Genomic DNA, 144,179 nt, shown 5'->3' on the forward strand with positions numbered 1-144,179 from the left:
GACTAAGGTTATAGAGTTGGAGGGAGAACATAATAGAGATGAAGTGTACTAGTCCATTAATTTTTATATCCCAAATGATGTTGCTATTTTACAAAGCAAAGTATTTTGTATCACATGCAACACATGTCAAAACTGGGTTGTACTAAGCCTAGAACTCCTGGTAGATAGTTCTTTTGTTTACCAGAACAATTGAATTCATAGTCTAGAGATACAAGGATAGGCTAGAAGCCTAGTCTGGAGTGGGGGTCAAGGCTTAAATTACATGTGTGGGTGAAAACACCTGCTCCTGTTTTGGTCCTTCTAGTGACTAATCCCATCAGCTTCTGGAGAAAAGAAAATGAGAAAGTGACTGTTTGGTGGGCAAATACCCAAGTTTCTTACATTGATATCATGAGTGATGACACAGTATAATAAATGGCACATTGTAAATGTAATAAATATTTGTTGATGAATAAGTAAATAAACAAATGACAAGGCAACAGAAGCACATCTTCTGGTACAACTGAGAATATTGGGCTCTGGGGACAGTGGACCTGACCCAAGATGTTTGACAATTTTTCTTTTCAGATGTCATAATAACCTGCAAAATTAGCATTATAATAGATAGTTGAAGAGAAACTGCTGGTAAGATCTCATCAAAGTTTACATTAAGTATAAAAGCTAGAAATTAAGTTGAGCCACACATAATAAGCTTCTTCTTGCTATCCTTTTGAATCAAAGGAAGATCCTAGAAAAAAATACTTTTGTTCCCTTATTTTAATTAAGTCAATATATCTAACAATCTTAAGTCAAGGCATTTACATTTTTTAACAACATTAAAATGAATGTTTTCTATGTATTACAGACAATGCTGACAAGAACTTACGTTCTCTTACCAAACTTAATGTAGTATAGGTTATTGGTAGAATTTTATCTTTTGATTTTTAAAGGTTTCACCTGGAGGAATCTAAAAATGCACATATCACTGAAAAGGAAGTTTTTCTATTTTGGAAATAATTCCTCCTTAAAGAATGTCTCTGGCTTAAAGAAAATTTGGAAAAGGTTTTCTCTTTGAAAAAACTCATACGATTGAAGAGATTTCACCTTCAAAGAGTTTTACTCCAGAGAGAGCCCCCTTTGAGAATTTTAAGCATTGCATAGGAAATGTATTCTTTGAAGATTTTCATGTTAAAAACCAGTTGCATGACTTGGGTATCCTCTTTGAAGTTTTTTTTTAAACAATATTTAAAGGATTTCCCCCTTTGAATGTTTTCATGTTACTGAGTACTGCTTTTCTGAAAAATGTTATTCTCTATTCAGGGGGTTTGCTTTTCTTTTCATTTTTTCCCCATTACTATCATACCTTTAATTATTTTGTTCTAATAAGAGAGATTGAAGATACTAATATACCAGAGCTCCTCCTACCAGCTATAAAACTAGGATTGGATTTCTCAGCTTCACCCTGCATCAGATCAGATTCAGAAGTACTATAAAAATTACTACCCCATATAAGGAACCAACATAGAAATATGACCTAGCATAGGAGGTTTTATAAGAATTGGCAGTGTCTGGATGAATTACTTAAGAGCATCATTAAGTGGTTACAGGTAACAGAGAATACCTCAATGAATAATTTCATCATTGTGTCCCTAAATCAGATACAGCTAAAGAGACAAATCTTTTGGGGTAGATTAGATGAGGCATATCAAGATTAATATCAGGTTTCTTTCATTTGACTAACTTCCAGTGAGACTCCACTATATGTGCTAAATAGGACACAAAATAAACAAGGTATCATCCTTACTCTCAAGAAGTTTATAGTCTTACAAGAAGGCATAAAATGCACATAAATGGCTATAATGTCAGATCTTGTGTTAATAACTGCATCAGTAGTAAAAAACCCTAATCAGGGTACAGAGAAAGGAAAGGCTGTTTCTGATTAGGGGGATAAATGTCTATATACAGGAGGGGACATTTTAGATAAGCATTAAGGCAGAGTTTCCATTTGGAGACTAGTAACCCATAATTGGGTCAAGAAATCGATCTAGTGAGATGAGATTAGCATTTTCTTTTAATGAACTGGAATGGTAGAGAATAGAATAGAATACAGTCAAAAAGAAAGTTTCTTTGACTCAAAGTAAGGGAAAATGTACTTTCATGAAAATTTTATTCCATTTTATTTTTATGGACATATATGTGTGTGTTTTAGGTTGCAAGTACTTCTTACAGTGGGTCTCAGTAAAACAAAACAAACAAAACAAAAACCATCTGAAAACCACTATGTTAAAAATGGAAAAGATTTCAAGGAAGAAAATGAGCTAGGAGAATAGACACATTTTTGGCAGAGGTCAAAAACAGAAACATATTGAAGGACAAAATAATTCAGTATCTGGAAGATAGAGTTCACTAGAGGAGTGAGATAAAAACGGAGAAGTAAAATGAGGTGAGGAGATGAGTGAATTTTGGAGGAACTTGAAATCCAAGCCAAAGACTTCAAGTATTGTTTAAAGTAGAGGGGAGCAATTGAAGATGTTGGGACAGGAAGTAACAACATCAGAGTATGTACTAGGAAGATTAATCCATCAGGGATAGATTACAGGTAATAGAAATTATAAATGGGAGAGAGATTAGTGGTATATTGCAATACTGACTGAACAAGAGTGGAGTTTATTATTTTTTAAATATATATATACACTTCAAAAACACAAATTTTAAAATACTAAAATAAGGTAAAGCAGAACTATTATAGTCTCAAATAGAGATGTGTCATAAAGAAATAAAGTAAAAAAAAGAAAAACCTTTCCCTTTAATTGTGTTCTTTTAAATAAGAAGAATAAAAAAATTACACTACAGTAACACTGTGACAATGCTACATGTAAACACTGCAAAAATTGGGAATGAATTTGTAGGTCTTTTCTTCTTTTCTTTTTTTATTATTATTAGCATTAGGCTTTCTTTTTCCTAATCATTTAAAAATTAAGACTCCAAGACTTTTTTGAAGATATATCAGTTATATTTAGTAACTTTTATATAAAGATAGAATTCATATTGCTAATATGACTAAGCATCACCATAACTTAAGAAAACTACTCAAAGGCCAGAATCACACCTTATGCCTCATATATTTCAGCTCCTAGCACAATGTCTGATGAATAGTAGGTAATTTTTCTATATTTGGCATATAAAACTACAAGATTCCCAGTGAAATTTGAATTTCATGTAAACAATGAATTCTTTTGGTATAAATATGTCCCATTTCAGAAAACAAATACTTTTTTTAATATAAGTTAGGTCCCAAATATTCCAAGATACATATTTACACTAAAGAAAACTATTCAGTGTTTTTCTGAAGTTCAAATTTCACTGTGTACTGTATTTTATCTGGCAACCCTAATAGTAGGTGTTCACTAATGTTAAATAAAAAGTGAATGCTTATATATGGGTTATTTTTATTGTGGTAAAATATACATAATATAAAATTTATAATTTGAACCACTTTAAATGTACAATTCAGTAGCATTTAGTACATTCATATTGTGCTACCATCACCATGATCCACCTCCAGACTTTTTCACTATCCCAAACTGAAACTCTGTACCCATTAAATAATAACTCTCCATTCTCCCCTTCCCTCAAGTCCTGGCAAGCACGATTCTACCTTCTGTCTCTATAAATTTGTCTATTTAAGGTCCCTCATATAACTGGAATCATATAATATTTGTCCTTTTGTGCCTGGCTTATTTCACTTAGCATAATGTTTTCAAGGTTCATTTATGTTGTATTATGTATCAGAATTTCCTTCTTTTTAAGGCTGAATATATGTGTTTTTATTAGAGTATCCTATTAGAGTATTGACATAAAGACTACCCTGTAATGCTCATATAGCCTTTCAAGCTTTCCTCCAATTCCAGCACTTTGCAGGCTAGAGCTATGATTCTTGCTGTTGCCTATCTACAACCCAACATCTTTCCATTTTCTGCAAGAAGCATAAGGAGTAGGGGGGTGTCAGAGGACAACACAAACTCCAAAAGAAGCTTTCAAAAAACTCATTCCCTTCTTCTGTCCCTGAACGCTACTGCTTCCAGCAATCATACCTTCCGCATTTTCTGGACTCTGGAGCTTATCACCCCAGTCCTTCCAGAGCCGGCCACCTGTGTCTTCTAGCTTGGCTGAATTTCCTGAACCCCTGACACATTGTCTGACCATAGATCCCTACCAAAGCCTTCTTCCCAACTGCTACTGGGGCAATAGCCCACTACAATATGTTCTGTAAGAAATTATAGTAAATATTTGCTAACATAAGTTGAACTCTTTTTTTATTATTTTGAAAAATTTATAAGCACTGATACATCACTGGTCATTTGGAAATGATGTGTGGTGACTATAAATTTAACTTTAAAATCTTTTAAATATGTTTATATAATAATATTTTGATATAGCTGACATTTGTTTAATTTTCAGCTCTATTAAAGCAATTCTGTACTATTCTCCATATATATGAGATGGTTGCTAAGGAACTATTCAATGTAAATATCAGGTAATTCAGGTTTGGGCTTCAAAGGTCAAAGAGCTAAATTTGAGAGATCAGGGAAGATAATAGCAGTTTCTCTTTTTTCCCTCACTTGAAAATGCAGAGAGATATTCTAAAGTCTCCTTTTGTTTCTGTGCAAGATGAATCAACCATGGCACCTGTGCCTTGACTATCATGACACTCATCCCATCTTACAGTGATTGTTTAGCAGCTCCCCTCTAGGCTAAGTGTTATGCTGTGTGAAGACTGCCTTGTGTACCCTCCTCAGTTTCCTGGCCCTGATAAATTCTTATTCATTTTTGCTTTAAATAGTCAATTATATTTTGAAGAAAATTTTTAAATGAAAAAAAATTTAAATATAACACATATTTACCTTTTCCAGCACTTTTCATTCCCTTTTTAAGATCCAGTTTCCTATCTAGAATAATTTTCCTTTTATCTGAGGAACATTTTTCTCGTGGCACAGTTATGCTGATAATTTGCTCAGCTTTGTTTGTCCAGAAAAGAGTTTCATCTTCCTTAACTTTCGAAAGATATTTTCTCTGGACATAGAATTCTAGTTTGAAAGGAAAATTTTTCAACACTTTAAAGGTGTCATTGAAAATCATCTGGATTGCAGTTTTTTCTGGTAAGAAGTCTGTAATCATTCTGTATTTCCTCTGGCTGGTTTTAAGATTTTTTTCTTTATCATTGGTTTTCCACTACTTGATTATGATGTGGCTTCATGTGTGTTTTTGTGTGTGTGTTTATCATGCCTGGTGTTTGAGTTCTTGAATCTGTGGGCTAATAGTTTTGATCAAATTTGGGAATTTTTCAGTCATTAATTGTTTCAAATATTTTCAGTCTTCCCTTCCAAGTCAGAACTTAAATTACACATGTTTTAGACTATTTACTATCGTACCATGTGTCATTGAAGCTCTGTTCATTTTTTTTTCAGTCTTTTCTTCCTTCTTATATATCAGTTTGGATAGTTTCTATCAATTTTTATGTCTTCAAGTTCATTGATCTTTTCTTCTGCAGTGTCTAAAAACTCCATTAAGCCCATCCATGAAAAGTTTTATTTCAGCTATTATCTTTTTCAGCTCTAGAAGTTCCATGTGATTTTTTATTTCTTAGTCACATGTTATATAAAAATAATTTTATATAAAATAATCTTTTTATATTTTTTATTTCCATTTCATTGTATTTCTGTTTTTTCTTTAAATACTTGAGCATATTTATAATCACTGTCTAAGTATATATCTGCTAAAACCCATCATATCTATAATTTTGAGGTATATTCCTACTGATTGACATCTCTCTTGGCTATGAGCCTCATTTTTCTGCCTGTTTTCATGTGTTGTAATTTTGTATTGAGTTCTGGACATAGCAAATTTTATGTTGTTGCATGTCTGTGTTTTGTTGTCTTTTAAAGAGAGCTGAATTCTGTTTGGTAGACATTTAAGTTACTTTTGGATCAATTTGGCACTTTCATGATTTTTTTTGTAGCTTGGTCAGGGATGGTCAAGAGCAATCTTAACACTAAGGCTTGTCTAGCCCTACTACTAAAGGATGACACTTCTGGGGTCTCTATTGAACATCCAGGAAATTCAATGAGGACTCTCTACTATGGCTTATTGGAACTCAGATATCTCCCAGCCCTGTGAGAGCAATGATCATTACTCAGCTTACAGGTCTTCAGTTATTCCTTGACTAGCTTTATGGAGTTTTATTCTATGCATGTGCAGCTCAGTATTCACCAGCAGACTAGAGTAACACTTGCAGACTTCTGGAGCTCTTTCTCTGCTCTCCTGCCTCTCCAGTTTCCCATCAGTTCAAATTTCAAGTTATTTAACCTCTCCTAAACTTGATATCTGTCACATCAACTTAGTGAGACTGTCATATTGTGCTTTGCTTAACTCTCTCCTCATCATATTTCAGAAAGTGCCTTCAGACACAAGTTGGAGAGATCATAGGGCTCACCTCATTTTTTCCCTTTTCTCAGTCCTGCACTGTTTGTTGTCCAGTGTATGAAAAAAGTTGTTTATTTATATTTTTTCAAGTTTTCTAATTTTTTTTTAAATTTTAATGGCAAGAGAGCAAGTCAGTTCCTAGTTACTCTTTATGACGAAGGACACTAATGAGCCTAGCCCATATTCTTATCTGTGATTGACTTGTCTTGACTATTTACAAGTGAAGTTTCTGTTTTCCCCTGCTGTATTAGCCAAGAACCCTGATTTCACTATATAGAAGTATGTTCAGTTTGATTACTCCTGAGAGCTAGAGATAGAACATAGCAATCTTAGAAGAAAAAATATAAAGAGTGACCTACTCCCTGTGGACATTAATTCTGCTGTAGCTCAAGTACCTTGTCCATATTACAGCTGGGCCAGATGTCCAGACTGGTGAACTTTATTGCTACCAGGGACTCAGGATCTTGGCCATTATTTCTTAACTCAGGTGGTATTAATTTCATTAATGTTCTTTAAACTATTTATGAACATTTGTGTATGTTATGGATGAAATATTTCACAATAAAAAATCAGAGTTTCATATTGCAATACAGTAAAAGACTTGGTAGATCAAGGTGAAAAAAAATGTCGTTTCTATCCTCAAGGACCTATAAGGTATGTGTGGTGGTGTAGTTGGGACACCCAGGCTTACAGAGATATTTAGAAAATAATAGATACAGATGGGTGATGGAGAACCACGGGATATTATTACAGCAAAAAGGGAAAGACTTTTTTAGTGTAAGTGACATATTAAATGACTCCAACAAAGTAAACAGAAATTAATTAGGCAAAGGACATGTGTGAGGTAGTGTGGTGTAGTGTGGGAAAGTTAGGAAGGTCATAAACAGGTGTAAACAAGGGCACTGAGGCAAGAATGTCATGCTAGGTGCAAGAACTATTGGTGTCCTATTTGTCTGGAGCATAAAGAGGGAGACTGGGAGTGTCTGAAAATGAGGTTCAACACCATGAAGAGTTTGCATACCATGTGAATAAGCCTGGACTTTACCTACAGTGAAAGGGAGCCATTAAAGAATTTTAAGAAAGTTGGTTCCATATTCAGATCTGTTTTTACAAAGATCCTGTGGAGTGTAGAGTTAATATGAATAAGAACAGTGGTTAGAAGAGTCAGAAGGTTATTATAGTAATTGAGTTAAGAGAAGATGCCTTCCCCTGAACAAAATTTATTGACAGAGGAGGAGGGAGTCATTGAGAAATCAAGAACCTGGATACTATAGCAACAAGGAACTGCAAGAGGCACCCTTCATCCTCAAAACTAGAGGAAACGAGTAAGTATGAATGGTTTATCTAAATTATTTCATAGGTAAGAGACCTGCAAGTTAAGAGAGTTTGTATATTATGGCCTCAGTTTTCTCAGTAAAAGTGGTCTGAGAGTGAATGGAGAATTTGATAAGACTTGTGCCAATTTGGAGTAGTAATTGAGGGAGAGGAGGCTAAGTATAACTCAAGGGATTAATAGGAGAAGCTGAGGATCCGATTGTTTTGAAAATATGATTTTATGGTGGCAACCTTTATAAGACTGGGAGATTTTTTTCACTTGTGACACTCAACTGTTCAGGTGTAGGAAAGAAAAGATAATAGACTGAAGCCTTGACTGGGGTTTTGTTGGGCTGAGTTGGGAGGATAGGGCTTCAGAGTTTTTTGAGTAGCAATTAAAAGCTTTCTTTAAATAATCAAAATCTGCCTTTTTAAACTTCTCTCTCATACTCCTATAATGAAGAGGAGAAAAATGTATTCATCAGAATTCCTCTTGGGAAGAACAAAGTACAGTATTATTGGAAGAATTATTTCTTGGCATCTCAAATGAAACCCCCCAAAGGCATGTTGAAGCAATAAATGATGCTCACTAAAACTACATGCCTGAGAGAGGAAGGACACTTTATTTTGCTTCAACAGAGAGAAGAGAGAATATAAAATCAAGAAGAAAGAGAGAAGAAAAAGAAAGTTGTTGCAGAAGTCTAACCCCTGCACAATATAACTCTTAATTGTCACCTCCAAATATTCAGGATCAATCTCATGAACACTTGGTGGAAACTGATTTATTATATTAACTAAACAAGGGACTGAATTTCACATGTATGTTAGTGTAAGGTGTACAATAAGGAAATATAGACAGAAGAACTGGAGGAAGAGTAGATCATGAGAATCTAAGCTCTCAGGAGTGGACATTGGTGATTCACACCAACTTTACCTTTAGTGGTAGGAAAGACCCCAATAGCTTCTCAAGGGCAGAATTCAAACTGATCCCTCTTATCTCCTGACTGTCTTGGCATACACCTTACACATGAGGAGCATTCAATAGCTAAACTCTATTCTGAGTCATCCTTCTCAAGGATGCACGCTACCTTTTATAAGAGGAACAGGAGAGAAAAGAGTGACTGGATCTCTGACCTTTCACTGCCTTAAATAAACAACTCAAAGCACAGCTCAGCGCTGTCATTTTCATATAACAAGGGCATGACATTTTCAAACATCAGAGTACTAGGCTAGCACGGGTAAATTTTCTAAGAGAGACTGGATAACCAGAAACATACTTGCATTCAGTATCTAGTGTAAATTTTTGTGGCTGGGCTGCAGGTAAAGCCACCCTTATAACAACCCTGAACCAAAAGCCTTATGCATCTATTCCTAAATGTTAAGTGCTGGCTCTCTGTTCTCCTTTGGCTGGTCCAGGACATTATCTGCAAAAAGCTTGTCAGGTTGGTTACTATAGTGGCTAGTACTGGATTGACCAATAATCAGGCTAACTTCATGCCTCGGATAAAAGCAAGGTAGGAGCACCATGGTTTTTTTCAGTGAAAGGCTTCCAAATAGTCACTAGAGGAAAGTGCATTGGACAAGGTTTAGGTGTGTTTTTCTCCCTAAATTTTGGATTAAATTGGGAGCTGGAAAGATGTGGGGGGAAGGAAAAAGTTTTCCTCAGCCCTCTTAGGGTCTCTGGATGGGTCTGAAAATCAAACTGACAAAGACAGATCAACAGGAGAAAAGCATACAAATTTTACTGAATTTTTACATGTACAGGGAGCCTTCACAAGAGAACGAAGACCTGAAGAAGTGACTAGAGGGGGAAACTGTTACTCCTTTTAGACAAAGAAACAGTAAGTTTGTGAAGAATTGACCAAAACAGTTTGGGCTAGATGTAGTAAGTGGTGAAGAAATAACTCGGAAGGTAAGGGTGACTTTAACAAAGTTTGTACAGATTTCTCGACCCCAAATTCCCCATCTCTGATAACAAGAAGTTGTCCTTCTTTCTGGTACAAAGAAAGTACCTCTCAGGTGGGAGTTTCAGAGAAGGGTGAGGGGGTGGTGGGACTTCAGAGTGACCTACCTGCTTCTGCCCTTTTCTCGAAATCCTTCAGCTTTAGATATTCGATATGCCAAGGTCACATATTTTGAGTTAGTGTGCCTTGAACCCCATGAAATGGAAACCATAATTTTGTAAGTAATTATGTCTTCAAAAAATCACTCTGTGGCCTATTTAGTGGATATTTTCAGCAGACATAATGTTGTTGGGTCCTAAGCAAAAAGGTACTAAACAAGAAGGGATAGTCACTGAAGAAAGGGGAAATGTCCAAGTTCATTTGACAAAGATGAAAGGCAGAAAATATTTCACTATTTCCCCCTATTCATTCAGCTGTCAAGTCTTAAGCAACTCAAACTCTTCCAGCTAACGACACATTAGCTAATAAAAATCCTTAGGGGACTGATTGAATGATAGATAAGAATTATTCATAAATCAACCATAATTAGCATATCAATTGTATGTAAATTAACTACTTGTGAAGTACTTGAAGGCGTCGAAGAAATAGTTTAGAAAACTGTAAACTTAGAAATAGTTTACAGTTAATGTTACTTTAAACATTCTGCTTACACTTAGACAGTTAAGTTGTACTATTTGTAAGTAAGGAATTCTTTCAGGGAAGAGGAATGTTATTCAAGTCTGGCTCAACCTCAGAAGTTCTAAAATCCACAAAATCTGGATATTGTGGAGTTTTTAAAAAAATGTTTTATTGTAGCTTTTAAATCCTCTCTTTTTTCTTTTTTTAGTGATTTTGGGAAGGAGGTCCAGAAGATATGCCAGTACTTGGTGAGTATAAAAAAATGTCCAAAGATATATTTCATAAATTGTTAAAACCTTAGCTTAAAATATACCCTAATTGGTCGCTTTGCATTCCAAAGCACATATAACATCAGAGTGGCCAGGCTGGCATCTTCTATTTAACTATATCCATGTGTCCGATGGAATGTAGGGAAGGAATAATCTCTTCCTCTGCCTATTTTAGGTTTTCCACCTAGGGCCTGTAAATTAGACTGACAAAAGATAGATGAACAAGAGAAAAACAAACAGAAGTTTATTAACGTGTATATCCCACATATGCACAGGGAAACTCAGGGATTAGGAGCTCAAAGGGGTGGCTAGACCTTGGGTTTATACAGTATTTTAACAAAAGAATAATAAATTTTTAGGGAAGTAACAAGACAAAGGAAAAGGACCTCGAGTCTCTAGGTCTCAAATTGCTAGATGGTAAATATCTGGGTAACTAATGGTAAATAAAAGCTAGTCAGTAAACTGTGTTATGCTGATTCCTCACATGCTGCCTCCAGGCTGATAAGGGTCTAAATTTGTCTCCAGTGGGGACATCTTTGTAAACTGTTGTCTTGCTTTTAAACAAATAGGGAAAGAGCAAAGAACTTTTCTTGTATCTGCTTCTTCTCAGTTGCCTTCAGCTCAAAATCATCCTTATGCCAAAGTGGCATATTTGGGGTGGCAAAATCTTTTACTCTTCAGGGACAAGATTTTGTTTGCTGCTGAAACCTCTCCGTATTGGTAGAAAATATGAAAAAGGGATAGCTTTCGATAACATATAAATAAGCTATGCTTCTTGTTAATATCAAAAGAAAGTATTTGGCCATTGCATTAACCAAGGTAAAATCAAAATAATATCATATTATTAGCATTAATATTGTTACCAAACTCAGGTTAAGCTGCTCACCACTCAAAAGTCAGTAATTTGAGAGGCAAGTGTCAGTAGAAAGGAAAGGTGCTTTAATCAGAAAGGCCTGAAATCTGGGGAGATGGTGGACTGGCGTCCAGAGACCAACTCCGAAGGTTCTGCTCAGCCATGACAGTTTTTAAATGGGAAAAAGGGGGAAGAATCTCAGTTATGTTAAATAACTTAATTTTCATCAAGGCAGGAGGGTGGGTTCTGATCATTCTCCATTGAGTGCAGACTGGGTGACTCTCTCTTCAGATGTTATCTTGTCTGAGTTATCTGCCTGCAGGATTCCTTAGGGAGCTGTTGGGAGTAGAGAGCTAACCATTCTTTAACTACTTAATTCTTCATTCTTCTTTTTATCAACAGGTTAGACAAGGCATGGTGTGCATCAGGAGAGCATAAGTCAGGAGTTAGTTTCAATTGCTTAGTGATCTCATTCCTATAATTAGGTTCTTTTAAGGTCAGAGAGGAATAGAAATGGGCAAACAGGAAAGGGGCAAAGGAGCTGCTTTCAATATCAGTGGGGAAATATCCAATTGGCCGATTATAGAAGCTTCAAATCAAAGACAGTTTCCAGGCTATACCAAGTGTCATGAAAGACCTACTGACATAAATATCTTGAAGCTTTATGCATTTCAGTATTAAAGAGAAACGATGAATTCATTATATTGGCTTTTCCACCCTCTTCTGAGATATCAAGAGTCTCAAGCGGGCAACAGTTTTATGAAACAGTCTTGTAACTTCCAAAAAGTTAAAATTGTAAAAGTCTACCCTGAGTTTCTGCCCAAACATTTTGTAGGAACCTCATGTCCTCTGCTGCTTAAAACCTTCCAGCAGTTTCCTGTTGCATTGCCTTTGGGATAAAGGTTCAAACTCCTTAGCTTGGCATATACAGACATTTCAGTAACAGGTTCCCTATTTACTCTCCATTCCTTACAACAAAATTTTCAACACCATTGTTACCTCTCTGTGTACAGGTTCCAAGCACTTCATGTTCTCTCCTGAGGCCCTGTTTTGCACGTGCTGTTTCCTCTATCTGTAATGCCCTTCCCTGTCTCATCTATTGGCAACCTGAGGATCGAAGCTTCAACCACTCAGAGACCCTGATCACCAACCTCTCCAACTCACATTTCCCCAAAAAATGTGTAGGGGGCCTCCTTTATGTTTCTCGTTATACTAGAGCTGCACTGAATTTTATTTTATTTTTTTGCACTGAATTTTAATAATTGATTTTCCCATCTCTTCCCTCTACCAGAAGTCAAATTATTTGAGGTTGAGGATAGTTTGGTTGTGTTGTTTCTTTGCTTGCTTTCATTCTTATGGCTTCAATACCTCACACAGAGATTGAGACATGGTAAATTTTCGATAAGTTATATGTTAAATAACTTAATTTTCAAAAATTTTGAACAGCCACAATCAACATATTTCCATATATTTACATATGGGGTATTATACCTGCAGTTGCATACTGTTTTATCTTCTTTAAGTCTCTGCTTAAACCTTACTTTATCAGAATGGCCTTCCCTAACCTCCCTTTTGAAATATATCACTCAATTCTCATTTATTACCCTCTTTGTACCCTGCCTTGCTGTTTTTCTATATAGCAGTTATCATCTCCTGACATGTATATGTATGTATACATGTGTATGCATACATGTATATATGTGTATGTTTATATATATGTATATATATATATATATATATATATTTTTTTTTTTTTACTGTCACTTCCTCTGGAATGTAAGTTCCTTGAGAGTAGTCTCTGTTTTGTTCTCTACTCTATTCCCAGTCCCTAAAACAGTGTCTGAAACATAGAAAGTGTAAATTCATTCATTTAACAAATATTTATTGTTAATAAGATTAATATTTTATAGAGCCAGGTACTGTCCTAAATGCTTGGGATATATTGATGAGCAAAGTAAGAGCTTCCCCTTGTGAGTGTCCAGGGTGAGAGACTGTTGAGGGAGGAAGAAAGACAATAAAAAATAAACATAATACATAAGGAAATCGTTTACTATATTGGAAGATGTTATGAAAAATGAAAATAGGGTGAAGAGGATCAGGTGTGCTTAGGGGACAATTTACAATAGTAAATAGGATGGTCAAACAAATATTTATGAATAAATAAATATGTGTTGTGTGAATACATACTTGTTTAACGAATGAATGAATATCTCTTATTCCATGTGGTCAGCTATTTTATTTATATTTAAACTTGCATTAGTTAAATAACTTTGGCTCACCACCAGCAACATGAATGGTAACTTCTAGAATGGAAACTTATTTTTGTTTGAGCTGGATATTTCACCTCATGCAAACATGAACTGAAAACTCTATATTCTTAAATAAAGTAACCTGATTAGAATCTTTGAGTTGGATCATAGAATCTGTACACCTCTAGTTATGTCATTTTGCAACATTTCTTTTAGTGAAAAGAAGTTAAGTGATACCCAGTTTAGGCAACTGACACAAGAGCCAGCTCTCCTGAACTACAGATCCAGTATTCTTTCCATTATCTCAGCCTGGTTCAAATCCAAATGTTCATTCTGAATCGAACTACTAGCCTGTAAAAATGCAACACACTTTATATCGGTAGGTAAAGTCAAATTGTTTTTCTGTATTTCAGTCTTCTAAACTATGAAACAGGATAAGGAAGAAAAGATTTGCCTTCTGTTGTGCAGGCAGATCACTAGAAATAATAATGTTCCTAAGTAAACTTTCTTCTAACTTCCCACTTTAGCTCATTTGTCTTATATATCTAATCACTTATTCATATATTCAAACATTTTTATTGAGTGTCAATTCTGGTCCAGGCACTGTGTTAAGCACGTAAAATAGAGAGATGATTACAATTTGATTTAACAAAATCTATTCATTAATTCATTCCATAATGATTTATTGACTATTTGCTTTGTGCCAGGTATTGTTCTAAGTGTTGGGAGAGAAGCGAAGGACAAAAAAATGCAAATTTATTACCCTCATATAGTTTGCATTTTGAGAGATGAGACAAATAATAACCAATTAAACATTTAGATATACAATATAATGTTACACTGTTAATTCCTAAGAAGAAAAAAAAGAAGTAAGAAAGGGAATAGAGTGATGGGAGAGAGTTGCTATTTTGTCTTTCTGAGGGAGGGGGTCACTTCTGAGCAAGACTTGAAGGGAGAAAACCATGCAAAGGTGAAAGAGAAGAATGTTCAAAGCAGTGAGCCCAGCCTGAGGTTGATGTGCTTGGCAGTGTAGTCTAGATACAGCAAGGTGGCCTGTATCAGTGGTGTGTTGGAGACACTTGTACACACCCTCAACAGCCAACTCTGCTCACCTCTTCCCAAATCCATGTTTAGTTATGCTTGTAGCTTGGAATCAGCCATGGAGGAAGAATTTAAGTCATGCAAATCAACAAACATGACCAGTGGGAGCTTTTCTCCCAGTTGTGAAACATTTGCCAGTATTCTGCCTCTGTTCCCATGCACTGAGGCAGGGGAGAATAGTAGTGGTGAGATCATCTCAGGGGGCAGATCTGACATCTATGAGACTGGTTCACATGGTGGAGACCTGGCAAAAAAGTTATGCTTGTTTTCTTATGTAGCCCTACAATCTCCCCCAACCTCAGCCCCTGAGGTGGAGGGAGTATCCTTTGTAGTTACTGCTCCTTGTAATTGGCAGGCGGTGTCAATGAAAATGTCCTTTGTCCCACCCTTGCCCTTAGGTGCACTTATGTGCCACGACTGCTTTTTAAAAATGTTTAGTCTTTAACACCTATTTTATCATTTTCACAGTACCACCAACAACTAAATCTGAAAGAATAAAAAAGCTAAGTTGAGGACAGGAACAGAAAATGCTATTGATAATACCACCCAAAGTAAGTAGGACATAAGAATGGCTTAAAGGTTCCCAAATTGAAATACATAATACATTTGTAAAGTTCCAAAATACTCATTCTAGAACTGTTATCACATTTTTAAGAACTTTATGTCAAGCACTAATATGATGGTGATAAAGGTAAAGCAACTAATGCATTGCAAAAAATGCCATACAACTTTTTTTTTGACAGTGTATGTTGTTCTAATTAATGTGTAGAAAGAATATTATCTTTACCCTTTATATATAAATGGTAGATTTCCTTTACTACCCCAGAACCTATAAATGCAGATAAACAGTGGTTAAAAGAAAAATAAATGTTTATTGGGTGTAAGTAACAGAAAGAACTTGACTAGCTTATTAGCTTAAGGAGGGAGAGAGAGAGGGAAGGAGAGAGGCTCAAGGGTAGGAAAACCACTAGACCTTAGGAATGACTGGAATAGAAACTGGAAAGCCTGATAGCCAAGCAGTATAGACTCTCATTAAGTTTTGCTCTCTTTTTGCATCAGCTTCATTCTTTTACTCCCTCTACAGACCAGTTATCTCCACTCATTAGCTCATATGGTAGAATATGGTTGTCCATTACTTCTGGGTTCAGATGTTACCTTTCTAATCACATAAGAAGACCAGCTGAGAGTCTTTTCTCCTATCTCTAAATTTCTAGATGGAAGGATCCAATTGATACAGTTTGCTAAGCTGCCCATTCCTGGTCTAATCAGCTATGGCCAAAGGGACTGGGCTCTCACAATACAAATATGGCACATCAGAATACTTCAGACCTGATTCTAGAGTAGAAAAGAACTCAAAAAATCACTGAATTCAATCCACTGCCAAATGCAGTGATCTCTTCTGTCTGCTCTCTGACTGATGGCTATATTCAGCCTCTGCTTAAACACTCATAATAACAGAGAGCTGACTAAAGCATGAGGCAGCTCATTCATGGGTGAGGCAATTTTATTGTTAGAAGGTCCATTCTTACATTGAGCTGAAATCTCTGTAACTTCAATCCATTATACTTTGTGGAACAATAAATAATATGCCTAATTCCTCTTTTTACTTGAAAGCCCTTTATTTATTAGAAGATAACTCACATGTTCTTCACTGGTTTTCCCCAGTGTAAACATCTCCAACTCCTTCAAACGTTCTTTCTCTGGTAAGAATCCCCCATCCTTCACTATTTTAATAATTAGTTTGCTTTCAGTTGTCTAAAAAAGATAGTTTTACTCCAAAGCATAAAGCAGTAAAGGAACCACCTTTGCTCACATCACTGGCAAGTCCAAAGTCAGTCTTCAGCAAGTGGGTGGTCCAGCAGCTCAGTTACACATTCATCCCTCAACAAACGATTAGGGAGCACCCACTATGTGCCAGACATTTGTACTAGGCATTCGAGGTATGTCAGGACCCAAACAAACTGCCATTCTAGAGCTTATATTCCAATGGAGAGAGACAGATGTTAAACAATAAATGTTAAAAAAAAAATAAATTACATAGAAGGTTAGAACGTGTTAAGTGTTTTTAATAAAAAAAAAAGTAGAACAAGGAAAGGGGGCTGAGATTGGGGGTGGGGTAGCAGGTCGCTGTATCAGGGTAACTTTCACTGAGATTTCAATAAAGACTTAAAGATGAAGACTTTATTGGGGGTGTACATAGGAAGTGGGAAAGGGGATATTGGAGGGAAGAGCCGAGAAACAGCTAAAGAGAAGACCCTAAGGCGAGACAGTGCCTGGAATATTCTAGGAACATCAAAGGCCAGTATGTCGGCAAGAAATGAATATAAAAAAAGAGAGTTATCTCAGATGAGGACAGAGAGAGGGCAGGGGACCAGATCATGTAGGATTTATAAACCTTTGTAAGGACCTTGCCTTTTACTCAAAATGAAATCAAGCTCCATTTCAGGTTTCTGAGCAGAGGTGTGACATGGTTTTGCTTACATTTTAAAGGAATCTCCCTGGCTCCTATTAAAAATAGATTGTTGGGAGGCAACAATTTCTGTCTTTCTGTAGGCTTTATGTTTAGGTAGGCTCCTGTTGTGATTTTAGTGTGGTTGCCAGCAATGATCAGAACTACATGCTTCCATGTTTGCATCCATCAAGAGAGAGATGATGATTACTACCATCATCAAATGATGGTAAATTTCATGCTGACAGACCACCCTTGAACCAACCCCTGGTTTCAAGGGAGTGCCATGCTCTGATTGGCCTTCGGTCTGGATTACCTGAAATTATCACTATGGAAGTGGGGGGGGGATGATTACTTTGGTTGGTTTACCCCTGACCAAATTGCATGGCTACCCGATAAGAGAATAGAGCTGCTAACGATATTGCTCTCCACAATTATCCTGGTATAACTGCTGTTTTTTTTAGCATATTCTAACTAAATATAATCTGTGGGGAAAATTTGAGTAGGACACAATGGAACTATTATATGGTTAATTGAATACTTTTATTTCATTAACAAATCCTAATACTGTAACTGCTTTGGGTCAATGCTTCATGATTTCTTTATAAGGTGTATCATCAAACCCTGTATCCCCTAATATGTAGAGCATTTTGCAGCTGATCTTTAAAAACCTAAATAGGAGACTTTACATTTATATTCCTGCTGCATTCCTTTCAGTATCATTTTGAATGCTGATTCTATCTTCCTAATATAAGTTATCTGTCATTTGCAAATTTGGTAAAAATACTTCATCATAAATATTAAATAAGGACAAAATCATATTCATTTCCCCTTTCTTAAAAAGATACTTTATTTCTCTAGTAGAAAATGGGTATGGGGGTGAGGGAATTATAGACTGAAGTGACGATGCTCCAACAGAAATATCTATTTGCAAAATAATTAAGAAATTTAACCAAACCTGAATGATTTTCAGCTCTCATTTCTCAGTTTTTCATTCCCGGTGTTAAGGAGCAAATGTATTCAAATTACTTTGAATACTCTAGAAATATTAAAATATATTTTGAAAATGCTGATGGGTTCCATTTTTTATTTGGTTTCTTTCTGTGTGAAGTTATCAAAGAAGAACTTAGTTTGGAAGAGTTAGTTATTCCAGGAATGAGCTTAAAAGCTGTATTTTTATTTGCAGAACACTTGTCAGTTATCATTTGTGTGGTTATTTGCATAAAGTCAAATAAATTATAATGTGGATTCTATAATACATTTATAGCATTTCATAATTTATGATATTATAAAGCAAAATGATGTTGTTTCTTTTGTATTTAGCATATTTTTCATCTTTTACTTTTCTTTTTACTTTTCTCCATTCATTATCCTAGTTTAGTTCTTTATGCATGATCATTCTAAAAACTGCTGATCCACTCAAACTATTGTGTTCTCTTCCAAGAATAATCTTTATTAAATGCACAGTATAGGAAGGACAGCCAGCTATGCTGAACTTTTTTCAGTGAACAAGTAGATAAGCAGTTGCTTTTGCAGAATACAAAAGAGCAATATTTGTGCTAAAACAGTCCTTTGTTCGCTGCCATCTAATCCTTTCTTTTTTAATGTAAAATTTATTTTTACCAAAGTAACACATGCACAAAGCTTAAAAAATAAATAGTTCTGGAAGATTTATCATGAAATAAACAAACCCAAACTACACTCTTCTGTCTCACCCTTTTCTTTTCCCTAAGTATTATATTCCAGAAACAACAACTTCAAGCTCTTCTTCCTGATTTTCCTGGTATTTACCTCCATGCTTCTGATTAATATGTTCATCTGCCATTTTCCCACCTATCAATTCTAGATATTATCTATTGGCTTCCTACTTAGGAATAGGAGAATTTGTATTCCCATCACACAGACATATGCACACATTCCTGCTTTTTTTCCATCCTCCCATGAAATTGTTTCACATCTTAATTTTATTAATATTCAGTGCTTACATTTTTATGAAGATGTAACTATTTTTATAACTGATCCACAGAGTGTACATGATTATATCTCCTTAAAACTTTATTTATCTTGAAGTTAATTTTTTTAAAGTTTCCATGTATCTTTTATTATTTTTTTCCCCTAAGTTTGCCAACAGTACTATAAAACTCTGCTCAATATATTCAGACATTTTTGGTCTATAAGTTCCATGTTTTTCCTTGGAGACATGTTTCTTGGAGCCCTCTGGTCTCATATTGCATTGGAACCCAAAGACTGATATATGGCTGTATAGCTGTTGGCCTAGGCCTTAATTCATTGATATCTAATTTACTTCTCTTATATGTTTGATCTCCGGTTTCCTGGGTACCACATCTTCTTTACTGATGTATTCCTTCATTGGGACAAATATCTTCCAGAAGATTTCAAAGAAAAAGTACATAGGGAACAAACTTTTCTACATTTAGAGTATCTAGAAGTATCTTTATTCTATTTTTGCACATTGATAATTTGGAAAGGAATCCTTCTTCTCAGTACTCAGGAAGATTTGTGCAATGTTTGCCTAAGGTGGAGGGGGGAGGTGGGCATTGACAGGTGAAAAAGAGAATCTTAGTACAGTTTTACTTTGGATGTCTCTTATTATAAGTGAGGCTGAACATTTTTGTTTTTACTTTTCTATAATGTTCATATTTTATTCATATGTTTTACCCATTATTTAAAATTTGGTTGTTGGCCTTTGACTTTTTTATTTTTTGGAACTCCTTGTATATTAAAGAAATCAGTGCTTTTTTATGATAAGAATTGGTAATATTTTCCTGCAAGGACTCAAGGACCTGGAGGGTAATTTGATAGCATCTTTTAAAATAAAAAATGCATTCTACCCAGAAATTTAATTTATAGTATCTATCCAGCAGATATATTCACACATGTGAAAAATGACTTAGAAACAGGGATATTCATCAAAGATTTGTTTGTAAATAGCAAGATTGGAGGCAACCTAAGTGTCCATCAATAAGATCTAGTTAAATAAATCATGACTCTTATTTGGTGGAATATTTTACAGCTATATATAAAGAATAAGATATTTCTAAGGGCAGATAAGGGCAGATCTCTAAGATATATTTTTAAGTTAAAAAAATAAGTTACAGGACAGTGTGTACTGTGGTTACTACTTTGTACTAAAAACTATGTATGTATGTAACCAATTTATGCATTAGAATATATGTGGAAGAATATACAGTAAATTGGTCCTCAGTAGCTGGAGAGCAGGAGTTAAAAATATGTGCTGCTTCTTTTTGAAACAGCTTTATTGATATACAAGTTACATACTATGAAAATCATCAGTATTAAGTGTATAATTCAATGAATTTATCATATTTAGCATATTTACAACTATCACCACAATTTAGTTTTAGAACATTTCCATTAGCCTAAAAAGAAAATTATGTCTATTTAGTTATTCCCCATCCCCACTCCCAGCCCTAGGCAACCACTAATCTACTTTCTGTCTCTCTATGTTTGCCATTTCCAGGCATATTATATATGCTTTTATACTTTTTGAGTTTATATTTTCCATTGTGAATTTATACCTATTATTCAAAAATATATACCCCTCAGAATTATCTAATTGATCCTATGATTATTTCCTCTTCTCATAAGAAGAAAATGCAGCATAAAAAAGTTAAAGGAAGTCTTTAGTAATATAAACAGACAAGAAGTGAGGCTAGGAATAAAATCAGAACATTATGAAAACGATCCTATCTCCTATTTTTATTGCATCAGTATTAGAGCTCATTTTGGCTTAGCATACACTGAAATTTAGGTTTAATCATTGTTCACATAAGTGTAAATCTCTGTAAAAGGTCAAAACATTTACCACTCAGAAGGGAAAGAACAAATCATTATACTGAAAAAAGATATGGGTATGAAAATAATGCTGTACAGGCACTTCACTTTTTATTGCCTTATTTTGTTAGAAAGCCATAAACACTAATATAATCTTGTCATATATTACAAAGGTTGACCATCTGCTAATGTTGAGATTAATAATCTACCCCATGGTTAACTCATAAAATCATACAAATTTAGATTTGGATGAGGTTTTAGAAATTTATCTATGACATTTTCCCAGATTTATTCCACTAGATACCAGCCAATCTAATTATGTTAGTGGTGACATGTTTAACCTTTGTGAAAGTCTCTGTATAGATTTATTTATATGAATATTGTTGCAGTTAAAAAATCCAAGTGCCAAACTTGTGACCTGTTCCTTCTCAAGTGAATAATAATAATAATAATAATAACAAAAATAATAAGGATGGTGATAACAGCCTTTATTGAGTATTTACTGTAACCCATCACTGAGCTAGAGAAGTGCTTTATGTACATTATGGCTTTTAGGTTTCACAGTCACCTAGGATGAAGGCCCTATTTTTAATCCGATTTTCATTTTCAGGAAAGGAAATCCCATTATTTTCAGTAAATGAAATTTATTCCTGGAGGTTAATGAACATGTCTAGTGTCACACAGCTACTAAATGAAAAGAGCTCAAATTTGAACCCAGTCTTTAATCAGCATGCTTTTGTGATATACATTGTTGCATTAGCCTCACTCCTGACTCCATGTTGTATTTTGTCCTTTTGTTTTGTTTCTTATTTCACTTTTTATATTTCACTTTTTGTGTCTTGACTTGTAAAGAACCTTAAATCTTTTCTAGAAAGTGGTGGGGTTTAAATAAGCAAGCATATTGACTATTGTTTGTTTGTAGTCTTGTGCTTTATTAGGAGAAAAATAAAGAAAAATATGTTTTTGTGAGTATTATATTTTCTTTTGCCTCCTAAGGCCAGGTTTCCCCCCATGGAACAGTTTGTTTTTGCCAGGATAAAGCAAGAGCTAATCAATCAACAATGATTGAGTCCATGTGGGGAATACAAAGAATTATGCTAGAGTTCCTGCCCTTTGGGAGCTTACATATTTAATTGTTGAGTGAAAATACATGTACAAAACCACAAACATGTGAAAAGTGATTATTAATGGCACTGATAATGGGCCCTTTATGTATAATAAGTCAATGATTAAGGCAAAGAAGGCATTGTAGGGAATAGGTGTTTTTGGTTTTTTTAAGGAATCCCAATCCCTGAACCAAATCAAGAATTTTTAACATTTGAGTGCTTTGAATAGTTCTGTTTGGATAAGATGCTCCATAAGGTTTGCCCAAGTTAAAAATAATATAATTTTATGAATCATACAGAAAGTACCATTTAGTACAGTGAAATTCCAAATAGTAAAAGGATAAGAGGTTTGTATGCAGGAGATACAGGAAAGCCCATAATAGGCATTGAGAGTAACTGGAGAGACGAGGGATATTTGTGTGTGTGTGTGTGTGTGTGTGTGTGTGTGTGTGTGTGTGTGTGTGTGTGTGTGTTGTGGTTGGGGGGAAGGGTGGAGGAGAGAGAAAATTGCTGGCAAAGCAGTTACCCACTGAAAAAATTTTTCCAAAATGGATGCCTTTTCAAACGTTGTAGAGCCTCTGATAAAAACATTTTAAAGGAAATTTCCAATATGCTATTAAAAATAAAACGGAGACCGTGAGAGATACTGTATAGAAAAGGGAGTCAATTTGAGTAGACTTTCTTAATGCTTCTTCCATCTCTAATCAGTGGTGAAGATGGAGCTACCACTCCCATCCCCACTTGCTCTTTCAAGCCCCCAAATGGTAGATCCTACCCTTGGTACCAGTTTTTGTACCAACTCTTTTTTTTTTTTTTTTTTTTTTTTTTGCGGTATGTGGGCCTCGCGCTGCTGTGGCCTCTCCTGTTGCGGAGCACAGGCTCCGGACGCGCAGGCTCAGCGGCCATGGCTCAGGGGTCCAGCCGCTCCGCGGCATGTGGGATCTTCCAAGACCAGGGCACGAACCCGTGTCCTCTGCATCGGCAGGCGGGCTCTCAACCACTGCGCCACCAGGGAAGCCCCACGTACCAACTCTTTAATTTATCGCTCAACCTGTGTTCTTTTCCATCCAGATATTGGGAATATTTCCTACGGGTCCCCACTAATCATCAACTGAGTGAGGTGAGAATCACATCCTTCTTCACTTGGAACTTCAAGTGTCTGGAAGCAAAAGAGTATGCTTCAATCTGATGATGTCTACTTGCTTTGGAAATACTGTTTTTACTAAGCAGTGGTCTTGGTTAATGGGGTAAAGTGTTTTTTTTTTTTTTTTTTTTTTTTTTTTTTTGCTGTACGCGGGCCTCTCACTGCTGTGGCCTCTCCCGTTGCGGAGCACAGGCTCCGGACACACAGGCTCCGCGGCCATGGCTCGCGGGCCCAGCCGCTCCGCGGCATGTGGGATCTTCCGGGATCGGGGCACGAACCCGTGTCCCCTGCATCGGCAGGCGGACTCTCAACCACTGCGCCACCAGGGAAGCCCTTTTTTTTTTTTTTTTTTAAGAGGATGGATTGGTCTGCAAATAAAAGATGGCATAGAAAAAAAAAAAAAAAGCTATAAAACAGTTTTTCCTTGGCCCCCCTAGGTCGAGGGGAGCCAACTTGCAGCCTGATTTGGAGGGAAAAGTGGAGGCTGCCTGGGGGCAGTCCTGCGGTCCAGTGACCACGATCCCGAGGTCCAAGGCAGTGGGTGTGGAGGATTGGGCGGTGTCGCACTCACAGCGCCCTAGGAGGGCAACAGGGACTTCGGAGGGGAACGTACAAAAGAAACGGAGCACGCCACGCTGCACAGCAGCAGGCCCCGGCCCACGGCGCTGAGGGCGGAGGACGGAGGGCGGAGGGCCTCATGCGCGCGGCAGCACGTAGGAGGCGACGGCGGCGGCGCCCACTCCCCCTCGTCCCCGCGCCCCGTCGCTCGCCGCCCGCAGCCGGGCGCCGGCGCGCTCGGCTCTTTCCGCCGCCGCCGCTGCCGCGCGCTGCCCCGTGCGCTCCGGCACCTTCGGCAATTTCCGTCGGGACCTGGCCGCCATTTTCTCTCCGCTTGTGTGTCTCGCCGGCTGCGTGGCTCGGTTCTTGTGAGCGAAGCTTTGTCCGGTTCGGCAATGGACGGGTAGGTAACGAGGCCGGCGAGGAGGTGTGCGAGAGGGGAGTGGGGCCCGCCTTCGGCCCGGTCCGGGGTCGGGCCGAAACCCCCCGGCGGTCCCTCCCCAGGGCTGGGCTGCAGTTACCCAACCCCCGCCCCATCGCACACACCCCTCCTTGGGCTTCCCCCTGGCGGGCTCTGGTCGAGAAAACGGGAAGAAAGCGGGCTCGTGGACATGGCAGGCGTTGGGGAGACGGCGGGGCGACGACCCCGGAGAGGCAGCGGGCCCCGGCGGGGCAGCGGGGGATGGGCTCTGGGGGTCCCAGGACGTCTCGCCCGGCCCTGCCCCCTCTAGGAGCCATTTCGATCCGTAACCTGGGACCCGGACCGTGGGCGAGCGGCGCGGCTGGGAGCGGGTATAGCGGCCGGAGAGCGAGGCCTGCGTGGGAGGCTCCCCGCGGAGAGGAGAGAGGCCCCCCCACTTAGGCCCCCCCAAGCCGTCCCAAGCCTCCCCGGTTTCGCCCGGCCCGCCCCGGCTGGGGGAGATGCCGGTGGCGGGAGCTCCCGGGAAGGCTGAGTGGGAGCCGCGGGGGAAGGGGGGGCGGGGAGGCGTGCGGTGGCGGGAGGAAGGGGGAGGGCAGATGTCACACTCCTTTGTTTTCACTGGAGTCCGCTAGTGGGGGCGGGAGGCTGTAAAAACGCCTTTCTGTGTGGCCTAAGATCGTTCCAAGCTTGGCAGAAGGGCCCAGCAATTAAATCATCTGAAAAACGAAGTGTTTGTGGTCGACATCAGTCACATGGGCAAAGGCCAAGAGCCATGGCAGAAACAAGAGTAGATAGTCAACACAGGGCCATCTTTTCAGCTACTTTGACCAGTTTCTGGAAAAACAGAAACAACTCCAAAAAGCCAGAGCCGTGCTGCATCTTTGAGGCTGGCGATAGAGTGCTAAGTGAGGTGAGGCAAGGGCTTCGGGAAATGATACGGACCAGGGTCTCCCTGGTACTTAACGCTCCACATCTGAAAAGACTCTCTAATAATTTAACTCATTGTTAGAAAGGAGGCACCCTTTAGGGCGAAAATATAGCCGTATTCATCCCGTTTGGGGGCATAGGAAAACAGTATCACTTAAAAAGTACGTTTATTGGAATCACTGACAGTATTTGAAGGGTCAGAAGTAAAATGTGAGTTTATTTTAAGCATATGGAGTTCGATATTTTGTGAAGAAACTAAGTGCAGGTCACATAAAAGTTAACAGATTAACAAAATTTGAATCTTCCTAGAGTTTCTCTGGAGATTATTTTCCAGATGAAACAAATCCAGAGAAGTTCACTCTCCCCCAGATCAATATGGAAATAGATGGCAAAATTGGCCCTGGAATTCATGTTTCCTGTTTCTATCAACATTACTAAAGAGTTGAGTTAAGTTTTAAATTACTAATCAAAGGGTAAAGGGGTATTATAGGCTTTGGGGTTTTGTTCAGTTTGCTATTTGAAGTGTTAAAAAATACCAAAAGTGTGGTGAGTTTCATCACACCTTTGAAAGTCATTTCTAGAAAGCCAGGTTGATTATGTGCTACTGACCATCTTTGTTTTCTGTCTGCATTGTGAGTGGAAAATTCATGAATGATGAACTCCCCTAAAAAGTTTCAGTCAAACAATGACCATTTGAAGAACAAGAGGTTGAAACTTGTTTTTTTTCATTACAGAATTGTCACTGAAGTTGCAGTTGGCGTGAAGGTAGGAAAAAAGTTTAAAACTAATGAAAACTGGATTCCTCAATCAACTGAGTATATTAATTAGTGGAAACTTTCTGTTGGCTTTTGAAAACTATAATACAGCTTATAAAATTCAAGTGTAAAGTGTTTTGTTCAATTTTTAAAGTTGGTTTATATAAATAGTTTTAATCTAAATAGACAGCAACCATAATTTTTTTTAGAAAGGCAGTCTTTGAGAATAACATTTTAAAATAGTTACGAATGGTGTTCAAGGAATTAAAAAAGCTTTCAGACATGGCTTCTTGTGAATAGAAAATAACCCAATTTTCTGAGAGGAAATGATGGTTTTAAATGGACAGATAAGTGATTTGACCTAAATCATATAATTTTAGTAATCTTAAGATTTTTTTCGCTCTGCTTTTGTCTTAGGAAGACTAAAATATTTTGCCAATAATAAGCCTCATTAGAAATCAGTAACTTTGATCTTTAAAGAGAAAAGAAACTTATTTAGGCAGCTAGCTTCAAATTTGAGTCAGAAGTTATAAAGCTGGTTTGTGTGTCTGTTAAAGAAAGATAGGCCTTATGGTAGAGATTGTTTGGAATCTTTCCTCACTCACTATGGCCAGGAAAACTACTCATACTTTAAGCCTTACTTCTGGTGCTTAGGCCTTTCATTTCCTTGAATCCTTGCATATTTTAACATTGTGATGTATTATAAATTTTTGTTTGTAAGCCTTTCTGCCCTGTTAGGGCATGGTTCTTGTCTTAAATCTTCAATTTTCCAAGCCTGACAACACCTTCTAAGCCTAGTACTAAGATACTTGTTGGAGGATGCAATGACATTTCCCCCCTTCAAGTGTGAGTGGTCTTGAGAGGCTGTGTGCTTAGTCCAGTTATGCTGACTGTTCCAAATAATTTTTGGAATTCTTAAAATTTCATCCATAACAGTGTGATATTATTCAGAACGCTTTTGGAGATATTTTGTGTTTTGCTTATTTTCTGTCCTCTGTATCTAGTAAACTAAGTACTTGTCCATGCTTTAATATTTAGGATTGTCAAGTTCATATTATGTAGATTGGGGGAGAAATGATGAGCCTTTGTGGGAAGGTGTATTTATTTTTATTTGGCAATGCTGTTTTCTAAGTTGAGAGTGCAAGATGTAGATATTATAGTTACCTTCCAAACAGCCTCTGGAAGTGAATTTTTTAAAAGAATAAATGATTCAAGTCTGAGTTGTCAACTGTTATTGGATGAGGAGAAAAGGAACTCACAGGACCCTGAACAAGCAGAGAGAAATGAGGATGGCTGGAAGAGAATGTACAGATTTGGTTTATTGGCAGTTTTCTATATTAGTAGTTTGAAGAGAAAACATTAGAAAATGATATAAAAGTAATTGCTAGCCAATTTTTTTGTCCAATGTTAAATATAAAAGTTTTGATAACTAAAGTTATGTTTTAAATAATTTTCTAGGATAATGGTTAAGAATTTTTGCTTTGGCGTCAGACTTAGGTACAAGTAATTAAGCTTTTATGAAATTTAAAAAAATAATGTGCATGGTTAAAAAAAAATTTAAAGTGAAAAGTATTTCTCCCTGATATCCAGTCCTGTTTCTTAGGTGTAGATAATTATGTTAACATTTTTTTGGTGCATTTTTTCCTGAAATTATTAGTTTATATATTAGCACACATATAAACATCCTTGTTTAACGACACACATGGATTCATGCCGTGTGTACTGGTCCATATCTTGTCTTTAAAAAAAGCTTTATTGAGATACAATTTGACATAAGCTGCATATATTTAAGGTATACTAGTGTTTTGACATGTATACACCTATGAAACTATCACCACAATCAAGATAATGAACCCCAGAAGTATCATTTTGCCCTTTTGTGATCTCTCCCATCTGCCTTTCTTTCCCCAAGCAACCACTGATCTGCTTTCTGTCACTATAGATGAGTTTGCAATTTTTAGAATTTTAAACAAATAGTTATACAGTATGTACCTTCTTTTTGCCTGGATTATTCCACTCAGCATAATTATTTTGGGATTTCACCCATGTTGTGTATCAGTAGTTCATTTCTTTTTATTGCTTTGTAGTATTGCATTGTATGGATATACAGCAATTTGTTTATCCACTCAACTCTTGATGGACATTTGGATTGTTTCCAGTTTTGGGCTATAATAAGTAAAGCTTCTGTGAACATTCCTGTGCAGGTCTTTTTGTGAATGTAAGCTTTCATTTCTCTTGGGGAAATACCTATGATTGGAATGGCTAGATCATATGGTTAGGCATATGTTTAACTTTTTAAGAAACTGCAAACTATTTTCTAAAGTGGTTATACTATTTTACATTGCCACCAGCAGGGTATGAGATTTTCAGTCCATCTGCATCCTCTCCAGTGCCTGTTGTCTGTTTTTTTTTGATTATAGAGATTCTAGTGGATGTGAAGTCCTAATCTCTTTTTGGTTTTCATTTGCATTTCTCTAATGTCTTTGGTGCTGAACATCTTTTCATGGGCTTTTTTCAAGCTGTGTATCATCTTTGGTACAGGGTCTTTTTAAATCTCTTGTCCACTTTTTAAATTGATTTATTTCTTTGAGTTTTGAAAAGTCTACATTTCTGGTTACAAGTTCTTTATCAGATATATGGTGTAAAATATTTTCTGCCACTTGTGTTTTCATTCTCTCCACAGTGTTTTGAAGAGCAGTAGTGCAGCAGTTTTTAATTCTGATGAACTTCAGTTTACCAGGTGTTCGTTCTGTGGTGGTTTTTTTTTTTTTTGGTTTGGTGTGGCTCATGCTTTTGGTCATATCTAAGCCATCTTCATGTAACCCAAGGTCACGATGATTTTCTTCTCTGTTTTCTAATAGAAGTTTTATAGTTTTCAGTTTTGCATTTAAGTCTTGAGTTAGCTTTTTTTAATATGGTGCAATGTATGAATCAAGGTTTTTTGGGTTTCGATATGGACATTCACTTTTTCTAGCAACACTCATTGAAAAGACTTTTTTTTTCATTGAACTGGCTTTGCACCTGTGTCAAAAATCAATTATGTATGTACGTATGATTCTATTTCTGTACTGTATTCTCGTCCATTGACCCATTTTTATCTACCTAGTAGCCAAAAATGTAGTCTTAATTACTGTAGTTTTATATTAAATCTTGAAATCAAGTAGAACTTTGTTCTTTTTCAAAGTTGTTTTGGCTCTTCTGGGTCCTTCACATTTTCCTATGAGTCAGTTTCTACAAAAAGGCCTGCTGGGATTTAATTGAAATTAACTTGAATCAGTAGAGCAATTTGGGGAAAATTAACATCTTAATGTTGAGTTTTCTCATCCATGAACACAATTTATCTTTCCATTTACTTAGGTCTTTCATTTCTTTCAGCATTGTTTTAGTTTTCACTGTATAGATTTTGTATTTTTTTGGTCAGATTTATCCTTATTTTGTGTTTTTTGGTGCTATATTAAGTAATTAAAAAAATCAAATGTGTATTTGTTATTAATATATAGAAATACAGATTATTTATGCTCATTGCTCTTGTATTCAGCACCTTTGCCAAACTCATTTATTAGATCGAACAGCTATTTGGTAGATGCCGTCAGATTTTATATATACACTGTTCATCATATTTTTTGTCTGGATGCCTTTTGTTTTTCTTGCCTATGGCATCTAGTACAATATTTAAATGATGAGAGCAGGCCTTCTTACTTTTTTCCTGATATTAGGGTAAATACCTTAAATGATATATTTTTTTCTTAAAAGTTTGGTACAGTTCACTAGTGAAGCTGTGTGGGCCTGGTGTTTTCTTTGTGGGAAGGTTTTAAACCACATTCAATTTATTGAATAGATATAGGACTATTCACATTTATTCTGGAGTGAGCTTTGGTAATTTTGTTTTCATAGAATTAGTCTGTTTCATCAAAGTTGCTGAACTTATTTGCATAGGGTTGTTGTATTATATTTTTAGTATCTGTAGAATCTATAGTGATGTTGCCTCTCTCGTTCCTGGTATTGATAATTAGTGTCTTCTCTTTTCCCTATCAGTCTGGCTAAAGATTTATTGATTTTATTAATGTAAAACAGAAAGCAGCTTTTTGTTGCATTGAGTTTTCTCTTTCTCATTTTATTGATTTCTTCTGTTTTAATGTTTTTCTGCTTTGTATTTAGTTTGCTCTCTTCTTACTTAACATTGAAGTTGATGTAGTTGACATATGTTTTCTAATACAGAGAGGTTTAATGCCATGTATTTTCATACAAGTGTTGCTTTCATGGCATCCCTCAAATTTTGACATTTATACTTCTTTTCATTCAGTTCAAAATACATTCCAATATGCTTTTTTATTTCTTTGACCCATGGGTTATTGAGAAGTATTTATTTGATTTCCAAGTATTTGGAATTTTCCATGTATTTTTCTGTTATTTATTTCTAATTTAATTCCATTGTGCTTAGAGAACATATTTTGTAAGACTTGAATCTTTGTAATTATTTTATTGTTTTATGGTTCAAATATATATCCTGTTTTAAGTGCATTTGATAGGGATGTGCATTCTGTTATTGTTGGGTGATGTGTTCTGTACATGTCAATTAGGTCATTTTTTTTTTTTTTTTTTTTTTTTTTTTTTTTGTGGTACGAGGACCTCTCACTGTTGTGGCCTCTCCCATTGCGGAGCAGAGGCTCCGGACGCGCCGGCTCAGCGGCCATGGCTCACGGGCCTAGTTGATCCGTGGCATGTGGGATCTTCCCGGACCAGGGCACGAACCCGTATCCCCTGCATCGGCAGGCGGATTCTCAACCACTGCGCCACCAGGGAAGCCCTAGGTCATGTTTATTGGTAGTGTTGCTCAAGTGATCTACCTTTCCTGATTTTTTATTGTTCTGTCACTTATTGAGAAAACAATATTGAAATCTCCTATATTGTGCATTCGTTTGTTTTTCCTTGCAGTTCTACCAGTTTTTGCTTTATGTTTTTGAAGTTATAATTAGTACATAAACATTCAGGATTACTATGTCCTCTTGATTCATTGACCCCTTTATTATTATGCAGTGACCTTTTTTATCCCCAGTAATCTACTTTGCTTTAAAATTTAAAATTTTAAGAAGTTTCTTTGCTTTCTTTTTTTTTTAAATTTCTTTGCTTTACTTTTTCTGATATTAATACAGCCATCTTGGCTTTCTTTTGAATACAGTTTACATGGTATATCTTTTTCCGTTATTTTACTTTCATACTATTTATATCCTTAGATTTTAAAGTGTATTTCCTGTAGACAGCATAAAATAGAGACTTGATTTTTAAAACCTATCTTACACCCTCTTCTTTTGGTTGTTGAGATCCTTCACATTCAATATTGTTATATTAATATGGTTAGTTTTAAAAGTACCACTTTGTTGTTTGTTTTCCATTTGTCCCTTATGTTCTTCCTTTTTTTTTTTCCTGCTTTCTTTTGGATTGAGTAATTTTTTTAAATTCCATTTTAATCTCTTTAGCTGATTAGCTTATAGCTGTTTTGTTATGTTGATAGCTGTTTTAGGATTTATGGCATACATCTTTAATTTATCACAGTCTTAACTCAAGTAGTATTTATGCTACTTTACATATACTATGTGAATATTAGAATACTTCTCCCCCTTTGGCCTGTGTACTATTATTACAACATTTTACTTCTATGTGTTATAAATTCTATACAGCATTCTTTTTATTTGTTTAAACAGCCATTTATCTTTTTTAAAAGATTTAAACAACAAGAAAAATAATCTACTTTACCCTTAACATAGTTATGCACATGCATTGGATACTCAGGGAGGATTCTCTGCAGATTTCCAGAGTTCTCTCCGTGCAACTGTCTTTGGAACTCTGCCATACAAACTCTAGTTGCTTTGGTCTCCTTGGATTCTTGCCTCTTTCTTAACTCTCAGGGAGTTTTCCAAGTTCGACCTGGTTTCCTTATCTGAGCTGTGCCTTGACCTGGACCTTTTCTCAGGTGAGTAAGCTGGGACGATGATGGCCTTACCCCATGGTGGTTTTCTGACTCTCGGGGATCATTGTTCATCATTGTCTGATGTCCAGTGGTCTTGAAGAACATTGTTCTATATATTATGTGTGATTTTCTTTTTCTTTTATTTATTTTTTCTCAGTTGGGCAAACGGGCCCATGTTATACCTTCTTGGCCAAAAGTATAAGTTCACTTTTTAAAAAAAAAAATTACGTAATATCTCTGCAGTAATAGGTTTATCTTATTCTTTGTTCTGTGGATGCACCACAGTGTAGTTGCTTGACATACCACAATTTAGATCCACATTGATGAACATTTTGGTTTGCAGTTAAAAACTTTGCAGTTAAAAACTGAGCATGCTAAAAATAGAAGTAAAAATGCAGTGTCAAAAGAAATTTACAATTAAAAATTTGTTAAAACCACAATGCCACAAGTTTCCTTACTCATTTATTTTCTACAGTTGTGTATGGGAGTGCCTGTTTTTCTACACCCTTACCAATCCTGGGTTTTAATTAAAATTTAGAATACTAGCTAGTTTCACGGTAAAAAAAAAAGTTCTTTAATTTGTATTTTGAAATGGGTGAGATTTTTTAAATTTGACTTTCTATTTCTGTGAACTGCCTCTTTGTATATGTGATCTATTTCAATGATTATCTTGTTTGTTACAACTCTGTATAAAAAGAAAATTGATTCATATGCATCATAGGTACTTTTTCTTACAGTTTATTACTTTTTTACCTCATACAGTTTTGGGCATCTAGGTGTGTTTGAATTATGAAGTAGTATAATTTAATTTTTTTGTCTCTGATACTTAAACATTTTTAATTTGTTTCTTTAAAATTGAGATTATAAGTTCTGAATATTAAAAGTGATTATGCATAAAAAGTATTTTCCGTGAATTAGGTCCTTTGTTAATGTTAACCAACTTATACTATATAAAGAATATCAAATTTTTATAGCTTTACGGTATGTTGAAATCTCATTTTTCATTATCCTTATAAATGTGCTGTAGACTTACTCAGTTCTCAATGATTTTAGACTCCTTTCTATTTGGTCAAGTCAGTGAGGCTGTAAAACAAGAAAGGAAATTTGTGAATTGTTAATATGAAGTTTGTTGCATTTGTTTAAAATGTTTTTTTATGTTCTTTGTAATTTGTTTCAAAGGCTTCATTTCTGTACTCTTAACCATTTTGCCTTTGAAATTGTTGCAGAATAATGGGCCCAAGTACTTAGCTTTTTTCAAGTTAAATTTCACTAGAATTTTGAAAGCATTGGTTGTAAATTGCTGAATGCACAGTTTTAAGTTGTGATATGACTATTTTATTCATCATCATTGGCTTTTCTAGACAATTACAGTAAAATAATGCTAAAGAAAACTTTTTTTGTAATAGTTGAACATAACTGATTTATAACAGGTAGGTTAAGAAAAACTGTTGTTTGGGTTTTTAGATTTTGAGTTTTCTTAAAACATTACATAATGCTTGCTAGGGTATTTGTATTAGAATTTCAAGTTAGTGTGTCTGCTGAATGTCAGCACTGTGTTAAAGACTGGTGATTCAGAGACATTAAGAATAGAATATATGTGTCTTGAGGGCAGAGACCTTTTTTGTTTTATAGTTTCTGTGTCATCAGTAGTGCCTGTTAAATAGTACATACTCAGTATGTATTTAATGACTATTGAAGGGTCTCTGGCTTCAACATGCTCATAATCTCATGAGCCACTTATCAGTAAAAAGGTAAATATCAATTTTATTGCATAACATTCTTCCTTTTTGCTGGAGATCCAAAAACAGCTGTATCTTCTAGAACCTCATCTAGTTGAAGAAATAAATATAAAAGGTTTAAGCAAATGCCCTATGGCTACGTTAGGGAAGATTGGTTGGTAGAATCAGAGTAGATTTCATGAAATCAGCGGATTGTGACCTGTGTATTGTAAATGTTTGGGAGCAGAAGTGAGCAGTATATGCTGAGGGGAAGACATGGCCAAAGTTTTGTCAGTAGGCTGGCACAAATTCATAGCCATTGAACAATTTAGCTGAATGATATGGATTTTACAACGAAGGATTTGTGTAATATATGGGAGGGAGAGAAAAAAATAGAATGGCCGATAGGTTGGAGAAAATTTCAACTATTTCATGTGGTAGGCAGTATTCCATATATCTGTAAGCTTCCATACATGAAAGTAGCTCATTATTCTGCTATCTTTAGAATGTGGAGACTGAGCTGCAAAATAGTTGGCTTTGGTACTGTATGGAGCACCATGAATTAGAATAAGTAGTTAACTATTCTAATCTCTTACTTGGTCCATTTGTGTTTCTGAACTGTAATAGTTTTCTTAATTTAGTTTCAGACATACTTCATTAAGGGCTGAGGTGGTTAGGTAATATTTTTACTTTAAAAGTAATAAAATACAACAGTTATGAAAGGTATGTGTTTTTGAGCAATAATTGGTCTTATAACTGTTGTGGTGAATTTTAAACATAAAAAAAGACACAGTAGTATCATGAAGCATTATTTATATGTCACTCAGTCCCAACAGTCATCAACGAACAACCCATTGCTAAAACTTAGGAGATCCACACTCTACTTTTCTCCTCCTGTATTATTTTGAGAAAAATTCCAGGTTATTTGTTACATCCATAAATGTTTTGGTGTGTCTCTTTAAAAGATAGGGTCAGTCCTCCCTCTCTTTCTGTTTTAAAGAAATACAATCACAGTACTGTTAGTGCACCCCCCCCCAAAAAAAAATAGCAACAGTTGCTTAATGTTCTTAAGTGCCAGATTTGTGTTAAGATTTCTGTTTGTCTCATGAAAGTCATAATACTTTTACAGAGTTCATTTTTCGTGGTGGGGAGGGATCAGGATCAAATAAGATCAACACATTCAATAAATTGACATGCCTTTTAAATTTCTTTCAATTTATGAATTCTTCTTTTATCACTGTGAGGTTTCTCATAATTACATTTTATTTTTGAAGAAAACTGGTTGTTGGTCTTAATAGAATTGTCCATAGTCTGCATATACTGATTGTATTCTGATGTTATAATTATTATGTTGTCCATATATGTCAGTTGGTAGATGGATCTACAGACCATCAGGTTCTCTTTCTGTTTTTAGTAATATTTTATAAGTGGTGATACGTTTTTCCATTAGAAGATATATGATGTCTGATTTTTTTTTTGCATATGTCTGTGTGATGTTTTTTCCAAGAACATTTTTTGTAATAACTTTTTCTTCAATTTGTTTATGCTTAGCATAGTTTGCTCAATAGACATCTGTTTGTCAGTATTCTTAAAGGATGTGTACAAAGAAGTATATCTTGAAAGTCCAATTAAATTTTCTATAATAGAAATATATTAAAATTGAACATAAATTGGCATTACTGATGGTGGACAATAAATTTTTTTCAATGAAGGGCTTGTCAAATTAAAAGCACGCGATTTAGAATTAACAGACTAGAGTTGGCCTCTAACATTGAACAAGGTAACTTCTGAGTTTCAGTTTTACAACTTTTAAGATGGGTTTAACAGGACCTACCTCAGAAATTATGTTGAAGATTGAATAACATGTAAAAGATTTAGCACAGAATGGCCGTAAGTGCTCAAATGATGGTGATGCTTGGTATTGTAGTTCTTTAATTTGTAAATCCTATTTAGAAGGAGCACTTTATTAGAAGTCAACTTTGAAGTTTTTATTTTTTGTTACTGATTTCTAGGAGTTTTTATATATTGTGGGTACTAAAGCTTTGTTAGTTATATATGGTACAGATAAATTCCTTCTTGTCTGGCTTGTTTTTTTTTGCATTGTTGAGTAGAGTAGGAAATTTTAACATTAAATTTACATTTTAGTTTTAAGAAATCTTTCTTAAACTCAAGGTTTTATACTATATAGTCTTCTGGATTTTATTTTGCAAATTTTTAAATTTTGATATTCACATTTAGGGCCTCAGTTTACCTGTAATTTAATTTTTGTGTAGTGTGTTCTAAATGGCTAACAAATCTGGTACAAACTCAGTTGAATGGTTCATGTTTTCCTACTGATCTGCAGTGTTAGTTGTCAGGTTTCCATATATGTGTGAAACTTTCCCTGGGCTATCTCTTCTGTTTCATTGTCTATTACTGTCTTACTACCCAAATGTCTTAATTTAATGTGGCATCACAGTAAGTGGGAATCTTGGAGAGTGAATTTTGCAACTTCAAAATTGTATTGGCATTTTCTTCACTGTATATATATTTTTAAGATCAGTTGGCTAAGTTCCATGAAGACTTCAGGTTTTGATTATAGTTGTACTAAATTTATAAGTTAATTGGAGAGTATTGTATTTGTATTTTCAAAAAAATAAGATGGCAGAGCTGGAGAGAACAGTGATATTTCTTTGAAGAATTTTTCCCTTACTTCCCATACTATTTTGTTTAATTATAAAAGACATGCTTAATGCAGAAACTTAATGCTTTAGGCAAAAAGGAAAATAAATTAATTCACTGATAATTTTACCAAAGGTAATCAGCATTGTATGTACTTCCCATCATTTTCCCTACATGTTAGAAGGATTTTTAAAAGCTTATCTGTAGACATGAGGAAAGAGAGATGCTTCTTTGCCAGTTTGATTTTTTCCAAAGTTATTGATTTATTCAGTACTTTTCTATTTCTCAGAATTTTATAGTATTTTTAAATTCTCCCTTTTTAAATTTTTATTAACAGTGCACATTCATATTTTATCCTTTTTCCTTTTTTTCTTATCAGAGACCTTATTTTACTGGTCTTTCCAAAGTACCATCTTTTGTTAATTTTGTTTGTTTGTTTCATAATTTCTGTTTTTGTTTTTTTCTGCCCAAACTAGATCTATTTTACTGTATTATTATTTTTTGTCCACTTTAAATTACATTTAAATTACATCCTGAACATGTTTATTTTCTTGTTTAAAAATGCATTCAAGGTGAAGAAAGATCAGTTGATAGTTTGGGCAGTAAGCTTTGACGTTTAGAGTTCCCTTTTTTCTTTTCTTTTTTTTCTTTTTTAAGATTGAGGTGTAATTGATGTAGAAACATTGTGTTATTTTCAGGTGCACAACATGAATTGATGTATGTATATATTGTGAAATGATTACCAGAATAAGTTTAGTTAACATCCATCACCACATATAGTTAAATTATTTTCCTTGTGATGGGAATTTCTAAGATTTATTCTCTGCAGTATATATATACAGTATTGTTAACTATATCAGCATGCAGTACATTATATCGTCAGGAGTCATTTATGTCATAACTCTGAGTTTGTACCTTTTGACCACCACCGTCACTAATTCCTACCCCCCCCCCCACCCCGTCCCCCACTAAAAGGCCTGGCTGTGCTTCTGGATACCACTGTTCTCTGTATCTGTGAGTTCAGTGTTTTGGGTTTTTGTTTGTTTTTTTAAGAATCTACATATAAATGAGATCATATGGTGTTTGTCTTTCTCTGACTTGTTTCACTTAGCCTAATGACCTCATTTGCATGTTGTTGCAAATGGTAGGATTTTCTTCTGTTTATAGCTGAATATTTCATTGTATAGAATAACCACATTTTCTTGCGTTGATGGAGACCTACGTTGTTTTCATGTCTTGACTGTTGTAAATAGTGCTACAATGAATACAGGGTGCAGATATCTTTTATAGATAGTGATTTTATTTCTTTTGGGTAAATACTTAGGTGGTATTGTTGGATCATACAGTTGTACTTTTTAAAAGTTTTTGAGGAACCTGTTTTCCTTAGTGGGTACACCAATTTACATTCCCATCATCAGTGCACAAGTCTTCCTTTTTCTCCATATCCTCGACAGTGTTTGTTATTTCTTATCTTTTTGGTAATATCCATTCTAACAGGTGTGAGGTGATATCTCATTGTGGTTTTGATTGGCATTTCCCTGATTAGTGATGTTGAGCACCTTTTCATGTTCCTGTTCGTCCTTTGTGTGTCTTTGGAAGAATGTCTATTTGTGTCTTCTGCTCATTCTTTAATCATACTGTTCATTTTTTTCTGAGTAGTATGAGTTCTTTATTTTTGATACTAACTTTCTATATATGATTTGTAAATATTTTCTCCCATTCAGTAGGTTGCCTTTTCATCTTGTTGATGGGTTCCTTCACTCTACAGAAGCTAAAAGTTTGATATAGTCCAAATTTATTTTTGCTTTTGTTGTCTTTGCTTTTGGTGTCAAAGCCAAAAAGTCATTGCTAAGACTGATGCCAAGGGGCTTAGTTATACTAAATCCTTAGTTTGATAAGGATTGCATTGAATCTGTAGATTGTTTTGGGTAGTGTGGACATTTTAACAGTATTCTTCCAGTCCATGAGCGTGGAATATCTTTCCATTTATTTGTGTCTTCTTCAATGTGTTTCGTCAACGTCTTACATCTTTTTCACTTTTTTAAGCTTTGTGAAAGCTTCAAGGTATACAAAAGTAGGGTGAATGGTATAATAATATACTTCCTTTGCCTTCCTGTGGGAGAATATTAAAGCAAATCTCAGTGATTATTTTATATCATTCCTAAATACTTCAATGTGTATTTCTAATAGATATAATCTCTTAAAGATGACATTTATATCATCATACCTAATAAAATTTTAAATGTTTTTCCTTTTTTATTGAAGTATATTTGACATACAATATTATGTTTGTTTCAGGTGTATAACATAATGATTCAAAATTTACATACATTACAGATTGATCACCATAACCATCTGTCACTGTAAAAAATTATTATAATATTAATTATATTCCCCAAGCTGTACATTACATCCCAGTAACTTATTTATTTTATAACTGGAAGTTTGTATCACTTAATCCCCTTCACTTAATTTGCCCAACCCCACCCCATCACTAAAATAATTCCTTAATATCATCTAATGTCTAACAGTAGTCAAAGTTTCCCAGTCACTTTAAAGAAGTCTTTTATGTTTTCTTTTTGAATCAGGGATCAAGGAAAGTCAACATGTTGATTTGGTTCTTTTAAGTCTATTTATAAGTCAGTTTTCCTTCTCCCTCCCCCTTTCTTGATTTTCTTTGTTAGAGAAACTGGGTCATCTATTCTGTACAGTTTTCAGAAAATTATAATTTTGCTGATTATACCTCCATGTTGTCATTTTGTGTGTTTCTCGTGTCTTGTATTTCCTGTGTACTTGTACTTAGATGAGACTTGATCAGATTCAGGTTTAATTTTTAGCAAGAATATTTTATAAATGTACTCTGTAATTTCTAATGTATCACACCAGGAGGAACATGTCTAGTACCTCTTTGTGATGTTTTATCAGTAGGTTCAGTACTGACATTTATCAGTAGGTTCAGGTGTCCTCAGTTTGATGCATCCAGCGTAGAGTGCTCTATCATCCTTTCACCTAGTGGGCTTTAGTAGCTGATAATTGAGTAATTTCATTGGGTATTGCAAAAATGGTGATTTTTTTTCTCCTGCATATATTTTAAAATATTTTTCTGTTGGAAGAACTTTTTTCATCAAATATTTGGTCATACTGAAGCACCCTTATTAAAAGAAAAGCAGGGTAGATTTTCAGTTAAAAAAATTTTCCTCATGAGCTGGTAACTCCAGTAACTCCAGTGTAATGTGAGTTCTTTAGCGTTGATGTTAGGTCGTTGTGAAGGCAAGGATTTTTACGTTTATTCCAGTCTTATTGCAATGATCATTCCTTTAAAAATGTTTAAATTTTCTCATCTTGGGCCAGCAGCAGCTCATAATACCGGTAATTTTGATACTTACCTATAGTATCATTTCTTCCTCCAAAACTTCAATTAGCCATTTCTTTAAAAAGAACGGTCCTTTGGTGAGACCTGGTCCTTAGAGACCACAGTAATGTGGGTGCAAAGGTGCCAGTTGCTTTTAGGTTGTTATTGTTTCAAGATTTTTTCAATTCACAAAGCTAACAAAATTTTTTTGAGACAAATATATTTGAACTCATTTATTTCCAGTTCGTATGTAATTTTACAATTTTTCCTCTTCCAGTTTTTTGTTTGCATCTCTTGTATGTTGTAAACTCTTGCTAGTGTTAACATAATTGCATATATGCTAGTTTCTTTAAAAAGCAACATCAGTGTTAACATTAACATTGTAATACAGTTTTAAGATGTTTGCAGTTATTTTTGTCCTTAAATGTATTTTGCAAAGAATGTATAGTAAAATCACAGAATTTTTAAATCTATTGAGGTAATTCTGTGTGCGGTTCTACCACCAAGCTAATAGTTAGGTTTATTTGTTACATTTTGGTTTTCATTTTTAGGGAATTTTTTTCATGTTGAATAAATTTTCCCAAGTCAAAACTGCAAAACAAGCTACATTCATAGATGTCTAGTCTTTCACTCCTGTCCACTCTGCTTTGCTTTTTCTATCCCCTTATAGGTATCTATTTTCACTAGTTTTTGGTTTATTCTTTTATTTGATGGAAGTAAATATGGATTTCTTTTTACGTGCTCGCTCCCACCACCTTAGGGAAAAGGTAGCACAGAATACACAGGATTTAATATTTTACCTTTTTTACTTAATGAGAAATACACTCTGGAAATCACTCCATGGGTATATATGGAAAATCTTCTCATTTCTTTATACCACTGTATAGAAAGTGTGCAAGTGCTCAGTTCCCCCTAGCCATAGTATAGTATATTGTCAAATGCTTGGGGTTTTGCCAGTCTGAGAGGTGAAATGGCATCTAAGTCTAGTATTAATTTGAATTTGTTTTTACTGTGAGCAAGATGAAACAACTTTTCTGTTTAAGGATAATTTCCATTTCGTATGTGCTGAAAACTAATCTTATCTCTTGCCTATTTTTTTATGAGTAACTGGTCTTTCTTTCTAAATTTTCATAGGAATCTGTATTTGAAGTTTTGATTCTATTTTTGGCTCAGGTTTTTAGGAACAGTTTCAAAATTTTATCTGAATAAACTACAACAATTAGATTTTGTTCTATTTTTCTTTTTTCTTTTATTTTCATTAAAATATGTTTATTGTGTTTGACCAGATATTATGATCTGTATGATATCTTCTCTATGGAACTTATTGAGGTATTCATTACGTAGTATGTGATCCACTTTTGTGACTTACATACTCATGTATAAACATAAAAATGTTTTCTTCTGAAAAATTTTAAAGTCTTATCTGTTGTGTTTGTCTCTTAATTCATAAGAAAAAAATTTAATTTATTGTATGAGGTGGGGATCCAATTTTATTTTTCTTCTGTCTTTTTTACCCTTATAGAGGTAGCCAGTTAAAATATGCAGTGTCATTTTTTTTCACATTACAGATATGTATATTTTAGGGTAAAGGCTAAGCCACTTTAACAAAATGGAAATGCAGAACATAGTGGTGTAAATAACCTAGAAGTTGATTTTTCATAAGTGAAAGTCCTGCAGTTGTAAGAACATGGTATCAGTATGCTCCATGAGGTTATTCACTGGGCTGTTTTTTTCATCTGTTTTTTTTCATGACTTAATGATATATAATTATGGTTTTTTTGTTTTCCTTGCCTAATTCTCACCCCAAGTTTGTCTATTCTGTTGTCTTGTTTTCAAAAAATCAAATTTCGGTTTTATTGATCCTCTTTGGTATGTCATTAATGTATTTTATATTTTTATTGGTTGTATGAGTTTGTGCTTTCACAGCTTTTAGCAGGTAGGTAGCACTCAGTCCACCTCCTTTGTAGCACCTTTGTGTTCGTGGAGGCCAGAAATACATGAGTGAGAACCTTCCTTTCTCTCTGAGAATCTGATTTTCCTCAGGAACTTGATATTCACATCCTTGTCCCATGTCTTTCTGTCATGGTTCTCTCTTCTCCAGAGGAGAAAGTTGTTGGGCTAGTCTCAGTCCTGAAACCTGTCAGAGCCCAAGGACTGTGATAAGATGTATCTCTGTTTTTCAAATGAGTAAGTTAAGGTTTAGAACAGGTAAGTAATTTACCAGTGACATAGTAGGTGGAAGGTGAACTACAGAATCCTTTTTCTTAAATGCCATATGGCATAATTGTCATAGAAACAAAGAAAACTAGGTTAATTCATCACATCAGTCGACTAAAGAAGAAAAATCATATGATCGTATCATTAGATGAGAAAAAAACATTTGACAGAATTCAGCACCCATTCATGATAAAAATTCTCACTAAACTAGAACAGAGGGGAACTTCCTCAATTTGACAAAGAACATCTACCAAAAAACCCTACAGCTAACATCATATTAATGGTGAGAAACTCCACACTTTTTCATGAAGATCAAGTACAAGGCAAGGATATCCCTTCTTACCACTTCTTTTCAACATCCTCCTGGAATTCCTTGCTGATGCAGTAAGGCAAGAAAAGGAAATTAATATACAGATTGAGAAGGAAGGTATAAAACTTGTTTGCAGATGACATGATAGTCTATGTACAACATCCAAAAGAATTGACAAAAAATTTCATGGAACTGATAAGTAGTTATTGCAGGATTGCAGGATACAAGGTTAATATAATAATAGGAAAGTAAATTGCTTTCCTGTATACCAGTGGTGAGCAAGTGCAATTTGAAATTAAAAACAAAATACAGTTTACATTAGCACCCCCAAATTTGAAAATCTTAGGTATAAACCTAACAAAATACATATAAAATCTACATGAGGAAAACTACAAAACTTTGATAAATGAAACCAAAGAACCAAATAAATGTGGATAGATATTCCACGTTCATGGATAGGAAGACTCAGTACTGTCAAGATGTCAGTTCTTCTGAAATTGTTATATAGATTTAGTGCAATCCCATTCAAAATTCCAGCAAGTAGTTATATGGATGTCAGCAAACTGATTCTGAAATTTATATGGAGAAGGAAAAGACCCAGAAAGCCAACACAGTATTGAAGGAGAATAACAAAGTTGGAGGACTGATGCTACTCAACTTCCAAGATGTAGTATGAAGCTACAGTGATCATGAAAGTGTGGTTTTGGTGAAAGAACAGACAGGTTGATCAGTGAAACAGAATGGAGAGCCCAGAATAGAGCCCTCCCCCCCATAAATATAGTCAACTTATTTTTGACAAAGGAGCAAAGGTAGTCTCTCCAACAAGTGCTACTGGAACAGCTGAACATACATGTACAGAATGAATTGAGACACAGATGTTACACTCTTCACAAAAATTAACTCAAAATGAATCATAGACCTAAATATAAAATGCAGAACTATAAAACTCTTAGAAGATAAGGTAAGAGAAGATCTAGATAAGTTGGGTATAAAGATGTCTTTTTAGGTACCACACCAAAGACATAATCCATGAAAAAAAATAATTGATAAGCTGGACTTTTGCAAAAGATACACGTGATAAAGGGCTGTTATCCAAAATATACAAAAAACTTTTAAACTCAGCAATAAGAAAACAACCCGATTAGGAAATAGACCAAAGAACTTAACAGACATCTTACCAAAGAAGATATACAGATGGCAAATAAGCATATGAAAAGATGCCTCACATCATATGTCATTAAGGAAATGCAAACTGAAATAACAATGAGATACTGCTACACTGTCAGAATAGCCAAAGTCTGGACACTGGAAACCATAAATGCTGGCAAGGATGTGGAGTGTCAGGAATTCTCATACATTCCTGGTGGGAATGCAAAATTATATAGCCACTTTGGAAAACAGTTTGGCTCTTCTTACAAAACTGACCATACTCGTACCGTACAATCCAGCAACTCCTTGGTATTTATCCAAATGAGTTGAAAACTTACGTATACACAGAAACCTGCACGTGGATCTTAATAGCAGCTTTATTCATAATAGCCAAAACATGGAAGCAACCAAGATGTCCTTCAGTAGGTGAATGGATTAATAAACTGTGTTATGTCCCAACAATGGGGTAATTATCAGCAGTAAAACAAAATGAGTTATCAAGCCATGAAAAGGCATGAGGGGGTACGTGGTACCATAAATGCAAATTACTAAATGAAAGAAGCCAACTGAGAATGCTACATACTATGTGATTCCAACTATATTCTGAAAAAGGCAAAACTGAGGAGACAACAAAAAGATCAGGGGTTGGGAGGAGTTTGGATGAATAGGCAGAGCACAGAGGATTTTAAGGTAGTGAAGATACTGTGTATGATGTTATAATGATGGATATGTCATTACACATTTGTCCAAACCCTTAGGTACAGTATTAAACCCTTAGGTAAACTGACCTTTGGGTGATTATGATGTGTCAAAATAGGTTCATCCTTGGTGATAAATGTACCAGTCTGGTGGAGGATGTTGATAATGGGGGAGGCTATGCATCTTTGGTGGCAGGGGGTGTATGGGAAATCTGTTTCTTCTCAACTTTATTTTAAACCTAAAAGTGTTCTAAAAAATTTTTAAAAATACTAGGAAACTTGTTGTTGTTGATAGTGAACCAATAATGGATGTCAGCAGTTCTTAAACTTCAGCATGCATCAGAAGCATCTGAAAGGCTTGTTAAAACTCAGGTTGTTGGATCCTTTCTCCATTGTTCTGTTCAGTACGTTTAGGATGGATCTGAGAACATATGTTGCTAAGGAAATTTCCAGGTCTAATGCTGCTCTAGGGACCACACTTTAAGGATCTCTAAAGTATCTAATTCTGTATATCATATCATGTCCTTATAAAACAATGCCATGCTGAATCTTCCATACTTTGATTAAAAAGTTAAATATGTAAATACGGTATTAACATGATGATACTATGTTTTTATTTTTCTCATGCTTGTATTTCTGTGAATGTGATGCTGGCAAGTAGAAAACTTTTAAAAAAGGGGATGACATATAAATATTTTTTCATTACTGTGATACTTATAATACAGCTTATTAAAGTATGAGTTTAACACAAATTAACATAAATTTTATGGTTAATTTGGATTGTTTTGGACTTTCTAAAATGCTTTGGTAAATTATCTCCTTTGTACATTTTTTCCACTTTGGTGGTTGCATTCAACTTTGTCCTGATTGTTTGTCTAAATCAGCTAGTGTTGAATATTAAGTACCCATGTATGTAAGTATACACATACTTAAAATATGCAAAATAGTTGATTTAGCTATTTTAAATATTAGTCTGCTCACACATACTTTTGTATGTACACACATTTTTAAAATAGTTGAAACAACATTGGTTGGTTTGAACAACTGTGCAGTTCTGAGAACATACGATTTATAACCTTTTCTTTAAAGGATTTAAAGACATGATTCAATCTCTTTATATTGGTAGAAGGAAATTTCTCATTCCATAGATTTTTGCCTTTGTTTACAGTGTTCTAGCCATTGGAATATATACCTAATTGTTTAATTTTAATGATTGTGAAAATGAATTGTCCAGCTCATGTAAATGACTTGTCCAACTCACCAGTGTGAAGTTCTCATTTTCTAAAGACCTGAGTTATCTGGATGAGTAAAGGGCTATGAGGCTGAAGGATTCACAGTGTCTGTGAGAAAGTCCAGCTGCTGTGGCATTAGTTTGTTTATTTTAAAAAATGATGTAGTTCTCCAAGGCTTCTGATTATGAAACCTAATCAGTTTTCCTATTTATTGTCTGTTGGACTTGGGTGAATGGAAGGAAGGAAACACTGTTGGCTTTGTGGAAAAGGAAGAGATGGATAGGAGAGTGGAGTTAACTTTTTATTTTAGGGATTAAATTTTTTATTCTCAGTAGTGTAACACCTGACATTTGTTTTTCAGTGACACTGTTTGAAAAGTTACCAGATAAGTGACAGACTTTCAGATTAATATTTTTAAATGTAAAGGGGTCTTATGCTAATTTGTTCTTGTTTTAACAGAGAGGATCTGACGAACTACTCTCAGGCAGTGTTCTCAGTAGTCCAAACTCTAACATGAGCAGCATGGTGGTTACAGGTAAGTGTTAACTCTCTTAACAGTCTCATTATTTGCCATTTTGCAGAGCAGAATGTTAAAAGTTTAGTGTGTTTTACCAGAATAGCCTTTATTTTTAAATACTCTGTGTTGAAACAGTTTAGAGAAATTTTACTGTAGTATGTATGTGTCAAGTGAAAAAACCTGAAGTGAGTGATTTGTGGGCAAGTAACTAAATCTGATTGCTTTTTTTTTTTAAATCACAAAAATGTAACCCTTTCTTCTTTCATGTTACAAGTTCCCTCACTCTCACTCCTTTTGTACTTTTGTGCTTAGCTTCTATTATGTCATAAAATATTTTTAAGTATTTCTTCTCTATCCCACAAATCCTAAAGCCCAAACTGTTAAAAAAAAAAAAAAAAACCATAAGATTCAGTTGCATAGCTGTTTTTTTTATGTGCTTTAAATCTTTTTTCTGTGTGGTAACAGTATTTTTAACTCTTTGGATTGGTTTCCTTTATTTATTTACTTGGAAATATAAAATGATTTATTTAATCTTCATAGTTAGGGTGTTTAAGCTTTATATGTTTGAAACATTACTGTTGGTTGGTTGTAATGTCTGTCTATAAATAAATATAGACTAATTTTTAGAGCTTAGTTTTATGGCCAGTGGACCAAATTTGAATCTGATGATGACTGAATTAGTTTGCCTTATAACCCTACATTTTATGTTATTACCTAAAGCCAAAGTTTCTTTTTTTCTAAACCCTTTTCTGAATTACTTGTTTGAGGAATCATATTGGGCAATATAAAGATTGTAAAAGAATGGAAGCATTTTGATTTCCTTCAGGTAGCCATGCTTGTGTATATGTACACCTTAGTGCACATGTACACATCCCTGACAATTAAGTAAAAATTATAATGAAGTATTTTCAAATATAGTTATAATGATGTTAAGATGAATTTTTCTGCACATCATCATTACTGAGTTTTCCATGTCATGATTACAAAGCAAAATCACTAGGCCATGATTTTGATAGTCAAGGTACCATGTACAAATAATTGAACAGCCATGATTTTGATAGTCAAGGTACCATGTACAAATAATTGAACAAACAGGCTCAAATGTCTGTATCTCTGCTTTGCCAGTTTCATGTTTTTTGAAATAGTGCATTTAATGATTGATAATGGAAATGTTTTCTAAATTAATATGTAGGGCTATGACAGAGTACTGGTAGCAGCCTTTCCTTCTTTCCATCTTTCCCCAAAATCAAAAACTACAAAACTGAATAAAATATATGGGACAACGGTTGTCTGGAATTGATGAGTAAATAGTACAAGATAATGAAACCTGAGATAAGGGAAACATATGAAGTGAGTCTCATGAATACTTTGGCTTTTCTGCTTTGGGGTACCCTACTGTTGTAGCACATGGAGGTGGAGCCGAAGTAAAGCATGGAGGTCTCACTGTGCTGAAGAGACTAAGATTGGAATTCAAAGCAGCTGAGAAGGAGAAGGATCCTGAAAAAGGAACTTGTCCAGGGGTTTGGGCATAGGTTGGAGGGCAGAATTTGGTGTGGGGATTCTTACTTAATTCAGAATTTTGAACAATGGCTGGGCTGCGTATGTGTAGGTGGAGACTCTCCTGGTCTATCAGAAATGACCAACTGTGGGTCAGAGCTAGAATGGTGATTCCATAGGTTGTGCAGTGCTCTGAGACATTGGAGTTCTGGGTAGTTAGAATATATATGTCTTGCAGATTACTTCAGACATTCTGTTTAGACTGCAAAAAGCTCAGGCCTTAAAAGAAAGGATCATACACTATAGTAAGTGACAGCCATAAGACTAAGTTAAGAAACTCTGATAGTCCAGCCTGACAACACATGAAGGATTCACCAGTAATTGAATTGCCTGCCTAAATAAAACAATATAGAAATGCTCTAATTGAAAAATACAAAATTTGGAATGAAAAATTCACTGGTAGAGAGTAACAGCAGTTTGAAGATAACTGGAGAAAGGTTAATGAACTTGAATGCAGATTGATAGAAATTACTCAGTTTTCCAGAGAGAGTAAAAGTATATCTTTGGGGAGATCAAGCAGTCTAACGTACATGTAATTGCAGTTTCAGAGAGGGAGTAAAGAGAATGGTGCCAAATATTTATGTAATTGAAGCAGTAATAGTTGAAAACTTCTAAAATTTGAAGAAAACTGTCAGGATAAGTAAAAAGAAACATACCAAGGCACACAATAATCAAAATATTGAAAACTAATAATAAAGAGAAAATCTTCTAAGCAAGCAAGAAAAAGATATCTCACAGGAGACTAACACCTTGCATTAAAAGAAAAAAACAAGTTCTTTAGGCTGAATGGAATAGCACTAGACAAAAACTTGGATCTGCAGGAAATAACAAGGAGTACCAGGAATGGTAAATAAATGTGTGAAAATTTAAAAAAGCTATCTCTTTTACTCCTTTAAACTTCTTTGAAAGACTGTTTAGGTATACAGAAAATCTTTGAATTATGTGGTTTATTCTGTACATAGATGTTTATATGACAGTGATTAGCACAAAGTGAAGATAAATGGAATTTTACGGTTTAAGGCTTTTATATTTTACATGAAGTGATAGAGTATTAACTCTTAAATAAGAATGTTTTGGTAAGTTAAGGTTGCATATTGAAACAATGTCTTTAAAAAGGTACGAAGACTTACATTCAAAAGCAAATAGAAAGTTGGAGGGCTGACTCCTGCTTTTAAAAGTTATTGTAAACCTTACAGTTATCAAAACAAAGTTGTATTAGCATAAAGAAAGATAAATAGATCAATGGAACAGAATAGAGCGTCCGGAAATAAAGCCACACAGTTATGGACAACTGGTTTTTGACAAAGGCACAAAGGCAATTCGGTGGAGGAAAAAATATAGATTTTTCAGCAAAGGATTCTGTAACAATAGGCCATCCATATGCTGCCAACAACAGCAGCAACAAGCTATCGATCCTTCTGTAACAATAGGCTGTCCATATGCTGCCAACAACAGCAGCAACAAGCTATCGATACTTGGATCTATACTTCATACAAAAATGAGCTCCAAATGGACTTTGATGTAAATGTAGAACCTAAAAATTATAAAACTTCTAGAAGAAAGCATAGTAGAAAATCTTTGTGACCTTGGCTTATGCAGAGATTTCTTTAATGTGACCCCAAAAGCACAATCTATGAAAGAACAAATGGGACTTAAATTAGTTTTAAAAACTTAAATGTAAGTTTAAGACATTGTAAAGACATTGTTAAGAGAATGAAAAGATAAGCCATAGAGCAGCAGATCTTTACAAAGATGTCTGATATATATACATATATATATATATAGCTGATAAAGGATTTTTATCCAGAATATACATAAATTCAGACTACATATATAAACTCTAAAACTCAACAATAAGGCAGCAAACAACCCAATTTGATAAATTGGCAAAAGTAATTGAATTGGTCAGAAAAAAAGATACACAGATGGCAAATAAGCACATGAAAAAGATGTTCAGCATCATTTGTCGTTAGAGAAATGCAAAGTGAGATAACATTACACATTTCTGCAACAGCTAAAATTTAAAAGACTGATCATACTAAGTGTTGGAAAGGATGTGGGGGAACTGTAACACTCATATACTGTTGATGGGAAAGTAAAATTGTAGAACTACTTTGGAAAACAATTTGGCAGTTTCTTAAAAAGTTAAACATTTGCTGTATGATCCAGCTATTTGTTTCCTAGGTGCTTACCCAAGGAAAATGAAGGCATATACTCATTAAAACATTCATATGAATGTTCATATTAGCTTTATTCATAATATCTAAAATCCAGAACAACCCAAGTGTCCATCAGCAGATGAATATATAAAAAGATAGCTCTTTTGGTATTGAATTCCATTGCATACAGTGAAATACTGCTTGGCCATATAGAGTGACCTATGTTACATGCAGCAGCAGGGATAAATCTCTTAAATAATTATGCTCTGTGAAAGATGGGGGGAAAAGTAGTATGTCCGGTATGAGTCTTATTTATATAAAACTCTAGGAGATGCATATTAAAGCAAATTGGTGGTTGCTTGGAATTTAGAGGTGGGTAGAGCAAGGGAGAGGGTTGTAAAGAGCATAAGGAAATTTGGGGGTGATGGATATGTATATTCCCTTATGCTGAAGGTTTCACAGATGTAAATATATGTCAAAACTTGTCAGATTGTAACTTCACATAGGCACCTTATTTTATGTGAATTGTACCTCAAAAAGACTATTTAAAAAGAAAAGCCCATAGAGGAATTAAAATGGAATACTATCAAATATAACAAGAGAAGAACAACAAAACACTGGACAGTTAGAAAATAAAGAGCTAGATGTTAAACCCAGTCATAACGTAAATGTAAATTGGTTAAACTAACATAGTTTAGTGCAGTAACCACTAGTTTTGTGAGACTGTGGAGCATGTGGAACGTGACTACTCCTAACTGAGATGTAAATGGGTTTGTGTGTTGTTCAAAGACGTAGTACCAAAAAAAAACACAAAATAATCTCATTTTTAAAAATACTGACTTATATGTTGATATGGTAATATTTCAGATATATTGGGTTAAAATATATTATTAAAATTAATTTATTTGCAACTATATGCCAGTAATATGGACAACCTGGAAGAAATGGACAAATTCTTAGAAAAGCACAACCTTCTGAGACTGAACCAGGAAGAAATAGAAAATATAAACAGACTAGTCATAAGCACTGAAATTGAAACTGATTTAAAATCTTCCAACACACAAAAGTCCAGGACCAGATGGCTTCACAGGTGAATTCTATCAAACATTTACAGAGAGCTAACACCCATCCTTCTCAAACTCCTCCTAAAAATTGCAGAGGAAGGAATACTCCCAAACTCATTCTGTGAGGCCACCATCACCCTGATAACCAAAACCAGACAAAGATACTACAAACAAAGATTACAGACCAATGTAATTGATGAACATAGATGCAAAAATCCTCAACAAAATACTAGCAAATAGAATCCAACACCATGATCAAGTGGGATTTAGGCCAGGGATGCAGGGATTCTTCAGTATGTGCAGATCAATGTGATACACCATATTAGCAAATTGAAGAATGAAAACTATAGGATCATCTCAATAGATGCAGAAAAAGCTTTTGACAAAATTCAACACCATTTATGGTAAAAACTCTCCAGAAAGTGGGCATAGAGGGAACCTAATATAATAAAGGTCATATATGACAAACCCACAGCAAATATCATTCTCAATGGTGAGAAACGGAAAGCGTTTCCTCTAAGATCAGGAACAAGACAAGGATGTCCACTCTCGCCAGTATTATTCAACATAGTTTTGGAAGTCTTAGCCACAACAATCAAAGAAGAAAAATAAATAAAAGGAATCCAAATTGGAAAAGAAGAAGTTAAACTGTCACTGTATGCAGATGACTTGATACTATATGTAGGGAATCCTAAAGATGCCACCAGAAAACTAGTAGAGCTAATCAATGAATTTGGTAAAGTTGCAGGATACAAAATTAAAGCAGAGAAATCTCTTGAATTCCTATGCACTAACAAAGAAAGATCAGAAAGAGAAATGAAGGAAACAATTCCATTCACCATTGTAACAAAAAGAATAAAATACCTAGGAATAAACCTATCTAAGGAGATAAAAGACCTGTACTGAGAGAACTATAAGACACCGATGAAAGAAATCAGAGATGACAAACAGATGGAGAGATATACAATGTTCTTGGATTAGAAGAAGCAATATTGTGAAAATGACTGTACTACCCAAAGCAATCTACAGATTCAGTGCAATCCCTATCAAATTACCAATGGCATTTTTTACAGAGCTAGAACAAAAAATCTTAAAATTTCTATGGAGACACAGAAGACCCTGAATAGCCAAAGGAGTCTTGAGGGAGAAAAAGGGAGCTGGAGGAATCAGACCCGCTGACTTCAGACTAAACTACAAAGCTACAGTAATCAAGACAATATGGTACTGGCACAAAAACAGAAATATAGATCAATGGAACAGGATAGAAAGCCCAGAGATAAACCCACGCACCTCTGGTCAACTAATCTATGACAAAGGAGGCAAGGATATACAGTGGAGAAAAGACAGCCTCTTCAATGCGTGGTGCTGGGAAAACTGGACAGCTACATGTAAAAGAATGAAATTAGAACACTCCCTAACACCATACACAAAAATAAACTCAAAATGGATTGGAGACCTAAATGTAAGGCCGGGCACTATAAAACTCTTAGAGGAAAACGTAGGAACAACACTCTGACATAAATCAAAGCAAGATCTTCTTTGATCCACCTCCTAGAGTAGTGGAAATAAAAACCAGAATAAACAAATGGGACCTAATGAAACTTAAAAGCTTTTGCAAAGCAAAGGAAACTACAAACAAGATGAAAAGACAACCCTCAGAATGGGAGAAAATATTTGCAAATGAATCAGTGGACAAAGGATTAATCTCCAAAATATGTAAACAGCTTAGACAGCTCAATATTAGAAAAACAACCCAATCAAAAAATGGGCAGAAGACCTAAATAGACATTTCTCCAAAGAAGACACACAGATGGCCAAGAAGCACATGAAAAGCTGCTCAACATCACTAATTATTAGAGAAATGCAAATCAAAGCTACAGTGAGGTATCACCTCACACCAGTTAGAATGGGCATCATCAGAAAATCTACAAACAACAAATGCTGGAGAGAGGGTGTGGAGAAAAGGGAACCCTCTTGCATGGTTGGTGGGAATGTAGATTGATACAGACACTGTGGAGAACAGTATGGAGGTTCCTTAAAAAACTAAAAACAGAATTACCATATGACCCAGCAATCCCACTTCTGGGCATATATCCAGAGAAACCATAATTCAGAAAGACACGTGCACCCCAATGCTCATTGCAGCACTACTTACAATAGCCAGGTCATGGAAGCAACCTAAATGCCCATCGACCGACAAATGGATAAAGAAGATGTGGTACATATATACAATGGAATATTACTCAGCCATAAAAAGGAACAAAATTGGGTCATTCGTAGAGACGTGGGTGGATCTAGAGACGGTCATATAATAAATTTCAAATGATTGAAGTTCATATAGTACCTGATTGTAGTGGGATTTACAGAAATCTAGGAAATTACCAAATATTTAGAAATTTATACAATTCTGAAAAGCACATGAAACACAGAAGATATAAAGGGCATGTTTTTGACTGAATGAAAATACATCTATATTTTCTTGGAATATAGAAGAAAATATAGAAATATTTTCCCCACAAGAAGTGCATGGGGGGAAAATAGTTCTATATCTATATTAGTACTTATCTACCTACATTGGAAAATATCTGTAGTAGAAAAAAAGAAAGGTTTAAAATTTCTGTCAAGAAAGAAAAAGAAAACATAAATTACCAGAATCAGGAACGAAAGTGGAGATATCACTACAGATCCTACACAGTGTAGTAGGACAGGAAGACAGTATCACAAGCATCAGTAATGCTGATAAATTCAGCAACTTAGGTGAAGTAGACAAACTCTTTTATAAATCTAGTGAACCAAAACTGATATAATAGATTACCTCTATATTATAATGTTATAGGTATAGGTTACCTTTATCTCTACTATCAAAATTGAATTTTTAATAATAAAAAACATCTTTTCACAGAGATTACTCAGGCACAGGTGATTTCACTTGTAGGTGGTTTTACTCAGGCATGGGTGGTTTCACTGTTGGATTTTATGAAACTTCAAAGTAAGAAATAATAGCCATCTTTTAACCTTTTTTAGAAAAAGAGAAGGGGGATACTCCCTAATTCACTTTATGAAGCTACCAAAACCAAAATCTAACAAAGATAATATAAGAAATCAGGATTTCACACTAACATTTTTCATTAACATAAATGCAGACATTCTTAACAAGATATTAGCAAATCACTTTCAGCAGTATGTAAAAGGTAATTCATGATTACTAATTGAGGCTTACCTCTTGATTGTAAGGTTTAGCAGTCGGAAAGGAATTCAGTGTAATTTATCACAATAGAATAACGGAGGAAAAAAATCATCATGTTAATAGAAGCAGAAAAGGCATTTGACAAAAATACAGCATCCATTCATGATAAAAAGTTCTCAGAAAACTAATAAGAAAGGGGAACTTCTACAGGGTAGACAAGGGGCATCTACTAAGAGCCTACAATAAATTTCATTCATAATGGTGAAATATTGAATGTTTTCTTTTTTTTTTGCACTTTAAATTCAATTTTATTGAGGTATAATTTCCATACAATAAACTGCATCCATTTAAATTGTACAGTCAGATAAGTATTGAAAGATGTGTACACCCATGAAATCACTGACAGTCAAAATATATATCCATCACACACACTAGATTCCTCATAGCCCTTTGTAGCCATCCCTTCCTGTTTTATCCCCTTCCCAGGCAATCACTGATCTGCTTTTTGTCACTATTAATTAGTTTGAATTCTCTAGAGTTTTGTATAAACAGAATCATGTACTATGTACTCTTCTGTGTTGTACTGCTTTCACTTCCTTTCCTCTTCATTGCTGAGTAGTGTTTGCATTTTGTTTATTCATTCAGCCATTGATGGACATTTAAGTCATTTCCCTTTGGGGACTATTACAAGTAAAACTGTTAGGAGCAATCATGTTCAAGTGTTTACGTGAACATCCACTGTTACTCCTCTTGAGTAAATGCTGAGGAGTGGAACGCCTGTTTTGTATGGTAGGTGTATGTTTAATTCTTATGTACATTTAATGCCAAACAGTTTTCAAAAGTGCTTATACCATTTTACATTCCCACCAGCAGTATATGAAAGTTCCAGTTGCTCAACATCCTCACCTTGGTATTGTCTTTTTAATTTTATCTCTTCTAATGGGTGTGTAAGTAGTTTCTCAAGGTTTTAATTTTCGTTTTTATGACTAATGAGGTTGAGGAACTTTGCTCTTTTTTACTAACTGATTAATCTAGAGCTTTTGTGTTTCCAGGTAAATTTAAGTAATTACTTAATCAATTTCTTTAAAACAACAGTAACAACAAAACCTGCAGGGGTGAATGTTTTCTTCTTAAAATGAGGAATGAAGTAAGGATGTCTGTTTCCACAATTTTTCTAGCTTTTGCTTCCATTAAGGCGAGTAAAATAAATAAAAAGCATAAAGATCAGAAGGGAAGAAGTAAAACTGTATTATTCACAGTCAACATGATTTTTAAAATAGAAAACCCAAAGGAATCTAAATGATTTTAGAATGGTTTACAGGATACAATTCACCATTCAAAGGTAATTTTTTTCTGATATTATTAGCAAAGTTTTGGAAAATGAAATTTTTAAAAATCCGTTTATAGAAACATCAGAAAGACAAAATATCAAAGAATAAATTTAACAAAAAATGTGCCTGATAACTACATCAATAACTGCAGGGCATGGCAAAGAGAAATTAAAGACCTAAATAAATAGATACACCATGTTCATGAGTAGAAGGCTCAGTATGTTAAAGATGTCATTTTTCCTCTAATTGGGATGAAACTTATAAATCAGTCAAGCTGAACAGGCATTTACATTGAAAGTGGTGAATTGATCTAAACTTTATATGGACATAAGAAAGGACCTAGAATAACTAAAGCCATTTGACAAAGAAAAGAAAGAGTTGGAATACTATTTGATTTCAAGAGTTAAGTAATCACAGCAGTTTAGTATTAGCATGATTAGTGTCACAGAACAGTATTTATAAACAAACTCCTACATTTAAGGTTAGTTGATTATTTACAAAGGTCCCTTGGTCATTTAATGGTGAAAGGGAAGCATTTTTTTTCTTTTTTTTTTTTCTTTTGCGGTATGCGGGCCTCTCACTGTTGTGGCCTCTCCCGTTGCAGAGCACAGGCTCCGGACGCGCAGGCTTAGCAGCCATGGCTCACGGGCCCAGCCGCTCTGCGGCATGTGGGATCTTTCCAGACTGGGGCACGAACCTGTGTCCCCTGCATCGGCAGGCGGACTCTCAACCACTGCGCCACCAGGGAAGCCCCAGGAGGTATTTTTAGCAAGTGGTGCTAGAACAGTTGGATATACATATGAAAACAAACAAACAAAAAAATTAGAAACTCAAACCTTACTTCATGCCGTACAGAAAAAGATGAATTACATACCTAAACCTAAAATCTAAATATGCAAAGCTTTTAAGAAAAAAGAAAATCCTAGAATGTATCCTCAACCTTGGGGTAAATGAAGATTTCTTAGAAAAGGTACAAAAATACACTAACCATAAAGGAATACTTTACAAACTGGAGTCCATCTAAATGAAAACCTTCTCATCAAATGACATTATTAAGACAATGAAAAGGCAAGGCACAGGCTGAGAGAAAATATTAATATTCATTCAGATATCAATACATGTCTGACATATATAAATACTTACATCCAGAGTATGTAAAGAATTCTTCCCTGGTGGCACAGTGGTTGAGAGTCCGCCTGCCAATGCAGGGGACACGGGTTCGTGCCCTGGTCCGGGAAGATCCCACATACCGCAGAGCGGCTGGGCCCGTGAGCCATGGCCGCTGAGCCTGCGCGTCCGGAGCCTGTGCTCTGCAACGGGAGAGGCCACAACAGTGAGAGGCCTGCGTACCGCAAAAAAAAAAAAAAATCTTCCACGTCAAATACAAAGAGACTAATTTTTTAAATGGACAGAAGAAGGTACATGAATGGCTAATAAGCATATGAAAAGATTTATTAGTCATAAGGAAATCACAATTTATAACTAATATGAGATACCACTTCAGACCAACTAGAATCTAGGCTAAAATTAAACAAATCGGTAATGCCAAACGTTGATGAGGATGTGGAGCAGCTGAAAATATATGCCATTGCTGGTGAGAATGTAAAATAGTTTGGAACACAGTTTAGCAGTTTCTTATAAAGTTAAACATAAACACGTCCTATGACCCAGTACTTCTATTTCTAGTTGTGCAGGTGTGTGTATAAAAATCTATTTATAATGGTCCCAAACTTGAAACAATCTAAATGTCTATCAACAGGAAAATGGATCAAGGAGTTAGTCATACAGTGGATTACTACTCATTAAGAGCAAAAGAATTACTATTAATACACGTAGCAACACGAGTGAATATTAAGAAACGTTATATGAAGCAAGAGAAGCCAGACGCAAAAGAGTATATACTATGTGATTGCCTTTCTGTAAAGAGCAGATAATTAATTTTCAGTATAGAAACCAAAATAATCGTTGCTTGTGGATGCTGGGGATTAATAAGTATTAGGACATTTTCTGGGGTGATGGACATGTTCTTTGTCAATGAACAAAGCTGTAAAATAAATAACAAAATGTATTTGAAATAGTAGGTACTTGTGGAAACCCATCAACTACTTGTAGAGTTCTGTCTGTCTACAATGTAAAATGTGAGAAGGGGAATGACTAAAAAAGTCCTGGTGGGCAGGGGTCTGAATATAGGATTTGATTTGTTGTACTAAGGAGATTGGACTTCATGATATTTACACTTAGGATTTTTGTTCCATTTGCATTCTTTAGGGGGCAGAGGGGTGTTACTACTGTACATAGGACAGTTTAAAACTTTACAATAATCTGCTTTAGAGACACCGAGGTCCTGAATTTTAGAGTCTCAGAAGTAGAATATGGAGAGAATGATATATGAAGAAATTAGACAATTTCTTAGTTATTTGGAAGTAGACTTTGGTAGAAGTATTAAGAGTTTCGGCCTAGAATCACTGGGTTGATGGATAGTAGTTCCATTAACAAAGGGAGCAAAGTAGAGAAAGTGAGTTGTTTTTGTTGAAAAGAAAACAATCTGTTACTGTTTTCCTTTTTTTAAAAAATATGTTTAGGAATGATAATGTACTTTGTGACTAAAGAATGAATCAAGTGTTTTTGTAGTGATGGAGTAAAATTTCTTAAAGCCTGTTTCAACATAAGTTTATATAGATTCAATTATTTTACCTTTTTGAACAAAGGAAACCTGAGTTTTGAAATTTTTCTGTGTTTTTCCTAACATAGAAAGATGAGAGTCTGTGTATTTCAAACAGACCCCAATTTGAATAATAAGACCTTTAAAAACCAGTGACTGTACTTACCTGGAAAAATAATGCAGTTGTCATCCAGATGTCTCAAAAAGGGACTTTTACAGACAGTATTACAAGGACATTTTTATCATTATCAGATACAAAACAGAATTTCATTCTTACATTCCAGCTTTTCCCAAAATGTTTCTTATAATTAACTTCACTAGAATTCTGTTTCCAACAGCATCTATCTCAACAGCCTTTCACTGTCCAGACTTTCTTTCTCTACACGTATATTTGTGTCAAAGAAAAAAAGAATTTTAGAAGTCAGAAAAGTTAATGTTATTAGAAACTTAGTCTTGGGGAAATAATCTTATTCAAAATTATTTTGTAATAAACTAGTTCCTTCTTTAGAAGCGTAACATTTCAAAGACACAGCTCTAACTAGTATTGGAATTGGATTTCATTGGAAGGAATTTTTAACTCTTTGGAAGTGGGGAGGAGGCTTGACAATTGTAAGATATGGTCTCTCTTGAGTCCATTTTTTTATAGGTATGGAAATGGAATACCTCTTTAAGTTAGGTATACATGTTTCTGCTAGTGCTACTGCTTTTCTTTAATATTAGTATTTATTATTGCTGAAAGTATGATTTTTTCTCTATGTGAAAGAACTGAAATCATTTTATAGATTCTGTTACATGTTATTCAGAATTCTCTGAGATTTCCAATTAACTTTTATATACAGACATTTTTGATATGTTATTTCATTTTTTGGTAATACTTTGAGACTATTCCAACACATTGTTTCAGTTTGAATGTTTATGAGGGTCCTAACAGCATGTCCTCTTGCATAGAGGTGTAGAGGTAATGTGAGCCCTCCTCTAATTTAGTGTAGCCTTCTATATTTTTCCAGCTCATGCATAAGTTACTTTTGGCAACTAGGCTATGCAGCTACTCAGAAATGCAGAGTTACAGGCAGCTTTTACAGTAAACCTAGTCAGATTTTTTTTGTGTGCGGTGACTATTGGAGTTAACTAAAGCTAGTAGAATAACAGAAGTATTCTCTACCTGTATATACCTACGTTTCTGGTTTAACTGTTCTTTGAAATTTCTGTTTTCCCATATAGAATGCAAAGAGTATGAGCATTCATTTTTCTTAGCTCAGATTAACTTTATTTTATTTTTTTGTTTTTCTGAAGCCAGCAGCTTGTATAACACTGTGCTTTGCCCTGAAGTCTAACTAAAACTTCTTGAGAGTAAAACTGCTTTGCCTCTCAGTTATATTTCGATAAAGGAAGTTACAAGTGCTTTTTATAAATGCTTGAGTCTGGAAGAATTGGAGAATGAGAATGTACTTATATTTTGTTAAAATAGTTTTCGCTGGACAGATGAAGTAAAAAGTTTTGAGATGTTGCACTTCAAGTTGGTATATACAGTTGAAAATATAGAACTAGAAATATTGGTGAATGAGTGGGACTAAAATAATAGACTTATAAAATAGAAGTTGATTTTTTTTCTTTTTTTTTTTGGTATGCGGGCCTCTCTGTTGTGGCCTCTCCCGTTGCGGAGCACAGGCTCCAAATACGCAGGCTCAGCGGCCATGGCTCACGGGCCCAGCCGCTCCGTGGCATGTGGGATCTTCCCGGTCCGGGGCACGAACCCGTGTCCCCTGCATCGGCAGGCGGACTCTCAACCACTGCGCCACCAGGGAAGCCCTAGAAGTTGATTTTTGAAACCCCTTACTGGAGTGTCTATATGAGCAAGTAAAGATGGGAGCGACTTGAGACCAGAACAGGTTGGGGCAGTCCAACCATTTTGGGAAGTAAATGAGTTAGCAGAGGGGTCAAAGCAGGTATCAAATGAGTCAGGGAAGTAAGGAAACTAGAAGTAAGTTATTAAGGATGCTGTGAGAACAGAGAGATTTGGTGACGTTGAGAGGGCTCACAGCTCTTCCGCCACAGGTGGATTTAACAAATTACCCAGGATCTTGGTGAGACCCTTTTGTGTGAAAACTACAGGTAAAAGCCAGTAGAAGACAAAAGTCAGTCAAAGAGAAAAGAGATGGACTGGGACTGTTCAAAAGTGAAGATGTTCACTTTAGAACTGAGGTAGAAAACTTTTAAGTTTGTATTGGAATGTTCAATTAGAAACAGTTTCTGGGGTCTCCCTGGTGGCGCAGTGGTTGCGAGTCCGCCTGCCGATGCAGGGGATACGGGTTCGTGCCCCGGTCTGGGAGGATCCCATATGCCGCGGAGCGGCTGGGCCCGTGAGCCATGGCCGCTGAGCCTGCGCATCCGGAGCCTGTGCTCCGCAACGGGAGAGGCCACAACAGTGAGAGGCCCGCGTACGGGGAAAAAAAAAAAAAAAAAAAAAAAAGAAACAGTTTCTGTGTCTTGTTTTGAATTTGTGAGTAGAAGAGCATCCTCCATAAGCCCTTAAGGCTTTTTTAAGAAGGCATATATGGAAGATAGTATAAAGATTTCTACAATTTATATGCAGCTTACATGCATGAGTAAAAGCATTACTACATCTGTTGTTGAAAAACAGTCTTTAAAATTCTTTAGTTTTACATACCTAAACCAAAGTTTCTGTCTGGAATTACCTGGGAAGTGTAAGGGAAAGGGATTGTGGAAAGAAGTCCAAATTATAGTACTTTGTCTTCTGAAGAATCATAGATCTGTAACCCAGAGAGACCCCCATCTTCCTTACTTCTCTAATAGGGTCATAAATGGCCTACGTGTTTCATAAGTTGAGGCCACACTTTGTTTGATTTATTTATTTTTTGGCTGCGTTGGGTCTTCATTGCTGCATGCAGGCTTTCTCTAGTTGTGGCAAGCAGGGGGCTATTCTTTGTTGCAGTACACAGGCTTCTTATTGGACTGCTTCTCTTATTGCAGAGCCTGGGCTCTAGGTACGCACGCTTCAGTAGCTGTGGCATGCGGGCTCAATAGTTGTGGCTCGCGAGCTCTAGCGTGCAGGTTCAGTAGCTGTGGCGCAAGGCTTAGCTGCTCCGCGGCATGTGGGATCTCCCGGACCAGGGCTCGAACCCATGTCCCCTGCATTGGCAGGCGGATTCTAAACCACTGCGCCACCAGGGAAGCCCCAAGGCCACACATTCAGTGCCCTTTCTCTTTTCCAGGTTTGGGGTACTTTTATATATGAAAGTCAGCTTAGTTATATTTAAAGAAATCATCATTTCTCAATTTTACATTTCATAGTATCATTATTTAAAATTGAGACTTTCATAATATTTAGCACTAAAATATGAAGATTTAATAGCCACCCTTTCTGAAGCTATTAACTGAGAGGAGTATCAAGTATTGTAAAGACAGAGTGTAAATGTTGTTAGTTACATGGCATTTGGGAGAAAAGAACAGATCTTCTCTAGGCTATTATATATAACCTGAAGTTTGTCTTTAGGGTCCTCCTGTAGTAGTGGGTTGAGACTACAGACTATGGAGTCATACTCCTGAGTTTTAATCCTTTTCCTGCCATTTCCTGTCTTTACCACTTAGTAACTCTGACCTTGGGCAGCTTAAGTAAGTACCTCTCATTTATAAATGGGATTGATGGGTTATAATAGCAGTCTTAAGAGTTGTAAAGTGCCTGGCATGTAGGTTACTTTCAGTGAATGTTAAATATCAATGCAAAAGAAAAGTACCTTCTTTTCTATAAATATTAAAAAAGCAAACAAGTTATTTATCTTCTTCTTTAACTGTGAAAACTGTCCCATCTACCTTTTTACTCAGTTGTTTTACTCACCATCCACTGTCAAGAAATCATCCAACACAAATTCAAAACAATAAACTCTTCTATTCTTTTAATAATAGGTTTAGGCAGGTTTTTGCCTTTTGGGAGTCATATTCTAAGAATCATTTGAAAAGGGAAGCATTTTTTTCTCCCTATATGTGTAGTGACGGGTAGTATCTTTATTGTGATTTTTTTTTTCTTGCCTTTTTCCCTAAAGGAAAAACAGAAGTTTGCTGTTTGAGTTTTCTGATATCATAACCTATAACTCATGGGACTATAGGTTGGACTGTGAAGTATTCATTCTTGTTATTCAAACAAATGAATGAACAAGAACACAGTCTATCAGATTGCTTTGCCAAGAAAAGGCCTTAGAAGAATATGCATTTGTGTGTCAATTATATGTTTTAAGGTATATGTGTATTTTTTGATTCCCTGCTTTAACTTACAGTATCATTTGACAGACCCAATGATGATTTTGTTAAAATAAGGTGCCGCAAAATAGGAAATTCAGCCTGTTTCTGGTAGGTTCAGGTGCCTGTGCACATACATGTTTTCCTTACTTATGAAAGGAACTGTGGAGAGCTTTTTGTAGTTCTTCTTATTTTTGGAATGATGAAGAGCTAACCAGCAAGATTTTTCTGGTAATATATTCAGAAGCCATAGCTTACTACTCTTCTGTACAAAGTCAACTTAAGGGAATTTTTAAATGCATTGGCTGTTCATTCATGTATATAAACTTGAGTGAAACTGTTAAACTATGACTTAATTGACACTTTAAGTTATACTTATCAGGTGAATTCGCATATTATCTCTGATCATCCAGTAAAATCACTACCACATCACCCTCTTCCAGTCCTCTGCTAAGTCACTTTTAATCACATTACTGTGCTTTACTCTCTCCATAGCACTTAATCACTATAAGAAATAATCTGGTTCATGTACTGGGTAGTCCATCTCTACCACTAGACTACAGGAGAGCATCAGGGATCTTACTGCTTACTGTTCACTGCTGTACCCCCAGAACCTAAAAAAGCGCCAGACATATTCTTGATACTCAGTAACTGTTTAAAGAATTAATGTTTGAATAAATTTTGAAGGCACTTAGAAGATCCCGATGGTCTTTTTATAGATAGTATTGAATGTTTTCTGGGGGTGTACTGTAAAGTACCAAAAATTGTATCAAAATGGAGTATACATGCATATTTCTCACTGTGTAAGGATTCTTCAGGTTAGTTAGATTCTCAGAAATATCCTTGAGTTCTTAGAATTTTAAGAACCACCAAAACATCACCTATTTTATTGCATCTTTAGTAAGTTTGGTTTTTTGTTTTTTGGGTGTTTTTTTGTGTGTGTTTTGGTAAAGCTTTGGAATAAAAGCAGGCAACTAATTTGTTGTTTAAAATATATCACTTTAAAGCTCAGAGTAACAGAATAAGATAATCAAGCCCATGAGTGATTTATAGTAGATTTTGATAGTGACAAAATATTTAGGTAGAGGAATGTGACCCATAGTGTGGATTGACTGCATAATAATTTTTACAGCATTGCCTTCTTTGACTCCATTTTTTAGCACATTTTTCAAATTGAACAATTTAGAATTTCTCAGGTAAAATTATAATCTAATTTTTGCTAAGTCAAAATTTTCACTTTTTTGTAGTTTCCTTAGTCTTAGACTAAGTTTTAGACTCCTTATTTGTCTCTAATAAGACAATTGAATTGTAAGATAATTGTGTTCTATAGCCATTGACCATTTCTTTATGAAATTGCATTTTAATGTTTTTGATTATCACTTGCTACTCTTTTTTTTTTTTTTTTTTTTTTTTTTTTTCTGCGGTATGCGGGCCTCTCACTGCCGTGGCCTCTCCCGCTGCGGAGCACAGGCTCCGGATGCTCAGGCCCAGCGGCCATGGCTCACGGGCCCAGCCGCTCCGCGGCATATGGGATCCTCCCAGACCGGGGCACGAACCCGTATCCCCTGCATCGGCAGGCGGACTCTCAACCACTGCGCCACCAGGGAGGCCCCCACTTGCTACTCTTTACGTATGCTATCCAGAAATATATTTACCCAATAGTAATCTTTTTTTTTTTTTTTTTTTTTTTTTTTTTTTTTTTGCGGTACACAGGCCTCTCACTGTTGTGGCCTCTCCTGTTGCGGAGCACAGGCTCCAGACGCACAGGCTCAGCGGCCATGGCTCATGGGCCCAGCCGCTCCACGGCATGTGGGATCTTCCCGGACCGGGGCATGAACCCGTGTCCCCTGCATCGGCAGGCAGACTCTCAACCACTGTGCCACCAGGGAAGCCCCCCAATAGTAATCTTAATTGATGATTTCATTTAGTAGTAATTGGTGGATATGATTTTCTCTGTTACTTTGCAAACCTGTTTTTTGAATTTTTAGGAAGTATCCCAAGTATGCTCAGCTCTGTTTTTAAGTTCTTTATTAAAGTTTGTTTTGTGATATTTTTATGCAAATAAGGAAAATCAATATACTAAAGACTGTTTCTTTAATGTCTTTCAGCCAATGGTAATGATAGTAAAAAATTTAAAGGAGAAGATAAAATGGATGGTGCTCCTTCTCGTGTACTTCATATTCGAAAATTACCTGGTGAAGTGACAGAAACTGAAGTTATTGCTTTAGGCTTACCTTTTGGTAAGGTGACCAACATCCTTATGCTGAAAGGAAAAAATCAGGTATATTTCTTTCAGGACTTATAAAATGTTAAGCCCCAACTATCCAGCAGGTGTGAATTAGCTGTCGCCTGATGAAAGGATAGTATGTAGTAGGTTACTTTTCTTAAAGAACATGACAGAAGTCTTACTCTGACTTTTCCTTGTAGCTGTGTTTGGGAAACTAATGCTAGAGAGCTAAAATGAATAAGTCACTGTAGTTTTCAAATTTTGCCTTTCAAATTCCCTTTAGGACTCTAATTGAACTATTTGGTCAATGAGATTATGGGAAGTACAGATGAAATACTTCTTTTATTGTGGCTTTGCTCTTGGTAATATCGGAAGTCAGTAAGGACACTAGCAGCATCTTATCCTTTAAGCTTATCCCAGGGAAATATTTACCTGATAGCATTAGGAAAAGGTAGTCATTAGTCCCAGATATTCTATATTGAATAGTTATACCTGTAGCAGTAGGGTCCAGGTATGTTAAAAATCAAATTTTGTTTTAAAGTTTCTAATGATACCATTTAGAAAAACTTAGAGAAATTTAATGTTCTCTTAAATATAGTTAATATCACTAATAATATGACATTTAATTTTTTCCTTTGTTAAATTGTAAATGCTTTAAAAATGACTTGGTGTTCTCTTATGTTTTCTAGGTTAGGAGTGGTAACATTCTGGTGCTGGAAAACGTTTAGGTTTTATTTTCTCTAGCCTTTGTTGAAGTGGGTACATTTGTAGTGTATGGAAAATCAGAGGTGGAAGTACTTTGTATTCTAAGAGCTTCTAAGTTTAGCTTTAATTGTATCTCTAAACTTCAGTAAGGGATTTCTAATTCTACCTACTAGAGCATCTAAATGTAACTTGAAAGGTTATATTCTAGTTACTGATTTTTCTAATGAACCAAATAGATTACACAGATATTGAAGTATATTTGAATTTGATTCATAATATTAAGATTTTTGCTATTTAAATTTTCAGGCATTTTTGGAACTAGCAACAGAGGAAGCAGCTATTACTATGGTTAATTACTATTCTGCTGTGACACCTCACCTTCGTAACCAACCGATTTATATTCAGTACTCCAATCACAAAGAACTAAAAACAGATAATACATTGAACCAAGTGAGTATGTGTAGGTACATAAATAAAATGGCCTAGAACGTATTAAGAATCTCATAAACATATTAGCAGAAAAAAATTTTTTTAACCATTCAGAAGATTTTTCTATGAGCACTTTCTTGTTTTTTGTTTCTGGGTTTTTTGTGGCATTTTCTTGTAGCATGTGAAGTATTAACCATTATGTTAATTTACAGAAAGTATGTGTGGTCTATTATTTTCATATTTTAAATTAATACTGGATAAATTAGTTAAATAGCATTTTTTCAGTGCTTTTAAGGTTCTGGTCAAAGTGTTCTTTTTCTTTGTGCAAATTAAAGTTTTTGTATAGAAACTGTCTGAGGTAGGACTTAAGCATAAACTGTTTATGCAACTCTTCTGCTTAGACTTCAGTGTACGAAGTTCGGTCTCTTTGGTTATTTGACTTTTTATAGGTCTTAATTTCTTATGGAAAGACTCCTATTGAGGATGTGTTAATGGTTTTCCTGGGGGAAAAATGTAAGAATTGAGAATATATGTTGAGAATATGTGTTGATCTTTTAAAAATGCAATGTAGAAGATGTTAATTATCTAAAATTATTTTTTTAGAAAAAATGTAAGAATGGTTTTAGATCTAAATACATAGGATTGTAATAAAAACTGGTCTAAAAACTTCAGCTCTTCAAATGTAGTTTTTAGCTAATTTATCTGTTTTAGTAAAATCTAAACTGTGGCTCTTGTCTTATCAAAAATTAAATGGAAAATAATTCCTCATAGATTTTAACCTTTGTAAAAATAATTTAAGATCATTTTGATAGTTCATGAAAAATAAGCTTGTAAAACTTTTTGCCTAAAAGATAAGGCTAAAATTTCAGTTGTTTTTTTAATTTGATAATTTTCATTTCTTTTGAACCAGAAGTTGTACTTCTCAGAATTTATCATGAGGAAATATACCAAAAGAAAATATCTATTCTCTATTCTTTTTACTTAGAGTTTAAAATGGCATTTAATATCCCAATTTTATTTTACATGTTAGTATTTTCAGTAATTAGTGAATGCATTCTCATTTTAAAAGATTCAAATGAAAATGATGAGGAAAGAATAAAGATAAGGCATCTATAGATAGATAGATATATGTAGGAGAGGGGGATTTATAATTTCAAATAGGATAACCAGTGGAAGCCCAACCAACAAGTGACATTTGAGTAACAAACTTCAAAGTGATTAGAGAATAAGGCACTTACTGCAGTCTTGGTTATGTTCCAGACATAGGGAGCAGTCAGTGCAATGTTCCTTATGTTGGAAAAAAAATTTTTGACAGCCATATTTTTGATTTTCAAAACTTCTTCTTCTTTGATACCCTTTTTACCTTGCAATTGGTCATTCTTACAGTTACTAATTAATGGTATTTTAAAATACTTGACTGTATCTTTTATTACTTTCTTTAGTATTAGCTGTTATGTTTATCTTGTTCTCTCTATTCTTCTCTTCCTCCCACCCACCGTCATTGTCTGTTTATATTTCAGAATGGACAATTAGGTTTTATTGGATTTGCATGCTTTCCTCTAGAGTAAGGTAATGAGGACTTGGATACTAACCTGGGATCCCCCCAAATGCCAGAGGTCTTTATTCTTGGCCTTCAAAGCTCCTTTTAGAGTTTCTGTTCTTTTAAGGGAGTGTTTAGTTGTTGTTGCTTTTGTTTTTATTGTTTAATTATAAGTTGGTTGATGGTGCGGAGGAGGAGGAAGTTTGTTAGCCATACTTTCTGTTAACCCTTTTATTTTCACATTCTCCTTCCTCCTGTGTACCTACCAATTTCTAATTTGATTCCTATGGCTGCTACCAGTGCAAACCCTTTTTTGCTATGTGTTCACTGTGTCTTCTGTCCATGCATTTTCTGAGTTCTGGGAATTTGATAAAATTATTCTAAGCTAGTGATAACCTTCTTTCTTCAGTATCAGCATTTATTCCATTTTGTACTTATTTATAGTCATTTTAATAGTGTTTTATAATAGAAGAGAGGCAAATGAATGTGTGTCAATCATGAATTCTTCCAGAACCTTTCATCAAATCAGTAAGTCCTGTGAATTCACTCTTTTCAATATCTGCCCAGTTTTCTTCTTTCTTGCTACTTCATTTGCTCAGACACAGTCATCTCTTGGCTATATTACCTACTAGCTTTCTTTTGCTATCTTTTTTTTTTTTTTGCGGTACACGGGCCTCTCACTGTTGTGGCCTCTCCCGTTGCGGAGCACAGGCTCCGGACACGCAGGCTCAGCGGCCATGGCTCATGGGCCTAGCCGCTCCGTGGCATGTGGGATCTTCCTGGACCAGGGCACGAACCCCTGTCCCCTGCATCGGCAGGCGGACTCTCAGCCACTATGCCACCACAAGCCCTTACTATCTTTCTTAATTTTTGTCTTCAATTCGTTCTCCCTAGTACAGCCACGCGTGTGTGTGTGTATGAGTGTATCTCTTTCTAAAATGATAAATCTGACTAAGTTACTCACCTGCAGCAAATCCTTTTCATGCTCAGGGTAAAGGCCCTTTCTGAGATGAGTACTGTTTCTGTCTTATGGCTACTCCCACCCTGTTTTCCTGTGCTTCTATCCCAGTAGTAATTGTAGTGCCTGTAACCTGGCATGCTTTCTCTTATTTTGTCTTTGGAGGCCATTGTGTTTCTGTGCTGTCACTTTTATCTGGAATATTGTGGCCTGCCTGCCTTTGTACCACCTTTCCACCCCTCACTTCACATGGCCACTTGTTAGACATCTTCAGGTTTCCCATTAGTTAGTTTCCTTGAAAGCCATCCTCTGATCCACAGAGTGGATTAGGTTTGGATTAAGAACCCTTAATACAAATGAAAATCACAGTGAGATACTGCCATGTATACCATACTGGATAAAATTAAGACTGGTAATACCAAGTATTGGAGCAATGTAGAGAAGCCTGAACTTCCATAAATAAGTGATGAGAATGTAAATTGGTAGAATTATTTTTAAAACCTTGAAATGTCTACTAAAGCTGAGTATATACATATTCTTTGACTTAGTAATTTTTACTAGTCACATATCTGAGAAAATACATACATATGTGCATGAAAAGATATGTATAAGAAAGTTCATGGCACACTGTATGTAATAGCCCAGAGCTGGAAATGATCCACATGTTCAGCAGCTGTAGAATGTGTTGTGGTATATTTATTTGTTGGAATACTGACTGGCAAAAAGAATGAACAAGCTACTATTGGTGCCTCTAGAACTTGGATGAACATCATAAAAATTATGTTTATTGGAAGAAGCCAGAACAAAGTAGAACACATACTATATGGTTCCATTTATATAACTGGGTGAAAGCATGTGTGTGGCTTCTGGAGTGTTGGTAATGTTCTATTTTTTTACCTAGATAGTCCTTTTACAGATACGTTCTATTTGTGAAATTTTATTGATCTGTATATACTTATGATTTGTGTCCTTTTATGTGTATATGATTGTTTCAATATGAAGTTTAATTAAAATCTAGGTTGGCAAGCCAACTCTACTCCATGAAATTTTTTTTAAAACGTATGAAGAGGCTTCCCTGGTGGCACAGTGGTTAAGAATCCACCTGCCAATACAGGAGACACGGATTCGAGCCCTGGTCCAGGAAGATCCCACATGCCCCAGAGCAACTAAGCCCGTGCACCACAACTACTGAGCCTGCTCTCTAGAGCCTGCAAACCACAACTACTGAGCCCACATGTCACAGCTACTGAAACCCACGCGCTTAGAGCCCATGCTCTGCAACAAGAGAAGCCACTGCAATGAGAAGCCCGTGCACCACAACGAAGAGTAGCCCCTACTCGCCACAACTAGAGAAAGCCCGCGCACAGCAACGAAGACGCAATGCAGCCAAAAATAAATAAATAAATAAGTCAGTTTATTTATTTAAAAAAAAATGGGGGAGGGAGATGCAAGAGGGAGGAGATATGGTGATATATGTATATGTATAGCTGATTCACTTTGTTATAAAGTAGAAACTAACACACTATTGTAAAGCAATTATACGCCAATAAAGATGTTAAAAAAGCTGCACATAAATGAGACAAAAAAATATATGAAGTTATTTGTTAATGATAATAGAGAACGTAATTGTTAAGGTAAAAAAGGAAGATGGAGAACAGTGAATAGTATTGGAAAGAAAAGTATACAGTAGATAAGTACTTAACATGTTTGTATAGAGTACATATATACATATATGCTTGTGTATGTAGGGAAAGCAGACAGGGTGACTGGGTTGCAGAGGAAACTTAACTTTTTATACTGTTTGGATAGTACACCATGATCATGTGATTCCTATTTTAAGAAGACGTTCCATTATTTAAAATAGCAGATGTTAGAGTTCTAAGTTGTGATATTTCCATGCTTATTATAATAAATGTATATAAAGACGTTCACTAATTAAGAAAGTGAACAGTGAGCTACTTGCAATGAGCTACTTAAGATACTTTATTTAAATATATATTGGGTTAAATATGTTCAGATGTTTAAATTAACAAACATTGTTCTAGAAATCTTTTTATCCCTCTTTTTTTATAACTATATTTATAGTAGTGTAAATGTGCCCATTGTATTAAATATTTGTTGTATGTTTCAAAATGTTGGATTTGAATTTACAAGTCACTTTAACATAAATGTATAGGTCATATTTTATTTAATTAGTTAGATGATGAAGTTTGAGTAGATAAGCGTGTGATCTCTTTGAGTACCAAGCTATATGATTTCCTGGTTATATAATATTTCAGTGAAATGACCATCCTCCCACCTTTTTTGAGATACAATTCACATATACATTGTGTGGGTTTTAAGGTGATTTGATATATTTATATTTCGCAAAATGATTACCACCACCACATTAGTTAATAGGTCCAGAAAAAATGTGACACTTCATGATTCTGGGGTCATATTTGCATAGGGCCATGCTAATCTGTGTTGTTCCAATTTTAGTATATGTGCTGCTGAAGGGAACACTGATTATTCCTTATTATCATAAGTGTTCTCATTCTTTTGTATCCACCTTCCTTTTCATTCATCACTGTGCTCTATTTATATTCCTGTTCATCTGCCAATACAACTTTTTCAAACTATAAAGCAGTGAAGAGGTATTTGTCATTATTATATCTAACAGTTATTTGCCTTTATATAGGTTTTCTGACCCCAGATAAGGTAGAAAGAAATTATTTCTTATCAATGAATCTGTCAGTAATAATAGGAAAGGCATAATAGTAATAAAGGCAGCCTTTTTGGAACATTTAACATATGATTTAGTTGACAGATTTCCCAAAAATACTGTATTTTTTCAGTTCCATATATATTTTTTTTCACATTTTAAAATCTCAGAAATCAAGGTGTGTCTTATAATAGTTGATCTGTCATGGTTCAGTTATCAGTATCTTACTAGTCCTCCATAAAATTAGATACCATAACGTGTGGAAAATATTCTTCATATTTTATTTTGAAGTATTCCTGAAAAATTTATGGCTTTATAGTATGGTATACATCAATTTCTGTTCTAAAAATTTTGGTTTCAGAAGTTATGCTAGTATGAAAAAAAGACTTAATTTGTATCTAAATATTCTTCTTTTAGGATTTATTGGAAATAATAAGGTTTATGGGAGTTCTTTTGGATAATCTATTAATCCCCTTGTTAAGGTTTACTGTGTGCCTTTTTTATGGAATGAATAATGTTAAAGTTTCATTGTTCTCTATAAGTTTCTGTTTAAAACATTTTCTGAATCTGTCAGACTACATCTTGTTGTTTTGAGAATAAATTACACTGACTGTCTTCTTGTTCCACATTGGTTCCAAACCCTAGATAATTGTTTTGAAGTAAATACTAGTATAATACTTGAATTATAATCCCTGGCTCATGGCAGGTGCTCAAAAGTATTTATTGAGTATTAAATTTTATTTAATCTATATGTGTTCTAGAAAAGAATTTAATATTGTAACGTGTAGCAAAGTATAGGTGAAAATACCAGGAATGTTTCTAAAGTGCTTATCTTTCATTTTTTAGCGTGCTCAAGCAGTTCTTCAAGCAGTGACAGCTGTCCAGACAGCAAATACTCCTCTTAGTGGCACCACAGTTAGTGAGAGTGCAGTGACTCCAGCCCAGAGTCCAGTGCTTAGAATAATTATTGACAATATGTATTACCCTGTAACACTTGATGTTCTTCACCAAGTAAGTTTAGTTTAATTTGCATGTTTATCTATAAAATTGAGAAATAATAATACAGTAGATAAAATTTGTTTTGATTTTAATGTTTTAACAGATATTTTCTAAGTTTGGTGCTGTATTGAAGATAATCACATTTACAAAAAATAACCAGTTTCAAGCTCTTCTCCAGTATGGCGATCCAGTAAATGCTCAGCAAGCAAAACTAGTAAGTCTAGCTTTTTTTTGAGATAGCGATAATTTTCAGTGGCAGATATGTATATATATATATATATATACACACATATATATGTGTTGCTAATGTTATTAATACTGACATAACTTAGCGATACCATATAGCACTTTAGATGGCATTTTAATGACATTATTGTCATTAAGATAATATAATATTAGAAAAGCTTAGTATTTATGATAAAAAAGAAATGTTTATTTTTAACATTAGTCATATTTGTAGTTATATGTAATATAGGCTTATATTTTGCATTTTTGTTTGATTTAGGTCCAGCAGTTTTGTGCTTTTGAGGATATAGCAGGATTGTATTGTGCACGCGTACCTGTATAAGATTTTACATTTTCCAGTGGGAGTTTCAAAGTAATTAATTTAGCTATAAGATAGTTTGGCTGAAATACGTCAGTAGACATGTGACCCAATGCTATGATAGGCTCTCAGTCTATTTCCAGTATTCTTTTAAAGTATTTTTTTAAAAGATAGGTTTTTTGAATAAGTTCTTAGTCTCCCTTTTATTCACATTACTTACCTTTTATTGTTGTTGTTGTTGTTATATATGGAGGGTAAGAAACTGTTCAAAGCAGTAAAATCTACCTCTGTCATAGCTACCACTGAAAACTGCATACCACATCTTTGTTTCTAAAGGCCTAATCTTCTGTTTGTGTATCTTATTTAAATCTACCTTTGTCTGTCTCTTTAACTTCTTGTGCTGTAGTATCTCATTTTTATTCCATTATTAAAACATTAAATATTTATTATTAAACCATTAAATCAACTGTCTCTACTTATATTTGTCTTACCTTTTATCTCCCTGTCACACTTTTACTTTCAGACTAATTATGGTCTATTCAATACTTCCTCCAGATCAAGATAGCTTGTATGGAACCAGGCTATTTTTAATTATTGTTTCATTGCCTTCCATCCTTAGAATCTCATTTGCGGAGCAAAAATAGCTTCAGGTAGCAGAAAGGCTTTACTAGTAATACTAGCATAATTGAAATGGTTTACCAAGTGCTGTTATCTCATTTTTTTCTGACTACTCTGTTATAAACAGAACAGGAATATTTCCTGAGTTACAAGGGGATGCTAAGATTTAAAGAGGTAAATTACTTATAATGTACACTATCTGTAAAGTTGACATTTTTTTAGTCTGCTTTTCTCCAGTGTGTTGCTACTCACTGGTTCCCAATTGCATGATCTAATCATATTATGTTTCTCTTTTCAGCAATTAGAGTTCTTCTTTAAAAAAATAATTGTGGGCTTCCCTGATGGCGCAGTGGTTGAGAGTCCGCCTGCCGATGCAGGGTACGTGGGTTCGTGCCCCGGTCCGGGAAGATCCCACATGCCGCGGAGCGGCTGGGCCCGTGAGCCATGGCCGCTGAGCCTGTGCTCCGCAACGGGAGAGGCCACAACAGTGAGAGGCCCGCGTACTGCAAAAAAATAATAATAATAATAATTGTCTTTCCTAACATGCCCCAGCCCTCCAACTTCGGAGATATTTTATATTTAAAGAGTTACTGAAATCATTGTGATATGAGGTTTGATCAATAGCAGACAATCTAAAAGCCATGTTCTCGATGGCACTTTTCACAACTTCAAACAAATTTAAATATAGTGCACATTTTTCTTAATATGGAATATTTTCTTTGTCATTCCCTTCCGATCCAGAGGAAGAGTATTTGGTAAAAGACCAGTGAAATGGAATTTGATTCAGAATTATACTGCATTTGGGCTATACAATTCAGTGGGGATAGTAGTTTATATATATCTTTCAGTATTTGATAGGTTTTCTTTTTTTTTTGTTTTCTTTTTTTGCGGTACGTGGGCCTCTCACTGTTGTGGCCTCTGCCGTTGCGGAGCACAGGCTCCAGACATGCAGGCTCAGCGGCCATGGCTCACGGGCCCAGCCGCTCTGCAGCATGTGGGATCCTCCCGGACCAGGGCACAAACCCGTGTCCCCTGCATCGGCAGGTGGACTCTCAACCACTGTGCCACCAAGGAAGCCCTAAACGTATTCTTTTGATGACTCCAGTCATTTTTCTTCATGCCTTTATCTGGACTGTGGACTGTACCTAGAGAATATCACATAATCTAACCAGTACTAATTTAAATTCTTGAGCATCAACTACAAATAGGCTCTGCTTGCAAAATCTTACCACATTTCTTTGGTCTGTTCTCCCATTTTCCACAATGACTATATCGGATAGAAGTTTCTCTTTCCACCAAGTCTCTCTTCACTTTCTTACGACCTTGCCTGCTGCTTCTCAGAAAAAATAGAAACTATCAGATGGAAACTCCATCAGTATTTCTCACAAAATCTACTTATACCCACACATATCTGTCTCTTCTAAATAAAAGGCATAGATATTTCTAAGACCAGTAAACACCAGATAACATCCTCTTCTGCCTCTTAAGAGCCTTTGCATTTTCATCCCCTCTTTCTCTTGTATTTTCCTCTTTCTTACTTCTCACCAGTGTTTCAAGTGTGCTTAAGTGTTCTCTCATTTTTTAAATGAATTTACCCTTAATTCTGTATTCCATATTATCTGTCCATCTAACACCTTGTCTCTCTTCCCTTTCTTCATTTATAACTAGAATTCTTAAATAAGCTGTCTTTATTTGCTGTTTATACTTATTATCCTCTTCTTATTTCTCTACTTAGAGTAATTTGGTTTCAGCCCCTATTTATTCATATTTTTCTCCCTCGTGTCACCAGTGATCACTAGAGTAGCTAAATCTCAACAGAATTATTCAGTCCTTATCTTAACTAACCTTAGGTAACATTTGACATTGAACCTTTCTTTCCCTTTCTTGAAATCCTCTTTTCTCCTGGTCTCTGACACTTCTCAACTAGATATATCCCACCTCTCTGTCCCTTCCTTGTTATATCCCTCCCCTTCCACCACGGGGACCTCAGCTGTTACACACAGCTCAATTACACCTTTGTGATTCTGACTACTCACATCACTTTTTCTAGCTCAGACCTCTTCTAAGAGACCCAGATTAGGAACCCGTGGACCATGGGGCACCTTCAAACTTAGCGTGTTCAATTAACTCCTGTCACCACCACCCCCCACCACCAAAAATACGAAAGCCTGTATTTTCTATGTCAATAAAGGTCAAGGTACTATGAATCTAAGAAACAAGCCAGAAGACATTGAATCTTCCTTTATTCCTCTTCCTTTCAGCTTATCATTAAATAGTACTCATTCTAGACCCTAAATTTCTGTTGAATCTATCTTTTGTCTCCAACTCTCTTGCCATCACCATAGTCTAAGCTAGTGTCATTCAAAGTGCTAGTCTCTGATGTTACAAGGAGCTTGTGCCAAAATACAAATCAGCATACTTTTAGCTATAGTTTTAGTGTCATTGTTGATAATAAATTTGGACACAAACTTCTCTTCATGCAGAGTGACTTGGGTTGCTAGTCCATGAACCACAGTTTGAGTAGCACTGATCTAAGCCATCATCTCTTAAATATGTGCTTCATTGGCCTTCTGACAAAACTCACCACTTTGAGTTTTAAGAATGATCTCAAAGTCATATTTCTTCCTTTCTCAGTGCCCTTCGGTGACTGATTTTTGTCCTTAATATAAAATCCTCCTTCCTTAACGTAGCTTATAAAACTAAATCTTGCCTCTCCAGTCTCATCTTCTACCTCTTTAACCATATTGGACTTCTTTAAATGCTTGCATATGCTATATATTCTCTGATTTCATGGGCTTACAACTTGCTGTTCTGTTTGCTAAAACTGTTCTCTCCATCTCTTTATGCCCAACTCCTACCTCTCTTTCAAGTATCAGTTTAGAAGTCTCTTCTCAGAGAGGTCTTTCATATCCTTTCAACTAGATTGGATCCCTTCCTTTCTTCTCACCACTGCACATCAAACTTATAATTACTTGTTAAGTGTCTGTATTATCTGTTGGACTATAAGTTACACATGAGTGGGTATCATGTCTATCTGTTGGACTATAAGTTACACATGAATGGGTATCATGTCTACTTTGTTCCCTGCTACATTTTTAGAACCTAGCATGGTGTATGGTGTATTACAGGTATTAGGGCTTTTTCAACTCATGTCACAACTTTCTCAGCATCTGGAGTGCTGTATATCCTTCCGACCTTTCAACCATCCATGTACATCTCAGTGTATTATAAAATGAGTTGGTTCTAAACTTTGTAATTCAGTTGCTATATTTTTATGCTTGTTAAAACAGAGATCATGTAAAATTTATAGGTAAGGAATAAGAATTTGGGAAGAGAATCTCAAGCCTGCTTCTCCACTTCTATAGTGATTGTTGTTCAAATGAATGAGAGAATGACAAAATATTGCTTACACCCTGGGAATTCATTTAGCAGGCATAGTGTACCTTTAGGTTTGGGGGAAGAGAATTATAGTATTCTTTAAAGTATAGTCCAGAGCCCATTCTTATCAGACTGTGGTCCAGATACATTCTTGTCATATAGATTGCTTATACAAAATGGGACTCTTAGGGCCATTCTGAACTAACAGTTCTAATCTTTGAGGTTGGGAGCCCACTACTCTGTTTTGTTTTGAATGCCTTGGGAATCACTGCCAGGCAGCTTGAGTGACAGAGCCAACCAAACTTTCCATATATTAGTTATGATCTTTGGCAATTATTTTCATTTAATTGGAATTCTTTCCCCCTAGCATTTTGCTTTATAAGAGAAGAGCAACTCGGAAAAAAACATATTAATAATGGAGTTTTATTAGTGAGGGTTGGAGGGGAAAAATGTAACCATCTCCTGAATTTGTCCTGAGGTTGGCTTTAAAAACCTCTAAAGTCAACAGAAAAGGTAATGTATATTGAGGGTTGACATTTAGGGTGGTAATCACAAGTCATTTTAACAATCATAATTGTCAAGTAAAAAGTAAATTGTTTTAAATAATCTTCACATTTATTAAAGAAAATGCCCTAATGCCTTTTTCAAAAATGTTGTTTATTGGCAAGCAGTGTATTGGGCAAAGATACCACTTAACTGTGGCTTTCTAGTTCAGTTTCTGTATTTTTGAGAAATAGAAGTAATCTCCTTTTCACCTGGACTTTTAAAAATTATTTGTTTTATACAACCCTGAAATTATAACACACATGGTAGAAAATAGCTGTTTTTGTTTTTATGTTATTAGAGACAGCTTTTCAGGTGTATTATCTGTTTCTATTAGGAATGTGTACAGTTGACACTGGACAGTGACACTGTGTCTTTTGGAAATCCTTTAATATGGTCACTGTTTTAATATGCAAGTGGATTATTTCTCATTAATGATTCCTTCCAGGAGAGTGTATTTCATTAGTTTCATTGGTGGCTTTTCCTGTTTTTAATCCATATGCAATGTTTTATTGTGTTGTTAACTATACATTCTGTATTTAACATCTTTACTGAGTTTATCATGTTTTTGCCGTAAATCTTATACTTAGTATGAAAATACTTTTTCCTGATTGTTTTTGTGTACTCCAAACCTTCCCTTTGCATAGACACATTTGAGAGGCCTTTCTGCAAATTAACTTGAGCTTTTACTGTCAGAAATTTTTTGCTCTAGCAAGATCACTGCAATCCCGATTGCTGAACACAGACTGACTTGTGTGCTGCCATTATTTCCTGGAATTTTGCAAACACACGAGCTGGAAGTGAGCTTGCATATATAGTTTACTCATTTGTAGTCATCTTACCTCAGCCAGCTATTGAAAGTGTCTTGATTTCTGTTCTCATGTATCCTCAGCTCTTGTTCCTCTCGTATGTTGCTAACAGGTGATTTTAATTTACATATTGTTTCCTGATTTCTCTAGCTTTTGTATCTTAGGTATACTTGTGTATCTTCCATCTACATAAAGATTTTTTTTTTTTAATTAAAGGAAGAATGTCAAAGGCTTCTAGAGGGCTTTCTAGCAGTTTGTATATTCAGGGTAGATATTTGGCAGTCAACCTCATTGAAAGAACTCAGCCCCAAAGAAACTCTGCTTATTGTGAAGTTAGTGATTTTGTGTCAGTACATTAATTACTTTTTGCATTAATTTAGATAATATGACCCAAAGCCAGGTCTTTTCTTAAAAGATATCAGATTTTTTTGTATGATGTTACTGAAATAGTCACCTAAGAGTGAATTTTGCTACTCATCTTTTGACATTCATATATTGGGGAGAGATACAGATTCTGTTACTTGGCTCAGCATTTCCCCTATAGGAATGAGTAAATGAAGACCTGTTTTCAATGCTTTGTCTTTACAGCAGAGTATTGAATTAATACTTATATTATTCTGGCTGAGAGAATTGATACTTGGCTTTCATTCTCATATGATGATAGGTACATTGCCTAATTCAAATATAATTCAAATCCTGATGTGTATGTGGTCCTTTTAAGTGAGTTTTCATCAGTAATTATTGAAATTGGTGAACTTGGGTTGAATTGTGTTTTTAGGTTAGTTTTTAGCTTGGTAAATATATTCACATAAATCTTAACTTTTTTTGAATTTTATTTTTTTATACGGCAGGTTCTTATTATCTGTTTTATACATATTAGTGTATACATGTCAATCCCAATCTCCCAATTCATCCCACCACCACCACCCCCCTCAACACTTTCCCCCTTGGATAAATCTTAATTTTGTATATTAAAGGAACGGGTTTTCTCCTTTTAGAGTGGGAATATTTTAATTATAAGCTTTATATACATAAGGAGCTATAGAGGTTTACTTTTTCCATAACAGGGCACTCTTGATTATATTTAAGTCTGTTTCAGGTACTTTCCTTCTTCAACAATGTGACAATTAAAATAGTCATACTGAGGTAATACAAAAATTCTCTTTCAAACATCAAATGTGAAAAATATGTTGGTCTACTATTAATAAAGTTCTGGTTTTACACACTTAATAGATCTTGGTCTGCGTAGATATCAGGCTTGATCTATTTATGTATTGTTATCAGAATAATTGTTTTCATTTTTGAGGTGAATTATAGAGCTAAACATGTTCTTCATTTCTGGACTGTTATTTTATTTTATTTTATTTTATTTTATTTTATTTTTTTTTTTTGCGGTACGCGGGTCTCTCACTGTTGTGGCCCCTCCCGCCGCGGAGCACAGGCTCCGGATGCGAAGGCTCAGCGGCCATGGCTCACGGGCCCAGCCGCTCTGTGGCATGTGGGATCTTCCCGGACCGGGGCACGAACCCGTGTCCCCTGCATCGGCAGGCGGACTCTCAACCACTGCGCCACCAGGGAAGCCCTGGACTGTTATTTTATACAGTAAATGTTTATTCTTTTAATGAAAAATTAACAGCGTGTTCCCCTATTCTCTAGTTCGTTCCAGGTTTCTATCTAGCTGGAGTAGCATTGGTGATTATATAGGAACAGAAAAAAAACATAATAATCATAACAGCAGCACAGTCCTTTATAATTCATATATTTTACATATGTGTAAAATATACATATGTGCTTTTACATATGTGATCTTTTATCTAATCCTCATAATAACCCTGCAAGGAAACATGGCAGCCATTGTCATATCTGTTTTCCAGGTTCAGAAAGATTCTGAGATTCAGAAAGGTTAAGTAACTTGTTCAAGATGACCTTTCAACTCTAGAGCTTGTACTCCTTCTATTCCAGAACTTTCCTGGGATGACGTTGAATTTGCTTAATCAGCAAGTTATTCTGATTCAGGTTGAACAACCTAAGTTAAGGAAGATAATAGTGGGTTTGCCAAAATGTTTGTTGGGGTTTTCCTTAAGATGTTATGGAAAACCCAAATGAACTTATTGGCCAACCCAAGAGTTTTTGCTCATTTCATGGTAGTTGCTGTTATGCATCATAGTGATATTTATTTGTCTTGAGGCACCTCATTTAATGTGGCATCAAACAGAAGTCACCTTATACCTACCAATTTTTATAAGTGTTACCATACAGCAAAAGATATGTGTATAATAAAATTAACTTTAAAGTATTGTGCAGACTATTATGGTACTACTTTGGCAGGACTGACTATATTTGTGACCCTTGTTAATTTTTTTTAATTAAAATATTTGCAGATTTTAAAAATTAAAAGTATTAGCACATATGTTTAACTGGTTGCATTTTAGATTTAGGTAACACTTTTCAATTTAAAGAAGATAGTATTTGTGAAAACCAGTATATGTACAGCTGGGATAGTAGAGAACAGGGTATGGAATTTGATCCCTTTCCTGGTGGCTTTTATGTGCAGTTTTTAATTGTTGAGTTTTATTGTCAAGGTCATACTTTCTCTGATTTTTATTTCTTAATATTGCTGATATATTTTGTTCACTTTTACAGGCCCTAGATGGTCAGAATATTTATAATGCTTGCTGTACCCTAAGGATTGATTTTTCCAAACTTGTGAATTTGAATGTAAAATACAACAATGATAAAAGTAGGGATTATACTCGACCTGATCTTCCATCTGGGGATGGACAACCTGCATTGGACCCAGCTATTGCTGCAGCATTTGCCAAGGAGACATCTCTCTTAGGTATGATTTTTATTGTCTATACCACTTTTCTCCCATTTTGCCAAATGGGAAAGTGCCTGTTAAACTCCAGTAAGTATAATGAATCTCCTATTTGGAATTTAAGAAACTATGTTAGGTTTCTCCCCGCATCAGGTAAGAAAGCCTATGTATGCTGTTGGAAGAAAGCCCTAAGTTCATAAGTATAATGAAAATTATATCAGTTATATTCTTTTTCACCACTCTCATCTTCTCTCCCAGAATAGAAGAGGAAAAGCTCTAATGAAGAAATACTGTTGAGTTCTTAATAAAATATTTACACTTTAAATTGAAATCATGCTGTCTAGGGGCCCTTGTGCATATTCTTTAGGGCCAATCTAATTGTTTCAATTTAGCACTGCACAGACAATGAAAAGTTAACAGAAGCAACATATAATGGGAGTAGGTGTATAGATTTTTTCAAAGCATATTATACTCTCTCTTTTAAACAATTTTAACTAGAAAGGATTTTATATAAAATTTATTTTGGTATTTATCAGTATTTGCATTTTGTCTTAATCATTGTATTTCACCTCATTCTGCAATGGATTTGACCCACCTAATCAAAAACAAAACAAAACAAAACAAATTTGCAACTAATAGTTGACAGAGTCAAGATGAAGAAAAAATAAAGGAAAATGTTATTTTGTAAGTAAAATAAGTGATTTATAATTTAAGATGAAATTTTACAGTTTTATTTGATGTATTCAGGAAATTCTTGGTTTCTGAAGTTTGTAAGATTATCTTTAAATGAGTTGTTTCTATACATATGGAACCCAAGATTGATGAGTCACAAACTAGTTCTTACAGTTTAGTTTATGTTTATCAATTAAAAAAGAAAAAGCATTATAATGAAGTAATTTTTGGAAATAGATATTTACTTACTTTGGATATATAGCATGTGTTATCCATTTATAAATATGTAATATAAGTGATACATCTGTGAAATGAGACACACTAATGCACAAGAGAAGCATTTGATATGTGAAATTAATTCTGGTAATTTTAGACAAAACTGACCCTTTATTCTAATTGTCTAATACATCTAGCACAAGTCATAGCAGTTTATCATGACCATAATAGATTCTTTAGGTTGGTAACATTCATTCTTAAGAGAATCTCTATCACTGTATGGGGCTAATTTAAGGCTTTATTCCCTCAACTTGGCTTGTAAGTAGATAATATTGACTATTTCATGGCGTACCATTTTTTAAAGTTAAGAGTGAGACAATAATGAGTGATACATGGCCTTTGCTTGTAATTGTTACTGTGAATTCTTAAATTTTTTTAACTGAGAAATTATTTTATAGAAAAGACAAAAATCAACATTTACTGAATAGCTTCTATGTCATAGGCATTCTGCAAGTCACTTAGCAGATACATTATTTAATCCTTAAAATAACCAAAGTAGAAGGACAACAAGATTTTTTATTGTAGTTTGTAAGAAGTTTAAAATATTACATGCAACTCATTAAAGAAACAAGGGTGAAATACCAAGAAACTTCAGCTAGCGTCAAACATATGACCGTAGTAATCACTTTCTTGGACCCTAAGAGCTATTTGTGTTTGCTCATTTGGGTGTAGTTATATGAGTTTGTATGTGTTTTTGATTCTGGGTGGAGTCATGGTTAGAAGGAATTCATCGTTTTCCTTGTAATCTCATGGCTTTGATGGAATTTTTTTAAAGTAATAATAAGTCTTTCTCATAAAGGATTATAAAGTTACACCATAACTAACTTCTGTCTTATTCAGTGCTTTTATCATTTTTCAAGTGTTCTACATTTTTGCATTAAAAGAATATGAGTAAAGTTGCTCAGTTCTTAGTAAGTAAATTTGGTGTCTTCTTCCAGCTCTGTCTTGAATATTTTAATATAATATGCTGGCATACCTCGTTTCATTGTGCTTCACAGATACTGTTTTGTTTTTGTTTTTTAAAAACACATTGAAGGTTTGTGGCAACCCTGCATTGTCATATGATGGTTAGCATTTTGTAGCAATAAAGTATTTTGTAATTAAGGTATATACATTTTTTTTAAGACATAATGATGTTTACACACTGAATAGACTACAGTATACTGTAAACATAGCTTTTATATGCACAGGAAAACCATAAAATTTGTGACTCACTTTATTGCAATACTTGCTTTATTGTGGTGGTCTGGAACCAAAGCTGCAGTATCTCCAAGGTATGTGTGTATTTTTGTTTCTGTGCTCTGCCTGATAAGAAGGAAAATATTTTGTGGTGAAATGTGAATTCACCTTCCTTTACTAAATGACTTCATCGTTTACCTGTTTTAATGGTTTTACATCTTATAACTGGGGTTTTTTATTTTAAATGTCTGCAAATAGTTTTTGAAAGTGGGTGAGTTATAAGTTTTAAAAAAAAATAATGGAATTTATAATTTTATGAGGTAACTTATATTTTGATTTTTTTTCTTATTTTCTATGTAAATACATATTTTGTACAAAATTAAAATCACACTATTTGCAGTTTTGTGTTTTATTTGAATTATTCTACTGAGAATTTTTTTGAAAAATGATAATTATAATAGCTTCATAACGTTCTAGTGGATATATAATACTTTTGGAAGTATGTTGGACATTTAGTCTACTTTCATACTTTTCATTAGTATAAATGGTGCTGTGACAAACACCTGTACATAACTTTTTTGTCTCTTATTTACTTAGACTAGATTCCTAGAACTAGAATCATTGGGTCAAAGAAAATGTTAAAGCCTTCTGAATCTTGTTACAAATTTCTTTCTAGAATGGTGATATTAATTTAAACTAACATGAATGGTATATGAGGCTGGCTATTGTACTTTTTCCTCTACCAGCTTATTATAATTGTTACATTTTATGAACTAGTTTATAATTTTTCAATGCTTATTAGGTACTTACAAGTCTCTGAATTGGTTGTCTGGATTCTTTCTATTAGGATGTACAAAATGTAAAATGTATATTAAGGATATTATTTTCATATTTGGTATGAGCTAAGCATTTAACTTTATACTTATATTTTAGACTGGCTAGTTACGGAAAAATATTTTAAAATAATTCATCACAATCCAAACGTTTCCATTTACAGGACATTAACTTTTTTTTACCCCCCAGACCTTTGGTGGGTACTGTTATCTTTATGAGGAACCACTTACTGTTTTTCTTTTTTTTTTTTTTTTTTTTTTTTTTTTTTGCGGTACGCGGGCCTCTCACTGTTGTGGCCTCTCCCGTTGTGGAGCACAGGCTCAGTGGCCATGGCTCACAGGCCCAGCCGCTCTGCGGCATGTGGGATCTTCCCAGACCGGGGCACGAACCTGTGTCCCCTGCATCAGCAGGCGGACTCTCAACCACTGCGCCACCAGGGAAGCCCACAGTTTTGCTTTTTAAAGTAGTCATCAAACACTCTTAATAGTGACATACACTGTTGTGTTAGTGAGGTCATGCCTTCTGGAATGGTGACTAAATTTTTTTCTCTGTTTATTTGCTTCTAGTGATATTTAGTAAATCAGGTGACTTCAGATTACAACAAACTAATATTGGTAGGATCCATTTCCTGCTTGAGTCTTCCTCAAACAGTACTTGTGCAAAATGAAATAATTGCTCGGTATCCTTTTATTTCAAAGATTCTGTAAGAACACAGATACTAGGTGATAATTCTTTTCTGCTAAATATTTAGGGGGATTCACTTTACTTTGTATGATTTTTATATTATATCTAAGCACTTGACTAAATTTAATTAATTTGGAATCAGTATTTTAAATTTTAATTGGTTTATTTCACACAGTAATTTTTTAAGACTAGCATTCTTGGCTTCCTTTTTTTAGTGCTAGGGACCACAGTGTCTCCAAAAATGTAATTTATTCAAGAATGGAGACTGAGGGCTTTTTAATTAGATAGAAATCTGACATTTAAATACATAATCACAAACTTGGCAGACTATTAGTTATTCACATATTCTACATCAGAGAACAAGGTGATCAAAAATCCTTGAGATTATAAATTTAGATGTCATTATAATGATCATTTTATCATGTTTAAGAAGTGTAGTTAATTTATTAAGGGGTGGTCACTTTTAGAAAAACTGCTAGAAGTAATTAATTTTTCATGATCATGTTGTCTACATTTTAAAAATTAATGCAGATAATACGTACAAAGAATACTTTAGAGCCTTCTGTGTATTTTGAGTTAATAAGTAGCAGCCGTTCTCATCATACTGTTTTAACAGAAAAGCAAAGCAAACTTTAAATAGGATATCTTTTGAGGTGAAAATAATTCATAACTGAGAACAGATATAACAACCATTTATTCATAAGGGTAAATATGTAGTTCTTATAGATCAGTGTTTCTCAGTCTTTCCTGCACATCAAAATCACCAGGTCTTACCCTAGACTGAGAATCCCTAATGATTAGTGGGTTTCTAATTTTTTAAGATTCCAGGATTCCAAGATGTAGTGGGAGTTGAGAATTACTGCTATAGAGGATAGTTTGTAATTTTTTAGGTGCTTTATTTTAGTTTTTTAGCAAAGTTATTAGTGTTCTCATAAAAACATACTTTATACCTATTGAGCCAGTATTCTAATACTTTTCTTTATTCATGCCATATAAATCTGTCTTGATATCGGTACAATTCTACTGATAACTGTTTAGCTGTTAAATTGAATTCGGTTTTATTTTCTGTGCGTTTATGATGCATAAAATTAACAAGTAAACTTGTTTTTAAAATATTTTTTGAAACTTACTTTAAACTTAATATTTTAAAATTTATTTTTAAATGACTTCTGAAAGCTTTTGTTTTTGTTACTTTTGAATGGGTTATTTACATGTTTTTTTTTAAGTTTTTATTATCAAAGACTTCAGTTATCATATCCATTATCTCAATTCACTAGTTCCCACACTTGTTTTATCTGTTCATTTTTTCTGTTGTATTTTGAGGCAAATCCTTAACATCATGTCATCTCAAACATTACCATAATTTCTCTAAAATAATGACATTTTCTTACCAAGTATACCTGATCAAAATTGATTAAAACCTGATTATCATACCTATCAAAATTGATGATTTCTTAATGTTGTTGAATACCCAGTCAATCTTGCATTTCCCCAGTTGTCTCAAAAAGTTTTGTTTTTTTTTTGCGGTACGCCGGCCTCTCACTGTCGTGGCCTCTCCCGTTGCGGAGCACAGGCTCCGGACGCGCAGGCTCAGCGGCCATGGCCCACGGGCCCAGCCACTCCGCGGCATGTGGGATCCTCCCGGACCGGGGCACGAACCCGTGTCCCCTGCATCGGCAGGCGGACTCTCAACCACTGCTCCACCAGGGAAGCCCTCAAAAAGTGTTTTTTAAGCATTGATTTGTTCAGAATAGGATCTTCTCAAGGGCCACACATGGCATTTGGTAGTTATGTCTCCTGAATGTCTATTACCCAACCCTCAGTTACATTGACTTATTGTGGAAACCTAGTTATATTCTTTTAGAAAATGCCCAATCTGGATTGGTCTGGCTATTTATTTCCTTATAGTGTCATTTTTTTTTTAAGATCACGTGTTCTTGTGTATTCATATTTATTCATTTTTTAAAAATATTTATTTGACTGTGTCGAGTCTTAGTTGCAGCCTGCGGGTTCTAACCAGGGACCAGGGATCGAACCCAGGCCCCCTGCATTGGGAGCACGGAGTCTTAACCACTTTCTGTCTTTAAAGGAAGTTGCAAGAGCTGGGGTAGAATTGTTCATTTTAAAATTTGGATAACATTTTTACTTGTGAATCATGAATTAACTTGAAGCAATAAGCTTTAAAGAATTTATTTAACTCCAAGTACATTTTATATAATATATGAATTAATATGTTTTAAATCTGGAAATTTTTTTGTCTTCTCAGCAAAGGAAATAGTTGGTGGTAATTGCATACTTCATACTTTGGAGGTATAACGGGCCATAAACATTAGGAGAATTACATTATTACATCAGTTCGTATTTACTTATTTACCAGCCTTCTCAAATGGGATAAGCTTATAACTGTAGGACTAAAATGTTACTCATAGGCTGCTTTTTAACTATCCAGGGTACACATTTTCATTCTCAGTTCTTAATGGTTGATTTTATAGTCCTAAACTGATTTGTTATGGTCATCCATTCTATTGTTCTCAGCTATAGCTTTAAGAAATTTCTTTTATTAATCCTACGTTTACCTCCTCCTTTTCCATGATACCCTGTCACATATTTGAAAACCTTATATTTATCCTGGTGTTCATATTTTTAAAGCTAAACAGCTAAACAACAGAAGTTGATTCAGTGGTAATCAACTTCAGCCTTTGGTTGTAGAAGACAGATTTAAATTAAATCATACTGTAGATTTAATCTTGAAAAGTTTTTAAGAGTTGACAGTTATGTTTGTGGTATGGCTAAAACAAAACAAAGCCTTCTAAAGTATATTACTGCTACCTCTGCAATTAGTAGAAGAAAAACTATGCATTTGTGACCATAGTATAAAATGTGCTTCTATCTGAAGGAGGTAAAAGTTATGCAGGAACTTTTCAGTCTCTAAAGATGCACCAAGAAAGCAGTAGATACATACAGGACATTTTAATGTTTTTTTTTTTTTTTTCTGAGTTCTTCCTAACTTCATATTTCTCTTCCTTTTAATTTCTATATTTTTTCTTTTTCCTATTAATCTTGATTTTAATTTAAAAATGGTATTCTGTCTCTGAATATACCTCTCCTTTTTGCCCCACTTTCTGAATTTTTCTTACCCTCCTTAAGTAATTGCTGTGAGCTTTTCACATTCCTAGAAGCATTCTACCTCACCTCAGTGGCATCCTGCTTTATTCATTAATTGCATTTTTCAGCAGTCATTTTAGCACTGTGCTGGGTACTGTAGGGGCTCAGAAAAATTACAAGGTTTCTGTGCTTGTAATCTTGTTTATACTCTGGTGGAGGCAGCATACGCCTGAATATCTCTAATGTGAGGCAAACTGAAATATATAATAGAGTTTAATGTAGTATTAGAGCATAATGAAGTGAGTAATTTATCATCCAAAGGAGAAAGTGGAAGGGCTTTATGGGCCAAAGCCATTTGATTTGGATAAGAATAAAGGATTTAAAAAACACAGCATGAGAAATGTGAAGAATATATCATGCATGTTTAGGAAGTGACAAGTATTCAGTTGTGAATGAGGCATAGGGTAATTGGGAAAACATGAAAGGCAATGATGTCAGAAAGAACTAGTTTGAGAGATCTTAGAACTGATGCCATCCCAAGGAGTATACTGGAGACTATTAGTCTAAGTAAGGTAAAATTGTGAATCTAAACTAGGGACAGAAATGAGAATGGAAAGAAAGAAACATGGGAAAAATTAAATGTAAAACTAATAGGGGGCTTCCCTTGTGGCGCAGTGGTTGAGAGTCCGCCTGCCGATGCAGGGGACACAGGTTCGTGCCCTGGTCCGGGAAGATCCCACATGCTGCGGAGCGGCTGGGCCCGGGATTCGTGGCCGCTGAACCTGCACATCCGGAGCCTGTGCTCCGCAACGGGAGAGGCCACAACAGTGAGAGGCCCGCGTACCGCAAAAAAAAAAAAAAAAAAGTAATAGGACTTGGCACCTTACGATATGATGACTCATGAAGAATTAAACTTGTGGAGGAAATTCATCCTAGGACTTAGGCAAGAGTTCTGTGGGGTTGAGAATTTGAAAGGCCAGAGGAGTGTTATTTAAAACTTTGGTTTAGAGAGATCAGATTTGTAGTTGCTAGACACAGGGCTTGGGGGTGGGGAGAAATTGGATAAAGGTGGTCAACAGGTACAAACTTCCAGTTATAAGATAAATAAGTACTAGGGATGTAATGTAACATGATACATATAACGAATACTGCTCTATGTTATATATGGAAGTTGTTAGGAGAGTAAATCCTAAGAGTTCTCATCACAAGGAGAAAAATTTTTTTTCCTATTTCTTTAATGTATCTGTATGAGATGATGGATGTTCACTAAACTTATTGTGATAATCATCTCATGGTGTATGTAAGTCAAATCATTATGCTGTACGCCTTAAATTTATACAGTGCTGTATGTCCATTATATCAGTAAAACTGAAAGAAAAAAAAACTTTTGTTTAAGATTCTCAGGTATAAGAGAGCAAGAGGGCTAAAGACTTGAAATTGAAACTTTAAGCACTACACATTTATGTTGTGGGAAAGTAAAGAAGTAAGGGATTGAGGGATGAAATAAATAGGGTTAAAATTAGAAGTGCCTATTCAGTTTAGTGGTTACCATAAAGTTTATCTTATTCGTAAGAATGGGTATAAATCAAATTATAATGGATTAGGAACGTAAATTTGATAAGAAAGTACTTACTACTCTTTGAATAAGTGCTTTAGGAAGGAAGGAGAAATGGGATGGTAGTTGAGGAGCAAATCAGGGCCCAAGAGGAAATGTTTACGGTGAAGGAGTATGCATAATCATTAAGAGTATGTGATCCAAATCCAGACATCCTCAGTTCAAAAGCTGGCTCAGCTTCACTGTCTCAGCTTTCAGTCATGGATATAATGATAGTAATCCCCATGTTCTAAGGCTAGTGTGAGGATTAAATGTGTTAATACATACAGAGAACTTTTCACAGTGTCTGGCATAGAATGAATGCTAATTTCATATTAGCTAGTATTTGTTTTGAAGGCTAGCTTAAGTCCTAGAATTGATTGTAGTAGATTGGATCAAGAATATAGTGGAAATGTTGGGGCCTACGAAATATAGAGATACTTTTCCAGGACCATTGTGAGAACTGGAAGGAATTCTTATCAAGCTTACATAGAGATTTAGGGGCAGAGCTGGAGCCAGAACTGAAGTCATCAGCTTTTGATAGTCCATATTCTTTCTTCTCACCATTTGTATCTTTATGAAGAAAGGGGAACAGATGAAGAAAGAAGGGAGGACTTTTGAAGTTGATTGAAAATTTTGAGGGAATTCTGATCTCAGTCTTACAAGATACTTGCTGAACATAACAAGGTTGAGAATAGGGTACAGCACTTAAGTCTAGTGGATTTTTAGGGAATTCTTGAAAACAGAATAGGAAATGTGGCTAACATCAAATAACAAAATGTTTGTGGAATCAGTTTGGGGTTGTAGGGTGTGTGTGTATGTGTTTTCACTCTAATATTTTACAAACCTAGATGAAAGCATATCCAAAATATAAGATTTGGTTTATCCAAGTCTGGCATTGTAGAGCATTAATGGATTAGGAACAAGCAAGCCAAAATGCTCTAGACATAGTATAGTCTAGCCAAGGGAGAACAGAAAGGGAAGTGGTTATCATATAGGCTAAAAATGGGTTGGTTCAGTGGCTGGTATGGGAGTAGGAGGATCTATCAGATGGAAGAATGAAGTCAGGAAAGGGGATGTAATGTTAGAAATGAATGGCAAAAAAAAAAAAAAGATGTAGCAAAGGAAGTTGGTAAAACAGACTGATACAGTAAAAATCATCAAAGGAGAACTTTTTAAGAAATAGTGAGACCAGTGTGTCAGACAGATCACAGGATGAGGACAAGAGCTGAGATAGAAGGAAGAAATAAAGCCAGGTGCCAAAGTCTTAATGTAATGAGAGAAAATGTCCCAGTGACCTGATGGCTGTTTTGATGAGAAATGATTGCATGGTCCGACCTCAAAGACATTCTAATTGGTGACAGCAGAACAGCAGTCTGAAAGTAACATTGGGTGGTGGGATAGTGGGATGAATAATGCACCCTTTACTTTCCTTTGGGGAAGGGTTTAGAGAGGTAAAAATGACTTTTTGCGAGGGTTATAAGATAAGTTTCATTAGGACCAAGCAAGCTTTTAATTAAAAATTTTCTCTAAGGAACACATTGAATAAAATGCAATTGTTAATGATAGAAAAGAAAAATGGGTTCTAGAGGGTAAAATAGAAATTGAAGGGAAGGTTGGTGGAAGAGGAAGAATGAATTATTTGAGGAAAAAATAGCAGCTGTCATTCTTGTCAAAGGTAAAATTTTTATTTTCAAGTCAGGAAATAAAATATTGTAAAAACTGCCCCCCTCACCCAGGACCCTATACTACGTGAATTATAACAGGCCTCAAAGTCCCACCACCAATCCTCTGTTCAGTCGTATGTGAGAATAACGACCACCAGATGTCTTGAAGAGGGAAAAGAAGTGTAACACCAAAAACAGGGGAAAGAACTTTAAGACCAAAAGATATGATGTAATTGACTTTGGATAGATGTTTCAGAATAGGAAATGAAAGGATAAAACAAATTCTGCATCTCTAAAAAGCATGGATAAAACTGTCGTAGTCGAGAGGAGCCTAAGGAGGTATGACTAAATCTAATAATGGCATCCTGAAACAAAGAAAGGACACTAGATGCAAATTAAGGAAATCTGAATACTTCATGGACCTTAATTAATAATAACATATTAATAGTGGCTGATTAGTTGCAACATATATCATACTATTGTATGATAGTACAATATATGTGTAATATATATGATATATAACTATATCATGCTATAGTAAGATATTAATGGGGGGAAAGGGGTGCCCAGGTTATAAGAACTGTGGAGAATTTTTAATTTTTCTGTAAATCTAAAACTGTTCTAAAGTAAAAGTTTATTAAAAATTACAGGTAAAATTTGCAAATGATTTAAGATAAGTTATCAAGAACAGTTTAATTCTTCAATTGTAATGGACAAGGTTAGGGATGTCTGTGTGCCTCAGCAAAATATGACCTGAGGGATAGAGGGATAGATAGGTACATAATTTGTAATCACTTCATCCCTGTGGACTTTGAATCTCTATCAGAGAGATAGGTACATGGCAGTGTGGCCATCAGTCTCAGGGAGGAAGAGCTACTAATGTGTCAGAACTAATACAAGAAATTTATTAAATTGCTGAGTCACTCAAAATGCTGGGTGGCCCAGCTGATGAAGATCATTTCACATAGAAGGGATCCCTGTGACGCCTTCCTTTTCATGTGGCAGTTTATGAAGCTCTTTGACGTTATTTGATTCTTACAACAATACTGAAAATAAAACAGACGTTTTTATCCCCCATCTCAATGTGCATAAATAGTGTTTTTTACAGCATACCTGCTGCCTTGAAGATGTAAATCATTTAAAGTTATTTCTACAGCTAAAAGTAATCCATTAGAGCCAATGTGCATAACGTGTTTTATATGTTTTTTTACAAAGGGAAGATAGTAAATGTATTTTTTCTCACAGCTAGGAGTTAACATTAATATGAAAAATACAGTGCAGACTTCCTTTTCAGAATTCATTATTATGGCGTAAATAGTACATCATGAAATACTTCATAGGTTTTTATATTTTTGTGTAGCAGACAACACTGAGAGTAAACCTAAAAAAAAAAAATTACCTTATTGACAAAATAAATTTTTAGAGAAGAGTATACTGAAGGAAATTGTGGAAACTATCCTTAGAGGCTTTAAAAGTCCAATAAAAACCTCAAGACTATTCTAGTGATTTGGAACTGTGAAAGATGACTGAAATAGTTTTTCTAAGTTACCAGACTAGGAGAAGAAATAGTGGAAGAGAAATACATGCTAGTGGCGCTAAGGACAGTGACTGCCCTCATCTCTTGAAGTACTTTTGCATCATGCTCTGGGCTGCCTAAAATGAAGAAAGATCATTTGGCAAGAGGATAGATCATCTGACTTAGTAGCAAGTGACCCAGAATGGTGAGAATAAATGGAGAAGTAGGGAGATTATGAAGTAGCATTTGGATAGTAGCAAGAACATTGGGGACCTCATAGCTTACATTCCGCATTTTGCTGTGCTTTCCATTATCTCCTTACTAGAAGGAGATAAATTGTATCTACTTGGAGCCACAAAATTTCATGAATATTTTCACGAGAAAATTAACAGTCTTATTTTTACTAAAGTGTAATGTTGTTTATTAAAACATGGCATTCTTTTTTTTTAAGTCTTTCACACTTCAAAAAGGGCTTTAGCCTAGTCTCTTAATTCTTAATTACCATTTTTAATTAATTTTAATTTTAATTCTCAGTGTTTATTTTTCCATGATGTCTTGATGTTTTAAATATTGTGCTACCAAGGTGTCTCCATTACAAATCCCAGACTTAAAGTTTCTTTGAATAAATTTTTCATCATCTTTGAATATTTTGGTGAAGTATTATGATTGTTTAATTGTATATTGGCATGGCAGAGATGTATTTTAGAAGAAACCATTTTCTGAAAAAATGAAGTGTTTAGACTGATATATCAAATGTATTGATGTTTTTATATGTGTTTCATGAATTAGTAATTTTTCTTGAAATATCAACAGAGAAAGACAAATGATAAGTAACTTAGAACTATAAGTTTTGGAATCTAACTACATGTCTAATAAGAGTATGCAAGATCAAAATGACTGTGAGTACCTACCTAGGAATTAGGAATGTACCTTACATTGGCAGCATTTTAAGATATCCATTGAATGTTAAATGGAAACAACCTATCAAATGTAATGAGAGCTCTGGTATTTAACATTGAGAAGTTAGTAATACCATAGAATAGTTAAAGTGGTGGATCCTAAAAGGCACTAAAGTCTATTATGCATGAGTAATTATTAGACATGGGAAGTTTCTATTTTAAAATTAGATCCTTATTTCTGGATTTACTTTAAAAATAAAATTGGTGAGTAGATACAACATGATTTGCCATGAGTTAATAATTGGTAAACAATTGTGGTGAATACATGGGGCTCATTATTTTAGTCTCTCTACTTTTGTATATGTTGGAAATTTTCCAAAACAAAAGGTAAAATCTAAAAAATAGAAGTGGAGAAATAAGAAAAGAAGATGGGGGGAGGGAATCCCCAAAAATGGTACGTGGAGTGGTGGCGGGGGACTGTAAAATAAACTCATACAGAGCAAGAGTGTAAATGAGAAACACCATTCTACTGATGGGAGGGTTACTCAGAAAAGGTAAAAGGAGATTGGGAGGGAAAAATTTTATAAGTCAAAAACTAAAGAAGTTAAAAATTGTCAGTCTTCAAGAGCCCTTCACCCTGCCAATGAAAGGTCATAGTTTCTGTAAAGTAAAAAGATAAACAAACTTGGCTAAAAGAGTAACATCTGAAACCAGAGGTAACAGCACATCCTTATGACATGTACAAGAAAGCTGGAAAGAGAAAAGAAGAAATAAAACATGAACTTATGGGACAACAGTACTAAGGGCCAGTTCTACCCAGGTATGTCATGAATTAACTTCATGTAGGTTGAATGTTTGTCGCCTTTATCATGAGAAGGAAAAAAAAGAACATATAACTCATTTCTTTAGTGAACTAATATTTATTGAGAAATAAGCTGGTATATAAGAATTTAAGGGATGAAAGGAATCCAGGTTTATTGATAATTGAAATGTGGGTAAAAGATGCTGAGACAAAGGGAATTCCGTGGAATAAATGAAGAATCCTGAAGATGACAGAACAACAGTAAGACTGGAAAGTAGAACAGTAGAAATAAGAAGGAAATGTTAAAACTGGTAGGTAAAGGATAGGAAAATACTGAAAGAGAAAGCCTGTGTGATATAGAGACTTTTTCTCATTCTTTTTACGGAGGAAGTGTTGTAATTGAGAAACTTGTGTTATACCTACTTGAGTGTGGAATTAAGGAAAACAGATTTTGGTAAGATTTTCTTTAGGTCACTTGAATGAATTAAATAATGATGTTCAGGGTGATTTTGTCTCTAAAAGTAAAGGACTTATTATATATGTTTTGTAAGCTGTAATTGTCTAATTTCAAGCACGTTTATAAAGTAGGTAGCACTTGTATAAAAAAGTGAGTTACTGTTATGTTGAAGATGATTTTTTTTTAGATTTGGCTCCTCGCTATGAACCATGGAAGTGAATTTTTCAAGTCTCTGACTTGGAAGTATATTCTTTATGCTGTGTTTGCTTTTCCATAGGAAATGGAATGTTGTATATTTAATTTTTTTAACATAATACAGGTATGTACCTTAGTTCTAATATTTAATGATTTCATTGAAACCAATTAATTTTATCTACTACTTATCAGCAACTAATTTTTCTAAATATTATAAAAATTAACTTTCAGGAACCATTTGGAACGGTCAGCCCTAAGCCGTGCAGCCATCGTGCTTAAATTGGTTTTTGTAAACGACTTGTGTGTGTTTCGTAAAATATGCTTTATTTTAAAATTAGGGCTTCCTGTTGCAGCTGTTCCAGGAGCTCTGAGTCCTTTGGCTATTCCAAACGCTGCTGCAGCAGCTGCTGCAGCTGCTGCTGGCCGAGTGGGAATGCCTGGAGTCTCAGCTGGTGGCAATACAGTCCTGTTGGTTAGCAATTTAAATGAAGAGGTCAGTAAAATAATTTTCTGGTGTTTATTTTTTCACTCCATTTCATTTGTGAAAGTTTTTCATGTTTATTTCATTTTGCACTTGCCTTTCTTTTTATGTACATTCATTAGTCAAAGTATTTTCCGTGTGTTTCTACTTCCAAATAAAATCTATGTACTTGTTTAGGTAATACTTTATTTCCATAGACAGTCATATCTCTTTTAATATATATATATATATTTTTTTTAACCTAACTACCTATTTTTCCTAAGAAAAATATGGTGAAGTACTGTAGTTTGGCTTTTTATCTTTTTGTTGTTCTCAAAAGGCAAATGTGATCTAATTTGCAGATGTAACTGTAAAACAATTTTGCTCTTTGCCTTTTCTAATAATTTGCTTGTTCATTTCATGCTTATGTGTCATTGCATTTTTTTAAATCTTATTTTATGTGAACTACTCTAATACATTTTTCTTTGAAGGTTCTTCCAAAGATCTTGACGAGGCACTCTTCAAGTCTTTCTTAGTAATTTTTTCTTTGCAGTTATTAGTCATTGTCTTCTAAAAATATTTTTCAACTTTACCCCTCCCTGAACCCTTCCCACCCCGTTAAATAAAGTTTATTGCTGAGTTATTTTCTTTAGTTGTACATTTTATGTCTGGTATATTTTATTTTGATTGCTATGGAAGCTGGTATGAAATGTGGGAAGCTCAGTGTATCAGTTTATGATGTCTAATTTGAATATTTCATTTTTAATTGGCCTCTGTTAATACGAACATTAAGCTATTTTATCATTTAGTACTATTGTCATCCACAGTTCTGCATGCTAAAATGTTTTAATCAGAGTGCCTTTGTTTTTCTCAAGAATTTTGCCTGCATTTCATAACCAGCCATGCTTATGCAGTTAAAGTTCAAAGTTTAAAATCCCTGTGCATGCTTTCCTTCCCTATGTTGAGATGAAATGCTGTAATTTACTCTTTGATATAGATGTACTTTACCCATATTTGTCTTGGATGACTACATTTTACTCAGTTTTTCTTGTACAGTACATAAACCAACCATTTTCTGACCAAATCCTGCATTTCCTATGTACTGACCTATATTTTATTTTTTTTTTGTTCCCCAATTCCTTATTTTTTTCTTCTGCATTGCTGTTTCCCTTCCCCATTTCATCCTTTTCCCTGTGTGTTCACCTTCCCTTTCCTTGTCTTTTCCCAAATACCCATTCCCTTCCCTGTCTTATCCTTTATTTTCCTTGTCCTTGTCTTCATCCCCTGTCTCCATTCCCTATGTTCATGCTTCTGTGCTTGAACAAATGTTCCTCGGACCAACTTGCCCCAATTAACCGCCTTGAACCATGATCCATGACCACCTCACCATTCTGCGGGAACCACCCTTCGTTATGGATGATCTGTTCATCTCCGCTCTTCCTCGACTCTTCTCTCTTCTTGTCTTACGCTGCTTGCTCTTCTCTCCTTCTAAAGATGGTTACGCCCCAAAGTCTGTTTACCCTCTTCGGTATGTTATTGTTAGCACTATACTTTTATTATTGATTTGATTTTTGTTTCACCTTAATTCTTATTTGTAGCTAGCACTTTGGCTTAAAGTTGAATAGTAAATCTTTTGCTATTTTTCTTTGCTATTTAAAACTCTCCATAGACACAAAATTTGTTTTAATGCATGCTGATTTATTTTGCATGGTCTTTAATTTAATATCATTCACATAGCTTTGAGGGTTTATCAGAGATAATTCTTTTCAAAATTCACTGTTCAAAATCTTGATCTTCTTTATTCATTTGTGAGAATGATGAGTTTGAATGAGTGATCATGTTGATGTCTGAATGTTTCATTAATATGTCAGAAAGATAATCTTTAGCTGACTTGCATGTAAAATTAATTCCATTTTTGGATTACCTCTCTGTGGCTCCAAAAAAAGGTGTTTATGGAGATGTGCAGCGTGTGAAGATTTTGTACAACAAGAAAGACAGTGCTCTAATACAGATGGCTGATGGAAACCAATCACAACTGGGTAAGATTAAATTATATGTTATCTATACATCTTCAAATCTGATTTCAAATATATAATCTAAACCTGTGAATAAAAGCAAACTCTTTATATTAGTAAGAAGCCATTTATTAATAGCCAGGGTTCAAAATGTCATGTTAATTTTCATATTTTAACATGAATAGTTGTACATGATGAACATATTTGTATTTTTCTGCTGTCCTCTTCCCATTTCTTGTGTGGAGTCTAAGGAAGAAATGTTTTGGCTTCAAAATTACAATAACAATTTCACATAAGAATTATGACATACATATTAAAGATCCATAGTGTTTTTCATTCCTGGATACTCCTTATAGTCGAAGTTAACAGTTCATATAGTCCACGGAATCCTGATTAACGCTGTGTTATTTTAATTCTTCTAAAGTCATTTGCAAGTGTTTAACTAAACTTAGTAAAGGAAAGAGTCACATGGGAAATGTATTTTAGAGATACCAGGTTCTTACAAAATGAAAAACCTACACCCCAAATATCCCACTGTTAATCCTTTTTGAAATCTTAAAATGTACTTCAGACAAGTTACACTTATAAGATAAATAATTGATGACTTAATTAACATCTCGTTTGACTTCATGCACAAAGCCAAATCACATAAATCTAGAATGTAGCTGCATATTCATGGTGTGATTGACTCTAAAGTCAATATGTTCTTAGCTTATAATTCTGTTAGTTGAGATTTGAGGATGATGGTACTTTAGATTGGTGTACTCACATTATTAATTTTGAAATTTGCTATTTTTGGTATAAAAATTAGTGTATTTTTGCTATTAAACTATATGCTTAGTTTGTGAGACTCACAAACTAAGAACATGATGAACTAGACCTTTTAGCCTTTGGAGTTAGAAGTAAGTTTGAAATTCAGTGTTTCTTACCAGCTATTATCCACCTTTAGTGGAAGTTATATAAAAATGCTGATTATGTCATAGATGCTCATTAAATCTTTTCTTCTTCCTCTGCTTGTGTACACTTCTGTACCCTGGTGGGTGTAGTCATTGCCATTGTTTTTATAAACTTTGTAAGTAGGATTTTTCAGTTTTTGTTTCATAGTTGACAATGCATTCTTAAATGTTTGATTTTTTTCCTCATTGTGTGAGCTGTGGGTGGCATTACCCTCATGTAAATAAAGGATACACAATCATTACGGTTGAGAAGTACCTGAGGTAGAATTTAACCAAATTTTTCATGCTATTTTTGGTTTTGTTTTATTCAAGGACTATTTAGATAAGTGATACTTTAATTTTTGCTATACTTGTATTAGTCTGCTTGGGCTGTTAATACCACAGACTGAGTGGCTAAAACAACAGAAATTTATCTTCTTATAGTTCTGGAGGCCAGTAGTTAGGTGCCAATAGATTTGGTTTCTGGTGAGGACTTTCTTCCTGGCTTTCAGACAGCTCCATTCTCCATATGTCCTCACATGGCCTTTCCTCTGAGCCTTTTCTCAGCCTCTGAGGCTCTGATTTCTCTTCCTGTACTTATAAAGATACCAGTCTTATTGGATTGGGGCCTCACCCATGTGACCTCTTTTAACCTAAATTACCTCCTTAAAGGCCCTGCCTCCAGGTAGTCACATTGAGGGATTAAAGCTTCCATATATCACTTTTGGGAGAATACAGTTCAGTGCCTAACAGTACTTACATTTATAAATCTTTTACCCCTAATTTTTATAAGATTTTTTTACTAAAGCTTTGACTTACTAATAGCATGATTTATAGGTTTCAAACTATATATAGTGGCAAATAATTTATTATTTCTCATTGCCGCCAGGTTAGATTTTACTTTCTTGAAGTATATGTCCATAAAAATACATACTTGCACCTTTAGTGCCTTTATAGCACACACACAAACACACAAATCCTATACAAAACTAGGGTGTGCTATTGAAAAAAAAATGAAATTTTTAAAAATGTAGTATGCTTTTTTTATGGGCTCTGTTCTCATTCTTTTTGGTTTTCATGGGACTCTGTTTGGAAATACTCATTGTTTTATAATATAGGCAGATAGATGTTTTTATGCTCAGGAAGTAGTATGAGAGAAATAAACAGCAAGATATAGTCAGTAGTATACAGGTGTGAATGGGATTGTTGCAAATCTTAGAGGCCATGTTAAATCATTTTAGACTAGAGTTTTAAAATTTGCAAACATTAAGATGTTTCAATTTCTATCATAACCTATTTAATTGATACTGGAATTTTCTTAAATTGGATATTTTAGGAATAATATAATTTGTAAATTATGTTTTGAAGTAGTGTACTGATCTTCAATGATTAAAGTGAATGAATTCTAAGGAAATGTCAGAGTAGTTCCTTGTTAAAATAATTATCTTGTTTCTCCAATTCATATTTTCAAGAACTACTTACAAGGAAGCCTCAACTGTTTTTATTTAATATGTAGCTGCCATCTCAAAAGTAAACTTACTTCTTCTTTAACTACTAAATTATATCTAGCGAAGTGTGCTGTAAAGGGAGTAGGAATCATGTAACTCTGGTGTTGTGATATTTGAGCAATTTTTAAGTATGTGTATATATTGGCTTTAACTTCTTCATTACTGTGAGTAATGGAGAACTCTAAGTCGCACTTTGAGGTATTGCTGGTCTCATAGAAGGGAGCTCTCAATAGACCTTCCCCCCCAAAAAACAGTCAAAAGAAAGGAGGGAGAAATAGCAAATGATATGGAAAAAATGGGGGAAAATAGAAATTTGAAAGTAGTGATAGAATCAAGTCCGGATGTATCAATAATAACAACAGATGTAAAGGAGTAAATTCATCAATTAAAGGACAGATTTGATTTTTTTAAAGCCACCTATTTGTTCTTTACAAGAGATGTGAGGTGCAAAGATGTAGAAAGATTGAAAGTAAAGGGATATAAAAAGGATAATTGACAGGTAATAAGCAAAAGAAACTTATGTACCTATATTCATTTAAGATAAAGATTATTGATAAAGGATTTATTAGTTCACCAAGAAGATGACAACAGTTTTATGTGTATGTGTGCCTAATGAAATAGCTTCAAAATGTGTAAATTATAAATGGATAGAACTGCAGGGAGAATTGAGCAAATTCACCACGATAATGGAGGTTTTTATACACCTTGCTGAATTATGTCAGGCAGACCCCCCCCCCAAAAAAAATCAGCAAGACGCAAAAGATACAGCACAATTACATTAACAGAATTAAACATGTATAGAATTAGGCATCTAATAGTTATACATCCAACACACTCTTTTTAAGTACACAGGGAATGCTTACAGAAATTGATCACAAACTAAACTATAAAGCAAGCTTCAGTAAATTTCAGAGAGTATCATACAGACCAAATTCTCTGACTACTGCACAATTAAGTTAAAGAGTTAATAACAGAAAGATACATTTTAAATCTCCAGGTATCTGGAAATTGAAAAATTCCAATATCTCATGTCTCAAAGAAGTTATTTTAATGGGAATTTTAAAATATGTAAAACTAAATGATAATAGAAGTACTATACGTATTAGTATGTGTGGTACAGTGAAAGTGATGTTTTACAGAATGTTTTAACTGTTAAGAATAATGGTATAGGGACTTCCCTGCTGGCGCAGTGTTTAAGAATCTGCCTTCTGGGGCTTCCCTGGTGGCGCAGTGGTTAAGAATCTGCCTGCCAATTCAGGAGACACAGGTTCAAGCCCTGGTCCGGGAAGATCCCACGTGCCGAGGAGCAACTAAGCCCGTTTGCCCTAGAGCCCTGCTCTGCAACAAGAGAAGCCACCGCAATGAGAAGCCCGCGCACTGCAGCGAAGATACTGCCCCCGCTCGCACCAACTAGAGAAAGCCCACATGCAGCAACGAAGACCCAGTGCAGCCAAAAATAAATAAATTTATAAGAAAAAAGAATCCTGCCAATGCAGGGGACACGGGTTTGAGCCCTGATCTGGGAAGATCCCACAGGGGAACAACTAAGCCCATGCTCCACAACTATTGAGCCTGCGCTCTAGAGCCTGTGAGCCACAACTACTGAGCCCACGTGCCAAAACTGCTGAAGCCTGCACGCCTAGAGTCCATGCTCTGCAACAAGCCACTGCAATGAGAAGCACTGCAACAAAGAGTAGCCGCCTGCTCGCCACAACTTGAGAAAGCCCGCACACGACAACGAAGACCCAACACAGCCAATAAGTAAATAAATAAATAAAATTTAGGAAAAAAAAGAATAATGGCATAAACCCAAGGAAAAGAGATAATAAAGACAAGACTAGAAATCTAGAAATCAATGGTATAGAAAACAGTTGAGAGAAAAAAAATAAAGCTAAAAGTTGGGTCCTTTGACAAGACTAATAAACAAGTGGATATCAAGATTCATTTTTTTTAAATGGGAGAGGCAACACAATATTTTTAATTATAAAGGGGATAATTATTGATATAGTTCCAGTTCCACATTATGTAAACTCCTGTACGTATCTTTTTTTTTTAACCATCTTTTAACTTCTCATTATTCATTACTATCTTCAGAGATAAAGGGAGAGGTAGAAAATAGTACTCAACCACAAATGACGTTTCCACTATGCAGTATTGACTTTTTTCTTCTTGATCATTGATTGCTTTGCTCATTGATGCCATATTTCTTGGAACAGATTTCAAGATACTAGAGTCCTGTTATTTAAACTTGATTCATTTAAAATTATTCTAATCATTTCCTTCTTTGTTTAATTAATATATATACCTCCATTTTTTATGAGCTTTTTATTTTTTAATACCCTTAAAAGCCCCGGTATTCTAATTACCCCTCTCCTTAACCCCCATCCACTTTAAATTTACTCACATCCTTTTATCAGCAATCAGCTGACTAGAATCTCCCTTATTACCTGGTTACTTTCTGAGTTAGCTGTTTGGTTATTTTGCTTTATTTTTAACCCCATTTCTCTATCATCCATCTCCTCTTTGTGCAGTTACTATGCCTAGGACCTCTTGTTGTTTTGTTATTTGTGCCCTTCAGCATCTCAAAGCTCAACTGTTCCTGCAGTATTTTTATAACTTTTCAAAGCTGCACTAAAACACCTTTTCTTAGGACCACCTTAGTCTACTTCTTTATGCCACTTTATTCCCAAAACTCATTCCTTATAACACATTTTGTATGAGGTAATAGCACTTTATCATAAGCAAAGTTCTGTTCACTTAAAACAATTAATAGAACCTTAAAAATATTTTATAATTTAAGTAAGCTTTATTATAAAAGTTTACATACCATCACTATGAATAATTGAGTTGATGTTATAAGTATATGCGAAATACAGTGTAAGGAAGTTAAGGCCTGACAGCTTATTTTTTTTTATTAGCCTCAGTTGAAAATCTAAGAAAAAACTATTACAGATATATAACACTGCAGTAAATCAGGAAGAGTAAACTTTTTTTCCTTCCAGTTTTCAGATATAATTGACATACAGCACTGTGTAAGTTTAAGAGGTCCAGCATTAATGATTTGATTTGTATACATCATGAATGGATTATCACAGTAAATTTAGTGAACATCCATCATCTCATACAGTTGTAAAATTAAAGAAATAGAAAATTTTTTGTGTGTTATGAGAACTCCTAGGGTTTACTCTCTTAACAACTTTCATGTATAACATACAGCAGTGTTAAAATTACATTTATCATGTTGTACGCTACATCCTTAGTATTTATCTTATAACTAGAATAGTAAACTTACTTTTACAAATTAGGGAAGCTATAAATGAAAAAGATTTTTTGGAATGGTACCTTATACTTTTATAGCATTTTCCTTTTCAGACCTGTTTTATATTTAACTGGTTTATTCTATACAAGTAAGTATGACAAGATGCATGGATTTAACAAATTCTGGGTATCTCCTGTGTCAGACTGTGTACTGTAGTATACTAATCAAATTAAAACATTTGAGAGTAGGGATTTTATTCTCAATTCCCTGCTCTTCCATATTGCCTTTACCTCTCTGTTTAATACTCTAATACTTTGATTTGAGTAGTCAAATAGACCTTCAGTTTAGCTAAACTATATGACTTATGACATGGTTTTCTTCAGTTGTGACTAGTGAATAAAACATAAAACGTGTAACTGTTCTCTAATCTCAGACCAGTTCTTTTAGTTGAAAAGTAACCCAACTGCTGCCTCAAGAAGTAGCTATGTGATGTTCTGTGTTTAGGCACTGTGCTGTGTGCTGTGGGGAGAGACACTGGTTCCTGCTTTCATGTATCTTACAGTCTGAAGGAGGATATAAATAATTAAAATGTAATGAATTTATAAAAATAAAGGGTACTGCATGGGGGAATATCTAGTGAGGTTCTGAACCTTTTCTAGAGGATGAAGAAAAGGCCCTCTTGAGGAAATAACATTAAAGGATAAATAGATTAGGAGGGATAGTGAAGGAGATAGGAAATTGTTATAAATAGAAGAGCATGCACACGGGGCTAAAGGTAAAAAAAAACTAGTGTTTAAGAAAATACGTTTTGTACACCTGGAACATTAAGTACAAGGAGTACAGTACTAAGATACTGTGGGTTCCGTGAGGAGGGCTAGGATGGTTCTTGTCTTACCACTTGATCCTCAGCATTAACAAAGTGGTTAGTATTGTATATCATCAATAAATGTTTATTCAGGGAGGCTTGATAGAGATGTTAGGGTCAGACTGAGAAAGGCATAAGCCATGTTAAAGAAAGAATAAGTTTAGACATTATGCCTAAGGGTTTTAAGCAGGTAGTGACAGATTTGTATAGAATGGATTGGAGAAAAGTAGAGAAAAATCCAACAAGACAAATTAGGAGACTGATTGAGTTATCCAGATAAAAAAAAATAATGGCAGTGAAAAGTGTAGAAACAGAAGATGAATTTGAGAGTAATTAAGAGGATGGGTATGGTAGGACTCGGCAATTAGGATATGGATCAGCAGGGAGAAAATGTTACAGATGAGTACTGAGTTTCTTGGGCATTTAGCAGGACTGTCAAGAGAGAGACTCACATTTTGGATTTTCGTTCTATGAAAGAAGCTGGCTTTTTTGTCTCAATGCCTTGTCTAGTGCAAATGAACTTGTTTTGTCACCAGTGGCTGTTGTAAATTCATGGTTTATTTTAAAATCATAACAGAATTCAGATATTTCAACTTTTCTAAAATGAGAATTATTTTTGCTTTGAACCTTGATATTGTTTTTTAATAGGCATTCTTCCCCTTTATAGCCATGAATCATCTTAATGGACAGAAGATGTATGGAAAAATTATTCGTGTTACTCTGTCTAAACATCAGACTGTACAACTACCTCGAGAGGGACTTGATGATCAAGGGCTAACAAAAGATTTTGGTAATTCCCCACTGCATCGTTTCAAGAAACCTGGATCCAAAAATTTTCAGAACATTTTTCCTCCTTCTGCAACCCTTCACCTATCTAATATCCCGTAAGTATTAAAGCTGGAGTAGTTTATTAAGGATATACATTTTAGGAATAAAATATAAACATTTTTTATTAATTGTTTTTCTTTTTTTCCATCTAATTTTCCCAGCCCTTCAGTAGCAGAAGAGGATCTGCGAACACTGTTTGCTAACACTGGGGGCACTGTGAAAGCATTTAAGTTTTTTCAGTAAGCAAGCTTTCTTGTCTTTACATTAGTGACTTGATAGAAGTAAAAGTTTTCTTCAAGTAGTTGTTCTTTTTGTTTCTAGACATCTTTGATTCTGGAATGGGCAAAAGTTAAGTATTTAAGCCCTTCCTAATTTTTATGAAGTATCTAATTTCATAATTTTGTTTCAGAAGAGATCACAAAATGGCTCTTCTTCAGATGGCAACAGTGGAAGAAGCTATTCAGGCTTTGATTGATCTTCATAATTATAACCTTGGTGAAAACCATCATCTGAGAGTGTCTTTCTCCAAGTCAACAATTTAAAAAAGGGGAGATGAAGATTGGCGGTGAATCACATTGTTTGGTGTCAACACCTATTGACTGTTCAGAAAAGTGGGGACCAGAGTTTGATTTTTTTTGTTGTTTTCTTTTTTTTTTCTTTTTTCTCATGCTGTTATCATTCCTTGGTTATAAAATGAAATGGCATATGTAAAGGCAGAGTTATTAACTGCTGCTCTTTCATCTGTTCTGTAGAGAAGCCATTTTTATTGTCTGTTTAAAATTTTAATTTTACTTTCCTTTTTCAACTTAGTTGACATACGTGCCTTAAAAAGGAAAACTAGTGTTGCTGTTGTGCATTTACTAGAAGAAAGGAATTGGTTGTCTAGGGCACATTGTTAAATGGGAATTAACAATATGTTTAGGCAGGGGTGTGTAAAAAGGTTAAGTTTTTGTTTCTCCTGCTTGGAACTTATTTTGAATTATTGGCTTGTCACATTTCTTTCTATTTAATCAGATAAGATACATGATACTGAAAGAATAAAGCAGCATTTTTTTAGTTTTTACTACCTTAGGCTTTATTGCTTTAAAAAAAAACATTGGCCTTTTGTATCTCACAATTCTGGTCTAGATTCAGTTATGAATGTAGGCATTAGTTAAAATTAACGAGATGCAGAGTATTAATTTCTTAAGACAAAGTGATTTCTGTAAGTTTGAGCCCTATGTGGAAAGCATTGTGGAATCTTAACCTTTTTGTACACACTCTTGTGGGACGTATCATATAAATGTCAGCACTAAGTAACGTCTTGTTTGTGGCTGAATATTTTTCGTAGATGTTTTTGAAGTTGACATGATTTATGTGCATTTAAATATATATTGCCATCCTTAGTTTGTAATTAAGATTTGGAATACGGTTGTGGATTTCTGAGCATGTGCAGACTGGTCTAGCTAGTTCAGGAACTGGTGCATGTATTTTTCAAAGATAAAAGAAAGTGTACTGCGAAAATTTGCAGGAAGGTTAATTTCGTGGCAGTTTTCTAAAACTGACAACCAGGTGGGACCAAAGTTTATGTGCCTTTAGTCTTAATTTACCTTGCATTGTAATATTCAGTTTTAATAAATCTTCAAAATATTTTGTATTTAGGAATAGATCTGACTTTGACTTTAATAAAAACATGGCTCAGAATCTACAGGTCAAATTAATTTGAACAGTTCTTGTCAATCTGAATTGTTGATTCTGTTTAAATGACCAATACTTTTTCAAATTGATGTACTTAGTTTCAAGGTTCATAGATTCTGTTATCTATGTAGACAGAATGGTCATGTATATTTTCTATTAGTTGAGTTTTTACATCTTTAGAAATGTAAAATTCAGTATAGTTTGAAAGCGGCACAATTAAAAATTAATTTTCTAACAAAGTTGGGAGGTTTGATGGTTGTTTAATTTCCTTTTGTGTGTACTCTGCTTACCTCTGTAGCATGCTCAATAAACACTTCTGTAGCTCTGTATTCACCTTTTCTGTCTCTCTCTGCTGCCTTTTCTCTCTCTTCTTCTTTGTTTTTCACTCCACTGTGCTTCTGAATTCATGTTTATTCTCTGCCAGGGTGGGAAAGGAATAATAATATTACAATTCTATGGCTTTATACCATAAATAAATCTAGATGCTGTGAAAATATACCAGCTGTTTTTTTTTTAATTTGAAAGATGGTGACTGCTTTTCAGGAGGACACATATTAAACATTTCCCACCCTGTTATAATCTCCTGCTTTAAAGACATAACTTTTATTGTATCTTGTTAATTCTTTCTATCTCTTTTGTTGTTGTTGTTTTTCCAGTAGATTTATGCACTAATAGATCTTTTGGATTTGCCATGCTCTCTTGCTGCAGTTTCATCTTTCATCTTTTGTGTCTGCTAAAGATTTCCTACCTTGTGAGTTTTAACAAAGGGTACTTGATGTTACTGGGAAGAAACAGTATCATACCATCTGCTTTTGCCTTGGGTGGGAAGGAGGATACACATTCAGGTATTTAAAAGTTTAAGGGTAATTTGTGATGTTAAGATTTTCACTTTTTAAAGGGTTTCGATTAGGGTGTTTGTAGTACTCAATATTTTTGGGGGGTCACCTTTTTTTTAAACAGGCATTTTGGTGTCTGATAACTTTGCAGTTATACATGTTCCTTAAGTTTGTTCTGTTATAAAATAACTAACAGTTATGCAAAACTCATACATTAGGGAAGTCAAAAACAAATGAAGGAGTATGCAATTCATTTAAGTGTGCTATATTAATACAATAATTCAGTCACTTCCAAGAAGGAAAGAGTATAGTAAATAATTGTTTACATTTGGGTCGACATGGGGGGTGATTTGGAAGCTAAGTTATCTCAATTTTTTTTTTCTTAAAATAGCATTGTAGTGCAGAAGAACTCTAGCAACAGCACATGAGCCTAAAAAGTCTGTAAAAAACCCATAACGTGAATGAATAGTAATCGAACAGTTTTCTTTAAGTAAAGTTTTTCTCAGTATTGGGTGGTAGTTGAAATATCTGAAAGTAGGTGCTATATCTGTTTTTCAGGTAGTTCCTTGTGGCTGGGATTGGCTTGGAAGAAGAAACAGAAGTTCTGAAATGTCTGTGGGAACTGGGGTTGCTCCGATTACTGAGCTAAGGAGTTCCCAGTATTTCTGATGGGGGAGTGACCAGAAACCCAAGTTTTTCCTGCCTAGGGAGTGGCATATTCCTCAGTCTTAGAGTGCACTCCAGTGCAACCTTCTTTCCAAAGCACAAGTCAGTGACGTGAGAATTTTGACATTTTGGAGTGCTTTAATTTTCATACATTATTTTAACCCAGTCCTCAGCATACAGTAAATTGTTTAATTAGGTGAAAATAATAGCTTTGTCATCATCATTATTATTACCACCATATGCCTCAGTCTTATCTCGCAAGTGAACTAGCTGTGAAGTGTTAAGATGCAGCTGCTTGTTAATAGAGGTCTTACCTTGAATATTAAGAAAGATAACTTGATTATTTTTTCCTACAACTGAGAGAGAAACTGATTTTTTGACATTAAGATTTATTTGGAAAATGGGTTTCAAAATACCTACTTAAGGAATGGATTCATAAAGTTTACATTTAATGTTAGAAATCTAATTTAACATTTGAAAGCAGCTAAGAACACCCTGGCTTAACCAGGAATGATAAGGAATCGTTATATTTAGTTACATTAGGGATATATTAACACTTTTGAGGCATTTGAAGTTCAAAATACAAGGTTAGTATAATCAGATTGTGGTAATTGGTTTGTTATTTCTATTTTTGGATCAACATACAGTTAGCAGAAAAGGACAAGTTATTTTTCTAAGCCTCAGTATCCCTTGTGTATGGGAAATGTAGGCAGTACTGCTCTTCCCACCTCAGGGTACTGTGAAACTCAGTAGGAATGCAGACATGCTATGCAATTGATAAATGCTATGTAGGAGGAAAAGTTGCAATGTTAGTTTCATGTCTGCCAGATCTTAGTTATTATCTACAGTAAATAATACCCCAATGTCTCTTTGCTACAGAGGATTTTTTTTTAAGTTTTTAAGTGTTAACATCTGCTAAAGCAAAAAGATGTAGAATGCAAGTCTATAATGCATCCCAAAGCCAAATGAAAGGAGAATCTGAATTTAGCCTTGTATTTTCTGTTTGAACTATTTGATAGCCTAGTAACACAGATACATATTTAATTATGGACTCCATTTAAAAATGAGATTTTTCTGTGTACATACCTTTAAAGGTTGCTGTGAAACTGAGAGGTAATTTTAACAAAGTCTGGAGAATATGAAAAAAGACATTCTCATGAGTAGCTTGGGACTTCAAACAAGATTTCCTCACTGCCTTAATATTTTTAAATAGAGCAAGAATCTGAAAATGTTCTTTCAGAAGGAAAGGGTATGGAACTGTTTAGTGAAATTGAACATACATAGGTTTCTGTTTTGGCTAAATATTTGTTTCAAGAAAATCTGTTGGTAAGAATTCAGTAGAAAATCTCAATTTTAAGCCACAGTATTAGGATATGTGTACCAATTATCAAAACCCTTAATTTTGGAGTTATTCTTTATTCTCCTAAGTATACTTATTCTATCTTTTTTTGTTTTAGATTTTGCAAATAAAGTATTAAAATTAAGTGTCAGATTGCCCACATTAAGGATAAAATGAAGTGTTCAGATATGCAGAAAAATACAAAGAACATAAACAGCTATGCACTTACTATTTCACCACCTAATACTTTCCATACTTTGTGTAATTTTAATATATGACTTAAAAGAAATAAAACATTACAGATTGAACTGACATCCTTTATGTACTCTCCTTGATCTTAGCCCCTGTATATCCCTTCTCCACAGGTAATCGTTACATTGAATTTAGTATGTTTTAAATTCAGTGGTGGTTTTTCGAAGATAATTTGTTTTATATTCTGTAGTCTAAGTTTCTTTTTGTACCTAAAAAAATACTGCAAATATTTATGATGTTTATTAAATGGTATGATATTTTGTTCAACACACTTTAAAATTTTGTTAAGATTAGGATGTCTGGACATTAATAATCCCCTTATCAAATCTCATTACATTTAACCAGTTTTGAGGTTATTAAATCAATTCCTTTTCAATAAATACCGTATGAGTTGTTTGAGTCTCAAGTTTTTCCTAAGGCAAAGATGTAAAAAGTAAACAAGGAGCTATCATTAGTATTTTTAAAGCTGAAATTATGTGTGAGATCCTCAAATACAAAGATATCCTTTCCAGCTTCACATTATAGCCACCCTTCGTGTAACTTAATGCCTCCCTCCCATTTCAGTGGACAGAAAGAGTATTCCCCTTAATTGGTGTTAGTGCTTAGAAAATAACAAACCTCCCTCATTCCACTTCAGTTACCAACTTAACGATCTTTCTTGTTCCTCCCATATTATCACCTCCCAGACGTATTTCATCATCAGGTTTTCCGGAATGTTTTCCTTACAGTGTTTTATTCCTGGTCATAGTCACTATTCTGCAACAATATCTGGGCTAGCTTAGCTTAGCTCAGCATTACAGTTTGTTCAGATCATAGAACCTTGCTACTCAAAAGTCAGTCCCCAGACCAACAGCAGTTATCACCTGGGAGCTTATTAGAAACTCAGAGTATCTAACCCTGCCTCTGACCTGCTGAACTACATTTTGACAAGATTGGTAGGTGTGACCCACTTGGACACTCAAGTTCTATGCTAGTAGAATTTTTTCAGTTCAGTGAAAATCAGCTTAAAAGTTTTTTTCTTATTTTTTTGCTGAGTGTGAACATTGTTACATTTTCTTCGTAATTTCAAGTTATTCAAGAGATGTTAACACTAAGAGCTGAAAAGGACCTTATGTATATAGTTTTAACCTCATTTTAAACTGTTCTAGATAGGTCAAATGAACAGTTTAGCAACATATTTGAAGTGACTTACCTGTAATTAGATTACAGGTACCTGGGTTTCCAGTTCAGTCCTGCAATGTGTTAAAGGAAGTAGAGACCTGCTGTTATTCATAAATTAAAATTAATTTAATGTACAAGATAATAGGTAAATAGCTAATAACAGAAATCAATACGATTTTTTATTTAGTAATAGACATCAAGTTTAGCCTGACAGGGAAAGGACTTCCACGTGAATTGATTTTGTTAAATGACTGGAAATTAACACTCTTAAGCCCTGTATCTGTTACATCATACTTTATAATAAAATGACCCTTGGGTCATTTTGGTAAATAGCTTTCCTGTTCACTGAATGCTGCTTCAGTTCCTTTCCCAACTCCAATTGGATAGCACAGTTCTAAAGTTGCAGTACCTAAACTTTACTAGTGATGCTGCTGATAACTCTGAGTTAGAGCTGTGATAAAAATATGGATTTAGCTGCGCCGTACTATGCCTTCAGTGACTTATTACCCATATCCTTAGCATAGTTTTTCATGTTCTTGTGGCTAGCAGTTTTCTCTACTGTCCTGTCTTGCTGAGTATTTCCTGTTTACCGCTCCCATTGCTGTCTCTAAACCTTGTTGCTGCTTTAGCTATCACTTTTATATTGTTTTTCTCTTCACTTTTCATCCATCTTCTCTTTGCAGTTAATTTCTTGCTCCTGAGACTTACATTTTTATAACCACAACCAACCAGTTAGATGAATCCTTTCAACTGGTTAATGAACTGACAAATGATGGTGCAAATTGTAATATTCAGATGTTTTTCTATTTTTGTCTGGTTCAGCTTAAAATCCTCCCTTTTTAAAAATTTTTTGTCTTAATTTCTGGTATTGTAACAATTCCAGACGGTAGAAATCACTAAAAGTCTCCAGAAACCTGAAGTATTAATGTATTTATCACTAGTGTGTTCAACGCTAGTGGAGAATTAGTCAAAGAATTGTGGTTAAAAAGCTTCTTATGCTGACACTTGTAAAGTTCTAAAAGGTGGTTCCAATTCACTTAGTAATGATTCATAGAAGTTAAAGTACATATATATGTTCAAAGGAATAATTACTGCTGTTTTTTAAAGATGTAAGCAAAACAGCCCCAGGGAGACCATAGTAACATTGCAGTAGTTCTCTCTTCCCTGAGTTTGGAATTTTATAATGTATATTATAAATTATAAATATTTTTTGTTCTGGAAAAAGTATAGGCATTGACCTTATTCTGCTACCCAGTAGTGATGAGACCTTTCAAAGCCTTAATTGTCTCATCTGTAAAATAGAGATAATACCCGCCTCATGTGTTCACTCTGAGGATTATGTGAAATACAGATTCATTCCATTGGTAGTTTTTTCTCCTCTTGCTTGGGGAAAATTCTTGGCATTCCGTTTATGGAAGTTTTTTCCCCCTAAGTGTTAATTTATACGTTTTCAAAAGACGTTTGTTGGAATTTGCTGTTTGCATTGTAGGGAATTAAAGATAAATGGAACCACAGTACACTCAAGTCTTTTTTTTTGAACTTTGAAAATGCACATTTTTTCCAACATATTTGATATATTAAGGAAGAATTTAAGTGTTACATGCATTTCGCATTTAATGTGCGATTTCATCATGGGAAACATGGAAAGCAGAAAACTGCACCCAGCTAATCCAGGCTGTTTAGAAATACACTGGGTGCACACACGTATACACCTCAGACATCTGTCAGCTACCTACCTCAGCTCTTCACGTGTTAGGGGGCACACTTACCCACATCTGGTGTTAACAACTTTCTGTCCAATTTCATACAATCCTTCAACACTTCACGATGACTCACAAGCTACAACACCCACTTCCACAAGCAAGCTTTCAATCTTTTTTAAAATAAGGTGTCATTTATAGTATTTATATATTTCTTAATCATTTGACATGCAAAAGTGTGCTGCCATTTTTTTATTGTTTCTGTTTTTGTGTGATGAAGTTTTTGAGTGTTGTATCCCATAAGCCCTGTGGTTTTTATTGTGTGATTTTGCGTAACGTGGCAGTTTCTGGAAATGTTTATGCTTTGTTAGAGTTGTCTACTCTCAAGGAGCTTCTAGGCCAATTCATATTATGACAGAAGGTATATAGCAAATTGTGATGCTGGGCATGAGAAAACAGGGTTTGAGGTTGGGCATCACCATTTATAGATCATGGTAGCTTGAACAAGCCATGTTAGTCTGAGCCCATTTTCTCGTCTATGGCCTTTCCATCTTCTTGTCTGTGCTATTACAGGAATCATGCTTAAAAAGATAATGCCCAATATGTTTCTTTTCTAGTTTTTATCGTGATCTCTTGAGCATTAGTTTGTAATCTGGGCATGGTATTTATTCCTTTCCTGAGATGATAATAGTATTAATTTCAGCCAGTCATGAATACTAAAAATATTGCACTCTATGTAATCGTAGTATATTTATTGCTAAATTAATGTATAGATTAATAGCATAGGCAACAAAAATTGGCAAATATTAAAATATTTTCAAAATAAAAATTAGTTTCAAACAAAATAATGCAAGCGCTTCATATCAACTGCTGTAGAAATACAGTTTGGGAATGTCTGTAGTGATAGAAAAAAGAATCACCTTTTGAACCAATTTTAAGGTGAGATTATTTTAACAATTTTCTGAACGAATGGAGGTAATTTTCGACCTCAAAGCCCATGGCTCTTTTCTCTCTACACCACAATAACAAAATGATATAAATTATTTGTGGTTTTTTCCCTTTCCATTTTTGTTTTGTTAGATAATAATTGAATTTATTTATAAAAATTACAGGAGAGCACATGAAGAGGTAGATTTCGGTTTTAAGACTGTCAGTATAAAACATCCAGTACTATGCTTTCAAATGAACCACCAACTCCTCAAACTGGATCTCTACGAACTAGAAACATAAACCATACTTACTCGCTAACATCTTCATTCTGCAAATACTACTACATGCTAACTAGAAGCTGCAAATCAGCATACAGTTCCTTCTTATCAAGGGGCTTTCAGTCTGGTGTGAAATAATAGCAGTTGTATAGTTTGGTAAGCTTTATGCAGAAACTACTGGGCGCTATTGTAGTATACTCAACCTTTACCCGTTAGGAAAGGATTCTTGGAGGTACAGTTGAACCTCGAACAACGTGGGGGTTAGGGCTTAGAACTTTATAGTCCTCCCTTTGTACCCTTGGTTCTGCATCTGGGGGTTCAACTGAGGATCCTGTAGAACTGCAGTACGTATGTATTTACTGAAAAAAAAAAAAATCCATATTTAGGTGGACTCGTGTAGTTCAAACCTGTGTTGTTCAAGGGTCAACTGTAGTTACAGTTGAGAGCTGGATTGGAGGGATGAAGAAGGGAAGTGTTGAAGACAGAACAGTTTGTTTAAAAAAAAAAAATAGTACTGAGTCAAGATTATGGCACCCTGGAGAAACTAAAAGTTTAACGTGGCTAGGTCATCAATTATGAGACAACGAAGCAGTAGAGAAACGTGTTTGGGTATGAAAAGGTCAAATTATGGGTCACGCTAAAACATTTGGACTCTATTCTAAGATCCGTGTTTTTAAACAATTATTGGTAAAATGGATTTAAGAGAAGGGTCAGGGTTGGAGTGACAAAACTGATAAATTTACCCTGCTCATTAAAATATCCCTTTTAAATATAGAGGGTTTTTTTTTCCTAATTCTAAAAAAATCACAAGTATTAAGTCTGTTTAAATCTGTCCATATAAGGACCTCAGATAAAACTTGATACTAAATTCTCCTAAAGAATATAAAATTAAGACTTCCAAAAGTATCTCGTTGAGTGCCATTAAAAGGAAGATCCTTATTCTAATGCATCATCCTCTGACGATTTAAACCCCATGACCATACCTTTCTAATTATAAGGATTAAAGAAATCCATGAAACAAACATGATGCATGGTTTTGGCATTGTCTTTTTTTGTGGTAATTGAAAAATATTTTCCCATTAAAACAAACATGGACATATCAGAAGAATGCAAAACATAAAGCATGTAAGTGACAACAGAAGATTTAAAATGATATTGCAAAGCCATTTTAGCCACTGTACTTTTAGGACCATTTTAGGCTGTGATTCAAATTCCCATAGGAATATTGCCTCAACTGTCTAAGCTGTTCATGCTGCCATTTTGGCTTGAGAATTCTAGAATCCCTATTCTTAAGTAATATAGAAATTTAAAATCTGAAATACCAGTTTTGTTGAGTCAAGACAATGTAGTTGAGCAAAGACCCCTTTAAAAAAAAAAGTTTCAAGTCCCACAGTAAGCTTAACTATTACTTGCTAATAAGTAGTATGTTAACCATGATTTGTCTTTCAGCTAATTCAAGCAGAATGATACATGCAATATATTCTTGCGTTTACCACCACACTCAAAACCAGTTTGACTGAAAATTCAACATATTTTTCTTCACCATCTGTGCCTCTAAATTTACTATCTACCTTAGCTTATCATTTTGTATACAAAAGTCATATGTGTTTGAGTTTAATGAGAATTACTTGAAATCAAGTAGACAAGTAAGATATCTTTGGGAATACTGTGCATTATATTAGATAAAACTGCCAAAAATATTTCTGTTAGCATTTGCTTTCTTTCTGATCACTGAATCACTATACCTAACCTAGAACTCTAGAAGTTCCTTACCAATATATTGTCTCCCTCAAGTATATTTTCTTTCTGTGTCTCTCTTCTTTATTCATCATTCTTAACTGCGATGATGTATGGAGTTGATAATTTAGGTCAGATCCCACTTTATAAACTCCAAAACTGTCAAATTTTTTGACACATTAAATGAATTGTTATTAAACATGTAAGTTAGTTTTAATTAGTTTAATAGTGTTTGACCTAAGGAAATCAGAGAACTCTCATTCATTCTGTATTTAATATAGTTACTGCATAATATAGTTACTGCATAAGTATCATACCATCTTGGCCTAACTTATGGAGTAATAAATGCAAAATAATTGGCAAAATTAATCCAAATTTTGTTTTCATTTGTCACCTATTTTTGCTAAATTCTAAATGTGAACATGATATACACAGGTGCTAGTATACTAGTACACGAGAGTTTGTTTCTTCAAGAGTAGTTAGAATGTTGTCTTCTGTTAGGGTAGGAGAGCTTAAGTATGTGGGTCTTTGTAGACTTGTTGAAGCAAGTGATAGGAGACAATTCAGATGATAAGACACAGAAAGCAGCAAAGTCATATAACACTTAACAGGATTTCTGAAAGCACAAACATGGTTAAGTGTGTCCTTTTCCTCTTTTGTATTTATACTCAACAATGAACACTTGTATAGAGATCTGTAGTCAGAGTGTACCCTTTTCTTTCCCCGTCTTCCTTCAGGGGGAAAAAAGTATTATGTGTTCTCTAAGAACCTAAATTTATACTTTTACATGCTATCATAAAGACATGATCAAAATCAATCATGGACCTAATCTAGCTTTGTTAGATTTGTAGTGCCAGAAGGAGACATACTTCTTTAATTTGTCTATACAACCAACACTAAAAGCAAACTATCCACATGGTAAACCTTCAGTCAAAGGAAGATGAAGAAAAGATCTTTTTTGAATCTAATTCTTCTTGGTCCTGGTTGCTTATCTATATACTTTTTATCCCTGGCACAATTTTACATTACATAACATTTCTTCTGTCCTTTGGATGTAAATCTTGTGCATTTTTATCATAAGACCTTTACTTTTTAGTGCATTTTTTGCACTAGAGAGCCAGAACTTTCTCTTTGCTGTCTTCTATCTTTCTCCTATGATGATCATGAAAACATCTGTTTTCCTTTTTCAGATAATGGGGGCGGGGGGGAGGGTTTGATAAAACTTCAGGAAATGACACACATGTTGGAGCAGTGGCAACAGGAAACACAAATCTCATGTGCTGTAGGTCTGGATTTGCAGTTGTGGTCCTGTAGTAGGTAAGAGATAGAATTTAAAGAGTATTTGATAGTAATACTTATAATGCTGAACCCTGTATATATTTGTACATTTAATTCCTATGGCAACACTGTAAGGCAAATATATATTATTTCCATATTAGAGGAAATGAGGCTCAGTAGATGTTACTACCAAAGTCACAGTAAACAACAAAGACTGAGCTCATGTTTTTTGTTTTGTTTTTTTAACATCTTTATTGGAGTATAACTGCTTTACAATGGTGTGTTACTTTCTACTGTATAACAAAGTGAATCAGCTATACGTATACATATATTGCCATATCCCCTCCCTCTTGCATCTCCCTCCCACCCTCTAGGTGGTCACAAAACACCAAGCTGATGATCTCCCTGTGCTATGTGGCTGCTTCCCACTAGCTAGCCATTTTACATTTGGTAGTGTATATATGTCCATGTGACTCTCTCACTTCTTCCCAGCTTACCCTTCCCCCTCCCCGTGTCCTCAAGTCCATTCCCTACTTCTGTGTCTTTATTCCTGTCCTGCCCCTAGGTTCCTCAGAACCTTTTTTTTTTTTTAGATTCCATATATATGTGTTAGCATATGGTATTTTTCTCTTTCTGACTTATTTCACTCTCTATGATAGACTATAGGTCCATTCATACCTCACTACAAATAACTCCATTTCTTTTTATGGCTGAGTAATATTCCATTGTATATATGCACCACACCTTCTTTATCCATTCATCTGTTGATGGACACCTAGGTTGCTTCCATGTCCTGGCTATTGTAAATAGTGCTGCAATGAACACTGTGGTACATGACTCTTTGAATTATAGTTTTCTCAGGGTATATGCCCAGTAGTGGGATTGAGGGGTCATATGGTAGTTGTATTTTTAGCTTTTTAAGGAACCTCCATACTATTCTCCATAGTGGCTGTATCAATTTACATTCCCACCAACCGTGCAAGAGGATTCCCTTTTCTCCACACCCTCTCCAGCATTTATTGTTTGTAGATTTTTTTTTTTTTTTTTTGCGGTATGCAGGCCTCTCACTATGTGGCCTCTCCCCTTGCGGAGCACAGGCTCCAGACGCGCAGGCTCAGCGGCCATGGCTCATGGGCCCAGCCACTCCGCGGTATATGGGATCTTCCCAGACTGGGGCATGAACCCGTGTCCCCTGCATCGGCAGGCGGACTCTCAACCACTGCACCACCAGGGAAGCCCTGTTTGTAGATTTTTTGATGATGGCCATTCTGACTGGTGTGAGGTGATATCTCATTGTAGTTTTGATTTGCATTTCTCTGATGATTAGTGATGGTGAGCATCCTTTCATGTGATTGTTGGCAATCTGTATATCTTCTTTGGAGAAATGTCTATTTAGGTCTTCTGCCCATTTTTGGATTGGGTTGTTTTTGATATTGAGCTGCTTGTATATTTTGGAGATTAATCCTTTGCCAGTTGCTTCATTTGCAAATATTTTCTCCCATTCTGAGGGTTGTATTTTCATCTTATTTATGGTTACCTTTGCTGTACAAAAGCTTTTAAGTTTCATTAGGTCCCATTTATTTATTTTTGTTTTTATTTCCATTTCTCTAGGAGGTGGATCAAAAAGGATCTTGCTGTGATTTATGTCATAGAGTGTTCTTCCTATGTTTTCCTCTAAGAGTTTGATAGTGTCTGGCCTTACATTAATCCATTTTGAGTTTATTTTTGTGTATGGTGTTAGGGAGTGTTCTAATTTCATTCTTATACATGTACCTGTCCAGTTTTCCCAGCACCACTTATTGAAGAGGCTGTCTTTTCTCCATTGTATATTCTTGCCTCCTTTATCAAAGATAAGGTGACCATATGTGTGTAGGTTTATCTCTGGGCTTTCTGTCCTGTTCCATTGATCTATATTTCTGTTTTTGTGCCAGTACCATACAGTCTTGATTACTGTAGCTTTGTAGTATAGTCTGAAGTCTGGGAGCCTGATTCCTCCAGCTCCGTTTTTCTGTCTCAAGACTGCTGTAGCTGCTCAGGGTCTTTTGTGTTTCCATACAAATTGTGAAATTTTTTGTTCTAGTTCTGTGGAAAATGCCATTGGTAGTTTGACAGGGGTTGCATTGAATCTGTAGATTGCTTTGGGTAGTATACTCATTTTCACAATGTTGATTCTTCCAATCCAAGAACATGGTATATATCTCCATCTGTTGGTATCATCTTTAATTTCTTTCATCAGTGTCTTATAGTTTTCCGCATACAGGTCTTTTGTCTCCTTAAGTAGGTTTATTCCTAGGTATTTTATTCTTTTTGTTGCAATGGTAAATGGGAGTATTTCCTTAATTTCTCTTTCAGATTTTTCATCATTAGTGTACAGGAATGCAAGAGATTTCTCTGCATTAGTTTTGTATCCTGCTACTTTACCAAATTAATTGATTAGCTCTAGTAGTTTTCTGGTAGCATCTTTACAATTCTCTGTGTATAGTATTATGTCATCTGCAAACAGTGAGAGTTTTCATTATTTTCTGATTTGGATTCATTTTATTTCTTTTTCTACTCTGACTGCTGTGGCTAAAACTTCCAAAACTATGTTGAATAATAGTGATGAGAGTGGGCAACCTTGTCTTGTTACTGATCTTAGTGGAAATGGTTTGTTTTTCACCATTGAGAACCATGTTGGTTGTGGGCTTGTCATCTACGGCCTTTATTATGTTGAGGTAAGTTCCCTCTATGCCTACCTTCTGGAGTGTTTTCATGATAAATCATTGTTGAATTTTGTCGAAAGCTCTTTCTGCGTCTACTGAGATTATCATATGGTTTTTATCCTTCAATTTGTTAATATGGTGTATCATATTGATTGATTTGAGAATATTGAAGAATCCTTGCATTCCTGGGATAAACCCCACTTGATCATGGTGTATGATCCTTTTAATGTGCTGTTGGATTCTGTTTCCTAGTATTTTGTTGAGGATTTTTGCATCTATGTTCATCAATAATGTTGGCCTGTATTTTCCTTTTTTTGTGACATCTTTGTCTGGTTTTGGTATCAGGGTGATGGTGGCCTTGTAGAATGAGTTTGGGAGTGTTCCTCCCTCTGCTATATTTTGGAAGAGTTTGAGAAGGTTAGGTGTTAGCTCTTCTCTAAATGTTTGATAGAATTCTCCTGTGAAGCCATCTGGTCCTGGACTTTTGTTTGTTGGAAGATTTTTAATCAGTTTCAATTTCAGTGCTTATGACTGGTCTGTTTATATTTTCTGTTTCTTCCTGGTTCAGTCTCAGAAGGTTGTGCTTTTCTAAGAATTTGTCCATTTCTTCCAGGTTGTCCATTTTATTGGCATAGAGTTGCTTGTAGTAATCTCTCATGATCCTTTGTATTTCTGCAGTGTCAGTTGTTACTTCTCCATTTTCATTTCTAATTCTGTTGACTTGAGTCTTTTCCCTTTATTTCTTGATGAGTCTGGCTAATGGTTTATCAATTTTGTTTATCTTCTCAAAGAACGAGCTCTTAGTTTTATTGGTCTTTGCTATTGTTTCCTTCATTTCTTTTCCATTTATTTCTGATCTGATTTTTATGATTTCTTTCCTTCTGCTAACTTTGGGGGTGTTTTGTTCTTCTTTCTCTAATTGCTTTCAGTTTAAGGTTAGGTTGTTTATTTGAGATTTTTCTTGTTTCTTGAGGTAGGATTATATTGCTATAAACTTCCCTCTTAGAACTGCTTTTGCTTCATCCCATAGGCTTTGGGTCCTCATGTTTTCATTGTCATTTGTATCTAGGTATCTTTTGATTTCATCTTTGCTTTCTTCAGTGATCTCTTGGTTATTTAGTAACATATTGTTTAGCCTCCAGGTGTCTGTATTTTTTGCAGTCTTTTTTCTTGTAATTGATATCTAGTCTCATGACATTGTTGTTGGAAAAGATACTTGATATGATTTCAATTTTCTTTAATTTACCAAGGCTTGATTTGTGACCCAAGGTATGATCTATCCTGGAGAATGTTTCATGAGCACTTGAGAAGAAAGTGTATTCTGTTGTTTTTGGATGGAATGTCCTATGAATATCAATTAAGTCCACCTTGTTTAACGTGTCATTTAAAGCTTGTGTTTCCTTATTTTTTTCCATTTTGGTTGATCTGTCCATGGTGAAAGTGGGGTGTTAAAGTCCCCTACTATGATTATGTTACTGTTGATTTCACCTTTTATGGCTGTTAGCATTTGCCTTATGTATTGAGGTGCTCCTATGTTGGGTGCATAAATATTTACAATTGTTATATCTTCTTCTTGGATTGATCCCTTGATCATTATGTAATGTCCTTCTTTGTGTCTTGTAATAGTGTTTATTTTAAAGTCTATTTTGTCTGATATGAGAATTGCTACTCCAGCTTTTTGATTTCCATTTGCATGGAATATCTTTTTCCATCCCCTCACTTTCAGTCTGTATGTGTCCCTAGGTGAAGTGGGTCTCTTGTAGACAGCACATATACAGGTGTTGTGTTTGTATCCATTCAGCCAGTCTGTGTCTTTTGGTTGGAGTATTTAATCCATTTACATTTAAGGTAATTATCAATATGTATGTTCCTATTACCATTTTCTTAATTGTTTGGGGTTTGTTATTGTGGTCTTTTCCTTCTCTGGTGTTTCCTCCCTAGAGAAGTTCCTTTAGCATTTGTTGTAGAGCTGGTTTGGTGGTGCTGAATTCTCTTAGCTTTTGCTTGTCTGTAAAGCTTTTGACTTCTCTTTCGAATCTGAATGAGATCCTTGCTGAGTAGAATAACCTTGGTTGTAGGTTCTTCCCTTTCATCACTTTAATTATAATGTTCCACTCCCTTCTGGCTTGTAGAGTTTCTGCTGAGAGATCAGCTGTTCACCTTATGGGGATTCCCTTGTATGTTATTTTTTTTTTTGTATGGTGTTTTTCCCTTGCTGCTTTTAATATGTTTTCTTTGTATTTAATTTTTGATAGTTTGATTAATATGTATCTTGGCATGTTTCTCCTTGGATTTATCCTCTATGGGACTCTCTGTGCTTCCTGGACTTGATTGACTATTTCCTTTCCCATATTAGGGAAGTTTTCAACTATAATCTCTTCAAATATTTCCTCAGTCCCTTTCTTTTCCTCTTCTGGGACCCCTATAATTCGAATGTTGGTACGTTTAATGTTGTCCCAGAGGTCTCTGAGACTGTCCTCAATTCTTTTCATTCCTTTTTCTTTTTTTTCTGCTCTGCAGTAGTTATCTCCACTATTTTATCTTCCAGGTCACTATCCATTCTGCCTCAGTTATTCTGCTATTGATTCCTTCTAGAGAATTTTTCATTTCATTTATTGTGTTGTTCATCATTGTTTGTTTGCTGTTTAGTTCTTCTAGGTCCTTGTTAAACGTTTCTTGTATTTTCTCCATTCTGTTTCCAAGATTTTGAATCAACTTTCCTGTCATTACTCTGAATTCTTTTTCAGGTAGACTGCTTATTTCCTCTTCATTTGTTTGGTCTGGTGGGTTTTTACCTTGCTCCTTCATCTGCTGTGTGTTTCTCTGTCTTCTCATTTCCTTAACTTACTGTGTTTTGGGTGTCCTTTTCACAGGCTGCAGGTTCATAGTTCCCGTTGTTCTCAGTGTCTGCCCCCAGTGGGTAAGGTTGTTTCAGTGGGTTGTGTAGGCTTCCTGGTGGAGGGGACTGGTGCCTGTGTTCTGGTGGACGAGGCTGGATTTTATCTTTCTGGTGGGCAGAACCGTGCCTGGTGGTGTGTTTTGGGGTGTCTGTGAACTTAGTATGATTTTAGGCAGCCTCTCTGCTAATGGGTGGGGTTTTGTTCCTATCTTGCTAGTTGTTTGGCATGTGGTGTCCAACACTGGAGCTTGCTGGTCATTGAGTGGAGCTGGGTCTTAGCATTGAGATGGAGATCTCTGGGAGAGCTCTTGCCAATTGATATTACATGCGTCCAGGAGGTCTCTGGTGGTCCAGTGTCCTGAACTCGGCTCTCCCACCTCAGAGGCTCAGGCCTGACACCTGGCCAGAGCACCAAGACCCTGTCAGCCACACGGCTCAGAAGAAAAGGGAGAAAAAAAATAAAGAAAAATAAAGAAAAATAAAGTTATTAAAATAAAAAATAAAAAAATATTAAAATTAAAAAATAAAGACAATGAAACCAGTAAACAAATCCACTAATGATAACAAGTGCTAAAAGCTATACTAAGATAAACATAAGAATCAGAAACTAGCCTGTTGCATACAGCGAACCCCAAGTCTACAGTTGCTCCCAAAATCCACAGCCTCAATTTTGGGATGATTCATTGTCTATTCAGGTATTCCACAGATGCAGGGTTTATCAAATTGATTGTGGAGATTTAATCCACTGCTCCTGAGGCCGCTGGGAGAGACTCCCCTTTCTCTTCTTTATTCGCACAGCTTCTAGAGTTCAGCTTTGGTTTTGGCTCCGCCTCTGCATGTAGGTCGCCCTCTGGCGTCTGTTCTTTGCTCAGACAGGAGGGGGTTAAAGGAGAGGCTGATTCGGGGGCTCTGGCTCACTCAGGCGGTGGGGAGGGAGGGGTACGGAATGCAGGGCGAGCCTGTGGAAACAGAGGCCGAGGTGACATTGCAACAGCCTGAGGTGCACCGTGTGTTCTTCTAGGAATGTTGTCCCCGGATCACGGGACCCCGGCAGTGACGAGCTGTACAGGCTCCTGTGAGGGGAGGTGTGGACAGTGACTTGTGCTTGCACACAGGATTCTTGGTGGCTGCAGTAGCAGCCGCAACTTACGCCCGTCTGTAAAGCTCGTTTAGGCAGTATTCTGAATCTCTTCTCCTCATGCACCTGGAAACAATGGCCTCTTGCCTCTTTGGCAGGTCCAGACTTTTTCCCGGATTCCCTCCCGGCTAGCTGTGGTGCACTCGCCCCCTTCAGGCTGTCTTCACGCAGCCAACCCCAGTCCTCTCCCTGAGATCCGACCTCCGAAGCCTGAGCCTCAGCTCCCAGCACCCCCAACCCCGTCCCAGCGGGTGAGCAGACAAGCCTCTCGGGCTGGTGAATGCTGGTCTGCACTGATCCTCTGTGTGGGAATCTCTCCACTTTGCCCTCCACATCCCTGTTGCTGTGCTCTCCTCCGTGGCTCTGAAGCTTCCCCCCTCTGCCACCCGCAGTCTTACACCCACGAAGGGGCTTCCTAGTGTGTGGAAACCTTTCCTCCTTCACAGCTCCCTCCCACAGGTGCAGGTTCTGTCCCTATTCTTTTGTCTCTGTTTTTTTTTTTTTTTTTTTCTTTTTTCTTTGGCCCTACCCAGGTACGTGGGGAGTTTCTTGCCTTTTGGGAAGTCTGAGGTCTTCTGCCAGCTTTCAGTAGGTGTTCTGTAGGAGTTGTTCCACATGTAGATGTTTTTATTGTTTGTTTGTTTGTTTGTTTTTGTGGTACACGGGCCTCTCACTGCTGTGGCCTCTCCCGTTGCGGAGCACAGGCTCCGGACATGCAGGCTCAGCGGCCATGGCTCATGGGCCCAGCCGCTCCACAGCATGTGGGATCCTCCCAAACCGGGGCACAAACCCGTGCCCCCTGCATCGGCAGGCGGACCCTCAACCACTGCACCACCAGGAAAGCCCTGTAGATGTATTTTTGATGTATTTGTGGGGAGGAAGGTGATGTCCAGGTCTTACTCCTCTGCCATCTTGCAGGTCCTCTGAGCCCATGTTTTAAACACCAATCCTTCCACTATCATCTCAGCCTACAGACCTTTAGTGATAACATTTTATCATACACCTCCATAAATGTGCGTAATTTGCTTTTGATACATTTATTCTTTATCCTGTTTTACTGCCTTCCCCAGGTTCTAGGGTTTAGAGCCAAGTGATGGGACAAATAAACACAAAACTAGGCTCACTTTCTGGTGGGAGTGTGTTATCAGAGACCAGGTGATGGTATTCTTTGCTCTTGAGTCTTTAAGTTGGGCATTTCTGTTTTTATTGACATCAATGTACTGAGATCTCAATCCACTCTGAGTTTCTCAACATACTGGCCTCCATTTCCACCAAGGACCTATTCTTGCCCTGGCTTCAACATCAACAGATCAGACCTCTGATCTCCCAGCATGTCAGCCTATACTTACTAACTAGCTCCATTCAACTTCCAACACTTCCCTGGGCTTCAGCACATTAAAAATAACTAATAATTAAGACTTGCTATGTGCAAGCTCTACACGAAGTGTTTTATATAATTTCCAAAGTCGTAGAGTCTATAAGTGGTAAAGCTGGAAATCTAACTTAGGAAGTCTCTCTAGAATCTGGACTCAACTGTTGCACCCATGCTTTTTGTAACATTTGAGTCAACTAAATACACTCCTTGATTACTGCCCAAAATGTAATTCCTCAAGTCCTTTATTGTTTGCCATATACTCATCCTCATAATTTTCTGTGCTTCCTCTTTCTGAACAAACTTCCCACTGCTACTATTTCTCCTTGACCTTTTCACAGTGGAACCCTCACTCATCACTCCATGGTGAACAAAGCCCTTAGAGTGTTCACATAATGCCTTTCCCACTTCCTTAACTAAACCCTGATTCTTCTCATTTTACATATATCCCATGGGATTAGAAGGTAGGGCAAGCGTTTTTCTCTCAACTACTGCTTCTCTCCATCTACTTTCAAGTAAACATTCCTACTCCAGTGATACTTTTGCGTCTGACCATACCTTCCTTCGCCCAGTTTCATCTCTACAACATAGCAACCTCCTGTTCACTCCTTCACATTCATTGAAGACTTTTGCACCTGGCTTTTTGTCTTATCGTCCAAGCAATGACAAATGTTTTGACTGATTTCCTACCCATTATGACTTATGGAATATATTCTCCTTAGAGTTTCTGCTCTTCTAAACTCCAGTGATCCATACCTTCACAACGCTTCAGTCATCCCTTCCCATGTCAATGTATGCTCTTTGTATCTTCCAGAACTGTTTACCCCTGAAAATCTGAACTTCAACAAATGTTATGGGGATTTTTGTCTTTTTTCTTCTGCTGTATCCCCAGTTCCTAAAACAGTATTTGGCACATAGTAAGTGCTTAATAAAGACCTATTTGATCCATAAATTACAACTTTCAATGTTTCAATCTCAGTATATCTGGTTTTTGAAAACAGAGAGCCTATGTTCCTTGATTCTTCCCAGTTCTTCTACCTAGTCTGGAGCTAAGAATTGTCATCTGAACCACTCTCACTAAAATCTTCATTTCCCTTATATCTGTCATTTATGCCACACCTGACCAACAAATCTCAACCCAGATCAATATCAAGATCTATGTTCTTTGCTTGAATTGCTAAGTACAGTTGAACAAAATCTTACATCCTTGCAAATTAGCTCAACTCTGAGTACTTCGCACCATCTTAAAATTATTTTAAGGACCAAAGTCAATTCCCTTTTTATATTTCCCTTAGCCTATATATATATACATATTTCCAACTTTATCACTAGCAAATACTTAGGGATCAATGTACATAACATTACTTTTTGTACATGTTTGTCCTTCTGCCTATAATGTTCTTACTTCTCTCTTTCCTAGCCTGCCGTTTTGTACTTATTCTTAAGAGTGAATTGTGTTACTGGAATCCTTCCCTGATTTCTCAGCCTAGACTTGGTAAATTCTCTCCCCTAACAAACTGTTTATCTGAATCACTGCACTTGCCAAATCCATTCAATTCAAGAAAAAATTGCAAAAATGACTCACAGTCTAGCAAAGAAAACATAAAACAACCATATTGCCATGGTTATAATAGAGATGTATATAAAATTGTGCTATGAGAGCACATGGGAAGGATAAACTAATGCCACAGAGGAAGTGACATTTGACTAGAGTACTAAAGGCTAAGTAAGCACTTGCCAGAAAGAGAAATGGATAAGGAAGGTATCTTAATGCAATAAAAGATATGTGCAGAGGCACAGAGTAATGGAAAGACATTATTTTCAGCTCATATGAATAGTTCAATATTGATGGAATATAGTATGGGAAGTGGGAGTGCGGAGAGATAAGACTAGAAAAGTTGGTAAGTCTTGTCTGTCATGCTGAGGATTTTAGTCTTCCCTATAGATAGAAGTTGTGAATACTTAAATAAGGGCTCTATGTGATCATATTTGTATTAGATAACTGGTAGAAATGATGAGGATGGATTGCAGGAAGAGACCCTGGAGAAATTGAGATTAGTTGGGGAAATTCTTGGAACAGAGCAAGCCAAAGATAATGCTGGCAATGGAAAGGGAGAAAATTTGAGGACTATTTCAGAGATGGGCTGGGAAACTAATTAAATGAGAGGATGTGAAGGAAAAGGAAGATTTGATGACCAGAGTGTTATGCTATTATTATTTTTTTTAAGGTAGAAAAAGAAGTAGCTCTTGTAGTGTAGTTTTAGAGCAACAGTTTAAAGGACTGTTGGAACATTCAATTAGACTGTAAAAGAGGTGGGAGTGGAGATAATGGCCAGGGAGTCTTTGGGCCATACCATATAGATAATAGTTTAAGCAATAGGAGTGGGTAAGGTCATCTATAGAGAGTGGGTAGAGATTTTTATTTTTATCTATTTCCTATTCTATCAGTCCTCTCTGCCCAAGTAGACTGTGTGCTCATTGAGGGCTAGGATTGATTCAAATTTTATATGCTTCTAAGAGCCCAGCACAAGAAAGTGATACTTTCAACAGGAATGAGTATTTGCTAAAGAATTTTTTTTCCCTCTTTGCTTTCTTATCTTCAAAGCACTTTTCCTTCTTTGCTTATGCACTCTCTGTTCAATTCAGCACAGAGAGTAATTTGGAAAGTAATTTCTGGTGAGGTGTATAATATAATGAAATATCACCATAGGGAAAAATTTGAATGTTCTGTGGAACTTGCCATATAACTCCAGACACAGTTTCACCTTAGAGGCTTTTTAAGAACATAGAAAAGTTATTATTATTTTTTTTTTGGAAAGTAATGTTAATGATATATTGTTACTTCTATTGTTCTCCTTTGAAGTTTTAAAATATGCTAATCTGAAAGGCTACAACATACAGATAGGCCTATGTACTGTATGGTTTTCACAAAATGTATGAAAAAGAGCTTAGAATACCAGTGCTTATTCTGTAATGATATAAGTTACTTTTAGATACACTATCACAGAATATTTACACAATTCTAGATCTACATATACACTCTATGTAGATAGGCTGAATCTATATTTGTTGATACTTGATAAAATTTTATTCCATTAAATTTGGCATTTTTTTTCTTTATATTTTCATCTACTTGGCTTAGTGGGGGTTTTTTCCTCTCCTCCTTTACTCCCTCCTGCCTCCCCCCCCCTTCCTTGTTCCATTAGATTCTCAGAGTTAAATAAGCAATTTTCTAAGATGTCCTTGTCAGGCAACATTATGGAAATTATTTGAATATCATTGCTAAGCCAGGTGAGCCATTTAAAAATGTAAATAATTTGCAATACCATGAATCTAGCTGATGAAGAGCAACCTTAATGCTGATTGATTTATTAGAATCTTTTCCTGATTAGTAATTGCTTCAGAATCTCTTTTCTATGGTTCAGTTTATCATTTTTGTGCCAGTTCTTAATATAAATCTGTATAACTATCAAGTCTGTAATAAGCACCTCATATCATTACTCTATACTTTTCAAGCCAGTAATAGAGGGCAGTAACTGTATATTTCTTATAGCTATTGACTACTTAGAGTGTTAGTTGATATTATTAATGATCTGATTTATAAAATATTTGAAAGCTTTGCATTGGTCCGACTCAACACTATTTTGTTCCCCAGGGTGCTGTATTTTCAAATATATATTATGGCACCAAAACAAGATTTTCAGGTTTTTATCCATTCTTTAAAAGTATTTTAAAGGAAAAGATATAGTCATGACATTGAGTCATTTCGAACTCGAGCTTTGTTTAAAATTCACAATCGTGATTGTAATTTCAAGAAGCACTGTCTTAAAGTCATCTCATTGCTATAATGAAGCTGCTAGAAATTTCATTTATTCTCACGTTAAATCTCAGGAAAGCTATTTTATCATAGGAAATAAGTCAGTGCTAAAATACTGCTTTGACTCTGAGGTTCAAATTTACTCATATATCTCTTGAGGAATGCCTATCAGTCAATCACAGAAGTTTTATTGCCTATTATATTTATTTTTTAATATAAATTTCAATTTAGCATTCTCTGAGGGTAAGTACTCTGTGTATTGCTACTTTCATCACGTGTGTATCTTCATTTATTTAACTATACATACATCAGGAAGCTTACCATGCTCTACATATCACAGATTTTAGATGTGTAGTGATAGTAAAAGGATTTGAGTATAATACATATTAACTAAAAAAATCTGTGATTAGGGCTGATTTTCAGCTATCTATTTACAGAGATAAGAGACTGTACTATGTGCTATATAAGAATCATTTCCACTTTGGAATTAACTTTACTGTGAAGTAATTTTGGCTGCTGTGATTTTCATAACAACCATGATTTACTGATGCAAATCTAATACTTGATATATCCATGAAAAAGTTAGGACATATCATTTACTAAAACAAGAGCAAATACATAACTCTTAAAACTGTTCACATGTAGCTCAAATACTTATACACTGTTTTGTTTCAAAAAATACACTTTTGTGGGAACAAAGACTCTTCATTTCTTTTAATTTCTCTAACTATAACTACTTTTTTTTAAAAAAAGCATAATTATATAAACAATTTGTGTGCTTATATCTGTTACATTTAAACTATTTTATTCTTAAATGGGGGAAGCTTGAATCTAACATGTTTCAAAATTCCAGAAGATATACACCAATATATTGCAAATAATATAGTATTTCTTTTTGCATATTCATCTAAATGTTGAGTTGTTTTTGCACCTAGAGGCATGTCTAAGTTTTTTTGCTAAATTCTAAACCTTTCCTTATGAAGTACAGGTTATTTCCATTCCATTTACATTCAATCTAGCAAGAATTTTTGAAGCCTAAAAAGACTACTTGTTTGAAATAATACAATATTAGAGATTAAAATGAACATTTCATTTCTGAAGTCAATGTGGAAGAAAGGATGAACTGGAAGGATCCTACCTAGAGTAAAAATGCAGTGCATTTTTTCCCAGAGATAGTTGTATTAAACTAAGCCTTTTCTTTCAATTGATTAGATAAGATATAGTTCAAAAATGATCAATTGAACTTAAAAGTTAATAAACACTTTATAAATAAAAATAAAAATTTATTTATTTAGACACTTAATTTGTTTATACTAGTCTATTTATGCAATGTGAAGATTTTGTAGCCCCCAATTTACTACATTTATTTAGTTCAACTGTATTTTTTCATCTAGAAAATGTTTATTCTATCATGAAAAATTTTTAGATTTAAAACTGAAGCTTAATATATAAGGGAAAACAGATTCTGTCTCAGTCTATAAACATATTCACATTGCATAAAATACACACCTCTGATCTCATGTCCCCGTCTATGATTTAATCTCACTTCCCCTTCACATTCACACTTTTACAGGGGTAGTCTATACTCATTATTTCACAAGACTTAATCCACTCCAGTCAACTGCAGTCTGACTTCTACCACCAATATTCCACAGAAATTTCTCTCATCAAATCATTAATGTCCATCATTAATGACCTTCTAACAGCCAATTTACTAAGCAAATAGTTTCCACATGTCACAGCATTTAATTTGCTAACATCCTATCAAGTGTATATTCTTATCCCAGTTTTGCAGATGAAGAAATCCACTTCCCATAATTCTTCAAGTTTCAAAAGTTAGCCTGATAGGATCAGCTGGAGTCACATACCAATTGATGAGATCATCACTACAAAATTTCTCTGACTAGGCAAGTTGGGGTTGTGTGCCTACCTTTGAACCAATCATGGTAGCCAGGGGAATTGGATGCTTTGATTGGCTGAGATTGAATCACTTGCTTCATCTCTGGAGTCCTTGAGCACATAAACTAAGAATAGGGAAAAGGTGCTTTCCTAAAGGAAATTCTACCACCTTTATGTTTATGTCTCATGGTTTTTGAATTTCTATGAATTCTATGAATTTCTAAAAATTCTATGAATTTTTTTTCTACCGAAAAGGTATTTTCTGCTTTTTTTTAAATAGTAGCAGAATCTCTGTAAAAATAATATTCCTTAATTCCAAAAACATATGAAACTTATACTATGTCTTAGGCATGGCATTAGATCCTAGGAGTACAGTATACAAATAAGACATACATAGCCCTTTCTATAAAAGAACTTATAACATATAACTGTGTTCATTAGTATTTTATGCTCATGTACCTCTTAAAACAATTTTGAAAATGTGTGTACCCCTTGGTATACCTTAAACTGACATGGAAAACTTTTGTTATAAACTTGAATAATAAATTTAAATAAATGATTGGATTTCCAGAATATTATAAATGTTTTTTAAGAATAAAACCATGTGTTTCTTTAAAATAATACTAATAGTATTTAAAACCCATAATAATTTGATACCCACCATCTTCCATCTAAAAACTTTTTTTTTTTAATTTTTTTGGCCGCACCGCACGGCATGTGTGATCTTAGTTCCCCAACCAGGGACTGAACCCATGTTCCCTACATTGGAAGCACGGAGTATTAACCACTGGACTGCCAGGGAAGTCCCTAAAATCTATTTGTAACAGCTTTTCTTTGACATTTAAAAATTAAAAATTTTCCTTTTACTCCCTCACTTTGAGTTTTTATTCTTTTTTCCAAATATTTCTGTCCTTTTTACTGATTATCCTTACATCATCATATGCAACCAAAATGTTTACAAAAATGAAAATATCAACTGTATTCATTTTTTATTGTTGTGTAAAAATTACCACAAGATTAGCAGCTTAAAACAACCCATATTAATTATCTCAGTTTCTGTGAACCAAGAATCCAGGCCTGGCCTAGCTGGGTTCTCTGCTTAAGTTCTCACAAGGATGTAACTGAGGTTGAGACAGGTTCTCATCTGAAGGCTCAGCAAAGGAAGAATCTGCTTCCAAGCTCATTCAGATCGTTGGCAGAATTTATTTCCTTGCAGCTTTATGACTAAAGGGTCTAGCTTTCTGCTGGTTGTGGGCTGGAGTCCTCTGGAACGTCCTAGAGGCTGCCTATGGCTTCTAGAGGCCTTTTGTACTTCCTTGCCATGTGGGTTTCCTCAATATGCCTGCTTACTATATCATGTTAGCAAAGAGAATCTCTGTCTTCTAAGGAGGAGTGAGTAGTCATGGAAGTGACATGCCACCACATTTGCCATAATCTGTTAGTTTAAAGTAGTCCCAAGTGGTGCCCACACTCAAAGGACAGGGCACCAAGAGGAACAAAACCATTGGGGTTCACCTTAGGGTCTGTCTGCCACATCTACATTTCACTACTTCTACCAATAACCCTCTTTGCTTTGCTTCCTTGAGACCTTCCCCACTTCTATGAAAACAACTGGAAGACAGAAGAAACAAATATCTGGATTCAGGATATCCCAATATGGACAAAAATTCCACACTTCTAACACAAGCTTATCCCAAGTAGAATATATAATGATAGGAAAATAGAAGAATTTTTATGGACCTATGGCATCTTGATTAACTATTGAAAGATATGTCTCCCCTTTTTTTGGCAACAGATTTTCAAACCTCCAGCAATAAATCATAGTAATATTTAATGTGTGGGAGAGGTATGCATTACTTGGTAAAGGGAAGAAGGTCTTTTATGAACCCAGGCAGGTCCTTAGGGAAACCTAAGGCAGGTCCTTAGGCAAAAGAGTACTATGGAAGCTGAGGGCAGAAACTGATTTCCTTAAGGCCATTCATGCTCCTTACCCTCTGGAAAGTCTTTGCACACCAGGAGTGTCTATATCCTGCCTTGAAAGATCTTATATTCATGTAATCCTAATAAAACTGATGCCTTTGTCAATCCCTTTATTTTCTGAGTCCCACATACACAAAAGAGAGTACCCCACCCACTAAATTAAAGTTCTAAAATTATTTTCTATAGAAATTTCCACTAGGACCTTCAATATACTAATCTATTTCGATATTCTATTCTCTGAACATCCATAAATAGGAAAAAAAACTGTGCTATTCTAACAGGGCTATCCATTTCTATAAAATTTCTCCAGTCTTTTTGTGTTTGAGGACCTTTCATTGTGTCAAAAAAACAATCATGATTTCATGAAAACTCCTACTCTTAGTACCTTTTGATTGAGAGAGTACATAGTAGTAGAAAACTATGATTTTAAATGGATCTGCTACTTTTTAAACCACATGTAACTAAAAATATTTCAGTATACCTCACAATGCTTGTATAATTTCATACCTATACACTTATACAAACACACCTATACAATGTTTGTATAATTTCAAAGTTTGCATACCTTTTATAATAACCACCAGGACTCTGTGGGACGCAGGGTGAGAAGCACTGAATTATGGTATACCCACTTCCAAAAGGATTCAAAGCAAATGAGGCAGTGAGTGTTGGTTATTATCAGAACAGAGCACATGGTGTTTATTTTTGCCACATCTTGCCCCAGAAAGTTTTAAAGGCAGAGTATAAAGATATATTACATGACAGATAGCATAAGGAAAAGTGAAGGAAAATAAAATCAAAGATGAGGACAAAGTAGAAGTAGGATTAAAAGCCACTTTGTCCATTTTATGTGTCACTATCTCAATTCTCATACGTAAATTCTCACACAGAAAAATGCAAGCCCCATGTCTATCTCCTCTAGGATTTGGATTTATTCCTTAATCTAAAATTGTATTCTTTTTCTTTTCTAATTGTCCTATTGATTGAGTCAAGTTAACTTTTCCTTTGCCTTTGCTGTCATCATCCCCTGAAATCCATCTCCTTTCTTACCTCTTTCTAAAGTTCCCCTTTCCAGCTTTCTCTTCTTACAGTGTCCCCCACTGTCCAAAGCAGCTTCTGTAACATTCATTTGGGAAAATATTACCCAATTTAATATTAGGGTTTTTTATTTGCTTGTTTGTTTTGGCCACACAGCTTGGCACACGGGATTTTAGTTCCTCGACCAGGGATTGAACCCATGTGCCCTGCAGTGGAAGTCTTAACCACTGGACCACCAAGGAAGTTCCTTTTTTTTTTTTTTTTTTTTTCATCCCAGACCTTTGACCCATTTTGATGTGTCTCTGTCTCCTATTCTGAGATACTTTTGTGCAGGGGCATAGATAAGGAAGCACACCGGAAATAATAAGACACTATATAAATGCAAGATAGTTTCTTTACCCCCAGACAGGGACCCAATCATTTTTAGAGAAGAAACTACTGTGCCCATTTCTAAATAGGAGCCACTCTCTGTGATATGTAACGTTAAACTCATGCGATATCTTCAGCCACATGTATAATGTAACTTTGGTTATACCTGTTTGAGAACCGTGGCAAGACTCCCTCTGCCATGGTTTAATTCACAATCATTTTTTTCAGGCTAAACCACACTCTGCTGATTTTACTGAACTGTTAATTCATCACTATCCAGTTTCCAATCATGAAGAAAATGGTCAGAGTGTCTAGGTGATATCATTTTAGAGTTTCTACCTGCCTCTTTTCTTCTGATACCACCTCCAGAAAGAGTCAACTTTCTCTTCTGGTCTGTAGTCCACACCTAAATTCTTTCTTCAGTTTGAATGGCAGGAAACGTACCAGTTGGCCCCAACCTGAGTTAGTGAAAGGCCTCCACGTCATGGTTCACAGAGCTTTCAACCCAGGTGAAGCAAGACTTCCTGGGGACCCCACTGTCACAGTGTACTCCCCCAGTTACTCCACTGATGGGCTACCTGAGCCTTCTTTCCTTTCCTTCCCTGTCTCCCCAGGAACCATGTTATAATAAAAAGCTAATGATAGCTTGAAACATTAGCTGATATTTCCTCCTGGAATATCCTATTATGTTTTTACTTTCTCCCAGCTGGACCAATAACACATCATTTCCTCAAGAAGAATAGGTAAGAGAATCAAATTCTTGGCATTTCTTCAAGCTGAGGTATAAAAATAAGATAATAGATTTGGAAGAAAAAGTCATTTGTCAAAGCCGGCTTTTTCTTGTCCTCAAGACTTTATCTTGGGAGAAAGAAATGATTAAAGGAAAAATAAAAAGCTTAGAATGTTGGAAGGGCTGAATAGAAGTCATATATCCTGCCCCCTCAAAAGTGGGCTGAGACTTGAGGGGAACTGATTAAACTTTGATAAATTTGTGAATCCAAGAGTAGGAAAGGTCTATATTTTATTCTCTAGGGAAGCTGAGGGCAGGGTCAGCAAACTCTGACTGTCCCATGTGCCAGCTGCCTGTTTTTATAAATACAAACTCATGCATTTATGTACTGCCTATGGCTGCTTTGATGTTACAATGGCAAAGGTGAATCATTGCAACAGAGACCTTATGGCTTGCATAGCCAAAAATATTTACTACTTTGTCCTTCACAGAAAATGTTTGCCAACACTTGGCCTAGGGCATTGGCAAATTCCAGTTCCCCGGGTAGAAGTGTGGAGTGTTGTCTGGGAGTAGAATGAATGGCTAGCACGCTTAGGCGGATAGGCTTAAAACAAACAACCAGCGTGGCACATAAAAGTCAAATGCATCTGACAGTTTCCCATGCACTCAAAGTGGCAAAGAGATGGATAAAAGGCTGAGACAGTCCTAGTGAGTTTTTTGCAACTTTTGTGTGGTATGGAAGCAGCAGAATGGTGACTATACAGAAATAACCAAGAATGCCATCAGGGCTTGGAGGAGCCAGCACAGACAAGAACAAAGAAATGACCCGTTAGCATCCTTCAGGACCCAGTAGCCAAGGACCCTAAGGGATGACTGATGTAACACATGTCAGTCTGAACTGTGAACCTGCACTACAGACCAGGTGCCAATGCATAATCTCCTTCAACAAACTTCAGGAACCAGAGGATGGAGACCCTACATCCATTCTTTTGTTCATTCATCCATGCCACAAATTCTCACAGAGTACCTATTCATTTTCTATTATTGATCCAGGCCTGGGAAACACAGAAATAAACAACAATGTTGATTCTCCCAAAAATATCACCAGACAACCTGTTAATAAAGCAAAGGTAAATTTATTAGAACTTGCTGAGGTAAGGGAGGACACCACCTTGACAGAGTTTTAACACATTATTGACCAGGGGATTTTTGCAGAAACTAATGCCTGTGGCCATAATACGTCTCTGGTCAAAAATGTGTTAAGAGTGTCTCAGAGAGAAGCCGAAAGTAAAATGTTATAGGACTTTGGGGTCTGAACTCAAGTAGTTTAAGGAGGGTCTTTCAAATGAATTTGGACATAGAGAGACTGTGACATAATCTGTCAGGACTGGCCAACACAGACAAGTGAGAGTCTTGAAATGAGTCTTGTTAAGTAAACCATGGTTGATGAGCAAAGTGTTTGTCCAGGTGAGCAGGTCATTGTCTTTGATAAATTGTTCTGAGGGAATTTCCTGAAGTAAGCAGTGAAGTTATTTATTGGCTTACAACCATGCCTTTTCTGGGCAAAGGTTTTCTGTAACAAACAACTAAGTCAGGGTGACATAAGTGGTCTACACTCATGGAAGCCATATAGCCACAGGTGGTCTCCATTCTCAAGCAAGTCCTCATGGGGCTTCCATTCTGGCTGGGGAAGACAGACAATAAACAAATTCTATATAAATCAAACGTGACAAGTGCAATGGAGAAAATAATAAAGCCGAACAAGGTAGAGAGAGATTGGAATAGGGCTGTGAGTGCTATTCTGTAGAATGTGATCAGGAGAGGCGTCCTTAATAAGGGCTCATTCGAGCAGTTCCTGCAGCGTGTGTGAGAGAGAGTCACAAAGGCTGGGATGGGGATGGCTTGAGAGCATCTCTACCACTTTCAAAAGAGGGGCTCAATAATTAGTTCAGCAAGAGAAAAATACAGTTGCATTTCTTCCTCACCTGAGTTGACAGACTGAGATTTATACCTCTTCTACCATAAAAAAAAAAGCCAATCTGACATTTCTTTCTTTCCTTCCCTTCCTACTTGGGATTCGCTGTCTTGCCTCAACTGTTGATCTCTGTTCTGGGTATATCGTACCTGCCTCAGGTCTCCTGCTGGAAAAGCAGCTCTGGGCTTGCAGACCCTGTGTTTCTCCTTCACATTTCACCATGCCTGACTCTCCTGCTTCACTTCCTGAACTTCCTGCAGGCTTTCTACACAGGAAACACTCCTCTCTCCCAGGGCACAAGTAGCCTCCTTGCCTGTGCAGACCAGTGGGCAGGGCAGTTGAAGCCAGGGCACTCCGGAGACAAGAGGAGACCGAGGCACAGACTGGTGAAAGAATTTCCCAGCATACAACATTAGGGCTGCGGTAAGCAGCTGAGCTCTCCTGACACCTAGCTCCCGTCCCTCCCAAGCTGTGTGTGGTATGTGCAACCTCGCTCTGAGAGCTGTTTACTATGGCTTTTACCTTGTCAGGGATACCTCAGATTCTCAGGTCTGGACTTTTTATTTAAAATAATTACAACTTACATCCATGTGGTTCTTTGTAGTTTGCAATGAAGTTCTTCAATCATTTGCCCTTTACACAGGCCCAAGGTAGTCTAGAGGATGATGACGATGGTGATGATCAGAGCAGCTAACCTTTAATGGACCGCTAACTATGGGTCCCTGTCAGTTCTAAGTGATTGATATCTGCTATCATTTCATCCACACAGAATCCCCTATGATGATCACATTCCTGCTTTACTGGTTAGGAAACACAGAGAGAAGTTCAGTAACTCATCCCAGGTATGTTAGCTGTATGGGAATTCAGCCCAGAAGATCTGAAGCCTGCACATTCCCCACTCTGCTGTAAGCCTCTATAGGGTCCCTGTTTCACGGGTTTGGAAACAGAGGCTCCACCTCAGTGGTGGAGCTAGAAATATAATTCCTATTTTAGTGGGCTTTCCACCTCCTACAACCTCCCTTTTAAAACCTAGCACTTTGGGGCTAAATTCAAAATGGAAGCCCTCAGGAAGCTGCTTTGTTTAACCTGGAAGAGAGGATGAAAATGGACTTAGGATGAAGGTAATTTTTCACTATTAAAGACAGTGTAGGAAGTTCCAGACTTCACTCTCCACCCCCTTTCATCTTCCCACAGCTTTTGGTCACGGGCCCCTGCTCACGTAAACTCCTGCATCATATGAGCTCTGAGTAAGGGCCAGCATCCCCTGAAGATGGACCAGTCTCTGTGCAGTCCCGCTGACACATTAAAAACTCTCTTCTCATAGGCTGACGTGAATGATAATGTTTCCCCTTGAGGACTGCTTGCTCTGTGACACTCAAAACCCTTATTTCTGCAGTTTCTCTTTACCTGACTTATAGACAGTTTGAATCTAGAAGTTTAAGCCAAAAAGCTGGGATATGAATAGATTTAATGGATTCATCTGGGCATTTGCTGTGGTTTGAAATAAACAGCTTCTCGGTGAACAACTTTATTTTTAGAGTTATCTATCTTATCCTCTTGAATATCCTGTGGCTCATCATGGCCTATGGGCGTTTATCCTTAATATGCGGCTTCCTGAGCAGCTAAAACGGAGTGAATGCAAAGGACATAGAAACATTTCCTTGTGTGATTCCACGTCCCTTCACGCCCTCTCTCTGCTGAGCCCTCTCACTCAGAGGAGGAAATGTTACCTTTGCCCATTTTCATCTTCAAAGAATTTTTCTGGATGGTTGGTGATTACTCTTTATAACCCCCTTTAGAAGTGTTTGAATTCTCTCTGTAGTATGGGTGAAGAAACTCAGGTGGAAAAGTCAGGAGCTTGAGACATTTCCCAAAAGCTGGAGAGGTTTGATGAGGGCTGAGATTAAGATGCTGCCAGATCTTTGCCTCAAGTTCCCTGCTCACAGCTCTCCCTCTCCATGAAAAATACATGCCACTTAAATATTTACATTTTGCTAACAGTAGCAGAAATAATGCCAACAAATGTTAATTAAGCAGCCATGAGGTGATTAAAACACTGGTCTGGGCCTCTCCAGCGAGAGTAAATCTATTAACATTTCCTTATTGACTCTCAGAAGCCTCCCTGTGATCTGTCTCCATGAGCTGAAACAAAACAAAATTTCTGATCAAAGGGATTTGTCCCAGGGGGGATCAACTTTGCATTAAGGAAGTACTCATCCCCTGGCTGGTGGGGAGTGTGTGCTTATCTGATGGCAGCCAGACATGGCAGTATGACTATGAGAAAAGGATTTGTAGTTAAGAAGAATAACCGTCTGGGGGCCAGGTGCCAACTAGGGCCTGCCTGTGCCTGCTTCTACTGTTTCTCCAAAAAGGGCCATCTTTGTTCGCTGCTTCCACAGCTGAGGTCTCTATAGTTGCTGGCAGTCTTGTGTACCTTAACTGTAGCCTCAAGATGCCAGTTGAGTGTGAGAGTGTGTGTGTGTGTGTGTGTGTGTGTGAACGGGGGTGGAGGGGGTCAGCTTTGCCTTCCCCCCTCATCTAGTTCTTTCTCTGTCAAGTTAGGAACTAGCTGCATCACCTCCGTTAAGTACAGAGAGACAGGCTAGGTGCACTGCATTTCCTGTCCGGTGATTTTTTTTTTTTTTTTTTTTTTTTTTTTTTGCATTCCCATGGGTTAATACTGACAACTTTGTTTTCCTGCTCCCTCTTGCCCTCCCTGGCAAAGGTGCTGCCAGGACGCTTCCTTTCCTCTTTGAGGCAGCTCTTGTGAGGATTGCTGGACAAGGGCCCCCTTTATGGCCTGGGCTTTTCCCCAGCTCTGGTGCACTCTCTCATTTTTCCCACTTGAGAGAGTCTCTTTTTTGTGGCCTTGCTGCTCCCACTGAGAATTCAGGTGTGTGCATGGTAGATAGGCTGCCCCCAGTTTGCACGCCAGGAGCTGACTCACAGGCTGGCTTTCTAGCATCCCCTAAGGCCACAGACTCTTGTCGTTAAAGGAAAGGGAGGTTTTTGAACAGAAAAGATCTCTGTTACTGGCAAGAATCTACAGAAAGAAGAATCGCAAAACAAGAAACACCTCCTTTCTTCAGTGTAAAAATATTCTCATGGATGTTGGGACTAAAAAGCCACCATACCTGCACCAAAGGAACTCAGGAGGTGGTGGAGGAGACATGGGTAGCCAACACTCACAATACAGAAGGTGAGGGCCCTGACAGATATATCCCTAAAGGGCACCAAAATCAGACTGTTGAGTTCAGGAAGCCTGCCTGGAGGAAGTGATCCTCAAGCTGAGTTTTGGAGGATAAAAGGTAACTGCAGGTAAGACTGTACACAGGAGACTCTTACAGTTATCAGGTGAGAAAGTCATCCAAGTGGACAAATTACAGCAATTAAGCAGAAAAAATATATAGGACCTGATGACTCACAGCCTTGGAGAAGAAGTGGGGTTGGTCGCGAGAGAGATGGAAACATTAGAAATAGCTGCCAGATTTCCCTTCTAAGCGTCTTAGTAGATGAAGGTGCCAGTCATCAAGATGGGAATACAGGAGAGGGATTGGGCTTGCTGGGGAGGAAATGAGTGTGGTTTTGGACGTTTCACCTTTGAGGTGCCTGTAAGTCACCCAAATGGAAATGACATCCTCCTCGCCTGTGTGTCCCCCAGACCCAGCTGCAGACAGAGTAATTGCCAGGCTCTAGCAGGGCAATTTCCCATTAGCAGAGAGTCTTAGCATTTCCTGAGCAGCAGCAAACTTTTTCAGGTTCCTATGGATGCGTAGACTTTTAGGAATGGAAGCACCTTTAGAGAACAACATCTAGCCTAATTTTGCAGAGTTGTCTAACCTTAGCCACAAGCTTTGTGCACCCTTAGAAGAAAAAACGACTGACCAAACAAGGATTTCTTCTGTCCCTAATACAGAGTGCTATGGATTATGAGGTCCTTCTCTGCACTAATTCTGAGCCTACTTTATTCATGTGTGAATAAGAATCAAGAAAGCACATACTTACTGAACCATGTCATGAATAGCTGACTTTATCTGGGAAAAAGATACCCTTCTTCCCCTCAGCGCTCTGAGCCAGAAATCCTCAGTAGCCTATGATATCCTCGACCCTCCTGGACAAGGTCAGGGAGAAATTGGAATCAGAATCTGAATAACTAGGACAATCTCCCTTGACATTTCACACTCACATTCACCTCTATAAAATACACCAATTCAACATTTATTGAGAATCTCTTCTGTACCAGGAACTGTGCTAAGTACCATGGCTTTTAGAGACAGGAAGGGAAGTTACAATGTATAGTCTAAACCTTTAGGTTGCTTCTGGCCTAGAAGAAGAAATGCGTATTGAAAGAAAACATGATGACATAAATCCTTGACTTGTTCTGTACAACTTTCTGTCTCAAAATGTTAAGAAAGCAAAGAGAGGAACCAGTGCTTTGGGTCTACCTGTGAGAGACATACAGGGAAGAATCATTAAACTCACATTTTCCTTTCCTCTCAAGGAAAATTATCTTTAGCAGAAAATACTACATGAGACATATGTAAGAGGGAATTAAGACCTGAGAGAAGGGAAAGCTGAGGTGTCCTGGTGTGGAGCGACTTCATCTCAGATTACTCTCTGAACTTAAGGGTACAACCCTCAAATGCTCCTTAGTGATTTTTGAGGAAATAGGGAGTCCTGGAGAGGCACCCCAAACTGAAGCAATAGTCTTGCTTTTCAAAAAAAAGGTCGGGGGAGAAGGGTTAACTCTTTCAAACTATTGTACAAGCAGAATGAGTGTAATGGCAATGGAGGGCAATGTTCTAGACTGAATTCCCTTTTTAAAACATGCTTACAAATACTTAGAAGAGGAAGCACAATTAACAGGAATCAAGCTTGTTAATGAAGAGTGAATCATGCCAAACTCACCCCCACTTCTCTTTTTGATACAGCCACAGCACTGATGCATCAGGAAAATGCAGTAGACATCATGTATCCAATTTATTTGGGAACAACATATGTGACTTTAGAACCACGATTCCAAAGAGTTTACAAGAACATTAAAAATTCTCAGAACAGAGCCCATTAGAGCCCATCCTTCATGTGTAATTAAATTCCCATGTATTTGCAGTGTCCTAGGGAGGCTATTAGAGAGAGCCTGGCGGGTACTTTAGTTATTTATTCACTTTATCTCATACTGTACTCTCTTTCAACTCTTCAACCTTTCCATTAATCTGTTAGCCTGTCTTCGAATTCTGTTTGCTTTAAGTTGCTATTCTCAGACCCTGGAACTGATTAAGGAAAATATCTATGCAATTCATCAAAGCCAGAGGAAAAGCCAAGTGGTCTTTGAAGTTTTAAGCATAATGCCACCTTTTGCTTTGTCTCTACATTTATTAACTAGGTCAGGAAGTGGACGTGGCCCCTGAGGGTCTCCATTTGACCTTGATAGGGGTCTGGCTGCCTTGAGAAAAACAACCTGGACTGAGCATAGATTGTTTTTGATTTGGGTGACACTAGATCAATGGCTTCCCAATTTTTTCCGTGTCTCATATTAGAGGTGGCTTTTACAAGTGCACTGCACTCTCATGGTTATCCCCAGATTATAGGGTCTGGCAAGGATCAGACTGGGTGCAGTTTACATGCATTCTTGGCAGCCTAGTTCTAAGTCCACCTTTTTCTTTTTTACTCAAGAGAACACATTGAGTTGTGAGGGAAATTCATGTTATTACGGTGGTATAATTTTTTTTAATTTTTTTTTATTTATTTACTTTGGCTGCGTTGGGTCTTCGTTGCTGAGCACGGGCTTTCTCTAGTTGCCGCGAGTGGAGGCTACTCTTTCATTGTGGTGCGCGCGCTTCTTCATTGCAGTGGCTTCTCTTTGTTGTGTAGCACGGGCTCTAGGCTCACGGGCTTCAGTAGTTGTGGCACACGGGCTTAGTTGCTCCGCGGCATGTGGGATCTTCACAGACCAGGGCTCGAACCTGTGTCTCCTGCATTGGCAGGCGGATTCTTAACCACTGCGCCACCAGGGAAGCCCTACAGGGGTATAATCTTGATTCTTGTCTAATGTTTATGAAAAACCCAATTGTCCCTATATCTTGGTATTTATTAAAGGTGACAAATTACAACAGCTTGTAACTGCATCACACAAGTGAGTTGTGACTCTAGGACTAAGAACTGGATTAGAGACAGTGATACAGCCAACAGGTTAAAACGTCAACAGAAATGATTTATTATGTGGGGGAAAATACAGTTCCTGAAGACCTTTGTGCTTCTAATAATTGACATGTTCCCAGCAGACTGGTGAAAAATGTTAAGTCTTTGTCTTCCATGTTTCAGCTAATTGTTTTTGAGATTTAAACAAACAACAAAACCCTTCATCTATGGACTTATCCTACTTTAAGTACCCAATACCTTTGCTCCATTTTCCTTCCTTCTATCAAAATCTACACTCATCAAAAGGTCAGACATCATTCATTAACACCGTAATATAAATTTCAATGTTGTTTGTTTTTCCAGTAAAGGAATATGGCTTGCATTTTCTGCCTTATTTCAACTGTAGAATTAAAACTGCTTCTATTCAACGGTTGTCATTTTAAGTACCTGCCTTAAAATCAGAGAGTTTGCGGCTTCAGTCTGGAGTTACCCCTTTTTGAAATCGTAGAAAATAGGCAGCTACCAAGAAAGGCAACACTGATTCCCAGCCTCCTCTGCCAGGCGTTTTCAGAGTTTGCTGGCCTCCGTCGGTCATTCCTCTCCACTCTGCAGCAATCTCTTAATCAGGTCCATTTCACTGAAATTTTTAAATTGCCCCTCTTTATAGGAAGAACAGTTTGATTCAGCCCACTTTCACAGACTAACTCTTTCAGATAAGAGTATTATAAATTGGATAATAAAACTAAATCTCAAAGAGAAGGAAAATCAAGGCTTTATATCAACTATAACCCAGACAGAGACTTAGGATCCCTCCTCAGCAATTCTTTTGTAATTCTACCTACACCGTCTCTGAATTAGTTAAGTACATGTGGTAAGCAGCTAATCAGGGTTTTGTTTCTTAATTAAAAATTAGGGCACGGTACTGGGAAAAGTCTCCCATTGACTAATCCAAGTGCTTAGGCCCTCAAATTCAGCTTAAATAAACCATATTCTGATTAGGTATTTGCTACATTTCAATTTCTTTAATTTGAAAAGTCAAATTGGGGATAATAATCATCATTTAAAATAAAAGAGTCTAAAAACTACCACAGACATTTGTGAAGATGATAAACACAGCATGGAATTTTACTCTCTTCTGGTGTGTTACTGGTGTATTACTTCTGGTGTGTTACTCTCAAGCCCACAGGCTCGAGTTACAATCCAGTTAACATAAATATCAGGATTGTTTTACTGGCAGTGTTTCTAATCTGGAAACTCTACTCTTTCTCTCTTTAATGTAGTTATGGGCCACCTTCTCTGCGCTTCAGCCTTGAGACTGTGGGGAACCCAGAAGATGCTGAGGCCTGGTTTCTGTTCTCATAGTGCCAGGACAAGCTTCCTAAACATAGATTTATTCATTACCTCTGTCTTAGCTCAGGATGCTAGAATAAAATACCACAGACTGGGTGGGTTAAATAGCAGTTCTGGGGGCTGGAAGACTGAGGTCATGCAGTCTGAGGGGCCAGCCTGGTTGGTTCTGGTGAGAGCTCTCTTCCTGACCTGCAGACAGCTGCCTTCTTGCCACATCCTCACCTGGCAGAGAGAGGAAGCTCTGTTCTCTTCCTATAAGGGCACTAATCCCTTCATGGGGTCCCCACCCTCATGACCTCATCTAAACCTAATTACCTCCCAAAGGCCCCACCTCTAAATACCTTCATATGAGGGCTTAGGGCTTCAAGATAAGAATTTTGGGGAGATACAAACATTCAGTCCGTAACAACCTCCTCACTTAAAAGTCCTCGGAAGTATCTCCCAGCTTGAATTAGAAACATTTTCACCACCGCTCCCTGCCTCCCCACTGCCCCCCCAACCCAGCTTTCACCCCTCACCTTACAGGCTGCCCCTCACCTATTCCAAACCACCTGCCATGTGTTTTTCTGATGAATTTTTTTCTATTATGTTCCATTGGCCTGGAATCCCTTCCTTAACTTGTCTACCTGAATAATTCCTACTCTTTTAAAATAGCAAGTGTAGCCTTTCTCCTCTCCCCCTTTTTACCCTATGACTTTTCCTTATTCAGTCAGCTGGGGCATTTATTCTCAGCAATAAGTTGTCTCAGGCACTATTTTCTCAGGTAAAGCAGAAAACAAAAGACAAAAAAGGTCCATCCTTGCCTTTTGATTTTTAAAAGCCTCAGGCCCTCAGGGGAAGAGAGGCCATAGGGT

General features: G+C 35.8%; 1 protein-coding gene across 4 annotated transcripts; it reads left to right on the top strand.

The window, feature by feature from the left end:
- Positions 1 to 23,940: 23,940 nt before the first annotated feature.
- Positions 23,941 to 105,980, top strand: PTBP2 (polypyrimidine tract binding protein 2). 4 transcript variants are annotated; one of them, XM_082614627.1, is made up of 14 exons: positions 23,941 to 24,306; positions 25,986 to 26,016; positions 45,771 to 45,846; positions 64,151 to 64,323; positions 65,281 to 65,424; positions 71,452 to 71,616; positions 71,708 to 71,818; positions 80,140 to 80,335; positions 94,533 to 94,687; positions 96,149 to 96,182; positions 96,601 to 96,693; positions 103,904 to 104,120; positions 104,226 to 104,303; positions 104,474 to 105,980. In XM_082614627.1, exons 1-14 carry the CDS (start codon positions 24,299 to 24,301, stop codon positions 104,604 to 104,606), a joined length of 1,614 nt encoding a protein of 537 aa, XP_082470753.1. In that variant the 5' UTR covers positions 23,941 to 24,298; the 3' UTR covers positions 104,607 to 105,980. The 4 variants fall into 4 exon arrangements, with proteins under 4 accessions (XP_082470753.1, XP_082470754.1, XP_082470755.1 ...); XM_082614628.1 differs by having other exon boundaries at positions 104,477 to 105,980; XM_082614629.1 differs by having other exon boundaries at positions 94,548 to 94,687.
- The last annotated feature ends 38,199 nt before the right edge of the window (positions 105,981 to 144,179 follow it).

This window comes from Mesoplodon mirus, assembly GCF_964341445.2.
Source record: "Mesoplodon mirus genome assembly, chromosome: 3".
In the NCBI taxonomy this organism is placed as follows: domain Eukaryota; kingdom Metazoa; phylum Chordata; class Mammalia; order Artiodactyla; family Ziphiidae; genus Mesoplodon; species Mesoplodon mirus.

What these genes read in the sequence shown, in the direction of transcription:
- PTBP2 (XM_082614627.1), top strand. An exon ending in TGCTGAAAGGAAAAAATCAG is followed by an intron (nt 64,324 to 65,280) that starts GTATATTTCTTT and finishes TTAAATTTTCAG; the next exon opens with GCATTTTTGGAACTAGCAAC. An exon ending in CACTTGATGTTCTTCACCAA is followed by an intron (nt 71,617 to 71,707) that starts GTAAGTTTAGTT and finishes ATGTTTTAACAG; the next exon opens with ATATTTTCTAAGTTTGGTGC.